The 101,223-nt window shown below is 35.4% G+C and overlaps 4 protein-coding genes across 4 annotated transcripts; 2 read left to right on the top strand and 2 right to left on the bottom strand.

Annotated features, from left to right (window-relative positions):
* The first annotated feature begins 3,255 nt into the window (after positions 1-3,255).
* Positions 3,256-41,187, top strand: LOC128994340 (scoloptoxin SSD14-like). The gene is made up of 10 exons (XM_054418818.1): positions 3,256-3,346; positions 9,435-9,668; positions 21,903-22,123; positions 24,178-24,370; positions 28,733-28,930; positions 30,193-30,442; positions 31,408-31,598; positions 32,799-33,039; positions 35,918-36,031; positions 39,669-41,187. Coding segments are annotated over exons 1-10 (1,794 nt in total). The 5' UTR covers positions 3,256-3,344; the 3' UTR covers positions 39,819-41,187.
* Positions 41,188-43,389: 2,202 nt separating this feature from the next.
* On the bottom strand, positions 43,390-46,176 carry LOC129004049 (uncharacterized). The gene has a single exon (XM_054432430.1). It carries the CDS (start codon positions 46,174-46,176, stop codon positions 43,390-43,392), a length of 2,787 nt encoding a protein of 928 aa, XP_054288405.1.
* A 362-nt stretch (positions 46,177-46,538) lies between these two features.
* Positions 46,539-48,698, bottom strand: LOC129004040 (uncharacterized). The gene has a single exon (XM_054432416.1). The coding sequence runs from the start codon at positions 48,696-48,698 to the stop codon at positions 46,539-46,541; it is 2,160 nt and encodes a 719-aa protein (XP_054288391.1).
* Positions 48,699-52,048: 3,350 nt separating this feature from the next.
* On the top strand, positions 52,049-97,225 carry LOC128994335 (glutathione hydrolase 1 proenzyme-like). The gene is made up of 10 exons (XM_054418803.1): positions 52,049-52,163; positions 55,948-56,184; positions 61,266-61,486; positions 70,035-70,233; positions 73,586-73,783; positions 82,086-82,332; positions 88,727-88,917; positions 93,670-93,910; positions 94,614-94,727; positions 95,724-97,225. Coding segments are annotated over exons 1-10 (1,803 nt in total). The 5' UTR covers positions 52,049-52,161; the 3' UTR covers positions 95,877-97,225.
* The last annotated feature ends 3,998 nt before the right edge of the window (positions 97,226-101,223 follow it).

Here is a 101,223-nt window from a genome sequence, read left to right as displayed (position 1 = left end):
TCTTTTGGGAAGATCAAAATATTGACATAAGTTAAATAGGTACAAATCACATTAAATAGGTTACAGTTCCGCACCTCATATTTTACAAATCGAGCACTGGTTTTGCCTACCTTTAATGATTATGATTTTTGCCTTTTTCCAAATTCCAAATTTATAATATTTGAACATTTGTACAATAGGACAAAACCGCCTTGCAATCATGCAGAAGAATCCTTGTGCCTAATCCGCGTCAATAAAGACTATAAAGAATTACTGCCTCATGGGCCTAGGAGACATTTTAATTTTAACAATGTAATAAGTGAATATGGACTCTAACAATAAAGATCTTTGTAGAAGTTATATTTATTTCACATAAGGCCTATCTAAGCATATCTAAGGCTTTGGATTATTTATTCATGGAAAAAATAGCCACTTTTATTTTATATTAGACTATCTGTACCCGCGGGCTTTGCCCCGTTTAACTTCACAAGTATTCGCATGGCCCAATCACGTCCTGGTTAAAGTTCGTTCGCTACGCTCACTCACCTTTTGGTTGCAAATTAGCTGTGTTGTCATAGATAAAAAAAAAAATAGTGCTGCACCCTGTTGGTAATCCTTGTAACTTTAATGCTATTGAACATCATAGAACAGAACCAACTTGTTTAATTGAAACAGCTGTTAAGATTCATTAATTCCTTTTAAATATGAAAAATCATAAGGTTAACATGGGAAACTCGAGAGCCACTGGGGCGGAGCCCGAAAGCCCGATCAGAATAAAAACTACTTAGTTTTCCTATTTAATGCCCAAAGAATCGGTGTACCGAATTTCAGCCTCCTAGGTAAATGGGAAGTGGGAGAATTAGTGATGAGTGAGTGAGTGTGTCAGTGAGGGCTTTGCCTTTTATATATTTAGATAGTTTTGTTATAACTTAGGCCTAGTAGTAAAAAAAAACTTAATATAAATAATGAAAATTATGTATGTCCAGAAAATCTCCTGCAAAGAAGAAAGTAAATACGATGTCAGCAGAGAAAAGCCCTGAAAAAACCAAAAGTGAAGAAAAGATCAAATGTGAAAATGAAAAACTTGAATCGCCAGAGGAAAGAACACGACAACATTCACCTTTGTTCGATTTTTCAAAAGAAGATAGAAAACCTATAAAAAAACAGGTAATTAAATCCAATTAGTATTCAATTTGCATGATCTGAAAAGAAATTATGACTGCTCTATCTTGACTTTACTTGGGAATTTAACCTCTTCACTTTCATGAAAGATGAAACTGAATTGTGGCTCAAAATGATTAAGGAAAATCCACATTTGTTAAATTAAGTTCTTTATCTAGATTTATCTTACACCTTTTAAAGTCCTCTTTTACAATATCTTGCCACTTCTATTGTGTTATTCCAAGTATCCTATTCCCACCAATTCCTATCTAGAGCTAGATTTTAGTAAGACTTCATCGTGCCTTATACCAAACCAAACCACCCTAATCTTGATATGGGAATTGTAGTCTGACTCTGTTCTGTCATATCCAAACTGTTCTCTAATATAGGCTACCTTTGTTTCTAATAGTTTCATTCATGATTTTTGCACCGAGGGATTCATTTCTGATGTTTGGGCTTGTCTTTTTGGGTAGGCCTACACATTTTCATTATGATGAACGGGAGAAAAGTAAGTGCACACTAAGTAGTTGGTTTGGCCGGGTTTCGATGCTATTTTCTGTGTCGAGATATTCCTGATGCAGAAGTAGCCTAGGTACTATCCCTGAGCTCTCTGATTGCAATGTTGGTGTAAGGGGTTCCTCCGACAGCCCTTCACCAGACTTGCTGGCACCGGTAGGGGGGAAACAGTCACTCCCTTCTCCAGCGAAGGTGCCAACGATATATTTTACGCTGTTAAAAAGGGTGACCTAGAAACATTCCCTCCCCTCTGAAACACTTCCACATCTAACTGCTTGCCAAGCAAGCCCATGCTTCATGCGGTTGAAAAATCCATAAAAATATTTGGCAGCGCATCGGGTGGCAAAGGGCGGCCCGGAATAACCAGGATCAGGAATACCCTCGGGGATGTAGCCCCTACCCTAGTTCCCACGGGGACCGGCCTCCGTTTGCCTGGTACCGAAAATCCTGACCTGTGGCAGTGCGGAGCTTGACCTCTCACCCAAGCCACCTCCCTGACTAGAACCCGAAGGGGCTGGTCCCTGACGACACACCAAAGAGGTCTCATAGGCAGTGCGAAGCACAAAACAGCCTTTTTGCACAGAAAGGGCTCTCCCAATGCTCAACATATTGAAAGAGACCATTAACTCGTACGAGTCATACCAACCTTTCTTTAAAACTATACAAAATCTCTTCTTATAATAATTTTATCTATAGTCTACATTTGGTATATACAGGGAAGTATCCCTAATTTTAAGATTTCACTTTGAGTAGTGAGGATGTGCTGGAGGATTGTGGGTAGGCTTGAATGATGCTATAAGAGTTCATTGTGACAAACTTCATTAAACTTAGATACTGTTCTACTAAATGTTGTTCTCAATGCCTTCCTTCTTTGCAACCACTCAAATTTTTTTTTTTCATTTTTTTGGTTAAATTTGCATCCATAGTTCAAATAAAATCTATACTTTTCCAACAAATAAATTACTTCCACCAATGCCAAAACGTCGGGCGCCATAATGCTAAGAATAAACTGACAAAAATGATGAGTACTCAGTGAAAGTTAGTAGGCAATAACAATATTTTATTTGAACTATTTTAACATAGGCTGCACTTTACTTGACGTCCTACACTCATTCGATTGTTTTTTCGATTCGATATTTTCATTCGATTGTTTCATTCGATATATCGTTTGGTTAGTTAGGTTAGGTTAACCTTACCTAACTAACCAAACGATATATCGAATGAAGCAATCGATTAATCGATATATCGATCGATATTTTCATTCGAATGAGTGTAGGACGTCAAGTAAAGTGCAGCCTTAACATATTCTTTGGTCAAAAGACTACACACAACTCAACTAACTTTTGTTTACATTCTCTTATTAAAATTAATAACATGTGTTTTAATTATTAGTAAGCAATCTAATACAAATATTAACATTTGATAACAGCTGGCAATTTAAAACCAGTAAGTTGAACCAACTCAGCATATACAGTATAACACCGGGAAATTTTACATCACCTATTTGAAAACCTTTAGCTTAATGATAAATGATTATAAGCTACATGATTAATGGGTATGTTACTCATTACACAAGTGTGGAAGTGATCTAGTGCATCCACTAAACTTCACTGTGACCACGTTTAGTAAACGCTCCTTGCTGTTGGCCGTTGTGTTCTGTCACATTGAATTGTTGCCAGAACTGTATAATGTGAGTTATCTAATTGTAAATAGTCCTAGAAACATTCTAGTCGTTAAAGCTGCACTATTTTGTTTAGAATTATATAACATAATTTTTTTTATCAAAACCGCTTTTTATAAAATTTAATTTTCCTTTATTTTATGGGTTTTTTATGGGAAATAATATAAGATACAATAACTTCGGAACCGTAATTTCTATAGCAATGGGAGTTGTACCATTTTGTTCAGAATTTAAATGACTATAACATACATAATTTTAAGGAAACCTGCAGACTAAGCGAATTTCCATTTACCTGGCTGGATCTTCAGTAAAATATTCCCTTAATGTCAGATTTATTTTTTATTTTTAATAAAAAAGATTTAGTAATAAATAGATAAGACAGATTAATTTTTTTGTCAGATTTACTATTTAAATTACATTTTGAGATGAGTACTTAGGATTGCTGCTACAGCTATGGTTTAAAGTATGTGTTTCTTTAACGTAAATAGCTTGTTATAAAAAAAATCCATATTTAATAAAAATATTTTTGTGACAGACTGGTTTCAAGACTTTATATATCCTGCACAAGAATAACAAATTTCTTTAGTGACCATTAGGCAAAAAACAACACATTAATATTCTAAATTATTGTTTTATTGTCTACAAAATAGTTTAAAAAGAAACTGCAATATTTTATGGGTTGGTCTCCCATTACGGTAAAGAACTTTTATTTGAAGCAGCTCTTATAAAAATAAAATTCAAGAACTCAAATCTGTTTGTACTGGGAACCTACAGACCCCCAAACGGAGACCTTGAGGAATCATTAAACACCTTTACAGAACTAATTGAGGAAACAAAAATGGAAAATTCCCCTCTTATCATCATGGGAGATATTAACGTTGATTTGTGTAACCCAAACAGGAAACACATTATCTTAAATGAAACTCTTGCTATGCACAACATCCAGAGACTACAGCTTCCACCTACGAGAATAACAAATCTAACACAAACCTCCATTGACTGGATATGTACAAATATGGACACAAACCAACTCACTCCAGAAATCATCAATGCAGGACTTTCGGATCATACTGCTCAACTCTGTACTGTAAACTTCAACTCACACATCAACTCAAGTTATCCAGCCCAAATTGGACGCTGCCTAAAAAATAAAAACCTGCAAGACCTCAAGTATCTTCTCAGTCAAGAAAACTGGCTTAGTGTTACCTCAATAAACAATGCCGAAGAAGCTTTTAAAACTTTTAGTAACATAGTGAGAGTAGCTATGGATGCAGCCTGCCCCCAAAAGAAGATAAAAACACAAAGAAAACATAAACTAAAATTCTCTATGGACCCAGAAGCAGTGAGACTTAAAGCCGAATTTCTTAAAGCTCTAAGAAATTTTGAGGTGACGGGAAATCCAGATGACAGAAGGGTTTCTATTGAAAATAAAAAGAACTATGACCTGTACTTGAAAACGATGCGGAAAAAGGTTAACTCTGACCAGTTGATGAAAGCTGAAAATAAATCTAAAGCTATCTGGGAAACAATAAACACAGTGTGGTCCAAAAAGGAAACATCCCTAAATGAAATAACCCTTTAAGTAGATGGCCAACTCATAAGTAATGTGACCCATGTTGCAGACCATTTGAATACATTTTTTACACAAGTAGGAGAAAAAACAGTAGAGAAACAAAAACACCTAAAGACCACAGCTCAAACTCCTGACGTAACTCAAACATGTCCACCGTTTTCCTCCTTTCAAAGCACAGACGAGAAGGAAGTTAAAATGATTATAAACATACTTAAAGCAAAAAACTCGTCTGGAATTGATGAAATCTCGTCAAAAATACTTAAGCATTGCTGCAATGAACTAGCACTACCATTGGCTGATTTGATAAATAAGTCCCTAAAACAAGGCATCTTTCCTTCACTACTTAAAATAACTAAAGTATACCCGAAATTTAAAAAAGGTAGCACATTAGAAGCAAGCAACTACAGACCAATTTCCCTCGTTTCCACCTTCTCCAAAATATACGAAAAAGTTGTTTTAACACGTCGACTTTACAGGCGCTCCCCAGTGGCGGGCGAAGCCCCGGCGCGCAACCGAATCAGCGAACGCAATTGGCATTCAAATATTTCAGTCTGACGAATCACAAAAGAGCAGTGGTGACTGTGCTGCGTTACCCCGAGAGTGGATGTAGTTCACTGAAACACCCAAAGGTAGCAGCACTGCATGGATCCGTATCCAGTGTCTTTGTAATGTGGGTTGAAAAGAAAAAATCCCCGAAACCGGGACAAAAGCATTGCCAGACAGGATTTTACGGGAAATTTTAGTACCAACCTACACCAAAGTAAAGCTCGCATTCTAAGCTGGCAGGCTGGCAACGATTATAACGTCTCCGTCTGAGGCTAAGCTCACACTGACTCAATATATTTCTGTTGGTCTGGTGCCTTTAGTCGGCGCGCGCCACCTGGGAGCGCTGGCGACGCCGACTAAAGTCGGCACGCGCAGTCGACGTGTTAAAAAGACTTTTAGACCACTGCAAAAATCACAACCTACTAAACAACCTGCAACATGGATTTACAAAAGGGAAATCCGCAACAACAGCAATAATTCAGATGGTTGAGTCCCTGATTGACAGCCTAGATGAAGGAAATCTAACAACAGGAATCTTTCTTGATTTCAGTAAGGCATTTGACTGCCTTGACCACCAGCTAATCATTAAAAAGCTGGATTCCCTGGGGGTATCAGGGATAGTAAGAGAATGGTTTCAAAGCTACCTTACAGACAGGAGTCAGTTTGTAGAACTAAGGCACAGAGATAACAGCCTAATAAGAAAAATAAGATCAAATTTTCAACCAATAAATCGAGGAGTTCCCCAAGGGGTAATTTGTTGTAAATTTTTGGCCCCATATACTGAGGGGATAAATGAAAGGGGTTGAGGGTAGTGATTTTATATATTATGTAGTAGTAGTGATTTTTCCATAAAATAACAGTAAAATAGAATTTTCTCAAAAATGGCCTAAAGGATTTGGAAAAATTTAGTATGTTATAGACCTTTTAAATAAAATTGTAAAACTCCCATTGCTGTAGCAATTATGGTTCAAAAGTTATTGTAACTTATTTCACCTATAAAAACCCATAAAATATTGGAAAATCTAATTTTATAAAAAGGTGGTTTTTATTAAAATAGAACATTATATAAATCTAAACAAAATAGTGCAACCCCCAATTTCTATACAAAAATAACGGTCAAAAGCAATTTAAGCCTTTGTAAGGCAGTAATAGGTTTTTTTTACATTCCTCCGTCAAATAGTCCAATAAATGATATTGCTCAACAGCTTACATGTTTCGTTGCGAAGACAACATTTTCAAAGCTTGCAACTCGTCAAAAACAAATGTTGAAAATGTTGTCTTCGCAACGAAACATTTAAGCTGTTGAGCAATATCATTTATTGGACTATTTGACGGAGGTATGTAAAAAACCTTTTATTGTCTTAAAAATATAGCCCAGGGGCCGAAAACATCAGTTTTAAACCTTTGTGATTTTCCCTATAATTATCTCAGTTACTCCCACCACTTAGCATGATAAAAGTTGTCGACTAGCTAATACCTCAAGAACCTCAAGAAAATAACAATTTTACTATCAATGATCTAGTTTTCGCTAAAGTTGGAGGCTATCCTTTTTGGCCTGCGGAAATAACTAATATAAATCAGGATTAGTACGAAAACTCAGCTAAATATGAAGTGGTTTTTACACAACTAATGAAACAGCTTTGATTAGCAAAACTGACATTAGTCATTATTATGATAATAGAACAAATTATTTATTAGATTTCATCGCAAATAAGCACAAAGAAAGCTACAAAAAATGTCTTAATGAAATAGAGAAAGCATGGGAAAACTTACAAAAAGGAATTCCCCCAGACCACAGTTCATAAATCTCCAATTATTAGCAATAAAAGTTATATTAAGAACAAAAAGGTTATAATTTAAGTGCATCACCAATACCTGAAAAAAAGTCTGGAAGTAAATTGGTAACAAGTTCGGTACAAACAGAGAGCTCACATCAGTTAAATGACATTGGAGATAATACAGATAGCAAACAAAACCCCCTTGGTAAACCCTCTTCCATGAGTCTGTCACTTCTAAAAACATGAATGGAACTCCATGGAATGGAATGGAGATACATAGTTTATTGAGTTACAGAATATTGGTGTTTGGGCTATCCTTAAAACATATCCTTCCTGAACTCTAGTGGAAAATTAACAAACTATTTTGTGTGGTTCAGTGTGTTGATTAATGCTGCCATCAAGTGGAAGACTTTAAAACTGCCTTATCTGGGGAGGTATATCCACTTTCTCCTTCTCTTTCCAACCATGACTTGAAGCAAGCAACATGTCCAGAGTTCTTTCCTATTGTATAATTTAAATGTAAAGTAAATTAAAAGTAGTGTTTTCTTTTTTATTAAGTAATTGTCCTTAAATTCAACGTGTGAAAGTGGGTAAGATCTCTCCAGTTTTTTCCCTCAAGTGGACAGTGAACAATAATTATTCCTTTTTTAAAGTCAGACAAATCTAAAGACTATGTGGCCACTTCCCATCTCTTTCCTTTCCCAAAGCCTCAAACATAAAATTAATAGGTAAAATCATTATACTAATCTGGCCAGATATTATGTACCCTAATTAAAAATAGTTTGAAACAAGAATAATTATGTAAATGTACCAAAATGTTAAAATGTAGAGTAAAATAAATGTATTGACCACATATCGGTTTTTTATGTCAAACCCTCAAGTCACTGACTTCCAAATACAGTCCAATTATGTCATGTCAAGTTTATTTTTCGGGCATTGGTCCAAACAATTGGTGTGAGGTTTCCAATCATATACCAAAAAGTTATTTAAATTTCAAAAAAAGGGCGATAAGGCTTGTAAGTGGTGTACACTCTAGAACTCACTGTTAACCTATATTTAGACATTTCAAAATTTTAACCTTACCTGCAATGTATATTCTTCATGTTCTCTTGTATGTAAAAAATCATTTAGACATTTTCTCAGGAAATTCAAATGAACATAATTATGAAACCAGATTTAAAAACAACTTACAAACAGTGCTTTGTAAATACTCAAAGAGTCAAACAAACATTCAATACATGGCAGCTAAATTGTTTAATAATATATCAGTGGGGTATCGAGAGTTGTCCTTGAACACTTTCAAATCAAAAATGGAACATTTTTAATACAAAAATGCCCATATACAGTGGAGGATTTTTTTACCTGTCAAAATATTTCTATTTAATTGTGCCTGCATTTTATATATACCGGGTGATTAAAAATGAATGACCAGGTTTTAACGCTTCATAACTTTTATATTTTATAAATAAATAAATAAATAAATAAAAAGGCCTTTATTTACAAGCGAGTTTCATCAAAGTTTATTTTAGAGGAATAAACACTATGTGGAATAAACACGCACTACACTATGTGTGTATATTATACTATTAAACTTACCGCTATAAAATACACATCAAGCAAAAAAGCAACTCAAAGAGTTTATGCCTTCTAAAGACACATTATTTAACAAAATCGATCCAGCAGAACTGTAGATTTAATTGTACAAAGTTAAAAAGTAGGCCTAATCTCCAACTTTTTTTCCCACTAGAAATTTGGAGGTTACTTGACGTTTTTGCAAATAACTTTTAAATGGTGAGGAAATCGACCAAAGTGGAAGGTAATATTCCAAAAGAGCATAAAATTTCCTACAATCCACTATTATGCATTTCTTGAATATACTCAATAAATGTAGCCTAAATTTGCCTTAAAATAAAAAAGTGTGAAATTTAATGTTTGCTATGTCTATTGTCTACATTGAAGACGGGGATTTTCAATTTTTTTTTTCATTTTGAGGCAATATTTGGTACCTTTCTTGAGTATTTTTAAAAAAATGCATCAGTTTGGTTCAGTTTCAAACAATCAACAATGTTTTCTTATCAATCCTCAACAAACCAGCAACTTATGAGAGCGGGGACTAAGTCCGGACACAAAACAATCTTCCCCAAATCACAAATACACTTTCCATTTCATCCAACATTTTATCAACATATTTTAATTCCAGGTACAGTGTAAAGGGGTGCTACCTAGCAGTTTTGGTTGTGGCTATTTTAATCACCTCTGCCTCTACCAGACGTCTTAACTGGCGGAAAGTCGTCTGTCGTCTCTTTCCTTGCTTCTCCTGTGGGGAGGTCCCAGACCCCCAAATACCACTGCCATTCTCCTCCCCGAGTGTAGAGCACAGCTTCCGCAAGGCAGCCGTCTGCTCTGATGGTTCCCCGTGCTCATGCATCGCCAGGTAGCGTAACTGCATCATATATATGATTTTGTAGATATAATAAGTGGTAACAGGATATCAAAGAACACTTTGAAATCTAATATTGGTCACTTCCCTGTACTGTATTAAGGTTCTTAAGAGTTCTTATATTTATATTTTTACTAGTGTTCATGTTGCTCGAATTCGAGCAATTGTAAAGTATTACAGGATTTGCAAACCAGTAACAATCATACTAAGCTATCAACATTTCAACAAACACACACCTACCTTCCCTGTAGCAGCAAACCTAGGTACTCATATTAAAATTAACTTATTTAAATAGGAAAAAATGACAATTTTCAGGGAATATCTTTGTAGAAATTAAGCCAGGTAAATGGAAATTCGCTTAGTCTGAAGGTTTGCTGCGGATACACAATTTTAATGACAGCAATGATTGTAGAATCTAAATTATTACTTATATCTATGAATTTATATAACAATTATTTCCTGTAAAATATTATTACAGCAGCTCAAAAATATTGGACAGACTCGGTCAACAAATGACGTAACAGAAAGAATCCCATACTAATGACATTAACATATAGTTTGATAGTTCCATTTAATCAATGTTAAATGTTTACATTCGGGCGAGTGACATATTTTATTTATGTTTATGATCCATACCGTTCCTGTTCTAATAATCATGCAGTATTTAATATATTTGGACCAGCTGTGTGGAATTGTGAAATCAAATATAATTTGACAGTTAGTTCTGCTTGTTTACATTTTTAAATTTTGTGGGTTTGTTCTTTGTTACTATGGATACCATCAATAAATATTTCACTTTTAATTTCTGACAACAGCTGGAGTTCCATAACAAATTTTGTTTCCCTTGTTAATCTTATGGATAAATACGAAACTTTAAAGGGCCCCAGGGCCTCACTCTCTAATTATTTCCCTAAAAAAGAAAGTTTCCTGCACAACTTCACGTTACGCTCTTTCCAATGACACCAAAAACATGTCAATCGGTTCAGTAGTTTCGGAGGAGTAATTGTCACAAAAAACCTGCTTGCTTATTAAATAAGTACTAGTGTCCCTGTTGCTCGAATTCGAGCAATTGCTAAGTATTACAGGCATTATTTTAAAACGAATTTCAACCAAGTCAGCAAATGTTTGTAGCAAACTGTTAATTTTGCAAACTTATTGACTGTTTGCAATTAACATATGCTCTTCTTCTTACTTTTGATTTCTGACAACAGCTGGAGTTTCATAACAATTTTTGTTTCCAATGTTAATCTTATGAAGAAATACAAAACTTTAAGGAGCTCCAGGGCCCCACTCTCTCATTATTTCCTTAAAAAAAAAGTGTCCTGCAAAATTTCACGTAACGCTCTTTCCAATGACACCAAAAACATGACAATCTGTTCAGTAGTTTCGGAGGAGTAATTGTCACAAAAAATCTGCTTGCGTATTAAATAAGTAAATAGATAGATATAGATATTGGTTGGTTTCTCTAATTAATATTGACTTTACCTATGACCGTTTTGTAAAATAGCCGTTTCAGCTCAATTCTTAGAATTGAAAAGACTCATTTAAGTTAACAGCATTGTTTACTTACTTAACAAAATTGTTTTTTACTTACTACACGGGTAACAGACCAATGAGGTTCAAGGGTTGAGAGAAAAGAAGTAAAATTGTAATGATTCGAAATTCAAGTAATCAGCTGTTCAGGGCCAATTTAATTGTTGAGTGGTGCAATTAGCGTTTGGTACAATGTTTTGTTGTATCACTCTCAGTGGCAATGAGAGGTTATAAACGAAAACATAACCCCTCTTAGAAGTTATAAGTAGTATTCTTTCGTAATTAAAACACTGTCGTAGGTAAAGTAGTGTCGTAGGTAATTACGAAAATAGTCTTAACAACACTCGTAGAAGTTTTTAAGGCACTCGCCAAGACTCACACCTTAAATTTTCTACTTGTATCATTAACACTCTTTTTATGCAATCGATGCATAATGTATTAGTAGTAGTAGTATAACATTTTTTTGTGTGAAAGTTTTTGAAAAAACGAGTCGTAGTCTATTAATTAAGAAATAGCATATTTCATCACTACTTTGGCATACTTCAACTTGAGCTCAAGTTTCATGACCACAGTAAAGCTGATGTAAAAAAATTGTGTGAAAAAACAGTAGTCCTAAAACGGTTAGTCAAGTCTTGGACATTTAGGGATGAGGATCGGACAATATACTTACATAGGAAAAAAAATTGTAGGGACATTGTAACGGTGCGCTTTATTTCTTTGAATTAATTATTGACTAGTGTTAGGCCTTCACACAGTCAATCACACGAGTTACATAACTTATTTAATTAAATTTCACTTTAGGCTAGTAGAGCCTTTCTCTTATCTCAGGTTAATCGTCTGGTTCGGTAGGTCTTATTTAATTTTAACAAATAAAGAAGAATTCTCAGAACATAAAAAATTGTTTTATTAATTTAGCCTAAACCAGACATTTTAAAATTTACATTTTTTAAAATAAGATTATACAAAAGAAAATCTGTCTTTATAAATTTGTTGGTTGAAAGTGAAGTTAATTTACATAAAAAAAAAATAAATTTACTTTAGGCTATAGAATATTTAAGTAGCCATAACCACTAAGTTTAAGTATAAACACTTAGCTTAGGGTTAGAGGTGAGATGAGATGTGCACCGCCTGTAGTGTAGATGGTCACCCTGCGAGTCTACATTGTTAATGACCGTGGCGTCCCCATGTCCGATGCCGGTGTGGGTGTCATGGTGTCGCCCCCCTAGCCGAACTTATTTTCAAGCGGCGTTTAAATTGTTTTAGAAAAATGCAACTATCTTCAATAAAAAAAATAAAAGTTCTAACTCGATGTAGGCCCTAACTCGGATTAAATTTTATGTGTTAACATCGACATGGTGACTGGTAGATTACATCAAGTTGGTAACGGAACTGACGTAGATGCGAACGGTGTGAAGATCAGTGAAGAAGTGTAGAAGCCTTGCTTCTTTACCGAGCTTGCGCGTCGGTTGCTCAACCCTGGAACTGCCAACACCATGAAAACGGAAAATTTCCATTTTAGAGGCCGAAAGTGTTTCAGTAGTTCTCAACCCACTCCAACTGGATGCGCAGAACACCGATTTGTGTCTAATCCCGCCCTTCTTCTTCGTCAACGACAAACAGGGCTCTCATCTAGCCATCTTGGAACATTTACTATTAATCCTTTTATTAAAACCATTTGACTCTAATTTAACCACCATGTTACCTAACTGAGCGTCCATTATTGAATTGAATATTGATAATTGGTTTGATTACCGTACCGTTCTGATAATTAATCATTTGTTTATGTTCGATTATTACTATTTATTATTATTTATTTAATTATTTATTGGATTCGTTACAACATTTAGAGGTTATGTTTGGGTGGACAGGGATGGGAAGCTTGTTGTATTGTAACGGAGGCTAAATAGAAAAACAAATAAAGTTAAAATAAAGGTATTTACATAGTCTTAGTGGCAGCTGTAAACGCCAACCTGCCCCCTCGGGTTTTTGTTGGTAGTGGGTAGACGCCTTTGATTGAAACACCGAGGTGCCGGTTTGTCATGGTGCTGCCTTGACAGCCCCATATGAATCAGTAGCTCCAAAGGTTGGTAGATCCAAGTAGGAATTATTGTGTCCCTCAGATTGAATAGTATAGTATAGAATAGAATATAGAAATATAGAATATCAAATATCATCAAATACACTCAGTGTTCTTACTATTTGTTTACATCTGTAAGATTAACTTAACTCTAACTTTCTAACTTTCTCGTTCTTTCTCTAACTTCTTAACTATTTTAAACTTTTTAATAAATTAATCCCTCTGAATTTCTATATTCATACATACACATATATATTTTATTACTATTTAGAATTACTTTTTCAATAGGCCTAAAAAAGTGAAACAGCCGGACAACATAAGTTACGCCAAGAGACACGGACAACACAAGTTATATAATTTCCCAGTCGAGTTTGGTTGGATACAATTTTTTTTAAACTGCATAATACTACTTGATTAGTGACTTAATGTGAACTGGTAGATCACTAAGAGTACCCCTTAGTGTACCCCTTATCAAAGTTTACTTGACTTTGTGGGAAGTTGTAATCTTCTAACATTTAACACCCAAGCTATGAGTTTTTCAAGGCAACACAAGTCACATCAGATTGAAAATTAGGGATGAGCATTGATAGTCGATGTTTTTGAAACATCAAAGTTTTTCTATTGATGTTCGATGTTTTTTACATCGATGTTTTCCTGAAACATAGATGTTTTTGGCCAAGTACAGTATTGAAATATTGATTTTTTCCTTGACTTAATTGGATTAGTTTTAAGTTATTTAGCTGTTGCAGTTCAGGGAACAAACAAAAAACAGAAAAAAAAACATTGATTAACATCTATGTTTTAGCATGTTTACATGACGATGTTACCATCGATGGTGAACATCAATGGTTGACCTATCGATGCTCATCCCTACTTGAAACTTGATGATTCAAAATTACATAGCTTAATTGGCATTACAGAATATTTGGCATTGTTTAAAAATTTGAGAAACTAAACCGGATCGATTATATTTAGCCATAAGAGTTACCTTTTGACTGCCTCATGTACTATTAAGGAATTAAATTTACTGTAAACTTGTATTTTGAAGAACTATTTTCCAGCTTAACTTTTGTGTTTGGTTCCTTAAAACATTTGTTTGATTTCCTTTTTTAATATATCCAACATACACCAACCTATAACATTTGCCTGTCATTTAACGACTGTTAATTTGAACAAAAATTAAATTTAAGTGATCAGCCCTACTAAGTTACTGTGGAAAGTTGCGACGATGATTTTCTGCACTGGGAAAATATTATTAAAAGTGCAGTCGCAACCGTTTGCCGGGGATAGCTCAGCCTACAATGGCTGGGTAAAATTCCAGGGTCTGCGACAAGGTCGGGGAAACCACTAGGCCAAAAGCCGGGTCTAACCGGTATAGGACTGGCTCATACACGGGCACTGTGAACAAGTCAAAAACGAGTCACCAAAACAAACGTGCAATAATCACTACCAGGCCTACGCCGATTTTCCACACTCCTAGGGGGTCGTTGCTGACTACGCAACTCGGGCTTCGTCCTAACTATCCAATAGTTAAGCCCAGAGTGCCTAAAACACGATGAGTTACACGACGACTTGCCAATAAAAACCACAACGCGAGTTATCACCAGGCGGGGTCTACTAGGCCACTATAATCCAATACACAACTCTATTGCCCAAGCTAACAATCAAACAGTTCACTCAATAATAATACCAGATAACAATACAAGTGCACTATAGGTATAGTGACTACACCACTAGTAGCTGGTCTCAATAAATACCAAGCCAAACAAGTAAAGCTAAATGGCAATTACACTACTATTAAATTATTGAGCTACTTAGTAACAGATAAATAAATATTAAATACGTTCCAAACACTAGATAAATATATTATCTGATAGCCGGTACTCCGCTATCCAAGCTACCAAGATAACGTGTTGGATTACTAAGCAAGCTGTTCAGGTTCAATTAAAATAATTAACTGATTAATCACTACCAACCCTACTGCTACTACCACTACTGCTACTATATCAACGTTATATTGCTTAGCTGGGCTTCTGTTAATAGGCTAATAAAACTAGCTACTAGCCTACTGGCCTCGTGCTTCCAACTACGCACGCTAAATCGTGCAGCCTAGGTTTGTCGGGCCTCAGAGTTATTAGTAATATAACTAACTCTTGGTACAACGCAAAATAATAACTACTACAGTCAATAAATTTTATTATTTGCGCTCTAGCACCTGCCCAGAACCGTCAGGAATACACTTTAATATTATTCCTGACACCTGTAAATAAATCCTAACTACCGTCAGGCTTTGACCAGCACGGTTACAACTCTAACTCTCTAACTCTCTTAAACCAAAATATAATAAAACGTCGTCCACTCACCACAAGTGGGTCACCGTCTCACTACCCAACTTGAATGCCGACACTCACTCCTTGAGCACCAATCTCACACGACACCGATGTCACCAAAACACTCCACGTCTCACTCGACAAACGCTCGCTCTTCACTCCCCGGGATCCACGACTAGAATCCCGTCCTATACTGTCCTGAAGATCTAGGATATCCCAGGCTTATCGGCACTGATAAGCCGGGTCAAAGGGCGCTAGCCAGGTTCGCCGCCGCCGCTTGCCTACCTCAACAATCGGTGCGCGGCCAAATAGCAAATATTTACCCCCCTAGGAAAAATAACTCGTTACATCCCCCACTTACATCGGGATGAAAAAAAAGAAAACGGCCAAAAAGAAAAAAAAAATCTTTGAACTCCGGCCAAAACAAAATACTCCAACCCCTAACCCAATGGTGAACCCTACACCACAGGTCTCAAACTTAAAACAAAGAAAAACTCTTCTACTCGCCACTACCAGCCAACGTGGTGCTGAATGATTTGTCATCAGGAACCAGACGGGGATTTCCATTGCAAGGGCCTTCGGGGTCTTCGTCACCAATTTTGACACTGTCCATGCGGCCACCTGCTTGGCCAGAACAGTCATCACCCACGCCCATTCTTACTACCTCTGTCCCACATGTCACCAATCCGAGGTCTCGGATGACATCCATACCCAAAATCATATCCGTGGTAAGAGTGGGAACGTACAAGGCGTCTCCAACCCACCGTCTTCCTGCAGCCTCCCCTGCCAATCGGAACGAATACTCGGCCCTAGACCGCGACCCATCTGCCATCCTTAGAGGAGAGGGTTTCTTAAAAGGTTCTACCCCCTGACATTGAAGATGATCGGCGACTTCGCGCCCAACCAGGTTAACTACGGACCCAGTGTCCAATAACGCCTTAAAAACGCTGCCCATCAGCACAACTTCAACAAAGGGCCTTGTCTCCGAAATCAGCCGGTTTTCGTCTACTCCACCAACCAGGCTGTTTAGTTTTCCGAGCCACTCGGACCACTCTTCTGAGGTCGTTCGTTTTGGGTGGCCTTGCCCAGTTGACCTCCTGATGTCTGAGCTGGCCTGCCGTTTCCCGCCCGACATCCACACTGACTCACCGTCAAACCAGGTTTGCCACACCCAAAACAGGAGACGGTCCTTGGTTTACCACATTCTCGGGCAAAGTGACCAATCTCCTGGCACCTATAACATTTCACCGTCCCCTTTGGACCCTCAGGCGCTCTAGCTGCTGTCACGGGCCGTTGACCGTGGACCCGATCCGACTTCGAAGCCACCCGCCCAAGCGACTCAGCTGCCGGAGATGGTCTCTCGAAACTCCGCTTCTCGACGGCGGCAGTTTCGGCGCGCTTCTCCACCTTCTTTTTGGGTGTGTAGGCGGTTTCCAAAACCAGCGCTACGTTCGGAGAAGGAGGAGGTCTAAAGGCCGCCTTCTCTCGCAGATAGGCCTCGTAGTCTTCGGCTAACTCAACCATCTCGGCCAGATTGCGGAAGTCCCGCCGTCGCACCATGAGTTTGTACTCTGGTCGCATGTTGTTGTAGATCAAGTCCAATCTACCATGCTCGGACAACGTACCGCTACGCCTAAGCAAGGTACTTATAGCAACCACGTAGTCCCGGAAATGCTCGCCTTCACCTTGTGTCCTTTTCCGGATCTCCTCATCCAAGTTAATTAAGTAAGGTAAGTTAACCTCCAAGAGAAAACCAAATACATTAATTTTAGCCTCATAAAACCCTTTAATTTTACAGATCCTATTACATTTAAATGTACACTTTGCTTGAGTAGACAGACAACCTGCATGTTAAACTGTGCTACTGTAGATCAGACTGATAGTATTAAGTATTTGGGACTTCATGTAGATGCAGAACTTTGCTGGAAAATTCATATCAAAAAGCTCAAAGACAAAGTCAACAATTCAATAAGATATTTTTATTTTTTAAGAAATCTAAGTAATACTCAAATTTTGCGTATGTTATATTTTGCTTTGATTCAAAGTAGGCTAGAATACGGCTTGGTTTTCTGGGGTAATACTTATGACTCTTATACAAAACCATTATTTATTCAACAGAAACATGCTTTGAGATTAATTTCATATAAAAATAGATTTGAACCTTCAAAACCTCTTTTCATTCAGCACAAAATCTTTCCTTTAAAATATTTGTATGTTTTTAAAGCTTTGAATCTCTTTTGTTCAGTTTACAAAAAAATACCCAGGAATGAAAATGAATATATACTTAAGCTCAGAAATCCTAACCAGTTTTTAGTTTCCAAGCCCAACAACACCTTTTTTACAAAAACATTTGGTTTTATAGTGCTAAAATTTTTTAAGAAACTCCCTGAAAATGTACAAATGTTAATAAACAACAAAAAAGTGTTTTTAAATAAGGTAAAGAAATGGCTTTCACAATTGGAAGATATTGATGAATTATTTATATTATTAAATTAGAATCTTAAATGAGAATCTTACTTTGTATTTTTAGCAGTTAAGGACGCACTTTGGCGGGCTATGCCACTCAGGGTCTATACATTGTATGTAGTGTGCTATGACGGCCCTTGGGTTGGGGCTATCAGCCGCCTGGTGGCACTAGTGCAGTGCGTGGTTTCGAGTTATCAAACCAGAGATAACAAACATGATAGATAAGAATCAAACATATATGTGGCAGGTGTTTTGAATAATCATTTGTCTTTCTCATTTATTGTTTTTAGGTTAAGATTTCGAATGAGACCTTTGTGTTTTTTACTAGTATTGTTTTTATATCTATCTGATCGCTCTGTGTATACATTAAATTTTGCAAGTAAAGGAACCTCAACCACAGGCTTTGCCTAATGAGGCCCTAATTATTTTCTCAAATTCAAATTTTAAAGGTCACTTTTATTGTACATACAGTATGGTTGTTTTTGTGCTTCAGATTACTGTAACTTGTCTTTTGTCAGCCTGGTGAGAACAACGGACTTTTTATTTCATTTCAAGTCTATATTTATTATAACCAAGTTGTTTTTTTTGTTTTACTTCAAGTGAAAATTAATGTACAATAATTGTGAAAGATGTACAATGTATTGTAAGTTCTTTGAGAAAATAAATATATATTCTATTCTATTCTATTCTATTCTATTCTAGTTCCTCCAATATCCTGGTGGGAAGAACTGGATTTCAAACTGATGCCGGAAAGCTTCGAATGAATACAGGAGCTCCTTGCAGTTCCTGTACCAAAGAAGTGCTGGACCTTGCAGCAGCTCCGGTAACGCTCTGAGCAGGTCCTCTGATGATATAGAGTAGGACACCATCAGCTCTTCTAGGCGCTCTAAGAATGACACAGGGTCTCGTCGGCCATCAAACCTTAAACCCCACTTTCGGACCATGTCGCATATCTTGGAGCAATCCTTCGGCTCCACCCTGCTGGCCTCATTCAAAAGCATATCCGAGCCTCGTGGCACCTCCAAGCTAGAAGGACGGACTGGTCTCTCTGAATGATCGTTAGGTCGCTGCCATCCCTCGGGTCTACTTGGTAACCCAAAGGTAGGCGTGGGAACAGCCACAACAGGGGACGTAGGGTTGGCGGGTCTTCCGAACCCATAGCCGACCCTATTACTCGGCGAGCCCCTCGCCTGCCGCACCACCGATGCCAGATGTTCTCTAAGAGTCCGGGTATCGGTCTCCGAAGACAACCCAAGGATCTCTTTAACCGCCTCTAACTCCCCGCTAAGTCCGAATATCTCTCTTTGGTCCGACTCAGTGCTACCCAGTACCTGAGGTACGGTTCTTGGGGGGTCAAGAAGCCCCACAGGTGTAGTAGCCGGCAGTAAATATGTCGGTACAGCAGCCCCAGCCGTACACAGCCTATCATCGCTGTACCGACGGGCATTCCGCTGCTTCCAAAACGACGAGAATCGCTGCCGTAATTCCGCAGAAGTACCAGTGGTCACCAAACCATACTGGTCCATCGTTCTCATGAGCTCCCCTTTCGAGAGGTCATATATCCAACCCACGCGACCGTCCCGGGGCTGCGACCCCAAGGACATAGTCGCTGGCGCGGAATAGGTCAGAGACGTTGTCACCGTCGTACCCACGACCGATGAAATAGTCGGCCAAACAGGCGAAGACGCAGGCCACAATGACGACGTCGTCATCACCGACAGTTCGGAGCTAACCCCAGAACTAGTCGTAGCAATAGCAGACGTAATAGGCGTACCGCCCAGCACAGACGTCGTACTCGTAGTCTCGACCATATTTAAAATTCAAATTCACGACAAATCTGCAAAAATAAGAGCGAAACCGATTAAAATGTATTTAACACCGTTATAATAAATCAAACCAATTATAGGTGTGAAAGTCAAACCACAAATACACAATAAGGGTTCTCAATCAAATAATATTCAATGATAAGGCTCAATTAATTAGCAAAATTAAAATTACTAACTAATATCTATGTATACAACCACTAAATAAATTAGGGTTCACAACACACCACGCTGTAACAGAAAACAGGTTAGGCCTACCCAAGCGACTATAAAACCACAGCAGGTCTGCCTAAAACTCTGCTCAACAGCTCAGGTCCGCAGCCAATCTGCACAAGTCCGCAGCAAATCTGCATAAATAAAATTATTTTGTTCGGGCGCCGTTAATACGTCAGCAACTCAGCACCACTGCCAACCTCAGTCCCTGTTCGCAGGCGCCATCTTGCGACGATGATTTTCTGCACTGGGAAAATATTATTAAAAGTGCAGTCGCAACCGTTTGCCGGGGATAGCTCAGCCTACAATGGCTGGGTAAAATTCCAGGGTCTGCGACAAGGTCGGGGAAACCACTAGGCCAAAAGCCGGGTCTAACCGGTATAGGACTGGCTCATACACGGGCACTGTGAACAAGTCAAAAACGAGTCACCAAAACAAACGTGCAATAATCACTACCAGGCCTACGCCGATTTTCCACACTCCTAGGGGGTCGTTGCTGACTACGCAACTCGGGCTTCGTCCTAACTATCCAATAGTTAAGCCCAGAGTGCCTAAAACACGATGAGTTACACGACGACTTGCCAATAAAAACCACAACGCGAGTTATCACCAGGCGGGGTCTACTAGGCCACTATAATCCAATACACAACTCTATTGCCCAAGCTAACAATCAAACAGTTCACTCAATAATAATACCAGATAACAATACAAGTGCACTATAGGTATAGTGACTACACCACTAGTAGCTGGTCTCAATAAATACCAAGCCAAACAAGTAAAGCTAAATGGCAATTACACTACTATTAAATTATTGAGCTACTTAGTAACAGATAAATAAATATTAAATACGTTCCAAACACTAGATAAATATATTATCTGATAGCCGGTACTCCGCTATCCAAGCTACCAAGATAACGTGTTGGATTACTAAGCAAGCTGTTCAGGTTCAATTAAAATAATTAACTGATTAATCACTACCAACCCTACTGCTACTACCACTACTGCTACTATATCAACGTTATATTGCTTAGCTGGGCTTCTGTTAATAGGCTAATAAAACTAGCTACTAGCCTACTGGCCTCGTGCTTCCAACTACGCACGCTAAATCGTGCAGCCTAGGTTTGTCGGGCCTCAGAGTTATTAGTAATATAACTAACTCTTGGTACAACGCAAAATAATAACTACTACAGTCAATAAATTATATTATTTGCGCTCTAGCACCTGCCCAGAACCGTCAGGAATACACTTTAATATTATTCCTGACACCTGTAAATAAATCCTAACTACCGTCAGGCTTTGACCAGCACGGTTACAACTCTAACTCTCTAACTCTCTTAAACCAAAATATAATAAAACGTCGTCCACTCACCACAAGTGGGTCACCGTCTCACTACCCAACTTGAATGCCGACACTCACTCCTTGAGCACCAATCTCACACGACACCGATGTCACCAAAACACTCCACGTCTCACTCGACAAACGCTCGCTCTTCACTCCCCGGGATCCACGACTAGAATCCCGTCCTATACTGTCCTGAAGATCTAGGATATCCCAGGCTTATCAGCACTGATAAGCCGGGTCAAAGGGCGCTAGCCAGGTTCGCCGCCGCCGCTTGCCTACCTCAACAATCGGTGCGCGGCCAAATAGCAAATATTTACCCCCCTAGGAAAAATAACTCGTTACAAAGTAAATATGCAGCCTATGCCAAACGACCTTACAACAACTAGGTTTGAACTGAAACCTGGAAGTAAACCGTTTTGAAAAGTATTACTTTGTGCTTACCAGAGACATCTTGAAAAAGGATGGTTCAGCAGTGGATGCTGCTGTGGCAGCACTTTTCTGCAACGGGGTGGTCAACATGCACAGTATGGGACTGGGCGGAGGGTTCATGATGACAGTGTACAACCACGAGTCCAAGGAGGCTAAGGTTCTGGATGCCAGAGAAACTGCTCCAGGTGCCGCTACGAGGGATATGTTTGCCGGAAAGACCTCCGCATCACAAAAGGGTAGGTTTATTAATTTTTGAATTTCTTATTCTGCCAAATGTGAAAGTGTAGCGTGACTCCATGTGGTTTAAAACTATGGGTTTTAGTCGTCTCAGGATTTTGAATTTTTTTCTTGTAGTTTAGGCTAATAGGATAACTGAAATGTGATTGGTACAAGTTAGGCTAACATTCAGCCGATCTAGCGTAAATTAGAGTATTTTGTGTACTTCACAACACCTTTGGACTTATAATTTTTTTAAAGGAATGGTCCAAACCTTGGTCCTGTTACTACCTAACATTGACTTTTTGTTTCATTCCATCATTTCCACAGGACGAGGACATAAGGCTGTCGGGCCAGCTAGTAAACAATAAAAGGGGTGGCAATGCTTTAATATTTTTATCTTTTGTTCTATACCCACACAATCTAACATAAATTATTAAGTGAATAATAATCGTGCGTGCTATCTCAGATATTCAATTGCCTCTCAATTTGACATTAACCCGACACATTACTGTAATTAAAATGTTTCCATAAAAGCCAAGTGATTTACAAAGAATATGACTATTATGTTATGACTATATTCAAGAACTGAATTTCCTGAACTGAACTTCAAAAGAATGATTCAATTATTATTCACAGTTAAGGGAAACAAAAAATAATCTGAACAAAATCAGACCTTTAACTCTACATTTTCTCAGGTAAATATAATGATATTATTACAGCAATCAACCAAAATAAAGACAATTGAATCAAATAAAATTGTGACACACAGGGTACGCAGGAAATCAGGTTGATCTTAAGTAATGTGAAGAAACACATTACCTAGTTAATGTGTTATTATCACAATTTTAAAAAAATGACTGAAATTTGTAACACACTGGCGACATTTGTGGTACCATACAGGCTATCAATGACGAAGATACACATGGATATTGTTATGCGGTTACGAGTAAGTAGGGAAACATTTGTAGAATACACAAAAAAACATGAACCGCTTTTGAAAAATGATAAAATATTTAGAAGACATATTGATTATATCGAACCGTTATAGACAGTGTGAGTATTTCTATTAGTTACATAATTGACTCTGTTAAACTCACCGAAAACTGTTATTGGCTTGCAAATCCTGCAATTGCTCAAATTCTAGCAAAATGTACACTAGTTAAAAATAATTTAAAAAAGTTAACTACATTTTATTTTTTAGCGAATTTCCCATTATAGAGAATAAGCTATTACCGTAGTACTCATGGTAAGACCTGGACCCGGGACGGATTTTCTTTTTCGTTCTGTTTTAAGGTCCCTATAGGCCAAAACCACCATCGGTTCAAATTCATGTATATTATATATATCCGTTAGCATGATAACTCGAGCAAAAATAATCCGATTTTGATGAAATTTGGTACAAACGTGTAAACCTACATTTATTCAAACGAGTTCGCAATCCATCATGATCAGACTATGGACGGGGGTTTATGGGGGGTTTTATAGGGTAAAAATTGGTTTTCCCCATTTTTTACAAAAAAAAACATTGAATTTAGCAATTTCTTTCCAAACCATTTTGAGGGGTTAAATGAAACTAATTATTTAGTATCTTGAAACATTATACTGCGCCTAATGGTTATAGAGAAAATTTAAAAAAATTTTAAATTTAAAATCCCCATGTTATTCTTATGAAGAATAAGTAAACAGTTGTAGTTTGCTTGTTTATGAACATATTTTGATCAAATTTGGAAGATGTGGGCCTATTTATTTCTTACTAAACTATGAACATTTTACAAAAAAATAAAAACTTATTACCGTCCCTGTTGCAGCAAACCTAAGTACTCGTTAAACTAATTCTATTTAAATAGGGAATAAATTTGACATTTTAATGAGTCATTTTAGTGTAAATCATTTAATAAATCAATTATTTAAGATGGGGACACCACTATGTGCGTATTTTAATCCAATCGGGAAATTTGAAATTCGCTTAGTCTGCAGGTTTGCTGCGGCAGGGGTATTTTAGGATATAACTGGTAACCCTCTTGATTAGTAGACCAAGTTACTCTGTTGGTTAAGCAAAGGTTGTTTACAGGAGCGCTCGCGGCAGGGGTTCCCGGGGAGCTGCGAGGATACTGGGAGGCACAACAGAAATACGGCCGTCTCAAATGGAATGAGGTAGTAGAACCTGCGCTAAAGATGTGCAAAGAGGGTTACATCATGAGCGAACATCAAAGTAAAAACCTTGGTATCCAGTCTGGACGGTTCTATAGTGATCCTAACTTGAGGTACGGTAATTTTCCTAGGTGTAGTGATGTGTCGAAACCGAATCTCAATTAGAATCTCAAATCTCAAAACTGCTAAAATATTTTTGAGTTCTTTCATTGTTACATCATTACATAAAATTTTTAACGACTAAATAGGCAAATTGCTTACAGTTTCAGGGAAGGCATTGAAAAGTTGGAGTTGTAAATATTTATAGCTGCGCTGTGTTGAGGCCAGTCTTAATGATGGTAATTCTAAATTATTCCTTAGTCATGATTGTGAGACGGTGAGTGAGATGAGATTTTGTTCAATATTTGATTTTACAAACATGATATTCTGCAAAATGTACACACTCGGTAAAGTGAGTATTCTGTATTCAAAGAATAAGGTCTTACAACTAACTCTACTTCTATACCAGCTATAGTCTGTCTAAAATAATTGTGCGGTTGGAATTCAACATATGATTTCCCTATAATGGTAAATCTCCCACTCATTTACCCTTTTCTACACTGAAATCCCCCGTAACAATCATCTGTTTTATATTGCAGACAGGTTTTTTAGGAAGCATTTGTTTATTATGATTGAACTACACACATAATAAAACAATAAGATTTATTTTAACAATAAATAATCTACGTATCAATTTTAATTTCACTAAAAGTTTTGTTATAATGTAATATACATAATCCTAGACTAACATTTTTGCTTTTGATGGATTGTTTTAAATACAATTTCAGTTCTGGTAATGTAACTATACATTATTAAATTATGTTAATATCGTGGTGAACTGGTTTCAAAATTCTAAAGCGATTCTTCACTTCTTTATTTAGTTGTTATTTTAATACCGTCGGTAATAGGAACTTTGTCAATGTCTCTAGCGGAGCCCTAAGGTCAGATCAGGATGAAAACCATTGGGTTATCCTGTTTATGCCTGAGTAATCAGTGTACAACATTAAACTCACTAGGTAAATGACAAGTAGAAGCATTCAATTGTCTTTTACTGAGGATAAACTAACATAACAAATTGATCATACTATTTGAATGAACGAGCTATGTTTGGAGATACACACAAATTAAACCATTTGTATGTAACAGCTATATTAAAGTGTTTGCATTTTTCATCGTTTACTAATTGTATAAATATTTCAAATCCTTAATAATAAAATGCCAATATGCCTTAGTACACACCAAATAGAAAACAAATCCCGTAAAAACATATAAATTTAATTTGATTTTTAAAACATATATTAAACCACAAAATGAACACAATGGTGTAAATTTAACAAATGTTAGTTGTAATGTGGGCGTTAAAAAGTATTGGAGACGGTCCATTACATAATTCACTCTCATAACTGGAAAGTAGATATTCTCCATCATCTTCGCTTAAGCCATCAGAGTCAGTGTTATCCTGCAGATTTATAATAAATGCTTTTTTTTTTAATAATAGTACACTCTAAAAATTGTGTTTTTAGTTTGAGTTGTAATGTCTTGCCACCTTTTGGCCATTTCTAATTAACACTGATCAATTAAACACAGACTGAATAATATTAAACTGCAAAAAAATACCATCAGAATAATCACAATGTTGTTTACTACTAAAATGTAAACAAAGTGACAACTGTTGTAAAATTATAAACAGTATGAATCAGCTGTAGGCTAATATGTTGTGGTGGCAGGGGCCAGGGAGAAAACAGGGGAAAACAAATTTGTCCTTCAACCGCACATTAAATTCAGACAGAGTATAGTATAGGATTGCTATATATGCTTGTATAGGAAAAGTAGGATTGTTTTTTTCTGTTTTTTATCTGCTGGAGCCCTGTTTTCAGCATGGAACATTGTAAGTAAAAATGTCAAGATGCCGCGCTTTTGATGAACTAAAAATAATGGTTAAAGAACAATGAAACCAGGGTCATTTGGCCAGGCATTAAGATGTTATAAAAAAAAACATAGTATGGGAAGAGTTTCTCCTTTAACCCTCCAGTACACGCGCGGCTAATAGTAACACCAGTACACGTGCGCGGACTGGCATTCTGCGTCTTACTTCTTCCTGGAAATGCTCTTTTATATACCTAATAAAGTTCATATAGCATCAAAATATCAAATAATCCAAATATAGGTAATATTATTAACTGGAAACAACTTATTAATTAATAAGTAAATTAACTTATTAATTAATAAGTAAATAAAGTATAATTAGAAATATTCAAAATAGCACAATAAATAATAATAATAATAATAATAACAATAATAATAAACTAGTTAACCGCCCGTGCTCCGCCACGGGAATATTGTCAGTAATAAAAGAAATAATAATTAACAAATACTGTTTATCTTTGTATTTTATTTAGGGGTTGTTTGATTTTTTACATGAAATAGAAATGATAGTTTGCCTGTATAAACTATTTTATGTTAATCAAACCGATATATTATTTTAACCAAATGAATTTTTTATATTAATTCGAGTTTCATTTGAAAAATAAATAGTATACAAATTGGGCAATGCTGATAACCTAATAAGCAGCTATTTATGCTATTTAGATAATTTGCTCAAGTATATTCCTATATTCGTCGTTTTTTTCATTACATTTGTTGTATGGAATAAAGATAGTCACTTAGCCTACATGCAAATCACGCATCATCAGTTGGTAGCATTTCACGAATCTTTGACCCATACTGTGAGTAAAAGCTGTGTTTACGTCGTATAGATAAAGTTGGGCATACTTTGTTCAATGTTAGAGGGTATTAACGGTCCAATTTGATGGAAAAGGAGTCGTGGATTTTAAAACTATGTAGACTACCACTACCAGAAAGATGTTGATTCAAGTGAGTCTTAGAACTGGCCATTTCAAATGCAGATTTGTATTATATTTTACTCAAATAGTTTTTTGTCTCTTTTGACCCTTAATACTTTTTTTATAGTCGCTGTTGATAAGATTTTCCATAAACTAAAAATGTTGATAAGGAGTTCATTTTACCTTCCCCTTGTGACAACATAAGGAAAAAATATTTGTGTCCCAGTTAGTCTGTTCTGACTCAAAATTCATAGATTTGCAGTACTGACAAATCCAATCTAACGACCCCAATAAAAAAAAAAAAAAAAATGGTATTTTTTAGAAGGGACTTCCAGAGCACATTTAACACCATCACTGCTCTTTACCTTTTTAGTTTGATGGTTCTCTACATGTTTTTTTCGTTCTGTATGTCTCTTTACGCCCGGTTAATATTACCTTTTCTTTTTCTTTTTGTACTTTTCACATCCTGGGGTTAATGATAAAGTTTTATAACGCTCTAATGACCCGAGTCAACATTGCCATTAAACATCAAGTCACATACTTCTTCGCCAGAACCGAATGGTAAGTCACAGTTTCTCAAGCAACTTCCCTGTGTACTTGAAAAAAAATCACTGATATATTGTAGTTCCACGTATCCCAGCGTACTCGCCATCTCGAGAAGGTAAAGTTTGGTACCACTGAACGTCTAACACTGATCTTGGAGTAAGATTCGTCACCTACTATAAAATGTTTGTATGTTTCCCACTCATTAGCAATTATATGTACAACTTGCAAGCGGATTTCCCCATGATTATTCTGGTAGCCGTAGAGAATAAATTATATTGATCAAAACAATAAGTTTCCGTTCCCTACTATGGGTATTATTTCACATTCCATACTCGAACTTAAACTCAATTACCACTTTCCTTCAGATCACTTTGCAGGAAAACTAAAACATTTCAAAAATAAGTTAACAAATACACTTTCCTTGATCAAAATCGTGTGTTTATAAACAGAAACTCCAAGTTTAATAATTGCATACTAAAAGTGAGGTTATAAAAATAATAACAAATGTCTGACAAACATTAAACAGCTGACGAATAATTTATAAACTGTGTATTATATTCTTCAATAAGAATTGTTTTGACTCGACCTTTAAAGGGCTGTAGGTCGTAGTCCTTAGAAAAAACGTAAATTCTAATGAAGTTCGGCAAATCTGTGCATTATCTCCTTTAATTTGAGACATAAATCTTGTAGATCGGTCCAGTAATTGCTGAGAAAACAGTGTTACAACTGTGTATTAAATATATAGATGATAACAATAATAATAATAGTATAATTTTAAAGCAATGTTGGATATTTAAGTTCCCTAGATTAAGTAATAAATTAACAACGACCAAAGACAGCTCATCCTGTTTCGAACCATCAAACAGTACTTTTCTCAAGATCAAAAAGTGACTTTTCGACTCTCCAAGAGCATTTTCTTGATGCAAAATACTCACTTGCATGACATGGTCTATAACAAATTGTGTCAAGCCCAATAACAATTTTCTCTTCTTAACGGTAAATATTTTAATTCAAACAATAATATAACCATTCAAATTACAATTGCAGGGAATGGTTTGTTGACTCAAAAAACGATTTCAAGCCTACGGGGAGTCTGATCCAACCCAAACTGCTGTGCGAAACTCTTGGAGTGATTGCGAAAAATGATGGAAACGCGTTACACGATGGTCCTCTCACCAAGACGTTCGTTGACGACATACAAAAGATGGGAGGCATTATCACCGAAGACGACATGCGGAACTACAAGTAAGTGAAGTAGAGAAGTACTGTGAAAAAAACATCCAGTTATTATAATTGTGCAGTTTGATTACAAATTGACCCATTTATCTATAACAGTTTGTGCACTGATCCTGTATCCAATCGTAGCAGTTCTTCTTGCTTGCTGATTTTTGCAGCTTTACCTGAACAGTAGGGTAGGCCATTGGTGTGACATTGCGGGGTGGGATCATTCCGGGGGGGTACCCCCCAGTGGGAGGGGTGGTCCAGGGGTCCTTCCACTGGATATTTTCTTAAAATTTTGACATAATTTAGATGGGTTTTTATTTAAGGCACCTGATTAGAAGTCGGGTTGGTTAAAAAATTGTATGTTATTTTCATTACATTTAGATAGTTTCATTCAGTGGCGTAACAGCCGACCCCACGGTGCGAGGTTTAGGGGCCCGCGAGGTTGAGATACCATTTCCTCCTAAAACCGTCCGTAAAACCGATCCTTTGTTTACAGATGTTTTTCTCTCCTGACAATTTTTTTTTTCTAAACAATGTGTTGGTAGATACTTTTATTCAGCAAAATTTACTTAAGTTACATTTTTTAATTTAAAAAGATTTTAACAAAACACCACCGCCCACCACGATCACCTGACAATGTATATTGTCCGTGTGGTTGTGTTGCTTCAGGCTAGGAGTTAGTAGCTGTGCGCCTGCTGCCTGGGCGACACATACTCGGACCAGACCAGCCCCTCCCCCACTGGCCACTACCCGCTCACGTATTATCTCAGCTGACCGTATATCATCTGATTTTGATAGAGATCCATGCGGGTGACTCATCAGCGGTGCCTGTCGTGACAGGCTTTGTTTCGTTCTGTCTGTACTGTAGTCTGGGTCATTGCGTATTTTGACAACAATTTGCTCTGTGCGCGTCGCGCCCTTAGTTTACAGCTCTTATTTGAGTGCGTAATGTGATGGACTTTGTGATTAATGAGATAAACTGTATTATAAACATATAAACTGTTTCATTATGAAACGTTATGAACATTTTAATTGGTGCAGAAAAGTGAGAGCCCAGGAACAGGAAGTTGATGTGGCACAATCTTGTATGTATATTTACCGTCTTGTGAGTAACAGTATAAGCGTAAATATATGTTTTAAGTGTTATAAAACGTTTCTTTTATTTACTTTCCGTAAAAGATAGTCTTCAAGATAAAACTTATTCTTGAAATCCCAATGTAAATTACTTAAGTTACTGACTTTTTCACAAACACTGTCACAAAATAATCATTTTACCCATGCAGACCAGTATGGAGTGATCCTATCAAAGTGAAGCTCGGTGACGACACACTGTACTCCACGCCTCCTCCTGGTTCCGGCGTCCTCCTCGCATTCATCCTCAAAATCCTTGAAGGATTCAACATCACACCAGACAGCATGAGTACGCTAGAAAAAAAGACAACAACCATTCACAGGATGGTGGAGGCGTTTAAGTACGCTTACGCCAAGCGCACAGAATTGGGAGATCCGAACATTGATACAAAAATCAAAGAGGTAAGTGTGATTTAATACTGGGTAGGGATGAGAAATGACGTTACTTTGCAATGATAGTGAGGAATGTTCCTTAGCTTTTTTTGTTAATAGGTGAAGCTATAACATTATTTTTTCACCTATAACTTCCTCATCCAGTACGTACCAGCTATTCGTTCTATTGCAATGTTATTTTTACTCCCTTTTATTATGGTGATTACTGACTACTAGTTCCTCAGACAGACTATTACTATTATTTAGAGATGTTTGATGTTGATAGGAAGATACTAAAGGGGAGAGCATATTTAATGTGGAATTGACTCTAAAACTCATGAATATCAAATTAAATTTAGACAGAATAGAAAACTAGTATTTAATTGAATCAAGGAAAAACACAAAGGTAATACTCACATATAAAAACATAAACATATGACTTAAATAAAATTAATAGTCACATGCTAGCTTATATGCAGATCATGAGTGAAAGTCCAACAGATATGATCAGCATTATTTCACTCGCTCATTCCAAACAGATGTTGTTACAAAATTAATACGCTTTTCTCAGTAACTATTGCTAAAAAAATATTATTTCGTGATGATCTCTGTTATTAGGAAGATACGATCAGCGTTGTTTCACTCGATCCTCCTTAACAGCTCAGATGACATTTCAAAAATAATATGGCTTTCTCAGTAATCTATTTCCCAACTATTTTAAGCCTGTGTAACAGTATTTTGCTACTCAAAATATAGCCTCATTAAAGATTCCATTACGCCTCTTTGTGGACTATTCCTTTATGGAAAAAAATAACTGCTTCAAGTGAACTTTTTTATATAACACTTATTTGTTAAGACTTGTCAACTCACTTAAAGAAACATCCTGAGAAACATCTGCAATGACAAAAAAAAACCTTGTAGGTATTTTTTTATTACCTGTCCACACCCTTCAATAATTGTAAAACAACAAATTAATGATGATCTATTTTCTTTAGGTGGTAACCAACATGATGTCTGAGGACTACATTAACAGCATACGATCACAGATCAAGGACGATCAAACGTTTGAGGACGCCGCCCACTATGGCGCCGTGTTCTACAACCCTGACGACCACGGCACGGCACACATCAGTATCCTTGCTCCGGACGGAGACGCCGTGGCAGTCACTAGCACTGTTAATCTCATGTGAGTGGCTTTCATTTTTAATGTTCCACCTTTTTTAACACGATCATTACCGCAATATTACAACATTGTTCATTCATATGGACCAGCGATGCACATATGCCACGGCCGGTTTCTACCCATAGACTGCCGACACATATATGCGACTGCTAGTCACATTAAAATAGACTGACGTCGCATATTTGCATCGGTGTTCCAATGTTATCAAAACGCTTATATCTTTGTAACGGTCTATTTTAAGGCCCTGAATTCTCTGCAATGGTCTATAGGGATGTCTGTCGCACAACTGCGTCGCTTGGTCTGTGGATATGATAACTGGTAACGTCAAACTGTTTTTTACTTTGCTGCATCACTGTATGTTTGTGTGCTGCATGTATGCTGCATTATCCTATGTAGCTTTTATATTTGTTCAGTTATAACCTGTTCTTGAAAAAATTTTTTTAATTACTTTCACCTAAAAAACATAATACAAAAATGAACTGTCGCATATATGCGGCGTTTGGGCTATAAAAAAAAATTGTACTATTATCAGTATTATCTTTGTTATAGACCGGGCGTTGCAAATATGCAACATTACAAAAGGTTATCAACAATAAAAAAAAGAATATATTATTTACTAACGCAATTTCAGCGTATAACTAAGTAAATGATCACTGTAAACAGGTTTTCGTCCTTGGTGTGCATGTACTGTTAACCAGGTGGCAGCCAAGGATTATGTGAAAGATTATATTTTATACCTCGGTCCGTGGCAATGATTGCGGCGTCACATATATGCGACACTCGGTAGCGAACCTGTTAAATCTAGAATGCTAGGCTCTAGCTTGACCCATTTCCAAATTACTTCAGGATAGATCTGTTGTGGCATTATCACATGGATAAAATTTATTGGTGATTGGCGGGTATCTGAACCATACCCAGATATACCATAGATATAAGCTGATATACCATATATGGGTATATCACGCATATACCTAGGGAATGAAGAAGCTCGCACCCCAGGTGTGCGTAGTGTAGTTTTAGGTTTTCCACTTTTAAAAATATATAAATTACTGAACAAAGTAGCTTAATCTTAACATTTTGCTGAGAGACAAGACATACTGGTTTCGTTAGGACTGTTTTAAAATATTTCCACAAAAAATATTGTGCTGAAACAAGAAATGTATATTACCAGAAAATTTATTCTGAAACCAATCTGTTCGACAGATTTGGCGCAGGAGTCACGTCAGAGAGAACGGGAATCGTACTGAACAGTGGCATGAATGACTTCTCCTTACCCGGAGTGATCAATTACCATGGAACTAAGCCATCTCCCGCCAACTTTATACAACCAGGCAAGCGATCGATGAGCTCCACGTGCCCCACGATTATAGTAGACAAGAATGGAGACGTGCGGATGGTCCTCGGGGCTGCCGGAGGTGCCTTCATCCCCACCGCAGTGTCATGGGTGAGAAGGGGACAAATATTTGCTAGAAAATTCTTACATTCATTGAGCGGAGCGAGCAAAGTTCTAATATGTCAACCCTTATACATTTTGTAATACGCAAACTCCTAAATGGCTGAACCAATCATTTTCAAATTTTGCATGGTGATGAATACCATATTGGTGTGTGCTAACACCTATATGGCGTTAAAAATTCTCTAAGGAATCCACCCCAGTGGCTCTCAAAATTTCAATAATCCTTATCGAAGTAGTAATTGACACAAAAACAAAGGCATAAGATCAGCTGTTGACTAGAACAGAAATTGTATGGATCATAAACATAAACAATTGACGTCACTAGCTCGAACCAATAATAACATAAACACATAGTTGGACGTTTTTGACTGTTTAATTTTAAAATAATAATACAAACCTGTTTGCTTTCGGGCTAGTGATGTAATTTGTTTATGATCAATACCGTTTCCATTGATATATTTTTGCTGCGTGATTACTTCTTGGTTCCATTATACAGGGTGTTCAAAAAAGGTGGGGACATATTTTACCTAGTGATTCCTTGGGTCAAAATAAAGAGAAAATCAAGAATAACATTTTTTCCAAAATCGCTTCGTTAACCAGATATCCGCCATTTTGTGTTTTTTACATAAACAATTTTATCTTCTAATTATATCAACCGATCTTTATGCAACTTGGTATGTACGTTAAGGTAGAAGAGACCCGTGTTCGAAAAATATATCATCTTGATTCTACCTAAAATTTCAAAATGGCGGCCATTTAACAATTTTTAACTTAAATTACTAAAGAATGGCTGATTTTATGAAAAAATGTCAAGAGCACTGTTATTTAACATTTTTAATTACCTATCAAACGATACCAAGTTCAAAAAGATCAAATAATAAATAGCTGAAATATTACGATTTTTAGTTGTAAAATGGGGTAGAATAAGGCAGAAGCTAGTCAGGTTTGCCCCATTTTACAACTAAAAATTTTAATAATTCAGCTATTTCTTATTCGATCTTTTTGAACTTGGTATCGTTTGATAGGTAATTAAAAATGCTAAATAAAAGTGCTCTTGAAATTTTTTCATAAAATCAGCCATTCTTTAGTAATTTAAGTTTAAAAGTTTTAAATGGCCGCCATTTTGAAATTTTAGGTTGAATCAAGATGAAATATTTTTCGAACACGAGTCTCTTCTACCTTAACCTACATACCAAGTTTCATAAAGATCGGTTGAAAAAATTAGAAGATAAAAATGTTTATGTAAAAAATACAAAATGGCAAATATCTGGTTAACGAAGCGATTTTGGAAAAAATGTTATTCTTGATTTTCTCTTTATTTGATCCAAGGAATCACTAGGCAAAATATGTCCCCACCTTTTTTGAACACCCTGTATAAGTGATAAGTGTTCCATTATTTTTTTCCTGCAAACTAAACATTGTTATGGCTGTAGACTAAAAAGTCAGTAGATATAAATTATATTGCAAATACAACGTAATCAACCTAATGGTGACGGCAGTGTTCTCGTATTCACTTGTGCTGCTTCTAAAGTGAATGGCCAAACAATTCACTCATCCCTAAGATTGAGTATACAAAATTTTAATTAACTACAGGGGGAAAATAAATTAAATCTTCAGATTTTGTTTGAAAACGTTGTTTCGTAGTTTGCGATGAAATATCTATGTGTGGGCAGAGGTGTCGACAAACGCTTAACCTACGTAAAGCGAAACCTAACCAAGATTAGGTCCAAGTGTTTGGTGATCTTTTTACGTGATATGGCTCAGCTAGCGGTGCAGGATAGAGCTTTATTTATGCCATCTTATCCTTCAAATCAGTGGTATTTATTTAAATACATGGATGTTTTGCATACAAACACATTCAAAACAATTTTCAACTAAAAGCTATCATGGCAGCCGATCTGGCAAAAATCAGTCATTTTCGTATTGCTCTTACTAACTGCTCATGGAACGATAAAAGAGGAAGATTATATATTCTTTTCTTTATGATTCATATAAATAATACCAACAAAATCGTAGAAATATGCAACACTGTTTGTATTATAGCGAAAAACGTTTGGAAAATGTTCTGTGTTTCTATTCCAAACATCTATTAAAAACATTATAGTGTGACTCATTGCAAGCTACCCAATAATGATCTTTTTCTTGGAGGCTTTCATTAAAATTTGGGTTTTTTCCAGTAACAATCTCGCTTGCAATCAAACCATCAGTGACCTTCGGATTTGAAGGCGAGCACCTTAACCACTGAGCTACTCAGACTATTATTTAATATTACTTTGTTTGCACTTATGTCGGTTTTGCATACTTTCTCACATCCAAAGCAGAGCCCTTTTAACAACTATCCAGATCACAAAGCTTCAAGGAAAATCAAATTAATAATATAGAAGCAGCTAATTGTAGTTTACCATAATTTGAACATCATATCTTGTTATGTGTGGCAATTGTTTCGATTATATGAAAAGTCTATTGTCAAGGACCAATAATCCTTGAAAATCCAATCATTCGTATTGTTGACTATCCGAATGGGGCCCAGTCCCAGTTTATCCGGATGGGGCCCAGTCCCAGTTTATCCGGATGGGGCCCAGTCCCAGTTTATCCGGATGGGGCCCAGTCCCAGTTTATCCGGATGGGGCCCAGTCCCAGTTTATCCGGATGGGGCCCAGTCCCAGTTTATCCGGATGGGGCCCAGTCCCAGTTTATCCGGATGGGGCCCAGTCCCAGTTTATCCGGATGGGGCCCAGTCCCAGTTTATCCGGATAGTTGAAGTTCTCAACATATTAGACACAAAATGTCTTGAGTTGTGACCACTTAACACAACTTCATTATTTCAGCCTATACAAAATGAAAAAAATACTAATTTGTTTTTCAGGTCATAATACAACATTTATGGTTGGGAAAGTCAATCAAAGACGCAGTGGATGCTAGCAGAATCCATCATCAGCTGTATCCAATGGAGATTAGCTATGAATATGGAGTCATTGCTGTAAGTAACCTTGTTTTGCTCGGTTGTAATTAGTAAAAAATGTTTCCTTCACTTTAACAAATTTCCTACTCGACAACTATGCAATAAGGGACCTCATCCTGTTTCCTACAAGAGAAGCGACAAAGGACTTACAGAGATACAAAACCAACCACCCAGACCATAGCCAGACAAAATGTAATGACACCATTTGAATTTGAACCGTGCAATCATTCATGATAAACTCCACCCAACATCTTTAGAGAAGACACACCAGTGGCGGAACAAGCTTTAGATTGATGGGGGAAAAATAAGAGGTAAAGCCCCCCCCCCCATCATCATCAGTCTTCTGCGATCTCGGCAAAATCATGATCTACTCCTGAGGTCCTGTAGGCTTTATCGTCGTCTTCTGCATTCGTGAATCAATTCTGGTTATCTCCCGCTCCCACAGTCACGGGAATGTCATCATCGTCTTCAACGATCGTAGCTGAATTTTGTTCATTTCCCGCGGTTGTATAGACACTATCATTGTGTCAGGCGGTGACCGCAAAACCCTGAATAACCCCCTAACTAACACTATAACTAACTAACTACTATAAACTAACACTATAAACATAATTAACTAACATCACATACATCACTAACATCATAACCATAACATAACATAAAATCATAACATCACCAACTAACACACTATAAACATCTTCCATGATCGCAGCAAAATTATGAACATCTCTCGCGATCATGTAGACATTATTATTTGCCCGGGGCCTCTGAAGTCCTAAGTCCGGCCCTGTTTGAGACTCAATTAAATGTAGAGATTTCTTGTGCGTGCTACCATTCTAAGTTAGAATATTTTATTTAACCTAACTGAATAACTGAGCCAAGCCACATCTATATCACAGCCATTTTTATGATCTAAATTTAGTTGCATTCAACCAATTATACTAATACTGTAAATAAGGATAAGCTAAAAAACTCCCTTCGCGCCTTATGGGCCCGAAAGGTACGGTTATATCAGCCTTACATAATATAAATATTTAATTAATGATTGAATCCCTAACACCTTAGTCCCCCCCCCCTTACTGAAAAGAATTAGAACATGATTAATATATATATCTAATAATTAAACTTAATACTATAACTTATCGGTCTCATTCCCATTCCTCGACGACGTGATCTCTCCAGTACCTCCAGGTGACGACTGCCCCTAACTCTACCCCTTCCCTACTCTCCTCCAGTGTAGTGACTAAAGCGGATTGAACCGGTTGATAGCGGCTCGGCTGTGACCCGAGCGTCACACCTGTTAAAGTAGAATTAGTTTAACGAGTACTTAGGTTTGCTGCAACAGGGAGGGTAAAAAAGTGTTTTTGTTGTAAAATGTTAATACTGTAGTTTAGCAACAAATGAATGTATTTTCCAAATTTGATCAAAATATGTTCATAAACAAGCAAACTACAACAGTTGACTTATTCTCCATAAGAATAACATGGGAATTTTAAATTTACAATTTTTTGGAATTTTCTCTGTAACCCTTAGGCGCATAGTAAAGCTTCAATATACTATATTATTTGTTTTTTAAGCTCTACAAAATGGTTTGGAAATAAATTGTGAACTTTTGTGTTTTTAGGGTCTAAAATGGGAAAAACCAATTTTTACCCCATAAAACCCCCCATAAACCCCCGTTTCCATAGTCCGATCTTGCTAGTTTGCGAACTCGTTAGAATAAATGTAGATTTACACGTTTGTACCAAATTTCATCAAAATCGGATCATTTTTGCTCGAGTTATCGTGCTAACGGACATATATGTATATATATATATATATATATATATATATATATATAAATATAAACTATGTCCAAATTCAAATTAAAAATCAATCAAAAGCAGCATCAAAAAACTTTGAATACTGCTAAGAAAATCTGGATCAAAGAAGAAATAAAAAACTTATACATAAATATAAAAATATATATAAATATATATATATATAAATATAAATATATATATAAATATATATATAAATATATCTAATATATAAATATAAATATATATAAATATATATATGTATATATGAAATCGATCGGATGGTGTTTTTGGCCTCTGGGAACCTCAAAACGAAAAAGTTAATCGGTCCCGGGTCCAGGTCTTACCATGAGACCTACGGTAATTGTTTAGGTTAAATCTGTGGACCTGTACACATTAACACATGGGATATGGCATTTTCACCAAGTCTAGAAACTATTATATCTTGGGCTCAACAGTCTTTACTATTATACTCAGCAAAGAGTTTGTCATACTTATCATCTCCTTCTTCAGGCATTTTCTCATCATTTACTACTACATTGTACAAGCTTTTTGCTTTCAAGGTTACTGTGGTTTGAAACTTCCAAATGTTCCAATTGTCGTTGGACAATTTAACACAATTAGGAGCAGCTTCCATTACTAACATTTAATCAAGCATAAACGTTGGTTTAGCAAGCTATCAAACATGCAACATGCATTTCTCTATAGTTCACAACCACAAACCTTCATTTCAATATACTTAGTATGCTTTTAGTCCTAGAGTATATGACTTGACATTTTCATCAATTTGAATTAAAATATTGCTTACCAGTCAGTGTCTGGGCCCATAACCTGTTGAGGTTAAATCTGTGGACCTTATTTAATTATAAGACTTGACTCTTAATACTTTATTTTATAACTTTAAAATAGAACACATACAAACTTGTACAACTCATAAGCACATTTGTTTTACTCTAACTAGGAAGTTGCTATGCCAACATAACAACAAATTTTATAAACATGAAACAGTCTTTAGTTCATAGAATAATAAATAATTGAGTTAGGGTATATTTGTATACATGATGAATATATTATATTTTTATATTGCTTCAACAGTAATACCTAGATAAATTGATAAATTAAAAATAGCTTAAGTTTACCCATAAATAAAAATTAACTAACAATAGAAAGAAACAGCTATAGACCAATCTCTTTAATATCAACGTTTTCAAAAATAACTGAAAAGATATTACTAGCCCTACTCCTACAAGAACACAACCTTCTCAATAGTCAACAGCACGGATTTATCAAAGGTGAGCTCGGTTAGTGAGTCGGTGGCTCAGTCGGTAGCGTCGCGGACTTCGGGCCCAAGGCAGCGATGTCGTGGGTTCGGATCCTGGTCACTGGCGATAACATTTTATCAGTACAGTTCACCTTTGTACTGTACCGGCTCACTCCTTGCTTTGCTGTAAACGATCCACGCATGGGCGCTTAGTCTATGTGGACGGGCAGATGCAAGGTTAAAAGAGGCCGCCAACCTCTATTTAAAAAAAAAAAAAAAAAAAAAGGCAGATCAAGAGCCACAGCCTTAATACAACTGACGGAGCACATACTAGACCAACTAGAAGGCAGCGCTTCTACAAGCCTCTTCATATATTTTAGTAAAGCTTTCGACTGCCTAAACCACAATTTTTTCCACTCAAGCTGTAAACGCTAGGTGTTAGAGGAAGAGTAGATGGAGGAAGAGAATTTGAGTTTTTATTGAAATTTTATGTTTTATGTCAACCCTACGAAAATGTTTTATATGACTCAGGCATAAGTATCTTTACTGCAGTAGATTCATAGAGTTTATTAATAAAATAATTTGCATTTTTCAGCCATTAGTCAAGAACCTTCGAACGCTTGGTCACAAAATGAGTCGATTTGATAGCAGAAGCTCTGGTGTTTTTGCTCTCGCCCAAAAAGACAAGGTCATTTACGCCAACGCAGATTATGTTAAAGTCGGTGAAGTTTGCGGAATAGACTGAAGAAGATTTTCAATGGTTTGTCTGTCGTTTTAATCTGAATCGTTTTGCCCGAAATTTGTTTAAATTCTTTTTTAATTTTTCAAATATAATAGTCTCATCTTTTTTTATTGTTACTGTATATTTGCATTATCTTTGACATTTTATAAACCACATTCTTTTACTTTATTTTCAGAACATATTATATAGGCCTATTCTAGTTTTAAAACTTAAATCCCAAATTTCATTGCAAATTTTCTGTTTTGCAATAAATGCATGAAATAGTGATTGTTATTTCTCACATTTTGCAGCACCTGGCTCTTTTACAAGTTGAAAACACAACTTATTATGGGGAAAAATATTTTATTCAATTCAAATTCATTCAGTTTAACAGCAGTATTAGTATTTTAAAGTTAATTTATGTGATTTCACCTAATATGAGTGAAAACTATTTTAACAGTTCACATATCACTAGGGGTTGTGACATCGTTTTGTAATAAAACTGTTTCATTAGTATATTTTACCACAAATGTTTTATTTCTTTACATTTAATGATTTAATATTTTAATCCATCATAAGTTTGTAACTCATTTTCATGATAACAATTTAAATTTCAAATCTCATTTTGGTCTCTTTTTAATTAAGTTAATGTACACAATTCGCAAAGCTTTCAAATGTGACTGTGATCTTAGGCTTGTTCAATACACTAATTTTAAAGAGCCTCGACATAAATTTAAAATAGCAAATTTAAATCGATGGAAGATTTGAATCCTTTCGTCCTGTTGATCGTGTTCTTGTGATGCTAGCCTTTTGTTTTTCTTCAGAGTCTACCCATTACTTATTATTGTATGCACTATCTAGAAGTTATTATTTTGTCTTGCTTATTATGATTCTTTTGCATCTTGTGTTTATATCATTTGTATATCATGAGCACATTATTTACTGATATATCCTCTTGTATATCTTCTTGTAACGCTTGCTTCTTGTTTTTCTTCAGAGTCTACTTGTTACTTACTATTCTGTGCACTATCTAGAAGTACTATTATGATGATTTGTATGCATTTGTTGTCTTAGATCAGTTGTATAACTTTTGCACGTTAACTACTTATCTTTGTTCACTTATTGTATTTAGTATTGCTTGTTTTTTCTCTCAAATGTTTACTTTTGCTCCAATTCAAAACCACCAATCTCGCCTTAGTAATTGCGAGTTTGAGTTTATTTGTTATTTATCATGCATGCACTATTTATTATTACGTCTTACTCTTAATTATGTTTTAAACGTATATTGATTCTTGTTTGAGCATGAACTATTGCTGTTTGTATAACTTTGTTTCTTTGTGCATGGTACTTGATGTATAATGGTTTTGGCTGTAAATAAATTAATTGAATTGAATCCTGAATTAAATTCAAGCCACCTAAACTCAGCTAAATCACTTTCAGAGGTGGGTAAACTAACATAAAATCTACACATATGAATTATTTATGTGTTGATACAACAAAAATTACTGACCATTTCAGTTGTGATGCAATACATCTTCAGAGCAAGTTCTCAAACCAAATTCTTTTTAAACCCCAAAAACTGTTGAATTGTTGCTTGCCCCAAATATGGATTGCTACAGTACATCCAAAATGTATGCCAGAATTTAGGGTTTGCACCAAGCTGTTAAAATAATTCACTGTCTCGGGTTTATTGTTAAAATAATAGATTGCCTTAAAATAAACAAAATGGCTAAATCCATTTAAATTATAAATTGATTGCAACAAAAATGCATGAGAGTGTAGTTGTGCTGTTACGAGGACAATACAAATTAAATTATACATGGGATTAAATACGACAACAATAACTAAAACAACTGCAAGGATGATTTAAAGTGTTATAACCGACAAGTTAGATCAGATTTAAATACTCAATGTATGCACCGAATTGCATTCATTTTACAACAAATAATTAATTACTAGTGTTCATGTTGCTCGAATTCGAGCAATTGTAAATTATTACAGGATTTGCAAACCAGTAACAATCATACTAAGCTATCAACATTTCAACAAACACACACCTACCTTCCCTGTAGCAGCAAACCTAGGTACCGTACTCATATTAAAATTAACTTAAATGTTATTTAAATAGGAAAAAATGACAATTTTCAGGGAATATCTTTGTAGAAATTAAGCCAGGTAAATGGAAATTCGCTTAGTCTGAAGGTTTGATGCGGATACACAATTTTAATGACAGCAATGATTGTAGAATCTAAATTATTACTTATATCTATGAATTTATATAACAATTATTTCCTGTAAAATATTATTACAGCAGCTCAAAAATATTGGACAGACTCGGTCAACAAATGACGTATCAGAAAGAATCCCATACTAATGACATTAACATATAGTTTGATAGTTCCATTTAATCAATGTTAAATGTTTACATTCGGGCGAGTGACATATTTTATTTATGTTTATGATCCATACCGTTCCTGTTCTAATAATCGTGCAGTATTTAATATATTTGGACCAGCTGTGTGGAATTGTGAAATCAAAATTAATTTGACAGTTAGTTCTGCTTGTTTAAATTTTTAAATTTTGTGGGTTTGTTCTTTGTTACTATGGATACCATCAATAAATATTTCACTTTTAATTTCTGACAACAGCTGGAGTTCCATAACAAATTTTGTTTCCTATGTTAATCTTATGGATAAATACGAAACTTTAAAGGGCCCCAGGGCCTCACTCTCTAATTATTTCCCTAAAAAGAAAGTTTCCTGCACAACTTCACGTTACGCCATAGACAAAAAGAATGAAATATAGACTGTCAGCCGTGCTGCGGTTGCCATGGTTACCATAGGTTCCGGCGCACACCGCTGTAGTTTACGTAGCGCGTACGCCGTAACTACCGTGGTGCTCCAAGCGGTGTGCGCCAGAACCTATGGTAACCGCAGCACAGCTGACGGTCTATATTTCATTAATTTTGTCTATAATTACGCTCTTGTTTACAATTTGTTTCTTGCTATTTTAGTAATTTAAAACCTTGTTTAACAAAATAATACTATTTAATCATAAACGATAACTCGTTCACTATATTACCGTACTATCCATTTTCAACCCTCATATCTAAGAAGATTGCAGCAAACCGATTTCAAATATCTCAAATGGTTGAAAAGAGGGGTGCAAGTTACTTCGCATTCATTCACCTCGAATCACCTCTCATAACAATACTTACTAATTTTTTTGTCTTAATAAATTAAACTTCTTCATATAAATTCTCTCGACTTTTTCCTCTCTAGTATAATTACACCGCACAGAAACACATATGTATCGTTTGAATGTTTTGTAGAGAATGAAATTAAATGGAGATTATAAGATGAGAAAAAAATGAACACACTTTTGGGATAGGAGAACAAGCACTGTTTTATTTACTTTTTTATACACAACATGTGTTAGCAATAGAGAATAATTTAATTTGATTAAGAACACATGTTAGTTGCAAGGAAAAGAGATGTACATTAAATAAAACATAGAGTGTTAAATAATATGAATGGTTAAAGTTTACTGAACATACCGGGGGCCTTGAATCCCCAGTGGATTCAACAAAAACAGTTCACGAATCCACAGTTGGCAGGGGAAACACTTTGTGGGCAGATCTTCTGAGGTTGCCACTTGATGTTTTTAAGTCTATCACTCGCACAACCCCATCAGCCCCTGGATGAACTGCTGTAATTCGAGCGAGAGGCCACGAGAGAGGTGGTGAGTCCATATGTACCAAAACAAGGTCACCCACTTCAAGATTTTTTGATTTCTGAGTCCACTTGGTACGTTGTTGCAAGTTGTTTAAGTATTCTAGGTGCCATCTATGCCATATGCGTTGATGAAATGCTTGAACTAACTGCCATTGCTTGAGACGGTTTTCAGGAACTGTCAGGAGATTAGGTTCAGGTACTGCTGTGAGGGGTGCACCAATCAGGAAGTGTCCGGGAGTCAGTGCTGCGAGATCCGAAGGATCATTTGAAAGAGGTGTCAGTGGTCGGGAATTGAGCATTGCTTCGATTTGGGTCAATAATGTGATGAATTCAATGAGTGTTAAGACTGAGTTTCCCATTACTCGACGGAGATGATGTTTCACATTCTTTACAGACGATTCCCACAATCCTCCTTGATGCGGAGCGGCTGGTGGATTAAAATGAAAATTGATGCCTTTAAGTGAAGAGAATCGTTGAATCTTCCGTTTGGAGTCTTGACAATAAAGAGATTTTTCAACAATCTTGCGTAGGGTAGAGTCAGCACCAATGAAGTTGGACCCACAATCCGAGTAAATGTCGGAAGAATGTCCTCTGCGAGATACAAATCGAGTCATTGCAGCAATGAAAGATTCAGTCGTTAGGTCTGTTACTACTTCCAAATGTACAGCTTTCGTGACGAGGCAGATGAAAGTACAAAAGTATGACTTTATGTGTCTCACTGCCTTGAGGTTGAAGATTTTAACAGTAAAAGGCCCTGCATAATCTATGCCGGTGTGGAGGAAAGGTCGAGCAGGAGTTACACGAGACTGAGGGAGATCAGCCATGAGAGGACACACATTTCTAGGTTTGACTTTGAAACATCTGACACATTTATGGATACGAGAGCGTATGGCACAACGGGCAGACAGTATCCAAACATGTTTGTAAAGTAATGCTTGAGTAAGCTGAGGGCCTGAATGAAGATTGTAGATATGGTAGTGGTCAATGAGGAGATTTACCACATGATGCTTTTTTGGCAGAATAATGGGATGTCGAGCATCTTCAGGAAGTGATGTCTGAGAAAGACGTCCTCCAACACGCAATAATCCAAATGAGTCAATGAAAGGTGAAAGACGTTGTAAACGAGTGGAGCAAAATGATTTCCGTTTGAGGCAGTTGATTTCTTCTGTGAATACTTCTTTTTGTACAAGTTTAAAAATGTGATATTTTGTGTCTTTCAGTTCCTGTGTTGAGATGAAACCTTGGCGTTTTTCAGAACCTTTACAGTTGTGTATGAAACGAAGGACGTAAGCAAAAATCCTAAGAAGTCGTTCCCATGAAGAATATTTAATGAGAAGATTGGTCAGCGTAGATTCAGTGGTAGTTGACACAAGTACAGTTAGAGGAGTGTGTTTTACTTCATCTAATGTTGAGATATCTGTAGGTGAAAAAGTTACATCAGGCCAGTTTGAAGGGGGAAGAGAAAGCCAAGAAGGCCCTGACCACCAAAGGGGGTGAGACACAAGCTCAGTGGCTAGAATACCTCTTGAAGCACAATCAGCAGGGTTTTCCTTGCTAGGGATGTAACGCCAACAGTGATAGGGGACAAGTTCTTGTGTTTGGGCGACTCTGTTAGCCACGAATGTTTTCAGCCTGTAAGATGGAGTTTGAAGCCATGTCAAGGTTACTGAAGAATCACACCACAAATAACATTGGTTGAGTGAAATTAAGGGTTTGAATGAAGAACAACAGAAGTTTACGAGTTGAGCTAATAAGTGGGCAGCGCAGAGTTCTAATCGTGGAAGAGTCACCTTCTTAAGAGGGGCGACTCTAGTTTTAGATAAAACCATACGTGTAGTCACTTCTCCGTTGGGTTGGGAACATCGTACATAGACAACAGCTGAAAACCCACGTTCAGAGGCGTCTGAGAAGCCGTGAAGTTCAACACTAGAATTTGGAGAGATTTTCAATGCTCTAGGGATCTGAATGTCTGCAAGTGCTGGTATCGCTGAGATAAAGTTACTCCAAATTGCACTAAGTTCTGGAGTGAGAGGTTCATCCCATTGTAGACCGGTCGTCCAGAGAAGTTGAATAAAACATTTCGCTGTCATAGTACATGGGCTAAGAAATCCACAAGGATCGTATATTTTAGCGACTAGACTGAGAACGTGACGTTTAGTTAGTGTTTTTGGCGGTAGGTTGAGATGAAATGAAAAATTGTCCGAGTCTGGAGACCAGTGTAGGCCAAGAATTGAGAAATGGGGATCAGGTGTATTTTCAAGAAAGACTGGAGAGTCTTTATGAGTGTCTGGAAGAGACTGAAGAAGCTCGGGAGAATTTGAAGTCCATTTTCGAAGTTCAAAGTGTCCACGGTTGAGTAGTTGAATGAGTTGATTTTGAAGGTTCTTTGCTTCATCTACCGTGTCTGCTCCAGTTACAATGTCGTCTACGTAAGTCTGAGTGCGCAAGACATTTGCTGCTTCAGGGAAGTCTTTACCTTCGTCTTCAGCTAACTGGTGGAGGGTACGAATCGCTAAGTAGGGTGAGCTATTTACTCCAAAAGTCACTCGAGTGAGTTTGTATGTGGATATATCTTCAGAGGGATTGTCACACCACAAGACGAGTTGGAACAGTTGATCGGAAGGTTTGATTAAGATTTGAAGATACATTTGGCGAATATCGCAAGTGAAAACGATATTGTGTATTCTGAAATGTAGCAATATATCACAAATGTTGGTCTGTAATTTAGGGCCGGTCATGAGAGAATCATTGAGGGAAATTCCAGAGCTGGTTTTGCAGCTTGCATCATAAACGATTCGGAGTTTAGTTGAGGTACTGGATGGTTTCACAACTGCATGGTGTGGCAAGAAATAGTGAGTAGAGTTGATATCTAGATGAGGTAGTTTTACCATATGACCTTGAGAGATGTGTTCATTTATATTGTCAGAGTAAGATTTATACAAATCAGGAGAGAGTGTAAAACGTCGTTCAAGTGAGTGAAAACGTCGTTCTGCGATGAGTTTGGAAGATCCTAAAGGTGGATGATTTTCTTTAAATGGTAGCTGGTTAAGTAACGGCCATTTTCGTCCCTAGAGTGGGTAGCTTTAAACAGATCTTCACACTGTTGCTCTTCAACCGATATCTTTGAGGGTACAGATAATTCCTCTAATTTCCAAAATTTCTGTAGAGAGTTATGCAATTCGTTGTCAACCGTTGAGAGCAGAGAGATGGATGGAGTGTTGGCAGGCTGGGAATCGGTTGAACAAGGTGCATTCCCCATAACAACAAAGCCAAAGTGAGTTCCCATCATGTTAGGCATGTTAGGGCCGAGAGAATAGTTTTCATTCGTTAAAAGAAGAGGGAAGAGAGAAGCTCCGATCAGCATGTCAATGGGCCCTGATAAGTGGAAGCTGGGATCAGCAAGGGGGTAAGGTTTTACTTTCAATAGAACTCTTTGTGATATTTGAGATCTAGGGAGATTGACAGATATTTTATCAGGTATGTGCACTTCATGGTTGGATGCAACTAATTTTCCTGCCAGTGTGTTAACAGTGAGGTTCACAATACCCTTTGTGAGAGTTGGAGATTGAGAAAGACCAACTACTTGTAAGTTGGATTTGAAACGAGGTGCATTCAGTAGTTGAGCAGCTTTTTCACTAATAAAATCACACATGCTGCCACTATCAATCAATGCTCTGAACACATGAGAAACGTTATTTTGAGCAGTAACTTTAACCAGTGTTGTGCCTAAAATTACAGTTGTAGGGATTTGATTAGCAGGACTGGCTTCCTGTGAGCAAAGAGATACGGTAGGTTTTTCATTCGAAACATGAGTGGTTGATGGTTGTGATGATGTAGAACCTTGAGATGTCTTGTCATGTTCAAAATGAAGTAAGGTGTGATGACGTTTGTGGCATTTGAAGCAAGATGCTTTAGACTTACATGTTTTAACATCATGTTTTCCTAGGCAAGAGACACATCTGTTGTTGTCCTTTACGGTTTTAAAACGTTCATTTGAAGAAAGAGAGAGAAAGCTAGGACAAGCATAAACCTTGTGGCCAGTTGATGAGCAGACAAAGCAGGGAAATGAGAAAGGATTTTTTGAGTTGTCTTGATTTGATGGAGTTGGAGTAGAGACCATTGTAACTTTCTGAGCTTGAATGAAAGAGGGCTTGGATGTGAAAGATTTGGGTTTAAAATTTGAATTGTGGTTGTTCGTACTTTGAGCAAACTTGGTATGTAACACAGCGTCTTCCATTTGGTTACACTCTTGATTAAGAAACTTGACTATTTCGACTACTTCTGGTAGAGAATGTGTTTCGCATTTTATATTAATTCTAAAAGCCTCTAGTTGTTTTAGAAGGTCATTGTCTAGTTTTCGTAAGAGTATGGTGGACAACAGAGGGTTAGAGTTAGAAGTAATGTCACAGTCAAGAGCTTTAAGTGCTTCTGTGTGTTCATAAAACAAGTTGAGGAACGTTCTGAGACATTTGTTTGAGGTAGAGGAAATGTCCGGTAGGTCGATCAGTTTGTTTAGGTGAAGTGTAGTTAACCTTCGGGTGTTGTGGTATCTGTCTCTCAGGAGCTGATAGGCAATTGAGTAATTGGCTGAAGTGATACTGAAAGCTTTTACGAGATTTAGTGGTTCATTTTTGAGCACGCTGAGAAGATATTGAAATTTAGTGACGTTTGAAATGCTTTCATTCAGATGGATGCTAGTGTCAAATAAGTTGATGAAACTTACCCACTGTAGAGGAGAACCATCAAACGTGATGAGGTCTAGTTTTGGGAGTCTTACGTGAGCAGATGATGAAGCTGAGATGTCACTAATTCTTGTTGAATCTTTACTTTCTTCTGGAACATCTTGCGGCTGCTGTTGGAGAAGGGCTTCAATCCGAGACTTGGCTTCGACGAATAGCAGTCGCAGTTTGTCTTCAGTGTCACTTACTGCATCCAAATCTAATTCTTCTGATATATGTTCCAAGGCTCTTTCCAGGTAATTTTCATAGGCTTCATGTTTCTTTTCTAACTGGTTCGAGAAGTTGTTTAAAGTTCTGATTTGTATCACTGACAAGATTGAGGGGGAAAGTGTTTCAAGCTCTTGTACAGATTTGAGAATCTTTTCAAAAGAATTTTGTATGAGAAGGGTTGATTTGTTGAAGTTTGAGAGTGAAATTGATCTGGTAGCCATATTGGACAAAACAAATGGAGTGAAACTTTACTAAGAATTAGATAGAGTTTGTGACACTATGAGAGTGGGGAGAAACATAAAGAGATTGAATGATAAAATAAAGATATTTCGATAGCTTGAAAGTGTTCTGAAAATTGAATCCAAAGACTGAAATTCAAAATCCAGGCTCGATTAGGACCAATGAATGTTTTGTAGAGAATGAAATTAAATGGAGATTATAAGATGAGAAAAAAATGAACACACTTTTGGGATAGGAGAACAAGCACTGTTTTATTTACTTTTTTATACACAACATGTGTTAGCAATAGAGAATAATTTAATTTGATTAAGAACACATGTTAGTTGCAAGGAAAAGAGATGTACATTAAATAAAACATAGAGTGTTAAATAATATGAATGGTTAAAGTTTACTGAACATCGTTAGCAACTTACATGAAACATGCCAATTCAATGACGCACTTGTACACTTGTGTGTCAACAGCACCCAATGAGAAGCATCCATCAAAATGTGGCGTCATGCAAAGGCTTGAATGATTATAATTATGTGTTAAGCAAAAAGAACAATAGTTAGTTCTTGTTAGGCTTTAAAGAACAAAAAAATTGAAAAATTCCTTCAATTTGGCTGGAGTAATCATTGGACAAACATTAAAAATGCATGTTTTTAGTGTTTTTACCAGTGCATTCAACAAGGTTAAATTATTTGCCAATATCAACTGTACAGATGTCCAAAATCACTAAATTATTTACATATAAATTCAATTTGCTATTTTTGCGAATTTCCCTTTAGGGAAGTAGCTATTTCCATAAGTGGCACAGCTAGGCCCGGGACCGATTTACTTTTTTATTTTGAAGTCCTCAGAGGCCAAAAACACAGTTCGTTCAAATTATATGTATGTATGTATGTATTTGATATATATATATATATATATACTGTACGTCCATAAATGCGATAACTTGAGTAATTTTCGTACGATTTCGATGAAATTTGGTTTAAAGTGTAAGGTGGGATAAACTTGAATGAGTTTGTGAACCAGCATGATCTAGCATAGGAACTATTCTCTTTAGACCTTTTTAAAGAGCTTAAAAACAAATAATTTAGTATATCAAAGTGTTTTGTACGGTTATTGGTAACAGAGAAAATAAAAGAAATTGAAAATTTTAAAAATAGGTGAACATCATTCGTGATTAGAATTGTTGCTCCAAAATAGGAGAATTTTAAAAACTAAATCTATATATTAATGTAATAACTTCTAACCGCACACTTTAACTGAACTACATGCATTTTATGAGCCAACATTCAAGGTTGGTAACCCTGATGACAACCCGTATTGGGCCTCAACTGGCTGGTTAATTGGTAACATTTAGAAACAGGTGTTATTGATACAGTTAACCTAAATTTTTGTTGCGTCTATCTATCTTACAGCTTGGAAAACTTTTCATTGCAATACATTATGATAGCTCATTTACGTCCATACAGACATCCGTTTATCTTGGTTGTCACCCTAAATAACTGGCTAGGAGCATTTGATTGGGCTGCTAGGACCTTTTCCCTTAATACTACCACTCATTATATTATAATATTAAAATGTTTGATACACACAAGAAGGACGCCTCTTTAAAAACATAAAGGTTTTTCATGTATCGGGAAGGTTTGTTTGGAGCTATCACAAACTTAAAGATATTTTTTCAGCCTTTTTTATTTTTTGTACGTTTTTAAAATTTTTTTAGAAATAACAAAAGTTTAGTGAGTTGGTTATTGCAAAATGGCCCTAAACCTAAATCCATTTACAGCAAAACATATTTATAAAAATACCATTAACTATTTTTAATATTCATTTTTACGTTCGTTATGGTCGTGACAGAATTTAGTGTTTTTCCGACAAATATGCTGTATTAATAAAAAACCACCAAGGATATTGCGTTACCATAGACATTTTGAAACTTCAAATGGCAATTAAATAAAAAAAATAAAAACTGTTCCAAAAAAGAGAAAAAAAGTTATTATAAAGTGCTTTTCTTGAAAACTTACGTTTTTAAATTTTCACTCTAAAACATATATAAAAACATGAATAATACTGGAGCTAATGATTTTTAATCATAGAAAAACCTAATGAAAAATAATTTTTATGGTGGTTGTTCACCTTACGTTTGCTTGAAACTTGCCGATTTGAATAACTTTTAGCTTAAATAAAAGCCTGTATTTCACTCAAGGATCTTAGACCAAAATATATATAGGAGTATAAATAAATGTAACTGGTAAAGTACATCTTAAATTGAAGTAAGAATTAAAAAAGGAATCAAATTCTGTTTTTAGGTGAGTAGGATAATACAGTAACTAAATATATGCCAATGTTTGATGTGAAATCTTTGCGTGCATGCCTTTAATTTGAGACCTCAATCATGAAAATTGGTCAGGTAGAAGAGTCAAACAAACTCGGCAAAGAGAAACCAAATTTAACTCCCATAAGAAATACATGGGGAGCAAATTTTGTTTACGTATACGCCGAGTAAGATTATTGATAAATATATGCCGATGCTTGATGGCAAATCTGTGCGTGCATACCTTCAATTTGAGACCTCAATCATGAAAATCGGTCAGGTAGAAGAGCCAAACGAACTCGGCTAAGAAAACCCAAATTTAACTCCCATAAGAAATACATGGGGAGCAAATTTCGTTTACGTATAAGCCGAGTGCAATTATATGTAAATATATGCCAATGTTTGATGTGAAATCTTTGCATGCCTTTAATTTGAGTCCTCAATCATGAAAATTGGTCTGGTAGAAGAGCCAAACAAACTCGGAAATGATAAACCAAATTTAACTCCCATAAGAAATACATGGGGAGCAAATTTCGTTTACGTATAAGCCGAGTAAGATTATAGATAAATATATGCTGATGCATGATGGCAAATCTGTGCATGCATACCTTCAATTTGAGACCTCAATCATGAAAATCGGTGGGATACAAGAGCCAAATAAACTCGGCAAAGATTAAAAAAATTTAACTCCCATAATAATAAATACATGGGGAGCAAATTTTGTTTATGTATAAGCAGAGTGGAACTATAGATAAATATATGCTGATGCTTGATGGCAATCCTGTGTGTGGATACCTTCAACTTGTGACCTCAATCATGAAAATCGGTCGGGTAGAAGAGCCAAACGAACTCGGAAAAGAAAAACCAAAAATGTTTTAATATATTATAAGATTGGCAGTAGTCGTGTTACACATTAACTTGGTAACATATAGTAACTAATACTTTATATGAGTTTGGCAACGTTTAACTTAGTGATTAATAATTATAAGCTATTTGATTAATGGGTATGTCACTCATCTCACAAGTGTAGAAGTGCTCTAGTGCAAAACACATCCACTAAACTTCACTGTGACCACGTTTAGTAAACGCTCCTTGCTGTTGGCCGTTGAGTTCTGTCACATTGAATTGTTGCCAGAACTGTAAAATGTGAGTTATCTAATTGTAAATAGTCCTAGGTAAAGTATTGTGAGTTAGACATTCCAGTTGTTAAAGCTGCACTATTTTGTTAAGAATTATATAACATACTGTACTAATTTTTATCAAAACCGCTTTTTATAAAATTTAATTTTCCCTTATTTTATGGGTTTTTAAGGGAAATAATATAAGTTACAATAACTTTTGAACCGTAATTTCTGTAGCAATGGGAGTTGTACCATTTTGATCAGAATTTAAAGGACTATAACATACTTAATTTTAAGGAAACCTGCGGACTAAGCGAATTTCCAAAATCATCTATGAAATAATGAACAGCTCTTCGGATCAAGATTATTTTTTCTAGCTGTCACTGAAATACCGCAAACCATTTCCGATCATGTTTTGAAACTGCAGACTAAGCGAATTTCCATTTACCTGGTTGGATCTTCAGTAAAATATTCCCTTAATGTCAGATTTATTTTTTAATAAAAAATGATTTAATATTAACTAGATAAGAAAGATTAATTTTTTTGTCAGATTTACTATTTAAATTATTACATTTTGAGATGAGTACTTAGGATTGCTGCAACAGCAATGGTTTAAAGTATGTGTTTCTTTAACGTAGCTTGTTATAAAATAAAAATCCATATTTAATAAAAATATTTTCTTAACAGACAGGTTTCAAGACTTTATATATCCTGCACAAGAATAATTTCTTTTGTGACCATTTGGCAAAAAACCACACATTAATATTCTAAATTATTGTTTTATTGTCTACAAAATAGTTTAGAAAGAAACTGCAATATTTTATGAGTTGGGGGTCAAATTTGGAAACACAAATTTTTACCCAATAAAATCCTCAAAGACTGATCACCCTCGTCTGTGACCTCATTTGAATAAATATAGGTAAATCTTTGTACCAAATTAAAAAAGGTCCATTTTTACACTAGTTATTGCTATTATTATTATTATTATTATTTTTACTTTCTCCCTTATACCATAGTGGCTCCATGTACTGAGGGGATAAATGAAAGGGGTTGAGCGTATTGATTTTATGTATTATATAGTACCAGTAGTATTAAGTGATAACAAACAATTAAAAAAAAAACTGTAAAATTGAATTTTCTCCAAAATGGCCTAAAGGATTTTGAAAAATTTAGTATGTTATAGACCTTTTAAATAAAATTGTACAACTCCCATTGCTGTAGCAATTACGGTTCAACAGTTATTTTAACTTATTTCCCTATAAAAACCCATAAAATAACGGAAAATCTAATTTTATAAAAAGGTGGTTTTTATTAAAATTAGTACATACTTTTTTAATACTTTTCGATGAAATGGCGACCATACAAAGTAGGTATTTTAAGCCAAGTATGAATGGAGATGAGTGTAGGATGAGTGGCGCGATCTTGTAGTCTTGTTAGTTACTAAGGCCGACATATTCCTTAGACACAGCTGTTAATTAATAGCCCATACAGCTAATGGCAACTAAGGGACCTACAGTTTATAGTGGAATCCGAACCACATTTTTGCCTTGGTATATACAAACTGGTCTAATTATCAGGATAGTACTGCGGATAGTCGTAGTACTCACTCTTGCGGATGCTAATCCACACCAGAGAGTATCGCATCCACAGTGCATGCCAGGACTACGCCACCTGTCCCAGTCAATTTATATAAATCTAAACAAAATAGTGCAACCCCCAATTTCTGTAAAAAATAACGATCAAAAGCTATTTAAGCCCTTTTTATACAGTAATAGGTTTGTTACATACCTCCGTCAAATAATCCAATAAATGATATGCCCAACAGCTTACAAGTTTCGTTGCGAAGACAACATTTTCAAAGCTTGCAACTTGTCAAAAACAACTTCGCAACAAAACATGTAAGCTGTTGAGCAATATTATATATTGGACTATTTGACGAAGGTATGTAAAAAACCTATTATTGTCTTAACAATATAGTCCAGGGGCCGAAAACATGAATTTTAATCCTTTGTGATTTTCCCTAATTGTCAAAGTTACTCCCACCGCTTAACACGATAAAAGTTGTTAACTAGCTAATGCTAATACCTCAAGAACCTCAAGAAAATAAAAAATTTAATTTATTGTAAATAATTTAATAATTTTTAAATAATTAAATAATTTAAATAATTAAATAATTTAAATAATTTAATAATTTAAATAATTTAATAATTTAAATAATTTAAATAATTTAATAATTTAAATATTTTAAATACAAAAATGTCCATATACTGTGGAGGATTTTTAACATGTCAGAATATTTCTATTTAATTGTGCCTGCATTTTATACATATATAACGCTTAATAATGTCTGAAAGTTTCATTACAATTTATCGAGCGGTTTCAGAGTCCATAAAGGACAAACAAACAAACATACATTGGATTTTATATATATAGATATATATATATTTTATACGAGATCTTATTATATTGATTGATTACATGTAAGATTCATTTGCTGTATTAATAACAGCATTATGTATTTTGTTACCATTGTTAATGCATTGTGAAATGTCTACAACATTGATTTGATTTGATTTAATGGGAGAAATTATGTGTGAGATTGCTGAAACTGTTTTTTTAGGCTGCAACACTACCATGGTGGACATGTGAATATGAATGCACATTGTAAATGAAATGTAGATGGGAATGACTTAGTGAGGTGAAATACATGTTATATATGTGAATATTCTAATCTAGAGGGTGCTGGTTCGAACGTGAGGAAATTCAGTACTTACTTACTTGATACTTGAATTGAGTAGCTTTTTGTTCATTCAAAATTAAATACAGTATAGCTGTCAACTGTCCTTGATTTGGTACAGCTAAAGAACCAATGTTCATCCATTCAACACCAATGAACATCTTCGTCTTAAAATACGCAACCTGTCGTTTTAGTAATATCATTTGACAAATTTTAAAGCCCAGTTCCGTTCATCTCATTTATAGATGGATTCATATAGTAATGATAGAAACCCGCTCTGTCTCCAGCATTTCCAAATTCTGTTAAGAAATTCCCCTCTGTACGAAATATGGATTCTGTTTCTGAACGACATGCTTTTAGGCGAGGTGTTATTTATTCATGTAGATTATTGTGGGCTTCACTCCAAAGCTTTTTAAGGCCTTAGCAAAAATGAGGGGAGGGTATCCACAGTTTTGGAAATGTGTTTTTATGTTTTCCAGTTCTGTTTTAAAAATTTTCTCAGTACTACAGATGGATTCGGTCCGTTTAATCAAACCAATGGCTAGACCTGTCTTGACGTGTGTGGGGTGATTAGAGGCAAAGTTGAGGTATTGACCTGTAGCAGTAGGTTTTCTGAAGAAGCGGAACGTTTTTTTGAGTTCTGCAAAACGTTGGACTTTTGATGCCGTGGACGATTTTGTGTTTTATATATGTGTGTTTATGTGTGTTTTGACGAGTCCCGGACATCACAGACAAAAATAAAGGTGAGTGAAGCCCACAATAATCTACGTGAAGAAATATGGATTATTACAATGACACAGCAGATTGAAATTAGCAAAGGATGAGTGTTTAATAAATGAGGTGACAGATTTGACAAAATCAGCCTGTGTTTAGCCAGGATATTTATTAGTAGGCTATTTAAGCTTGGTTCAGTTTCAAACAATCAACAATGTTTTCTTATCGATCCTCAACATAAACAAACCAGCAACTTATGAGAGAGAGGGGACTAAGTTCGGACACAAAACAATCTTCCCTAAATCACAAATTCACTTTCCATTTCATCCAACATTCTATCAACATATTTTAATTCCAGGTACAGTGTACAGGGGCGCTACGTAGCAGTTTGCGTTGTTGTTATTTTAGTCGCCTCCTCTACCCGTCTTAACTGGCGGAAAACCTTCGGTCGTTACGCTCCTCGCTTCCTCAACCTCCAGCTTCCAAGGGAGCTTCCAGACCCCGAAGAACCACCGCCACCCTCCCCGAGTTTAGAGCACAGCTTCCGCAAGGCAGCCGTCTGCACTGATGGCAACCCGTGCTCAAGCATCGGCAGGTAGGGTAACTGCATCATATAAACGATCATGTAGATATAATCAGTGGTAACAGAGGATATCAATGAACACTTCAAAATCTAATATTTGTCACTTCCTTGTACTGAACAAACGTTCTCAAAGAGTTCTTATACAGGGTGGCTGAAAAGTAACTTGCACCCCCCCCCCCCTTTATCTTTTTAACTATTTGAGATATTCAAAATCGGTTTGTGGCAACCTTCTTAGATATGGGGCTACAATAATTATGGTAAATTTTAAAAACTTTGCCCTTAGGGGTAGCGGGGGTAGGGGGTAGCTCAAAATTTTCAAATAACAAGTATAGCCGAGTTTGGAATCATTTTACAGGTCTTGACGAAAAAAAACAATTGACACAAAGAAAACAAAAATCGGCCCACTAATAACAAAATGGCGCCCTAAAACGTATTAAATCAAATAACCATGAGGCTGGCTGAAAATTAACTTGCACCCCCCATTATTAAAAATTTTAATAAAGGAGATTATAGAGATAATAATAATAATTAAATAATTTAAGATAATTTAAATTTAAATAAGATAATTTAAGAAAAATTAAATAAGATAATTTAATATAAGAGATTGCTATTTAAATTACTCTAATTAAATTAACCATTGTCTTAATCATTTTTAGCTGCTATTTTGTTATTAATGGTCTGATTTCAATTTTCTTTATGTTAATTGTTTAGTTATGTCAAGACCTGTAAAATGATACCAAACTCGACCATACTTCCTGTTTGAAAATTTTAAGCTACCCCCAACCCCCACTACCCCTAAGGGCAAAATTTTTTTAATCTATATCTATAAAAGAGGAACTATGTATGTATATATATGTGTATATACGTTATGGACTCCGAAACCGCTCGACAGATTGTAATGAAACTTTCAGGCATTATTAAGCATCTTTCAAGGATGGTTCGAGTGAAGTTTGGTGCAGATCCGTCAAAAGGGCTCTGCCCCAGAGGGTTTTAAGTGGGCCAATGTCAGACTTTTTGATCTAGAATGTTTACAAATAAATATAATTTAAAAGCAGATGTTTACTTTCACCAACTGTTTTGTACGTTTGAATAACTACAACATTCTGTATTAGCATTAGTCATGATTTGAAATAGTGCCACAGTGTTTCTACAGATTGCAGCACAGAAAACTATTTTACTTTTGAATAAGTCCAAATGTATTAAACCCCAATCGCAGCACACCTGTGCACTTAACAACGTTTAAATTCTCCAATGTCAAATATTAAAACATAAAAACCTTTATAAAAGTACTGTATTATAAACAATAAAAGGGATGACTTTTTAAATGTATGACAACAGCTAATTCGCAACCAAAAGGTGAGTGAGCGTAGCGAACGAGCTAACCTGAAAACAAGTGAGCGCAGCGAACGATTTCCACCCGAAGGTGAGTGAGCGTAGCGAACGAACTTCAACCAGGACGTGATTGAGCCATGCGAATACTTATGAAGTTAAGCGGGGCAAAGCCCGCGGGTACAGCTAGTTAATTATAATTATTGTAGCCAATCAGATCCAAACAGGTTGCCGTAAAACGATTTCAAATATCTCAAATAGTTAAAAAGATAAAGGGGGGTGCAAGTTAATTTTCAGCCACCCTCATGGATATTTGGATTTGATACGTTTTACGGCGCCATTTTGTTATTAGTGGGCCGATTTTCGTTTTCTTTATGTTAATTGTTTTGTTTTGTTTTGTTAAGACCTGTAAAATGATACCAAACTCGACTATACTTGTCATTTGAAAATTTTGAGCTACCCCCTACCCCCACTACCCCTAAGGGCAAAGTTTTCAAAATTTACGATCATTATTGTAGCTCCTCATACCTAAGAAGGTTGCCGCAAACCGATTTCGAATATCTCAAATTTTTGAAAAGTTAAGAGGGGGTGCAAGTTACTCTTCAGCCACCCTGTATTTATATTCTTATATTGATTAGTTTCTTTAATTAATATTGATTTTAAAATTATTTTTATGAAAGTTTAAAAATTAATAGTGGATTTTGTTATTTGAGAAATAGTTTATTTTATCACTAGGTCATAAAGTGGCTCTTTTCAACTTGAGCTCAAGTTTTACGACCGAGGTGAAGCCTAGGTCGAAAAAAGAGCAAGGCTGAAAGACGCTTTTGCCCGTGAGATGAACTATATTTTTTGTCATATACAGTAGAACCTCTTTAATACGAACACCTCATTGCTGTACTCTATACACAGTACTTCAGTTCTTTCAGTAGTACAGTTCTTTATTGTATACTGTATTTTTTACAGTACTGTTTATTCACCATGTTTACTACTGTATTAAATAAACACTGTATTTTCCTTTATAAAACATTTTTTCACTTTTCCCAAAATAATGTTGATCAATTTTAGCAATGTTTTAGCTATTGTTATGTATAAACAACAATATGTTCTGTAATCCGAACTATTCAATAGTCCCAACTACCCCTGGTCCCAATTAGTTCGGATTAAAGAGGTTCTACTGTAGCAGAACTATTTAGCAAGTTTACTTGACATGTAAAATCGTAATCTTCTGGCAGAGGTGCCCAGTGGCGCAATCCCCCCTTAATTTATGCTGCCCTCTATTTCAACCTTCCCTCCCCCCTCCAATTTACCTGGCAATTTCCCTTTTAACACATAAAACGAGCATTTCAAGTATTTAGTAAACTTGACAAACTTGTTTATAATCAAAATTAAATGTTTAATAGGAAACGTAATTTAACAATACAAAGTTATATCTAAGTAATGGACAAATTATAAGTTTTTCAATTTACAATTAGAATCTGTATTGTCAGCCAACACGTGCTCAGTATTAAAATAGGCAACGTCTTCAAAACGTTCAACAATATACTCGGTGAATTCTCTACTCCAACACAGTACTGTAACTGTACAATTTATTTAGGTGGTGTAAATTTTTATAGGGCTTAAGAATTTAAATTACTTTAAGTGCACGAATAATACTTTGGCAAAAGTATCTTGTTTCAAAATTAGGTCACGAAATAGAGCAGATTAGGAGGGGTTGCTTGCCACTCCCAGGCTGCCTTCTACAAAAACCGCCGGGCAAAATACCCACAATATAATAATTGCCACCAGCACCACAAAAGGTTTTTTGACGAAGTACAATAATCTTATAATTCATTTTGATAACCCCATGGTTGAGTTTTAAGACTAATAATGGTAGTGTTTTGGCGGTTCTTTTAAATCCACCATCTCCAGGCTTACAAAAGGATCCTCTTTTGGAGGTGTCGTGAGAATATGTTACAAATATTAAACACAAAACACGAAACGATAACAGATAGGCCTATCAATTCATGCGTTAACATTGCCGCGGGCAGAACTGACGTGGTCTGTGGATTGTCTGATTGTCTGTGTTATCTACAGCTTATATTGGACTAAAGTAGAACCCCGCTAAACCGAAATAAAGGGGGGAGAGCCGTTTTGGATAATTAATTTTTCGGTTAACCCATCATATGCTAAAAATAGCCAATGTATTACCACAGTGTGTAGGAAAAATGAATTTAAGAGAATGTCTATATAATACAGTGTTTTACTTCAGCTACAAAATGTTACAATCGGATAGAAAATACTTTACAACAGACAACTGAAGTTATTTAAGCATTTTACAACCCTATATTATTTTATAGAACCATTTCGGTTAACACAGGTTTCGGTTAACCCGGGATTCGGTTAACATGGGTTATACTGTAATTGTAGTGTAGTGACGGAGGAAAGTGTTGAAAATATAAAGGGATTCATAATTGAGTTTTCCATTCAAAATTATTGACAAAAACAATTGATAATAACCAATTTATATGCTGGATATAAAGGATGGTCTCAAAATTCGACATTACTGCGGGAAAGGAAATTTATTAATTACTTTGGAAGAGTTTGAAATATATAAATACATAATACTAAGGACAGCACACAAATTTTGAATGAAAACACTCGATTAATTATGAATCGAATTATATTTTCAACCCTCTTCTCAGTCACTACAATAGTCCAATATTAGCTGTTGAAAACGCAGATGACAATCCAGAGACCACGTTGGTGCATCATAACCTTCACCTGATTCAGTTTACTTCCAGTCTTGCCGACAGCAATTTACTACACGCGCAAATTGATGGCCTACCTGTAATCGTTTTGCGTTAAATGTTTGTAACGTACTCTGACGACACCTCCAGAACTGGATATTTTTGTAAGCCTGACGAACGAGGAGTTAAAGAACCGCCAAAACAAGTAGCAAGTAAAATTTTACCCTACCGTACATGTTAGGATTGTCTAACAAGGTGTGTTTTTACCATTCTTAGAAGCAATCTTAATTACAAATGGCAAAATTTTATTTGTGTTGATAGTGAACCACCCACCGTACTTAGAAAAATTTTTTGGGCAGCTTATACAAAACTATACAATCATTATGACAGCTAGCAAAAAATTATCCCCCCCAAAATCCCCCCATAAAAGCCCACCCCCAAAAGCCAATCAACACTCAAGTCACAATTATTTTTCCAGGAAAAACATGTCACATCAGTTTGCAAGTGGTTGTTTTAAGATGGTTGTATCAATAGTTAAAAGAAGTAAATTTTGTAAAAGTAGCCTAAGTTACCACACAATTTATTTTTTTGCTTATAGTTTGAGGGTCTTTTTCTCAAGTCAACTCACTAAAATGTAATTAAGTATTGAAGTTACTAGGTCTAGCCCTACACTGGTACTCTGAGACTTTCTAAAGCAACATAAAAAACTTGAGACTTAATCATTCAAAGTTGCATAGCTTGGCTTTAGAGAATATTTTGCCTTTTTTGAGAAACTAAACCTGATTAGATTTTATACAGAATAGTTAAATTTTCACTTTCCATGTACCATCAAGGGCTGAAATTTAGTGTAACCTAGTATTTTGAAGAACTGTTTTCCCGATTAACTTTTGTGTTTGATTCAACATTTGTTTGAAAGAAAGCTCATAGGTCAGGTATACAATTTTGAAAACTAATTTTTAGTCTGAACAGTAAGGTAACAGTACTTCTGGCTTTCCTTATTTTAATATATCTTTACACCAACATAATGTGGCTTACCAGAGACATCTTGGCCAAGGGAGGTTCAGCAGTGGATGCTGCGGTGGCGGCGCTGTTCTGCAACGGGGTGGTCAACATGCAGAGTATGGCACTGGGCGGAGGGTTCATCATGACAGTGTACCAACGCAAGACCAAGACCGCTCACGCTCTGGTTGCCAGAGACACTGCTCCAGGTGCCGCTAAGAAGGATATGTTCGCCCGCAAGCTCCATAAGTCTGATGATGGTAGGTTTTTTAATGTAATTTTTTTCAATTTTCTCATTCTGTCACATGTGAAAATGTAGAGGGATTCCATGCGGTTTAAAACTATGGGTTTTAGTTGTTTCAGAATTATGAATTTTTTCTTATAATTTAGGTTGATATGTAAACTGAAATGTGATTGGTACAAGTTAGGCTAACATTCAGCCAATTCAGCGTAATTTAGAGTATTTTGTGTACTTCAACGGCTTTGGTACTTTTAATTTGTTTAAAGGAACAGTCTTAACCCTGGTCCTGTTACTGCCTAACGTTGACCTTTTGTTACATATAATCTTTAATTGATATCCCAATGATGTAAATTGCTTCTATCTACATACTGTTATAGTTTACTAGCTGTGTACCCGTTCTACGTACGGGTTGAATAAAATATACAGTACAAACAATACAATGAGGAATCTTACATAAGTATAAATTTGAGCATTTAATTTACAGTAATGATAAAAAGAAAGAGTTATAACAAATGGAAAAATTATATGGAAATAATTACAGTTAAACTATTAAACCTAATAAGGTATTTTTTACACTAAATTACAAAAAAACATCTAAATGAGAAGTGGTGTAAATTATGGTATTTAGAATATCTTCCCCTTCTTTCACCCTAGGTTTCTTTTGTTGACAAAGGGTATGTTTGTGTTTTATTGGAGTGCCTCCTCATACAATACGTTTGCAGTCTGGCCTCCTGGAGCATGAATGAAGAAGGCTTTTGCTGGATGTTACACTGTAATACGCAACATACAAATGTCCGTGAGAGAAACATGCTGATCCGCTCAGTTCCACAAGGCTGTGGACAACGTCTGGTCTTGTGATTTATTAATCGTCATGGCGAAGCAAGTACAACGGGGACTGTAGCCGCTTGAAGTCTAACGGGTAGCTGCTAGGAATTAATGAAATTAATCATTGGGATGAATATCAATTCCCCATCACCACAACCCGTGAGAATCTCTGCTTCAATTATGTATCAATGGAGACAGCGAATACGAAGACGCGTCCCATTTTACAATTTGGCTGGATGTAAGTTTCTTTGCAGCTCCAACCTTCAGGGTAAACCTCCATAGGCAGGCAAACGGACTCCTGATTCTTAGTTGAGAATCTCTGCCGGGTAGTTTACAGCATCTCCGGGTAGTATGTTCTTTGACATGGAAGAGAGCTATCGCCTAAATGTTTATCTGCATTGTTTGCTCGTTTTTAGGCGTCAGAATCGCACAATCACAGAGCCAGGCACTATCCATATTAAGTAGCCAACCAGTAAATTATTAAGTAGTCAGCTGATGTGGCTAACATAAAAGTTGTTTTGAGATTTTGTTCCTACATTTTTAATGAATGTGAGATATTTTCAGAGTGTTTTAGTGATTTTGAATGCAATTTCAGTTAAATTAGTGAGTTTGTGATGTCCGGATGTATAAATCTTTGATATTCGGAGGTTCGATCTTTAAAGGGGAGATGTGTTGTTATTCATAATATGTGTTTGGAATTGGAAACATATGGTGTTAGAATATTATTTGTTTAGTTTTTGTTGGTAAACATTGGGAATCTGGATTTATTGTAAAAGCTACCTAATAAAGTATTTGTCTTATTAAAACTATATTTTAATTTAACTTACGATAACACTACATTGTCTGCGATGCCATTGCAGGATGATCAAAAGGTTCTGATCTTCTCAGGTGTTCTGAAGGACTGGTCTGCAGTGCTGGTTGAGAGTGATCAGAAGGCATAGTACAGTAAACCCTCTCATATCCGGACTAATGTGGCGCCGGCCGATCCGGATAACAAAAAATCCGGATATGAGAGAAACATTGTTTTAGATGAGAAAACAGCTGTACAACAACTACGGTACTCAATTTTAGTAAGCCTTAAATACGGAAACGTTTGATTATTAAATAAAACAACGGTATTTTGGTTATAATAACACTTTAATAGAACAACTAACCTCAAAAAATATTACGTAATACAGTAACGGTACAGTGAAAAAATGAAATGGAACTAAGAAAAACACTTTAATATAACATCAAAACTCAAAAAATATTACGTAATACAGTAACGGTACAGTGAAAAAAATGAAATGGAACTAAAAAAACAATTTAATATAACATCAAAACTCAAAAAATATTACGTAATACAGTAACGGTACAGTGAAAAAATAAAATGGAACTAAGAAAAAGACAAGTAGACCTACTGTAATGAACAAAAATGTAGAGCTGTATACAGAGTAAAATAAAATTAATCCACGAGAACAGCTCTTACTTTGTACTCACAGTTAAGTTTTGGACAAAAACGATGTTATTGTGGCTTGTTTGGCTCGATTAACACGCTTCTTTGACGTAATGTCTCTCCACCTACGAAAAAGCAGAAGATCGGCTCCCGTTGCTTCCTCTTGTTTCTCGACATACTCGATCAGCTGTTCGATGGCCTGGAAAGCCTCACTATGCGTCATGGTTGTTTTCTGGATTTCTTCTTCTTCGTCGTCGTCAGGAGCGGGGTCTGCGTTAACTAAGTCTATGATGTCATTGTCAGTAAACTCCTGGATTTCGTCTTCCTTCATCCACTCACTCACTGCGTCACTGTCTATGTTGTCACAACCAGGAACGTTTCTAAAGAGTTGAACGATTTCTTCACCTGTTTTGTCATTGCAGTTTTCTGTTTCTTTTTCTACTTCTTTGTTATAATCTTGGTCTACTTTGTGGTCCAAAAGCTTTTTCCACGATTTAACCAACGTTATCGGTTTGAGCTCTTCCCAAGCGCTAGAAATCCACAAGGCAACATCTAGCATGTCAGTGTCTTTAAGGCACTCAGAAACACTCTTTCCCACATCCATGCCCTCAATAATGATCGTCAGTAGCTTACGTCGATACAAACGTTTAAGTGTTTCAAGGACCCCCTGATCCATTGGCTGGCACAAAGAGGTTACGTTCGGCGGCAAAAACACGCACTTTATTTCTCCACTTGTTAGTTCATCTGCAGACGGGTGTGAAGGGGCGTTGTCAAGCAATAAAATAGCCTTCTTTGGCAAATTGTTTTTTTCAGCAAACTTTTCAACAGACGGGACGAACTGATTGTTAAACCACTCTCTGAAGATCGCAGAATTCATCCAAGCGCTTTTTTGTCCTCTGTACCACACCGGTAATGTCGACTGATCTTTGAAGTTTTTAAACGCTCTTGGTTTATTTGATTTTCCAATCATGCAGAGTTTGAGTTTATTGTTTCCTGTGACGTTGCTGCAGGCCATTATTGTAACCCTCTCCTTTTTCTTCTTATAACCTGGAGCGCTATTTTCTTCCTTGGAAGCGAGAGTGCAGCTAGGTAGCATTTTAAAGTTCAGACCACTTTCGTCACAGTTGTATAACTGGTCCCCGCTGATTCCTTCCTCGTCAAGCAGCTTGTGTAAAAACATTTTAAACTCTCCCACAGCGTTTTCATTTGCTGACAACTTTTCTCCGCTTATATGAAGCTTTCTGACCCCATATCGATTCTTCCACTTTTCCAACCACCCCTCACTGGCTTTGAAATTGGGATCACTTCCGATTTCCTTATTAAATTGGAGAGCCTTTTCCTGCAAAATGGGTCCAGACACGGGCAGTCCTTTTGATCTACATTGTGTAAACCACAAAAATAACGCTTCGTTCACTTTGTCATTTACGGCCGTTTTCATCATTTTGCACTTTTTTATTCCTGAACTTGATGCCTGGTTAGAACACCATTTTTCTATTTTTTCACGGGATTTTTTCCAGTCACTCACTGTACTAGTCCCCACTCCCATCTCACTCGCTATCTTTTTTGCACTTTCGCCCGCTTGCAAACGTTTCAACGCGTTAAGTTTGTCCTCCATCGTAATGACAATCTTTTTTCTTTTTTCGGCCATAACAATTTCGCCTCTAGCACTCTTCCTTCCCGAAACTAAAACGAACCGTTCAAACAATGACTAGGTCACTGAGGCACAAAAAAAGCAGCACTGACAACTGACACGAGTGATGAATTGTCGTCGCCGCGCATGAGTAGGGCGTTGGCGTGGGTAGGAGGGGCGGGTAGGAGGGGTGGGGGAGGGATTCTATTTTTGTTTCGTGAGTCAGTGACCTTGCCCGCGAGACTGCACGTCGCACAACCCTCCCGGCGCGCCGGCGTGTCTAAACGGCCTACAATCGGCGACTGCTCGGTCAACAAACATTCGCCCTAGAGTGTTTTTTTAATTTTTGCATTTTTTCAAAATCGCGTCCGGATATCGGAGGGTCCGGATATGGGAGATCCGGATAAGAGAGGGTTTACTGTAGTGCTAAATCTTTGCAGTGATCTTCTGTTCCTCCGCAAACAACCATCTTGCGTTTGAATTACATAGGATCGAGGTGCAGGATGTTTGTTTAATATAGTTCCTTCTTGATTCCTGTCCTTTATATGGACTTGAGCTACATCAGGTAGAGCAGCTAATTCTATGGCTCTATGTCTTTTGTCAAATTAAATCTTTTGACGATCAATTCTTGCTTCTTCCTTTTCCCTTAACTTTTCAGTGTCTACCAGATAGGGTCTTAGTTGATCAGACATTATCGGAACATAAGTGCGGATCCTTCTCCCGAAAATAATTCCGCTGGACTTAAAGGAGTTGCTCTTAACATAAGTAGCATTTTGTAGGGATCATCACTTTTTTCTAAGTGGTACTTAAAGCTTTTTACTTGCGCTTTGATGAAGCCGTTGCTTTGTGGAAATTTTGGGCTTGATGTAATCAATTTGAATCCATAATCACGATCAAGTTGTTTGAATTGAAAGCAGTCAAATTGAGAACCACAGTCTGCTCTCACTGTCTCAGGTACACCATGACGTGCGAAGATGGACTTTGTATATGTCACAATAGTGCCCATTTTTAAATCATTTAGTCTAGCAATCTCCATAAACCTGGAATAATAGTCTGAGATTAAGAGATACGAGTGACCTTTACACATTAGCAAATCGGCACCCTCTATTTGCCTAGGTCTGTCCGGATAAGGGGTTGGTATCAGCGGCTCTGCTCTCGTAGCGCAATTTTCTGCACAGATCTTGCAATTTTCTACTAGTTCTTTGATTTGTTGAGAAAGACGAGGCCACCATATAGTAAATTTTGCAAAATATCTACATTTTGTTTTGCCTTGATGTCCTTCATGAATACTTAGCTCTTAGAGAATTCGGTATTATAATACGACTTCCAAAGAGAAGTTTACTATTTTGCTCACTTATATCTTCTCTATGATACCAGTAGGGCAATACAACCTCTGGAATCTTAGATTCTTCTGGCCAACCTTTCGCACAATACTGTGACACATGTTTTAGAGTTTCATCTTTCATAGTTTCTTGATTTATTTCTCGCAACCTTTCATCCGAAACTGATGGTAGAGTAGTGTCAATATTTTGTATATATGCAAGGATTCCCTCTGTAAGTTCCCATTCCTCTTCAGAGTTCTCTGTGTCTCGAGACAGTGCATCAGCCAAAATCAACTGTTTACCGGGCGTGTAGGTAATATGTATATCTCATCAGTCGGAGTCGTATTCTCTGAAGCCTGGGAGTAATATTGTCCAAGTCTTTTATCTTTAATATGGAGAGCAAGTGCTTATGGTCTGTCTCAAAATGCAAATGCAACCCTAATATGAGGTGTTCAAATCGTTCACACCCCAATGCAATCGCTAGAGCTTCTTTTTCTATTTGAGCCCAATTACGTTCGGCTGATGACAAACTTCTCGAAGCATAGGCCACAGGACGTTTAGTTCCATCTTCTTGAAGCTAAAGTAGTGCAACTCCAATACCGTATGACGAGGAATCCGCTGAGAGGAAGGTTTCTTTAGACATGCTGTATAAAGCGAGACACGGTTGGGACATCAATGACAGTTTAATCTTTTCCAAAGCTTGGTCTTGATCAGGCCCCAAAAAAATTCTGTTTTTTTGCAGTAAAGAATGTAATGGATGAACTATGGTCGACAAATTACGAATAAACTTGGCTACGTAATTGACAACACCTAGAATTCACCTTAGTTCTTTAACATTAGTTGGCGTCTTGAGTTTTTGGATAGCCTCAACACGAGAGGGATCTGGCTTAATACCATTTTTAGTTACAAGGTGGCCTAGTAAACTGATACTGTCATGCCGGAACACACATTTTGATCTGTTAAGTGTCCAGCCCTTTTCCTGGAGCCTACACAAAACACTATGTAAATTTTTGTCATTTTCTTCCATATCTTTCCCGTATATAGTTATATCATCAAAATGGCAAACAACACCTACCTGATGTAGAATAGTTGAACTATCCGTTAGTGTTAGTGGTCTGGGTAGCTGTCGGTGACCTTGTGGTGGCCGATGTCTCTGTTGACTCGGGTGACGGTGAGCTGTAGTCGGTGGTGGATTTGCCGCGCAGTGACGTCACGCAGTCTAGGTGTTGGAGCCTGGTTACTCGAGTCGGTCGTCCCTTGGGGGTCGTTTTGACAAGAACTCGGCCATCGGACGTCCAGACAGACTCCAGTTTCCCTTCCTTGAGTAGCTTGTGTCCTTTGTTGAAGATTGTTCGTGTTTCAGGAGCCAAATGTTCATTTATGTAGATTTGATGATCTGGGAACTTCGGGCGTAACTCTGATGCCAGTAAACTTCTTTTGAAATGTCTCGCTGCTATCCACTCGTTTTTGACGATGCGTGACACAAAAGATATTATAAAAGGCTGTGTTCTGTCGTCACTGTCTTGGCTCGGAAGCCAGTGCTCCGCGTTGACGTCCGAGCGATAATACGGGACATTGATAAGATGCACGATTTGTGCTATCACCTGGAATACATCTGATCCTCTCGGCAACTTTGGCACACCTGAAACGATTACGTTATTTTGCCGTAGATGTTGAAGGTCGAGCAAGTCCTCTCGACTTTTGGCTAATTCTTCACAAATGCGTTTATTATCTTCAAGCAGTTGTTCAACGTTTTTCTCGGTATTTTTAGCTTGTGTTCCGACACGGGTAACTTCCACTTTTAAATCACGTATTTCACTGTTAATACTGTTAATGTCCATTTGCATTTGGTCCTGTTTGGTGCCATTGCGATCCCATCGCGAGTTCATTTCGGAACAAAGTGCGGTAATAGCGTTCAATACTGCTGTTTGTCCACGATCTGATTCTACACTTTCACTGGTCCTTGATTCAGACGTGGTTCCAAAAGAACAATCATCAAACTTCCAGCTCTTGGGAGATTTCTTCTTGTATGTGTCTGCGACGCAAGTAATGTGGAAAATTTATTGGCAATCCGCGCATTTACATCCGTCCCGAGTTTGAACAATATCGTTTTAACACTTTTGACACTTCATTTTAGTAATTTAGAATATTAATATTAGAAGATCAACATGTGGCTTCACTGGAAACACTGCAAAAAAAAAAAAAATAAGCTAAGGTTGCTCAGCAGTCACAGGCAGCTCCTCTCCACTGGTACCACGCTGCTTTAATCCATGTGTCCCAGTTTTTGTGCTACCCAGTAAATATACATGAATTTGAAAAGATGGTTTATTTTGGCCCCTGGGGACACCTCTAGTCAAAAAAGGTTGTCAGTTATATTGAACTGGTAACCCTCTTGATTAGTAGACCAAGTTACTCTGTTGGTTGAAAAAGTACTTTCAAAAGTTTCTTCTGGATTATATGCCTTAACTAGATTAAAAAACTATTGGGAAATAGAAACTTTGAAGTTGGTTTACTTGAGTGAGCGTAGCGAACGAACTTCAACCAGGACGTGATTGAGCCATGCGAACGAGATCATCTTGAAAATTAAGAAGTTAAACGGGGCAAAGCCCGCGGGTTACAGCTAGTTTTATATATAAAACTATATTTTAATTTAACTTACGATAACACTACATTGTCTGCGATGCCATTGCAGGATGATCGAAAGGTTCTGATCTTCTCAGGTGTTCTGAAGGACTGGTCTGCAGTGCTGGTTGAGTGATAATAATCACACTAGCTTTGGTTGGCTTTATTAATAATTATAAATTATTATTCTATTGTAATTTGTAATTTAGTTAAGAGAATGTTTAAAATAGAAAATATAATGACAGTTTTCGGCATGTATGTTTTTGAAACAGTGGTATCCGTTAAAAACAGATTTCATGAAATAGAGCTGGTTGGAAAGAAACATGATTCTCTTACAAGAAATCGAGGCAAGTTAGCATTAAGTCCTCATAAATTGCGCCTTTTCGAAAAAAAACCCAAGTACGCCGGAACGAAATTCTATAATAAACTTCCAAAGGACATACAAGCAGAAGTAAATATAAAAAAAATTAAAAATAAACTTAAGAAATTTCTCATTAGCAGGGCTATTTATTTATTCATTTGATGAACTGTAATTGACTTTTCTTTCCCTACTAATCAAAGTATGTTTTAACTGTTAGTTTTATGTTCTTTTACAATTTTTCTCATTTACTATAAGCATGTATGTTTTATTATAACTTATACGAAATGTGACACTATTCATGTATATATTTCTAATGTACTTGATGAATAAAGATAATTTTAATTGAATTGGTTAAGCAAAGGTTGGTTACAGGAGCGCTCGCAACAGGGGTTCCCGGAGAGCTGCGAGGATACAGGGAGGCGCACGAGAAGTTCGGCCGTCTCCCGTGGGCCGATTTAGTACAACCTACGATAAAGATCTGCGAAGAGGGTTTCCGCATGAGTGAATATACAGAAAGCTGCCTTAAAAACCGGTTTCGGTTTATATTTTCCCTTAACGATCCTAACTTGAGGTAGTGTAATTTTCCTAGATGTTCCTACAATTTTAATCATAATTAGGGATCTATTCCGCTAATTCTCTACCACTATAAGTTGTATGTAAATGTAACAATACACAGTCAAAGGTAATAATACAACCAAACCCTTAACAGCATTCGAGGACAATTATAATATTTCAACCTGAAAAAAAACATGGTGGTAGTGAATTAACGGGAAAGGTCCTTACTTTGTACTTTCAGCTATGCCAATTTTGAGGTAATTAATCCTTGATCCATATTCAAGTAAAGAATAAACTTGAGGATATTAGACTTTGGCGGCATAACTTTTGCTTTGTATGAATTCTGAGCAAAGGTTGCTAATGTGGTTTTGATAAATATTAAACAACTTAATAGCTAACTCTTTATATTTTTATTCAATAACCGAAATAAGAGAGAGAGAATCAAGTTGTATAACATAACGAATTTCAACTTATATCCATAGTTGATTGTTTTTGTTTACAGTCATTGTGCTTGATAAGGCATCACCTAGTAAACATAAATGCAAGATAATACCTCCCGATTTTAGATTTGTAAATATATCTACAACTGAAGTGACATTTGAACTTTTTAAATTTTATATTAAATCTATGTAATAATATAATTACCCCTGCCACATCAAACCTGCCGACTAAGCGAATTACCATCTGCCTGAAATGATTTTCAATTAAATATATTTAAATACCATCAGGTTTAACAAGTACCTAGGTTTTCTGCTTCAGTGAAACTAATAAAATATTAATAGCTTAGTATAAAATAAATAAATTTACCAAGTTGTATCAAAATATATCCATAAACAAGAAAATTACAACAGTTTATTTATTATCCATCAGAATGGCATGTGAATTTTACCATTTTGTTTCTCTGTTACTCTGTTACCAATTAAAACAGCAATCAAAAACCCCGTCCCATATCAATCCCCAATAGTTTTAAGTGTCCCCCAATCCCCCAAACACTCACCGGTTTTAAGTGTTTGTACAAAAACACTTTGATGTACATAATTATTATTTTTTAGGCACTTTAAAAGAGTTTAGAGAGAAATTGAGAAATTTTGTGTTTTGAGGGTCAAAAATTAAATACCTCCGCTGCAGCAAACCTGCAGACTAATCAAATTTCCATTCACCTGATTGGATTTACACTCAAATATCTCCTTAAAAATATAACTTTTATTCCCTATTTAAATAGTACTAGTGGCTTGTAGGGACATAAGTCCCTAAAAAGCTCAATAATGTAAAACAAATTATTCTAATATCAACACACACTCAGAAATATATTATTTATGTGTCAGAATAGATATCGCTGTACACCATATCTTTTGTGTAAAAAACAGTTTGTTGATTGTCTGCGTGTGCTTTTGTTGATGTTATTTTCAATAAATAATTTAAACCACTCCATAGGTTTAATTCTGCTTAAGGCAGCAAACATATAATTGTTTGTGAATAAATACTGGTTTATTAAGGTAGCGTTGGTCTTGTGGTTAATGGTGATACAAAAGACTTCCCTGATTAAAATTTTTGAAATTGTCTTCGTAAAATATGAAAAGGCAAATAAAGGTGTGTTGATATAAGCTTAGTTCTTGGTCAAAACCACTAAATTAGCATCCCTACCCAGTTTATATTTTTTAGCTTATACTCCTTTTGTTAAGGCAACAATTAGTGTAAAGTAAAGGTATTCCATTGACTAAACTTAACCCTAGATTTTGAAGTGGTCACTATACGTGATTCAATTATTTTGATAGCATGGACTATTACTTAATATTAAAATTAAACATTAGAAATGACAAAATAAATGTTAACAAAAACCATCTTCTTTATTTCATTTCTCAAAACAACAACACTGAACTATTTACTGTTTTTAACAAAAACAATTGAAAAACATATGACTGTTTATATATAAATTATTAAACAGTCTTTTGGCAAACTTATATGGAAATATCTATTGAGGGGTTTTCTTTATTTTCCATACCATACGGTTATAAATACCCGGTTATTTTATCTCATGCATCTTAATTGAATTACAATAATGCACATAGAAAAATATATTTCCCTAAAGACATCCATCGTCTGATTTCATACAAACGTGGCTTTTTGTGTTTATAAATCAATAAACTTTGATATATTGACATTGATATTATAGGCGAGCATTGAGACAATTAAAATACGCGAAAAATAATAGTTTTGGACGTTTTGGTTCAGCCTTGTTTCACGATCATCCTATTGCATGGAAGTGCCTATGCTGGTAGCAGTGGCTTCACATGTGTTTCCAGGCTGTTGTTAATACTTCAATACTTTTCAATGAAATGGCGACCATACAAAGTAGGTATTTTAAGTTTTTACCATCGCCTTCAGTAATAATTATGACATTTATGATGTGTTGAAATGCCGCCATGTAGCAAATAGTTAGATATTATCGACTATTGCTGATCTTGTTGAAGATTAACAAGGGGGACTAGAACACTGGTTTAACATGGGTTTAAACACTGGAATCGATGTGAATGTGAATGTTGATATAACTTTTGTAACAATTTTTTATTTTGAAATGTTCATTTGAAATAACAATTCATTGAAACCAACCTATAACCTAGAGGTTTTAAACTTTAAATGTAAATGCAGGTCTCCAAAAAGGCCTAAAATGACATCTATGTGTTTTTTACTCCCCTTCACTATGAAACAACGTGTAGCCATTCTAATTACTCAAATATTTATCTCCACACAAATTTTGTCTTGATTTAAAATTGTAGGTAAAAATAATTATGAAGCTCGATGGTGACGGTCAATAAGAATATAATATGAACCCTGATGAGTCCCGCCCAATTTTGTGGACGCCTCTGCAAACGCCACCTAGTTAACATATGGTTTGGTTTACTTTCGGGCTAAAAACGTCATTCGTTTATGTTTATGATCCATAACGGGTATTTTCTTATTCGTGACATGATCTATAACAAGTTTTGTCAAACGCAATAGCAATTTTGTCTTCTTAAAAGTAAATATTTTAATTTAAACAATAACATAACTGTTAGAGCCAGACTTAATTTAATTTAATTTCTGAAATCCTAGAGACATTTTAATTTATCCTTTTTCATTCCTGTTGTAACATCACAAACCATAACTCCCCTCATTCAAATTTCATTTAAACATTCAAATTTCCCGCCTCTCCCTACCAAAAGAAGAAGTAGTGTAGAAAAAATCAGCAGCAAGATGGCCATCTACAGAAGTCACCCAAACATGTGAGGTATCTTAATTTTACTCATTTTCCTATTTTTCTACCTTACAATTTCTATTTCCTAGTTTACATCCACTGCTTTCAATAACCATTCAAATTACGATTGCAGGGAGTGGTTTGTGGACAAAAAAGGACGTTTAAAGACTAAGGGGAGTCTGATCCGACCCCGACAGTTGTGCGAAACTCTCAAAGTGATTGCGCAAGAGGGAGGAAAAGCATTACACGATGGTTCTCTCACCAAGACGTTCGTTGAGGACGTACAAAACATGGGAGGCCTTATCACCGAAGACGACATGCGGAACTACAAGTAAGTAGAGAAGTGAAAAAAACATTATGTTATTATCATTGTGCAGTTTGATTAAAAATTGACCCTTTGATCTATAACAGTTTGTGCAACTGCACTAATCCTGTATCCAATCGTAGCAGTTCTCCTTGCTTGTGTCAGGCTTTTGTTTGGAATGCTTGTCCAAATAGTGGCAAGTGATGAGTCTGTAATGTTATTCATGACCTGGTTTATTATTTTCCTCGGAAGGGTGGAATTATGATTATAATCTATTGTGACGCATAGCGGCACGCTATATCTCTTAGTGTCAGCGCTTCGCGTGGCAGGGCTCCATGTCGAACTCGTCAGCTCACCGCGAGCGAGTGAACGCTTTCCCCCACTTTTCCAATTCTCTTCTTATTTTTTCCTCGACTTATCACCTGACTACCACTGAAAATTGGATCTTCTGCAATCCTTTATAAAATGGAGAAGTGTTTAGGTTAATTATATGTGTAGATATTAAATTCAAATGTCAGGCTAGTTAGCAAACCAAGGGGGGAGACCTGCAAGGGTGGCCCGACATTGGTTATGTAGGAATTAATTAATTGCCGGCCGAAGCCTTCAGCCTCGACCATTTTAAACATGAAAAAGATAACACGTTCTCCCCAGTAGGCTACCACAGTTTATCGCAATAAAATCCTATAGATTAAAACGTGACAGGGTTTTTTTATTTCACGATTCTGAATCAACCACTTGACGGATTTTCATGATTTTTATGTTGAAAGAAAAATAATTTTGAGAACTAGGGAATGTCGAAGCAATAATTTTAGTTTAGGGTTACAGTTTTTAGAAATTAAGTTTTAATTTTTAAAAAGTCTTGCAGTCGACGCTAAAATTCTAAACTAGCTTTTGGTATGATATAATTTGCTTAACATAACACCTGTAAACATTCAGTGTTTTCGACACAAATTCAGCATTTGGATGACAATGAAATGAAACCGTAGAATTGACTCATTTATACTACTAGCTGGCCCGACAGACGTCGTCCTGTCCTATTGTGGTTTTATGTCACATGCTCGTTCATTTTCAAGATGAGCTCGTTCGCATGGCTCAATCACGTCCTGGTTGAAATTCGTTCGCTACGCTCACTCATCTTTAGGTTGAAGCTCGTTCGCTGCGCTCACTTGCCTTCAGGTTAGCTCGTTCGCTGCGCTAACTCGCCTCCAGGTTGAAGTTCGTTCGCTACGCTCACTCACATTTTGATTGCAAATTAGCTATTCTCATAACTTAAAAAAATATAGTGCTGCACCCTGTTGGTAAACCTATTAACTTTTTAATGTTATTGAACATCACAGAATCAGATAGTTTAGTTGAACCAGCTGTTAAGATTCTTTAATTCCATTTAAATATGAGTACTCATAAGGTTAACATGGGAAACTCCAGAGCCACTGGGGCGGAGCCCTTTTGACGGATCTGCACCAAACTTCACACAAACCATCCTTGAATAATGCTTAATAATGCCTGAAATCTTCATTACAATCTGTCGAGCGGTTTTGGAGTCCATAAAGGACAAACAAACATACATTGGATTTTATAGATATAGATAGATGTATAATGTTATAATCAGTGGTACCTTCATTTATTCGGTAAGAGGATGAGAGATTATTTAAATATATATAGTAAAATACTAGATGTTCTCAGTATTTTTTTGAGCAGTTTTTAAAATATTTCATTTGTTTTAGTTCAATATAATTTGTTATAACTAAAAGCTGGTTGAATAAAAGAATATTCTATGGAACTATGAGGTTAGTTTAATAACTCTGTTATTTTGTCATTGATTATAGGAAATAAGTAAGATTCTATAATCTTTGCTATATACTAATCAAAGCCCACAAATCTTCAAAAGAAAGATTATGAAAATTATTTTAATATTCGACTTTTTGAAGAAAGGTTGGGAAAATAACAATGATCTCATGTTTTAATTCATCTTGGCAGCTTTGTCTTCACTAACAATTTTGAACTGTTTAAACTATGCTTGAATTAGTAATAGACACACTATTTATACAGATATGATAGACTACTCGATTCCCGTACGTAGGACGGGCAAACAGCTCTCGTCATAGTTATTTCTGATTTAAGTAGTACAATCAAAACCAAATTATCTGATAGTCATTTTCTAGCTCAAAAGTTTTGGAAGGATAGTTTAAGTAAATTAGTTGTATTAGGATAAACCAAAGCTGGCTATGCAAGCTTCCGGTCTGGGTAAAAGATCTCCGTCCTCTGTCCCAACAAGTCTTTCATGTAAATCATTTGGTAGCAGATTCAGCATGCTTAAACTAGTCTCGCATTTCCACATTACACCGCTACACTATAGTGTCCATTCTAAAAGAGGCTCATTCAACCTTACATTGCCCTGACCAAGCTAACCTAAACCAATGGGGTGAGGCCTTTTCAGATCATTTATTTTTGGTTAGTCAATGGTCCAAATTGTATGGCTATTACGGTTCAATAAAGACCTACACCAGTCATTTTTTTTACAATTTTAATTGTTGTCATCAAAAATCTATAACCAAATGGGTAAAATTTACTTCTTAATATAATCGACTTGGACTATTGTTTTCTAATCTTAATCTTTATCACGGTGTGAGATCTGTGTTGTCATTAGGTCCATTATATGCTGTTGGCCAAGTCAGGCCAATGTTGGTCAGGGCCGGATTTAGCATTTTGGCACCCCTAGGCCCAAATAATTCCCCCCCCCCTAGTCTGGTCACAGTTACATTCCTTCAAACCTTTATTAAAACACTATATAATGCCTATAGGCCTATGGCAATTGCTTGAATACCACTCCAATTGAATTTTACAATTGCAAGTCTTTTGAAGAATTGACTTGTTTAGCCTTAACAAAATGCCGTCTTAAACACTTTTAGCAATTTAATTCTTTTAGTAAATGCTCACGTTTGTGGGACTGAGACTGAAACAAAACAACTCAACCAGTCCACAGAGCATTCCTGAAAAAAAAGCATTCCAATTTCAGGCCCAAAAACATGAACTCCATACAGTAAATGATACCATAGATTAAACATACTCCTTTAGATGATTTGTCATCTTTATTTATTAGCTGAAAACAATTATTGTTATTTAAACCTAGTTTATCCTAAATAAAACGATCTAATCATAAACAATAGGTCGTCTCCTGGTTATGTTACAAGAAATTAAAACACACATAGAACTACAACTAACCCTAGAAACAAAATTACGTAGAAACTAACGTCCAGTGTCACCAAAATGAACTAGACATGAAACAAATTTAGAATTAACAATGTGATAAGAAGTCTACTTGAGCTAAGTTTAACCTTCCGTCGGGCGCATTGATTTTCAAACACCAAAGGGCGCTCTCGGAAGTTACCTCCGGGAGGACAAAAACTATACAATGATGAGTATAAAACATTTTAATAGCAATAAAACTCTATGAAAAACATTTATTATGAGTTATTACAGTATTACTTAAGTTACCGGTATTACGAAGAAAATGTTATAATAAAAAATAAAAATACATAAGTGTTGTGGATAAAAATGATTTACATTTTGTACTTATACAGTACTATCGTATATTAGAAAACAAATTTTAATATTCTATGGCATAAAAACACGTAAATGGTCTAATAAAAATAATAATTTTGTACAAGGACAATTCATTCAATTAAAGCTCTTAGACAAAAATTGCATTAGTGTATGGCATAAAAACACCAATGGTGTTATTTCAAGGATAACTTACTTTATCCAAGCTTAAAACACCTATTGTCTAATGCAAAAAATCATTTGTTAGAAGGACTACTCATTTTGTCAAAGCTCTTTTTATTGAAAAAAAAGGTTTCCGAACTCACGTACCATTAGTTCTTTCTACTAAATGTTGTTCCTTGTCTTCCCTTTCAACACTATCCAACAATCTCGCAATTAGTTCTTCTTCATACATTTTATAATATCGCTAATAAGGTCAAACACAAGGGCGCACACGGAACTAGGCTCCGGGAAACCCGTAGCATCACAGGGCGCTCACGGAAGCTACTTCCAGTAGTGATGCGAACCACCCCCCCAAAGTCGACTGACCACTGGGAAAGGGGTTAGAGAATATAAAACCGATTCCGCAAAAGAGGTTTGTGAGGTAAATCAGGCCACAGCCCTGCCGCACACATACTATGGTTTTTATAACGAAAAAAGTAGTGACCCGGAGGTAACTTCTGTGATGCGCCCGATGGAAGGTTAGGATGGTGGTTCTGCATCTGGATTACATTTCCAAAGCAAGATAGAGCAACATTCCAGCCATACCGTTCCTTAGGTCTGAGGAGAAAATGACAGCATTAAGGGTGCTTTGGATGGTATTGAATTTTTCTCAAACCTATTGTAAACTGAGATTAATATATTTTTTTTTATTGTTAAGATAAATTTATAATTTGTTTAGTATTCAATACAACGTATTATATATTACTAGGTGAAACCCGTCGAAATCGACGGTTATTTTCAAGGATTACGCTAATTCATCTAACTGCGATAAATTGAGTGAAATTGTACATATTTTGAGCATTTAGCATTGTTTAAAGATTAATAAGTGTAAAAACAATAATGATAGTTACCAAATATAATATGGTTGATCATTCAATGAATAAAATATCTCCCATACTGTACGTCATCGGAGTTATTAGTATATTATCTGGTATCTCATCGTTTGGATTAAACTTTAAATAGTATTAAAATCGTATTGGTGGATCTTTTGTAGTTAAACACTTCCGTGATTTCATCAGTGTAATGCAGATTAATCTATGATTTAATTTGAAAAAAATATCTGTTTGTTGGGAAGACACGTTCTAACTTCAAAGGGAGATATCCATTACAGTGTAAGTTTGATTTTTCCTTCGTCATGTCGCGTCAGTTCATATCGTACTTCTGTGCTAATAAATAACCCTCTATCACAGTTTTGAGAAATTTGTTGTGGAGTTACTGTTAAAGCTGGAATTCCTTAACATGGGGGATGTCAGTTATTTGTCTCAGCCATATCAATTACATAAAGTTGTCAATATAATCTCTCTACGGAATGTGAGGTGTAGTGGAATATACTTGAAGTGAAGTTGTCTTTTATTCTTAAACTGTTAGGGGCCTCCTCATTTATATGGGGCTTCATTGACAACAAATAATGCAAATGACATAGCAATGGGACATTTCCAAAAAGCAAAAATACTGTAAATTTGCTGTTACGTGGTAAATATTGACGTTTACATGCATTGTTAATCAACGTATCTTATAAAGGATGATAAGATCTAGTTTAAAAGGAATATAACCTTTCTGTCATGACAGGAGCTGCTTAAATATTATTTACTCATTGGGCCATATTTACAGCCAAAATGTTGTGTTATTTTCAATAACATATGGGTAAGTTACATAGATTTTTTTGCTGCTGATCAGTGCACTTTAAGAATATCATAGTATCATAGCTTTAGTTTTCGGTATCATAGCATGGGGTGGCTGCTATAAAAGTATTATAGAACCTTTAAATGTTGCCCAAAAAACCATAATAAAAATAGGATTTGGAAAATGCAGACGATACCCGTCAGTCGCTTTATTTGAGGAAACGTCCCTTTTTTCTATTCGCCAACTTTACATTAAAAATATATTAATTCATATTTTCAAAAATTACAATAACATTTTCCATGAAATTGCACATTCACACAACACAAGGTATTCTTCAAGAGTTGGTATCACTACATTACAAAAACATTATTCCTTTTCTTCAACTAACTCCTTTTACATTTCTCATATTCTGTTTCGTAACATCGGCTCTTATTTCAATAACTTAGGCATCTTTGATTCACCTTCTCTCAACTTGTTTAAAATCAGGGTTAAAGAATTCCTTCTAAATCTAGGAACGGACGAGGCCGAAGTTATCATCTCAGCTGATTACCGGCGTGTTTGACCTGACCCTTGTGCTGTGCTGTCCCTCCCCCACCAACCCCCCAGCCGACAGCCGTGCGCACAGCTCCTGGCCGTCACAACTGTATGGACTCAACACAGCTGAATTTGCTCCCACTGTAATTATCTATCACTCATTTCATGTCAATTGCATATCATTCATCCTCAAGAAAAATTCAAAAAATCTTTTTTTTCCGATTTTTATTCAATCTCCGTTTGAATCTTCAATCAAACAAGTTTAGGTCATTAAAGATTATATGCAACCCAGCAGACGCACAGGCAGAGTTCGCCTATGTCTGCTGATTCCACAAGACCATTCAATTATAACTAGCTACAAAATTATAAGTTTATTATGTTCGTTTTGCTAGTTTTAGTATAATTCAACATTAAGTTCACAACTTTGTTATTTCTTGTTTTGTTTTTGATTGTTTCATGTTGTAAACTTAATATTATAGTAAAAAGGTAATATTGTACTTTGTAGCAAATTTGACGGAATAAATCATTCATTCATTCATTCATATATATTTTGGAGATAAATTAAATGGTTTTTGTTGCAGAGTAGCGCTAGTAAACATGCACAACCCTTTTTGTTAGTCTAATAACATTCAAAGGCTCTCTAAGAATTCAAGTTCTTATTTGTATAGGTACATATCTATATTATGTTTTCACTAAGCTGAATGAATACATCGAAGTAACCTCTCTGAAAAGTCTGCAGTATATTGCAGTTTTCCAGCTTAATGACTTTATTTATCATGCAAATATTTCTACATAAATATTGTAAAATGTTTTATCCAGTTGCTGTAAACTACTATTAATTTAACAAAATATGGACACGGCTCATATAGGCACCGTGCCCTTCTGCACTTGTAGGCTATTATTTTGTATTGTATTACACAATTTAATATTTTTCCAATGATTGAAAACATGTATGACAATAATCTCATGAACCTATGATGATCTGTCTAGAACAATATGATAAAAATAAAGACAAAAATGGTGAAAAGGGCAGTCAACAACCCGTAAAATAGATATAAGGTCAATAAGAAATAATTTTAAGAGTTACTTTGATAAAAGGATTTTCCACTGATTTCGTGATGGTATATATTGCAAAACATAACATGATACAGAAAAAAAAATAATTTTTAAATCAGAAAATAACATTGCAAATGCTTCTTTTGGACAATTCAGTAACTCCCAATTAATGTGTCTTGTTTAAAATACAATTTACAAACTAACAGCTGTTTCATTAAAAAGTATTATCCACATGGCCAAAATGTAAACAAATCTGTAGAGGGATCTTTAAAGGCTTCTGGGTCAGAGCCCTAAGGGAATTTACTTCGTTTTTCTTTTGATAACCCATCTACAGACCAAGACCTTTCTTTTGACACCCCTACCAAGTTTCTACGCCCAGCCGTTCTCTCAAATTAGTGAAGACAAAGTTTCCAATTAAATTTTTAGATTCCCCCATGTTAATCTTATGGGAGAAAATCCAAATTTTATGGAAGATCCTGCCCAAACTAATAAAGATATCAAAAAACGAAAAACACTTTGCAAAACTACAGATTAGGGCAATTCTTTTGACATTTTAATCATCAAAATCGGTCCAAAAATGAGGGAGGAGTTCTGTTCACAAAAATCGGCTTAGCGTATTATATATATAGATGTTGTAAACTAGACTAGAAACCTGCAGATTGTTGTAAACTAATCAAAAGATTAGTTAATAACTTTTGTTTTGTGAGGTAAGGGTTGTAACAGTGTCTAGCACGCATGTGCCCCTACTGATCAGTAGCGCCAAGCCGGTGATACGAATGTACGTAATGCTTGGGCACTCGTCAACATCCCTCCAACCTACTCCAAGTTTAACTAATGTTCGTTGCCAATTTTGTAACGATATTGATGCGTGATGTTGAAAAATAGTTAAAATTTTCTAACAATTATTTCTTCTAATGAACTTTGAAATCATAATGCTTTATTAGCCAGAGTTTTTTTTTACTCAACTCTAAAATATGTTTATGACTATTTAATTCTCAGGCAATTAGCCCTTTCTCTCCAAACCTAATTTTATTTTAAGATAGTAAAAAAATATTTTCCTCTCGGCTGTGCGCCCTCTGGGAGCTCGTGCCCATAGGCTCGGGCCTAGTGGGAAATCCGGCCCTGATGTTGGTTACAGCAGACAATTCCCGTTGCGGAGCTAGTTCTTCAATTCGTTATTGTGGTACAGATAGCATATCCGTAAATCTGGGTAATGGTGTAACATGTAGGGATCATCTTGTTTAATTTGAAAAAAAAACCTGGCAGAATATAGTCTTCATGATTAAACTTATTCTTGAAACAACAATTTAAATTATTTAAGTTACCTCACACACTAATCATTTTACCCATGCAGACCAGAATGGACAGATCCTATCACTGTGAAGCTACAAGACGACACAGTCTACACCTCTCCTCCACCCGGTGCCGGCGTTCTCCTCACCTTCATCCTCAAAATCCTCGAAGGATACAATCTAACCCCAGACAGCGTGAGTACGCTCGACAAAATGACAACAACCGTTCACAGGATGGTGGAGGCGTTTAAGTACGCTTACGCCAAGCGCACAGAATTGGGCGATCCGCTCTTTGTTGATATCAAAAAGGTAAGTGTGAAAAATCACACTAAAAAAAGTATAAAAATACTGGGTAGGGATGGGAAGTGTCATTACTTTGAAATTATAGTCAGGAACGTTCCTTGACTTTTTTTGGTAATAGGTGAAACTATACCATTATTTTTTCCCCTATAACTTCCTCATCCAGTACGTATCAGCCATTCGTTCTAATGCAAGGCTACTTTTACTCACAGTTATTCTGGTGATTAGTAGTTCCTCAGACACACTATTACTATTATTTAGAGATGTTTGATGTTGATAGGAAGATACAATCAGCATTATTTCACTCGCTCATTCTAAACAGACTTCATTAACAAATTAATACGCTTTTCTCAGCAACTATTGCTAAAATAATATTATTTCGCGATGCTCTCTGTTATAAGGAGGGTACGATCAGCGTTTTTTCACCGGCTCATCCCTAACACTTCAGATCACATTACAAAAATAATGTGGTTTTCTCAGTAATCTATCGCCAGACTATTTTAAACCTGTGTAAGAGTATTTTGATACTCAAAATATAGCCTCATTCAAGATTTCTAACAGCCTCCTTAGTCCTTTTCGGAAAAAGATTTTCATGACATTTTGATAATTGTTTATTTAATGAGTTAGCTTAATAGCTAAATTGGATGAGGAAAAATAGTTTTTAATTTTTGAATAAGTGAACTGTATTTGTTTTGTTTACATAAAATAAATATCACTTACTGTTGGTTCTTACAGTGTAAAAACAAAATATAGAAATAATATTATCTTTGTATAATGTAAATAAATACCCCCGCCGCAGCAAACCTGCAGACTAAGCGAATTTCCATTGACCTGATTGGATTTACACTAAAATGCCTCCATAAAAATAGCACATTTATTTTCTATTTAAATAGAATTAGTTTAACAAGTACCTTAGGTTTGCTGCAACAGGGAGGGTAAAAAAGATTTTTTTATAAAATGATAATAGTTTAGTAAGAAATAAAAGTATTTTCAAAATCGATCAAAATATGTTCATAAACAAGCAAACTACAACAGTTGACTTATTCTCCATAAGAATAACATGGGAATTTTAAAATTACAATTTTTTTGAATTTTCTCCGTAACAATTAGGCGCATAATAACGCTTCAATATACTAAATTATTTGTTTTTTTAAGCTCTACAAAGTGGTTTAAAAAGAAATTGTGAAATTTTGTGTTTTTAGCGGCAAAAATGGGAAAAACCTATTTTTACCCCATAAAACCCCCCATAAACCCCCGTTCCCATAGTCCGATCATGCTGGTTCGCGAACTCATTCAAGTTTATCCCGCCTTACACCTCCAAACCAAATTTTATCAAAATCGGACAAAAATTACTCAAGTTATCGTGCGGATGGACAAATATATATATCTATATATAGATATATATATATATATATATATATATATATATATATAGATATATAAAAATTTGAACGAATGGTGTTTTTGGCCTCTGGGGACATCAAAATGAAAAAGTAAATCGGTCCCGGGCTTAGGTCTTACCATGAGACCTACGGTAATAGCTACTTCCCTATAGGGAAATTCGCTAAAATGTAAAATATAATACAACTAGTAACAGAGCCCGTTGTGGTTAGATACAACGGCCTCTAGTAAAATAATGGTTGCGAAATCCATACACCACTTTACTCACTAATATTAATGGTACAGATTAAGCACATAACATTAGAACCGCTTACTTAACATAAGGAACTCACTTTAACACAAATGCAAATTGTTAACAACAACATTTAATCAAAGAAAAATCAATTAAATAACAATATAACAATAAGCTGTTAAATTATTAACACATGTTTCGTATGTTTAGATTATGCATTCTGGTAAACCAATTATTGCCATCTATAAAAATTATTGGTTTTTCTTTTCTGAGTTGGGTTAAAGGTCTACCCGTCCGATTTTCATAATTTTGGCCTTAAACTAAAGGTATGGACGCACCACAGATTTGCCAACAATCATCGGCATTCATTTTGACGTATATTTCGAGTTATGCACAAAATGAGTCCCTGTACATTCCTTATGGGAGTTAAATTTGTTTTTTTTTAGTTCGTTTGGCTCTTCTACCACCCTGATTTTCATAATTTTGGTCTTAAAATAAAGCTATGCAAGCATTTTGTCATCAAGCATCATTATTAATTTATCTAATGTATTACTCAACAAAAAATATAAATTTGATTTTTTTTACTTCAATTAAAGATGTATTTCAGCAGTTCTAATAATTACATTACCCTATATGTTTTGGTCTAAAAACCTTTAGTGAAATATCAGCTTTCATTTGAGTTATGATTATTAAGATTCCAATCTTAATAATCCTACCTAAAGCACACTACTGATATATTTACATATTTACATATTTACATATTTACTCAATACTAATTACGTTATTCTATTTGTTTTGACCTAAGAACCTTCTGTGAAATGCCAGCTTCCCTTTGAATTGTTGATTATTAAGATCGGACGCACTTACAGCAACTGCTAAATCACAAACAACCCAAGTTAAAAAAAAAATGGAGTTCTTTATGATCGATTTATAGTCAAACCGTCTTGCTCGCAACCTCAACAGCAACTGTCAGACTTTGGCGGGTTTTACCTAGTAAATAAAAACAAATCAAACTTTCATAACTATTTGCAAATCTACACAAATTAGGCTTTCCAATGACCTATTAATTAATAAAATCGGTTCTGTAGAGTTGTAGATTTAATTGTACAAAATATTTAGTTCAGTATTTTCTCACTATTATAAATTGGGAGGTTGCTCAACGTTTTTGCAAATAACTTTGAAATGGTGAGGAAATCGACCAAAGTGGAAGGTAATATTCTGATAGAGAATAAAATTCCCTACAAATTACTATTATACAGGGTGTTTCAGAATTCGTGTAGGATATTTTAGGGTATTGTTCCTGGGTAAGAAACAAATCCAAATATCATATTTAAATTGACCGGAAGTCCTTAGTTAGGTACTCACACAGCCGCCATTTTGTTTTTTTTCGCTTATTAATTTGTTTCTTAAAAATGGTAAGAGATACGAAATTGAAACTTTGCAAAAACATTTGTGACAACTAGACAAAGCTACAAAAAAATTATGAACATTTTTAAAATTCATAAAACAAAATGGCGGCCGTTTAAAATTTTGTTTCTTAAATTACTCAAAAACCGTTGAGTTTACAAAAAATTTACAAGAATAACTTTTTTAAGACAATTTAATTACAAATCGATTGACACCATAATCTGTAAGATTGAATGAATATTAGCTGAGGTATGGCAGCTTTAGTAATACGTGACCGCTGGAGGTTAGATGTAGTGTATGCCGAGGCATGCGGCCTAAGTCTGCCACAACAATGCAACAGTCTGCGTCCGCTTTGAAAGTTATTTTTAAACGATTTTAGATTGTTTCAAACAATAATACAATATTACATAACCCCAATATACACTTTTGGGGTAATATACAAATTTTGGTTGTGTTTACTAAATACCCCCGCCGCAGCAAACCTGCAGACTAAGCGAATTTCAACTCGTCTTATTACATTTTTGCTCAAATATTTCCATAAATAAGACATATTTTTATCCCCTATTTAAATAACATTAGATTTAACGAGTGCTTAGGTTTGCTGCTACGGGAAAGGTAAAAAGTGTTTTTTTACTATATGTCAATAGTATAGGATGAAATAAATAAATTTGCCAAATTTTATCAATATATATCCATAAACAAGTAAACTACAACAATTTTCATTTTCTCCATAAGAATAACATGGGAATTTTAAATTACACTATTTTTTAATTTTCTCCGTGACCGTTAGGCATACAACAGCGCTTCAATATACTAAATTATTTATTTTTTTAAGCTCTACAAAACGGTTTAAAAAGAAATTGCAAAATTTTTTATTTTTAGGGTCAAAAATGGGAAAACCCCATTTTTACCCCATAATACCCCCCGTAAACCCCCGTTACCATAGTCCGATCATGCTGGTTCGCGAACTCGTTCGAATAAACGTAGGTTTACACGTTTATACCAAATTTCATCGAAATCGGATCATTTTTGCTCGAGTTATCGCGCTAACGGACACATATATAAATATATATATATATATGAATTTGAACGATTAGTGTTTTTGGCCTCTGGGGACATCAAAATGAAAAAGTAAATCGGTCCCGCGCCCAGGTCTTACCATGAGACCTACGGTAATAGCTACTTCCCTATAGGGAAATTCGCTAAAAGATGGCGATTATTCGTCACGATTAGAATATTAACCAAATGGGTTTTCAAAAGGAGATGGAGCCTGTTATTTAAGTAATATTAATTCGTACCAAGCACAGAAAATATTGTATGCAGTAAGGTAATCTACCATATTTTGTAAAGTACGCAATAGTCATATTAATATTTTATCTTCATTTTTTACCCATTTAATAGTTAACATTTTAGTATTTTGATGGCACCACCACACTAACTAACTATACTTGACATCCCATTGTAAATTTGGAAGGGTGTTTTTCGTGTCTAGTTCATGTTGGTGACTAATTAGGTTTGGTATAGTATAGTTAGTTTTATTTATCAAAAATCGCTGAAACCCATCGCAATCGACGGTTACTTTCAAGGTTTACGACAATTATTCATCCCACTTAGTTGATATCAGAGTGATAGTGGTAGTGCCATCAAAATATTAAAATGTTAATTTATTAAATGGGTAATAATGAGTATAAAATATTAATATGACTATTGCGTAGTTTACAAAATATGGTTGATTTCCTCACTGTATACAATATTTCCGATACTTGGCACGAGTTAATATTACAGTACTTAAATTACTTGCTTCATCTCCTTTTGAAACCCCCTTCGGTTAGTATTCGAATCGTGACGAATAATCACCATATTTTTAGTAATTTGTAAATTGTAAATCTTAAGCTACCATGCTATTATTATGAATTATTTAATTGTTTGTTTATAGATTTATTATGATCAAACTTGGAAAATTAATTATTTTATAGTAAGGTATTGATATTTTACTTTAAAAAAACACACTATAATAACCTACCTGTAGCAGCAAACCTAGGTACCTGTTGAATCTAATTTTATTTAAATACAATTAATAAAACATCCAATCAAATGGAAATTTGCTGAGTCTGCAGGTTTGCTGAGGCAGAGTTGTTTTACTCATAAAATAAGCTTAAATTTTAAGATTTTATAGTATCACACTATTTAACTAAATGGGATAAATTATCATAATCCTTGAAAGTAACGGTCAATTTCCATATGTGTTTCGCCTATTTTTGATAAATAGAAAAAACTAAATATACTTAATAACAAATAACTCCAAAACCGTTGGGTTTAGAGAAAGATGGTAAATACGAAAAATGTATATTTTTAGATGACCTACATTTTGTACATTTAGCTTTTTCCTGTATCTCTAATAATAAAGTCACTATAGCGAAAAATACAGAAATATGCCGCCATTTTCCAATATGGCGGCCGTAGCACAGCTTAAATTTTAGGGGACTTTTAGTATGTTCAAAAGGAAGGTACACCCAACATCTGTACCAAATTCCCCGGTTGTGCTAATTTTTTTAGGTTTATGAAATTTTTCTTTTATTTTTACTGCACTAACAGTCCAATATTACACACCCTTCTTTTATATTTGAAATAAAGCAATGCTTTTGTGACGGTATTGACAGGGTTTCTTGAGGGTGTAGCAAAAACCTCCCCAGCTGATATGTAATGGGTCTGGGAATTTTTGGGGCCGTCACACAGTAGACATTTATAGCTATTATTCATATACCAAGTATCATTACTTTATCTATATTGGTAACAAATATATTTAACAGTTCCGGGACTTTTCATCCACACTGTATATAGGAGCTATTGCCACTAGTTTTTATTTTTTATTACTGTATTTTGTTTTGTTTATTTCAGCTTAAAACCGCTTAACCTAACAAATCAATAGTTTTATTAATATTTATTATTTATGAATTCAAATGGGGTGAAGCTCATGGGTAACAGCTAGTATTCTTTGATATACAATGTGATATAATAGAATTTGATTTCATAACATATGATAATTTTTAATATTGAAATTAATTGTAATTTAAACTTAATAATAATAAATATAAACATTGGTTAATTAATTTTGATTGACTTGTTTAGAATAATTAAAATAAGATTTAAATAATGAAAATTAATAAATACTGAACAAAAATAATTGCTTCAAGTGATTTTTTTTATACAGCACTTATTTGTAAAGCTTTGTCAACTCGCTTAAAGGAACATCCTAAGAAAGATCTGCAACAACAAAAAAACCTTGTAGGTATATTTTAATAACCTGTTCACATCCTTCAATAATATTTAAACAACAGATTAATGATGGTATATTTTCTCTAGCAACTAGCCGACCTGATGTCTGAGGACTACATTAACAATATACGATCACAGATCAAGGACGATCAAACGTTTGATAAGGCCACCCACTATGGCGCCGTGTACTACAACCCTGACGACCATGGCACGTCACACATCAGTATCCTTGCGCCGGACGGAGATGCTGTGGCGGTCACTAGCACTGTTAATAAATAGTGAGTGGACTTAAATTTTTATGTTCTCTTTTTTAAATATACAACCAGAGGACGCTGTTAAAATACATATCATATTTGATAAATAATCAAAATTATGATTTTTAAATATACAGTATCTTGAGCTTAACCGATTCAAACTATCAATAGCTCAAAATAAAGCCTATAATTTACTGATTATTTTGAGTCTATAATGTATAAAAAACATTAACAATACTGGAGCTATTGATTTTTAATCATAGAAAAACCTTATGAAAAAATAATTTTTATGCTGGTTGTTCACCTTGCGTTAGTTTGAGAATCAATAAATTTTGTTATCAACCCATCACCAATTAAATATTTTTAACACTTCTCACTATATAAGTTATTATTGTGATCTGAATGTGTTCGGTTATTTAAATAAGTTTTATTTTATTAATCCCTTAAGTTTTGTATGACCGACCTATACTAATGCAAAATACTGAAAAATTGAAATATGGTCATTTTGTTAATTATAAAAGTAGCCTATCCTAAAAATTTAAAATAAGGTACTGATGGTACCAAAACTGAGAACAGAGAATCGATTTTAGCTAGGAACCGGTACCGATCCATCACTAAAGCCGATGCTTGATGGCAAATCTGTGCGCGCATACCTTCAATTTGAGACCTCAATCATGAAAATTGGTCGGGTAGAAGAGTTAAACGAACCAATATGTTTTATTCACTCCACGATCGTTCACTCCAAAAAGTAATTTTACAAATTATTTGCCTGTTTGTTCGCTCCACTGTTCATTTGATCCACCGAGTACAGTCAGCTCTTGAAGTAGACTAACCAGTAAAAAATATTCATTTTGAATTTTACTGTACAGTGGATCGAATACACATTGGAATGAACGATCAGTATTATTTAAATATGTAATAACCTTGAACAATAACCTTGAATAACCTTGAAGTTCACTCCACGATCGTTTGCTCCAACAGTGATGGGTGTTGCGTTCCCCAATCTGCATGCTTGCGGCACTTGAATATTGTCGTAGTAGTTTAGTATAAAAGCTTTTTGAACACTTGTTGACCTTTTAACTTTTATGTCTTTGCAAAAATAATACTTAGATAAAGTTATATAAGTCCCCACTGGTATAAAATCTAATTAGACATACCGTAAGCCTATTATATTTTACGCATTTATTAACATTAATTGGCGATAACTTAAAATGTACTCTTCGGGCATATTGGAAAACTTCTGTGAGGGATTTTTACCCTTAACGATGAATTTTGATTTCTACAAATTTCACAGATAGTCCAGGGCATGGGTGTCTAACCAACCATCCAGGGGTCTAAAGTTAGCCTAAATCTTGATTTCCCTATATATCTCGAGGTTTAAGCTCAGTCCGCGGCAACCAAGTACGCCTGCAATGGACACATCATCGCCCACCTCGAGATATCGAATTTGGACTTTGGCCATATGGTCTTTGATATCGAATTTTCGCGGTAACTAATGTTTCCCGTGACCCTACTGACTGATTTGTAGGTTAAGGTAACTATCCGTTACCCTAACTTGAGTGTCGCGACTTATTCGGTCACGAGCTGGCACTTACCTTATTTCGTAGTCCAAATCCGGTTGAACACAATTCGCTGTGGCAGGGTATAACCCCTCCAACCAGCTTAACTCCGCCGCGAGGTATTCCCTCACTGATATGGGGTTGCTTAGTTAGTATGCCTAACAACCCTGAGCTTCTACTTACCGACACTATCCACCTTGGGCCTAAGACTACTATAAGTGACTTATGGTTATAGTAGAGATTCAACCATGACAGTATCTACCTTGTGACCTGTCCGACGTCCAACATTGATTGAGACTAGTGCCCCTAATGCACCTGCTTACATAGGACCTTCCAGTGGCAGGGGGTGTAGGGGTGAGGTAGGGGAGGTAGGCTCGGCAGTCCAGTTGTCTTGCCCCACCACCTTTGCCCTAACAGCTGATAAGCTCGGCCGCTACCTCAATGCTAACTTCTAGCTCTATATTTCTCTCTCTCTCTCTAAGCCTGACACTATTGTCATTCAAACTTTTCAACTAAACTTCCATTGTTATGTATCAATAATACCAGAATAATTTGAATACCTAAATAATAATCCTATTTCTAACTAAACAATTGGGTTTATGGCCTTAGGAATAATTAAAGACAAGAAACAAAATAAAACATTTATTCCATTAAAAAAATAATAACTAGCTTCTTTACAAAAATAAATATCTCTTCTTATAAACAAAACTAGTGTCCCGAATTCGAGCAATTGTTAAGTATTACAGGCGTTATTTTAAAACGAATAACAGTTTAATTTCTGATGACTTTAAAATATTCGACTTAAAGATTATAGAAATACTCAAGATGTACAAAGCAGATCGATATATTCAACATTTCATGTAAATATCTTATAATTTTTCAAAAGCTGATCTTGTTTTTTAGTGTTTTCTACAAATAGCCTTACTCATAGCCTCATTAGGTTGTCCACCATAACGATTATAAATAAAAAAAAACATTGTTTCTTTTTCTTCTCCTTGGTGTTGTTCTATGACTATCTTTTCTATAGTTTGCAAATCGGCTCTTTCAATGATTACTAAGAAATGCAGCACAGTGTTAATTCAGTTTTCTTTTTGGTATATCAAATTATCTCGGCTCTCTTGCTTTTTTCCAATGTAATATTTATGCCAACCCAAATTCAAATAGTAATTTCATTTCAACCAAGTCAGTAAATGTTTGTAGCAAACCGTTAAATTAGCAAACAAACTTATTGACTGTGTACAATTAACATATGATCTTCTTCTCACTTTTAATTTCTGACAACAGCTGGAGTTTCATAACATTTTTTGTTCCCATGTTAATCTTATGGAAAAATATGAAACTTTAAAGGGCCCCAGGGCCTCACTCTCTAATTATTTCCCTAAAAACAAAGTTTCCTGCACGACTTCACGTTACGCTCTTTCCAATGACATCAAAAACATCTCAATCGGTTCAGTAGTTTCGGAGGAGTAATTGTCACAAAAAACCTGCTTGCGTATTAAATAAGTACTAGTGGTCTTCCAGTAGTCAAAAACGCGACCAAAAATACGTAATGTACACGCATTGACTATTGGATACTAAAGTAGACATCCCATCAACTCATCTATATGGACCAGCTGTCGTCATTTTTTTATTATAAAACGTTGTAATTGTGTGAGCCATACAGAATGTGTGTCTAAAATTCTATTTTCTACCTTATTTTTTGTTGCTGACGAAATTGATGGGTAATAACAGTTGCTATAGCTCATGATAAGTCATTCCAAAAGTTGGCTTGATAAAAAACATCGTTTATTCGACAGAAATTACTCAAAATTAGTAATTTAGATCAGTGCAATCTGTTGGTGGCTCACATCAACTACGACAAATATAATTTAAAAACTGGTGACAACTTTAACATGGGGATGGAATTTCAAGTGGTAACCATAGCATGGCTGACAGTCTATATTTAAATCTTTTTGCCTATGGTCAAAAGTGGCTTCTCTATTTTCACCCCAAGCTGTAAATAAAACATGTGATTGGAATCTCTTAAATTTGTTTTCACCACACTATGATGTTTTTGGCTGTATTACATACGAATTGGTGGCTGAAAGTTACGTTTTGCTGGCCATGCCAGCTGTCATCGTAATTTGGGGGCCGAGCAGGTTTTTACAGGCCGGGGCCGCAAAATCAGTTGTCCGCTTACATACTTAAAACATGAATGCATTTAAATACACAATCAAAATCCATAGCATTGCAATAGAATTGTGTTATTGTCACCGTTGCCTAGCAACTATTTATTTTTATTTTTGCTAATTCCTCAAATTATTTCTTCACATAACCTTAAAGCTGTAGTTGTGTTGACTATCAGTGTGCATTATTATAGTGGTGAATAGTTGTAATAGGGTATAGTGTGGTGAAAAATAGCGTTCGTACCACGGACCGAAATGGTTTTGCAGCTCTCGATCGATTTAAGTTCTCGACTTCGTCTCGAACTTAAAGACTATCTCGAGCCGGCAAAACCTCATTTTCGGCCCTAGGTATGAAATATACTATTTGTTTTATGTTTATATTTTGTTGTTATTTCGTCACCAGCATGGCAACCCATAAAGCCCATGTTAATTTTTTTAAATTTAAAATTCATTGTTTGTGCTAATTTAATTAGACCACTTAGTTGCACAGTTGTAATTATTAGCCCAGTCAAATAAAACAAAAAATTGCCATTAGGGTGAAACAATTCCCGGAGAAATGGAAATTTGTTTAAACGTTCCTTTTGTTCATTAGATTGAAGAAAATAAAAAGTCCTGATGGGTGGGGTCGAGCTTGACTAAGGGAAGGGCTCTTAATGTGTGTGACTCTTTCGCTTTTATTTCGGAATCTGTAAGTCATATTGAAAAGTGTTAAATACAAAAGTTATAGCAGACAAAATTCCCTAAAAAAAGACTGTATGCAATTTTTTGCATACAAAATTTGCCGAATAAACATACAGTATTTTATTTCAGGTCACTTACATTTTGCATATATAGTAGTTCAATGGTAGGCCTAACAAACATGTTGCTGAAAAATGAGACATTACTGGTTTGGGGTACCCCATTTGATATTTTGAATGGAGGAATGTTATAAAAATTTCCACAAAAATATATTGTACCTCTGACAAAGGAAATGTATATTCTGATTTTAAAATGCAAATATGAAAGAAATGTATATTAGCAGAAAATTTATTCTGAAACCAATCTGTTGACAGTTTTGGCGCAGGAATCACATCAAAGAGAACGGGAATCTTACTGAACAGTGGGATGGATGACTTCTCGATACCCGACGAGACACATTTCAATGGAGTTCATCCGGCTCCCGCCAACTTTATAGAACCAGGCAAGCGGCCAATGAGCTCCACCTGCCCCACGATCATAGTAGACAGCAATGGAGACGTGCGGATGGTCGTTGGGGCCGCAGGGAGCACCCATATCACCACCGCAGTGTCATGGGTGAGTAGGGGAAGCGGAGTTTGACAACTATTTGCAAGAAAATTCTTACATTCGTTATTTTTAATATCTCTGTGGCATTTTTACATGTTTTATTGTTTATTGTTGTGGATGTTTATTGAGTGATCCAAACCCTGGTTTTGTTACTTTCTACATTTCAAAACTTTTATCCGTCATAAAGTATGCAAAGATGCATTATACATTGTCAGTAACTAAATCTAAATATAAATTTGTCTATAAAACTACATTATTTGACGCAAAGGATAGACAGTGTCGACAGGGTTGGTACAACCCGTGTGTAATTTGATCCAGTAGTATGGTCAGGCTAGCTGTCATAAGTTTTGCAAAAGTTTTTTTAAATATGTGCCAATCGTGTGCATTATATGACAAGTCTATTGTTGTATCGATCAGCGAGCGATAATCCTTGAAAAATTTAATTATTCGGATTGTTGACTATCCGGATGGGGCCCAGTCCCAGTTTATTCGGAGATTTGGAGATCTAACTGTATATGGACACAAAATGTCTTGAGTTGTGATCACTAAAAGCAACTTCACTTTATCAAGCTCAGGTTTGCTGATGGACCCGGGACTACCTGAGGGCGAGACACAGCGAGGGATTATAGGGATTGCCTCAGCCAACCTGAGCTTGATAAAGTGTAATTATTCCAGCCTATACAGAATGATAAAATGCTAATTTGTTTTTCAGGTCATAATACAATATTTATGGTTGGGAAAGTCAATCAAAGAAGCAGTGGATGCTAGAAGATTCCATCATCAGCTGTATCCAATGGAGCTTGACTACGGATACGGAGTCACTTCTGTAAGTAACCTTGTTTTGCTTGGTTGTTATGAGTAAAAACAATATTTCCCTACACTTAAACAATACGTTGCCTACAAAAGAGCCACCTGTAAAATAGCGGCACTGATTAGAAGTAAAGGAGCTGAATCGTACGCTCTTTCATTTTGCAGCACTCGTCTTAGTTAGTTTTACTTTTTTAGTACCTTCCTGCACTAGGTTTTTTTATTTTGCGACATTAGTTTTCAATTTGCGACGCTAGGTTTTGCTTTATCTACATCTTTAGTGGTGTGACACTAGTTTTACTTTAATTCACTCAATTTCCTTTTCTACAATAGTTTCTAGTTTGCTGCATTCGTTTTTACTTTCCCACACTTGAACATGCAATATTGTATGGACAAGAAAACAAGTAGGCGTCAATGCTTAGTTTACTAAATACCTAAATACTATTTACCTTACAAGTGTAGTAAGAGCGTTTTTACATCACACCTGACCTGACAATATACAGGAGGTTACGAACAATATTTTTTACTATCCATTTCACTCATCTTCTAACAGAAACGTTCATTTACAAACAAAAGCTAGGTTAGGAAAATTCTTCAAAACATAACAACAAAATTCAAACACACAGCTGATTTCTAGCGTTGAATGTCGTTGGCTCCATAGAGGTATATTTTTTTAAGTTATGCACTCAATGTTATTTAAATGTGTTTCATTACCTCACCGAATGAGTTTTTTCACTAGAGAAGTAAAGAAGTTGTATACATCACGCTTGGAATAGGGAAGTTTAACATGGCGGGTTAGGTAAAAACGTTAGCACTGATGTAATCTGTTTTCTTTTTTATCTGTAAGTAACAGAGCTAAAAACCTAAATCTGTAAGTTCCTAAGTAAGTAAGAAAGTTCTTTCTTATGTTTTATGTTAACTATACAAAAATTGTATGAATGACTCGGGCTTAAAGTATCTTTACTGCACTAGTAGATTAATAGAGTTTATTAATAAAATAATTTGCATTTTTCAGCCATTAGTCAAGAGCCTAGAAAAACTTGGTCACAAAATGTACAGATTTGGAGCCAGAGGCTCCATTGTTTGTGCTATCGCCAAAAAAGACGACCGCATTTACGCCAACGCAGATTTTCGTAAAGACAGTAGTAATGTTTGCGGAATAGACTGAAGAAGATTTTTAATCGTTTGAATCTGGTCCTAATTTTTTAATTTTTTTGTTAGGTTTTTCATAGTAATAGTCTCATTTTTTTCTTTATCACAACCGTATGTTTTCCTTTTCTTTTAAATTTTATAAACCATATTCTTTTACTTTTATTTTCAGAACTGCATATAGCTTATTCTAGTTTTTAAGCATAAAAAAACCCAAATTTTCTGTTTTTCAATAATTCATGAAATAGTGATTATTATTATCCTCAGTTTAGAAAATACATTTTGTGCCTGGCTATTTGACAAGTTTCTAAACACCACTTATTAATAGAAAAAATTTTTATCGGATTAAAATCCATTCAGTTTAACAGCAGTGTTAGTATTTTTAAATGGACTTGTGTGATTTCCCTAAAATGAGTGAAAACTATTTTAACAGTTTACATATCAGAAGTGTTTTTTGAAATTGTTTTGTAATAAAAAATGAATTATTACCGGTAGTATAGTTTACCTCAATTTTTTTATTTCTTTACGTTTCATATTTTAATCCATCATAAGTTTATAAGTTTGTAACTCATTTTCATGATAACAATTTAAATTTCAAATCTCATTTTGGCCTCTTTTTAATCAAGTTAATGTACACAATACGCAAAGCTTTCAAATGTGACTGTGATCTTAGGTTTGTTCAATACACTAAATTGAAAGAGCCTCGATATAAATTTAAAATGGCAAATTTAAATCGATGGAAGATTTGAATCTTTTTGTCCTGTTGATCCTGTACTTGTAATGCTAGCCTTTTGTTTTTCTTCAGAGTCTACCCATTACTTATTATTGTATGCACTATCTAGAAGTATTATTATTTTGTCTTGCTTATTATGATTCTTTTGCATCTTGTGTTTATATCATTTGTATATCATTAGCATTATTTACTGATATATCCTCTTGTATATCTTCTCGTAACGCTTGCTTCTTGTTTTTCTTCAGAGTCTACTTGTTACTTACTATTCTATGCACTATCTAGAAGTATTATTATTATGATTTGTATGCATCTTCTTAGATCAGTTGTATAACTTTTGCACGTTAACTACTTATCTTTGTTCACTTATTGTATTTAGTATTGCTTGTTTTTCTCTCAAACGTTTACTTTTGCTCCAATTCAAAACCACCAATCTCGCCTTAATAATTGTAGTTTGAGTTTATTTGTTATTTATCATGCATGCACTATTTATTATTACGTCTTACTCTTAATTATGTTTTAAACGTATATTGATTCTTGTGTGAGCATGAACTATTACTGTTTGTATAACTTTGTTTCTTTGTGCATGGTACTTGATGTGTAATGGTTTTGGCTGTAAATAAATGAATTGAATTGAATCCTGAATTAAATTCAAGCCACCTAAACTAGCTAAATCACTTTCAGAGGTGGGTAAACTAACATAAAATCTACACATATGAATTATTTATGTGTTGATACAACAAAAATTACTGACCATTTCAGTTGTGATGCAATACATCTTCAGAGCAAGTTCTCAAACCAAATTCTTTTTAAACCCGAAAAACTGTTGAATCGTTGCTTGCCCCAAATATGGATTGCTACAATACATCCAAAATGTATGCCAGTATTTAGGTTTTGCACCAAGCTGTTAAAATAATTCACTGTCTCGGGTTTATTGTTAAAACAATAGATTGCCTTAAAATAAACAAAATAGCTAAATCCGTTCAAATTATAAATTGATCACAACAAAAATGCATGAGAGTGCAGGTGTGCTGTTACTCAGGGCAATACAAATTATACATGGGATTAAATACGACAACAATAACTAAAACAACTGCAAGGATGATTAAAATTTTTATAACCAACAAGTTACATCAGATTTAAATACTCAATGAATGCACCGAATTGCATTCATTTTACAACAAATAATTAATTACTAGCAGTTGCACGGTGCGCGTTGCTGCGCTAACAACGATTATTTTAGTTCTTTACGATAAATAATAAAAATGTGTACCAAATACAAAAATAGAATATTTATTTTACTTTATTGCCAGTGGATAAACAATGTTTTATGTTTTTTCATTAGGTGTATAAATATAATATAAGTTTTTAGGCGTACATACCACCACGTGAGCACGCAACATACAGCTGTCCGTGTGAAAGCATGCATTTTCTACATTAAAACCGGCAATAGTCAGAGATTGCCCTTGTGTCTTATAGTGGTGATTGTGAAAGCAAGACGCAAAGGAAATTGTAGTTGTTTGAATTCAAAGGGTAATTCGTATAAAATCATCAGTATTCTTGGGATTAAGACTATTTCTCCTAGTGATGTGTCAAAACCGAATCTCAAATCTCAACCCCATCAAAACTTTGGAAAAATTTTGGTTTCCAGATTCGATCGGCAAGTTTCGAGATTCAAAAGTTTCGAAAATAAAAATGTTGGAACTTTTATTTTTAAAACTTCTGAAATTTTTTGTGTCATTCATTTCAATTTCTTTCAGTTTTGATCACATAGTGAAAATGTTATTATTACCTGTATTTTTAGCAACCTTGACCACGTAACTAAAAAAGTTTCGTGTTTAGGTTTTGAGATTTGGAATTCGATTTTTTAAGTTTTGTTTTCGGTTTTGAAATTCTAAATTTCTGGTTTTGACAATCACTAATTTCTCCAAACTTATCACTGATTGTTGCTTCGATCAAGTTTGCTGTCATTTTTTTTATCATCAGTTTGGTTCCATTGCACAACTTGGGTCGATTTAAGTTTCACATTAGTATTATTGGAGTTCCTACTTTTAATGACAGTTGATGACAAATTGGGAGGCATTTGAATACCTGAGATAGCACGTACAATTATTATTCACTTAATAATTTATGTTAGATGGTGTGGGTGGGTATACAACAAAAGATAAAAATATTAACCCATTGCCATCCCTTTTATTGATTATAATACAATTGATAAAAGTATTTACTTTTTATGTTTAAATATTTAATACAGTAGTGGAGAATTTAAACGTTGTTGAGTGCACACGTGTGCTACGATTGGGGTTCAATATATTTCGGACTAATCCAAAAGTAAAATAGTTTTCTGTGCTGCATTCTGTGGAAACATTGTGGCACTATTTCAAATCATGACTAATACAGAATGCTGTGATTATTCAAACCTACAAAACAGTTGGTGAAAAGTTAACATCTGATTTCGAATTATATTTATTTGTAAACTTTGTAGTTCCAAAAGTCTGACTTTGGACCCCTTAAAACCGTGTGACAAACAGGAGTCACTGGGGACGTCGAAACAGTAACATGGCAAAACACATACTATACAAAAACTTAAACACAGAAACAGAAAATGGGTCGTGACATTCGTCGCTGGGAAGTAGTCAAGGCTCGAGTTGCAGCAAACCGATTTCAAATATCTCAAATGGTTGAAAGTTAAGATGGGTGCAAGTTACTTTTCAGCCATCCTGTGGCTATATGTGCAGTGCTAATTTATTTTTATATTAAATAAATTATATAATATACTAGCTGTTACCCACGGGCTGCTCCACCCCGTTTTACTACATTAGTATTAATAAAACTATTGATTGGTTAAGTTAAGATAAAATAAACAAAACAGAATACAGTAATGGTAATACGAACAAATAATAACAGCTGAGGTATTTTTAACATTAGGTAAATGGAAAGTTCCCTTTGGAAAGCAATTATGACCTTATAGGGCAATTTATGAAATAATGGATAATGTTGCGCAAGGTTTCTCGTCATGACGAACATTTTAAGTATATGGTTTATGGGGGTGTGACTTGTAGTTTTCTCAAAAGTTCATGGGTACTTTTGGCTTTATATACAGATTTGTTTTTGTTTATAGCCAAAACTTTAAATTGTGTAATTTATATCATTTTGGAAAATTTTTAGCTAACACAACAACATATGCATTATTAGCAAATTACATTAAATATACCAATGACGCACTTGTACACTTGTGTGTCTTCAGCAGCCAATCAAATGGTGGTGTCATGCAAAGGCTTGAATAATTTATATGTGTTTAACAAAGTTAAAATTTTTTAGTTCTTGTTAGGCTTTTTATAGAACCAAAAAATATGAAAGATTCATATTTTTTGCTCAGGATTGGACGAACATTGAAAATGCATGTTTTTATCAATGTATTCAAGGTAGTCTTTAATTATTTGCAAATATCAACTGTGAAGATGACCAAAATAACTAAATTATTTACATATAAATTCAATTTTCTTAGGTTTCTTTACATAATACATTTCTCCCAAAATCTATTGGAAAAAACAATATAAGAGTGTGTGTGTTGCGTAAAGCGAAAAAAATAAAAGTTAGAAAATGTAAAATGCATTGTTAAAAAGAAGAGACAAATTTTGGCGATGCACTAACCTTGAAAAATTACATTGAAGTGAAGGTCACAAGATGGTAATAATAATAATAATATAGTTATAATAATAAATAAAATAATTACTTCTTCTATCAGTGTGTGTTTATGATTCCATCTTGGAAACTTTCCACTCAACAAGCTTATTGTCATTCAATGAACTGATCGATTGAAAACCCCTTCTTGGCTCTAATTGAAAGGATTTTTCTATTTTTCTTATCTTTTTTAATAATTTTAACACATTAAAAAAATAAATTGTTTTACATTGCAGGGCCAAAACCCTAAAAAAAATTGTGTTTTACTAGGGTTTTACTAAAACATTTATTAAAAATTGTTTTTTCTACTTAAGTTAAAAACATACATTTTGTGTTAATTTAAACTGGATTTATTATATTTACATTTCATATGATATAAGTTGTCAGTTCGTTGTAAAAATAAAAAACCATAAAAATAGTACAGTAATTTTTTTTTTAAACCAAGCCAAAAAAGTTTTAAAGTTAAGTTTTATAGAGAAGAGTTTTATAACTGCCAGAGAAGTGAAGATAATATATTTCCTCACGTGGAAATGTGCATTTAGTATAAATTTATTATACAGTGGAACCTCGATAAGAAGACCCTCAATGACAAGTCACCCTTGATAACAAGTGTAATTTTCAAATCGCCTTGAATTCATTTTACCCATGATCAAATGTTATTGCAAACCTCAAGAAGAAGCCAGCCTTGATAAAAAGTCCTATTTCATTATCCCCATGAGAGTCTTGTTATTGAGATTCTACTGTATTTTTTTCTAAACTGTTACAAATTTTGGCAAATTGGCCATTAATAACAAACATCAGGTGTTCTCTATTTGTACAGCACTACCAACTTCAAATACTACAAAACATGAATAACAATATTGAAAAACAGCTTAGAATTTATCAAAGAGTAAGTTACCATAGGTAAAAATATTATGTTTTCGTAAAGATGACTGAGCACTAGCTTGTACAA

The sequence above is a fragment of the Macrosteles quadrilineatus genome, unplaced genomic scaffold (genome assembly GCF_028750875.1).
Source record: "Macrosteles quadrilineatus isolate MER2022 unplaced genomic scaffold, UCM_ALF_1.0 Scaffold_1__1_contigs__length_201487025, whole genome shotgun sequence".
Lineage (NCBI taxonomy): Eukaryota > Metazoa > Arthropoda > Insecta > Hemiptera > Cicadellidae > Macrosteles > Macrosteles quadrilineatus.
The sequence above is the reverse complement of the archived record's forward strand: the minus strand, read 5'-3'. Positions and strand labels throughout refer to the sequence as shown.

Coding starts and splice junctions, on each gene's coding strand:
- LOC128994335 (XM_054418803.1), top strand. Junction 82,333..88,726: donor TCTTTGTTGATATCAAAAAG/GTAAGTGTGAAA, acceptor TATTTTCTCTAG/CAACTAGCCGACCTGATGTC. Junction 93,911..94,613: donor TCACCACCGCAGTGTCATGG/GTGAGTAGGGGA, acceptor TTTGTTTTTCAG/GTCATAATACAATATTTATG.
- LOC128994340 (XM_054418818.1), top strand. Junction 30,443..31,407: donor TTGATACAAAAATCAAAGAG/GTAAGTGTGATT, acceptor TATTTTCTTTAG/GTGGTAACCAACATGATGTC. Junction 33,040..35,917: donor TCCCCACCGCAGTGTCATGG/GTGAGAAGGGGA, acceptor TTTGTTTTTCAG/GTCATAATACAACATTTATG.
- LOC129004049 (XM_054432430.1), bottom strand. CDS start 46,176: ATGTATCTTCAAATCTTAATCAAACCTTCCGATCAACTGTTCCAACTC.
- LOC129004040 (XM_054432416.1), bottom strand. CDS start 48,698: ATGGCTACCAGATCAATTTCACTCTCAAACTTCAACAAATCAACCCTT.